Below are 144179 nucleotides of genomic sequence, written 5' to 3'. Positions count from 1 at the left end.
CCCACTGTCAAACTCCGCCTTATCTCTTCGACCTATTTCTACAGTGGTGCTTTCAGCTACATTCTCCCCCCCCTCCCCAACCACAGATACACCTACCTTTCTCCTCAGCTCCCCCCAGCCCCAGCTAGGCTCCGCAGTCAGTTGCATTCCAATCATTTTGACCATGCCCAGAGTCACCTCCCCTTTCTCGCTAACTCAGCATCAAATTGCATTATTTTTCAGCCCTCCAAAACGTGTGAAGGTCTCTGCATAAATGCAAGTTGTTGTTGAGAGGCATTGATTGAATGCTGTCACCTCTGCCATCTCCACAGTTCATCTTATAAATTATAAACAAACCTACCAACAGGCCAATGCTCCATGGACAGGAAGGAAGATTTCCCTAAGCGTTATAATAAAGGATATAACATCCCATTTATACAATGCATGGATCAAATGGATGCATGGATCAATGCATGGTACTATTTATTACCAATGTGTTAGAAACTTAACTAAGCAGTAAACAGAAGAGCAGTGAAAGGCTTCCTGAAACATAATCAAAATGTTCCCATCAACAATGCTATTTAGATGGTACTGCCATGCACAAGTGACCACTGTTGGTCCCTCAAGGTGAACTGGTAATCCAATATTTGAAAAAACAAGGTAAAACTTAAGCATATCCATCTACACCCTCCCCACCACCCCACCATCTATCTCCTCCCTCCCCACAAATGACGTTGTCAGAGGTTGTCTAACGTCTTTGACAAAGCAACAGGAAAGCAAAACATGTAAAAATTATATTTCATTAAATCTTACCAGAAAATCTCAACCGTTTGGATGAAGAAAATCCTTCATCAATCCAGAATACTTACCCTACTGACCTCCTATCACAGCATACAGCTGTTTCTTAAATGAGTCCATGGTCCTGTCCTCTATGTACCACCCTTCCTGATAACACGTTTCAATTATTTATTAGCCTCTGTGTGTCCTGATGTCTGTCTTGCAGTTTTTCTTCACAACCTTCCCTGAACTTGTGGCCACTTGTCCAACTTCTTTGGTGTTCCTCAAATTAAACTGTTTGCATTTAGATTACTTTTCTGAAACATAAAGATGCAATGTAAATATCAGCTGTGCCTCACACTACTTAGCAGAGCATTCCTTAAATAGAAACCTACTTATCATGCTCAACAATAAAGCTGTCTGCAGTTTTTTAAATCTAATGCGTAGCAATAATGGATTCTGAGAGTAGAGGACGATGTAACTCAGGAGAAGCAGTTTGATTCAAAGATGTGACCTAGTTGTCTTTCTCTTCAGTCAACCTGCCTATGCTCAGCTCCACAATAGTACTCCTGCATGTCTGTTAGCACTTAAATAAACGACGTAGTCAGACCATCCATTAGGAAGATAGTCATGAGCACTCTGACTAGATGTTGCATTATGAACAAAGTCATCATCAGTCACCTTTGAGGGGATGAAAAAAGTCTGTTTTCAGACAAAGTAAAACGACAAGTGAGAGTCTGTGATGAATAACTAAACAAATAAATCTGTGGTGCTAAAATGATATGAATAATACTATTCATTAAAAATTTGGAAAATAAACAAATAAACTAATAATAATCCTTCACTTCAGGAGGATGTCTCAAAGTGCTTCATAGAATATGCTATAGAGTGCAGTGACGTCTATTTCATTGGCAAACTTGGCAAACAATTTTCACACAGCAATTTCCCATAGAACCATATAAATTTATGGCACAGAAGAAGGCCATTTGGCCCATCATATCTTTGGATGCCTCTTTTAAGAGCAATCTTCTCATTTCCATGTTCCTTTTAAAGTATTTATCTTGTTTCCTTTTGAAAGTCAGTATAGATTCTGAATCAACCACCATTCCTGGCAGAGAATTCCATATTGTTACTACAATCAGCGTGTGAAAAAATTCTCTTAAGCATCTTAAATTGATGCACTCTAGTCACTGACTTACTGACATAATAATATAATAATAACCCTTGCATTTGATATAGTGACTATTTGTGTCTTCTAGATGTCAAAAAGTGCTTCAAACTAACCACACAAACAGACATGAAGAAAATAACCATTTTTTTTATTTGGGGGGAATAAATTGGAAATCATTCGACCAGAGTCAATGCGAAATCATGATTCATCTTTCATGTTTAAAGAAATTTTCATAAACGGTTCATTAATCATTAATGACTATTTCACCAATTGGTACTTAAAGAAACATCATATACAGGGGAATCCACTTTGGGCAGATCCGGTCAAAATGGCAAGTTGATCGCTGCTGAATGTACTCACAAAGGCTTCTGTGTGTCAAGTGGCTCCATTCAGCCATGAGCAGCTCCAGGATGAAGATAGGTGGCGTCTAAGATTGATTGATTGATTGCAGCCATTCACAAGCAACGGGAGTTGGGCTATCAATGAGTGAGGGGTTGGAGGAATAGGCAAGAAGAAGGGAGGGAGGGAATAGGAGGAGTGAAATCACAATTGATTGACAGCTGGAGTCGCTGGTGGATGGGAGGAGTGGGTAAGGGGCTGCAGGCTGTCAACCACTAAGCCACCACTAATAGGTCCCGTTCCCATCCAACGGGAAGGACAATGGGAGGGAGGCAGTACCACCTCTACTTCTCTGCTGGGCGGGAAGAGGGAAGAGAACTTTGTAACTTCGGTTAAGCAGCAGCAGGAGGAGGTTTGGCAATGGAATATCTGAATCGAGCCCACCCACTTTGGCAATCGTGGTAGTCCAGTTCTTCAGCCAGGGGGGTATGGAATACTCCAGGGCACTGCTGATGACCTCACAGGCAATCTGGCTCATCGATAGGACTTGGAAGGGCCAAGTTCTATCAATATTAACCTTGCAAGCCAAAGCCCTGATGGGTAGGGTGTCTTCCTAGCTAGACCATGAGTGTAATAGTTTGCCAGATAGTGCTCTCAATGGCAGGGTGTGCTCTTAATAACACCCTCTTAATAGCAACATCTTTTCTAAAGATTGAAGAGCCCTAACTTGTCTAGTCATTGCTCATAGTTCATTCCTCTAACACAACAACAACAATTTGCATTTATAAAGCACCCATCACGCAGGGTAGTATCCTAGAGTGCTTGCCAGTGGCGGAGCACAACGGCAAACTGGGGGGAGGGGAGAGGACCATCGGCACGGTTAAAGAGGAAGGTTTTCAGGCATGACCTGAAAATAAGGAAGGAAGGGGCAAGACGGAGGGACAGAGGAAGAGTGCTCCAGCATTTTGGAGCGTAGTGGCTGAAAGTGCGGCCACTGATGGTGCAACACAGGCTATGAGGGGTATGTAGAAGGCTGGAGCCAGTCGAACGGAGGCAGCAGTAGTGGTTGGAGGGTAAGCAGGTCGGAGAACTAGGGAGGTGCCAGGGCTTAAAGGGATTTAAAAATGAGTGTGAGGATTTTGTAATCAATCTGTTTGGCGATAGAGAGCCTGGAGCTTGGCAAGAACTGGTATGATAGGGATCACTGGGGATCAACTTTGTTGTTCCCCTCTGCACCACTTTTAGGGGTTGGACAGCCTCCTACGGTGACCAGAACTGTTTGCAGGATTCAATATGCGGTCTGACCAGAGCACTCTACAGCCTGAGACTGATGTCTGGGGATCTAAACTTAACTGATTTAGCAAGATAGTCTAGCATTGTACTTGTCTTATCTATAGCTGCCTTCCACTGTTTTGACATAGTGTGGAATGAGTCAACAATCTCTTTCAACTTATCCCTTGGCAAGTTGAATCCATCTATGGAGTACTTGTATTTTCTATCTTGGATCATGCATGAAGTACCATGCCTTTATCAGTATTAAACTTAATTTACCAGTAATCAGTCCATGCGCATTCCCTCTCTTTGTCGGGCCATTGCTGCCTCCTCTGATTCCACAGTCCCTTCTCTCCAACTTGATGTGATCTGCAAATGGAACTATGTTACACTGGGTCTGCATTATCCAGGTCATCACTATATATGAGGAACAAGAGTTCCATTTTGATCAGCTTCCCTGATAAAGACCATTTGCTTCCTTCCCTTCTCTCAATTCTGAATCCCGTTTTGCTCTTGATACCCAGTGACCACCGTTTGTGGAGGAATTTTTCACAATTTGGCTTCCTGCGGGCAATTTGGGATCTCTGAGATTTTATGTGCAGGTGGGATGCATGGACATCTCATCTTGGTTTGGATACTCTTAAGCATGGTTCTCTTGTTAAACATTTAGGTGGGGATATGCCTATGTCCAGAGCTCAGTAAGCCCTTACTCTCCCCTCATCACTGCATTAAACTTCTTTTTAAATGAGTCCAATGTCCTGGCCTTTAGCAGATCCAAGCAATTACTTCCAATATATAAACAGCACTGCATATATAACATCCATCCATTGCTGATGAGAAGCTGATATGTAATGTGTTCCAAGGGTTCAGCTGGGCTCTGAAAGTAAAGGAACTGAGTTACGTGTGGTAATCCAATTTGATGTGCCACATCAGTTAAAGGTCATTTGAAGATAGTAGCAATTCTTCATGTGTGCCAGCAAGGGAGAGAGATGGTACAAATATTTTGACAAATACCTTCAGCTATATCAAAGCTGCATTACTAGTATATTGAGGCAGAATTTATTCTGCAGTCTGTCATTAGAAATGTATTTTACTTGTTGAATTACAGGTTTCAAGTGATATATAAACATCACCTGAGCAGAGAGATCTAACAGTACAAGTACAGTCCAGCACTTTTAGTGCACCTTGTATTTTTTATTTTGTTACATAATAATAGTAATAATAATACATGTAGTGAATGTGTTATTCATTTACTCAAGTTAACAGTCAGTGAGAATGGTGCTGCTGTTTGTTACTGTAAGCGAAGGAAATCATTAGATCAGTGCAGAAGCCAAGAAATTGCCCATGCGGAAATTTGGACTTTAGAAGTGGAGGTTTAAAAGGGTTATACTGCATATTATTTGAATAAAACATTTCAATAAAGCTGGGCTTCTAATAGTGTTTCACATTTTTAGTGCTTCTACTTTATTAATTAAGAAAATCACAAGATTAGTTCAGATGAAAAATACTCTTTGGCCTATTTGATCTCATCCTTCAAGAATACCCACTATACCATCTACCAGATGCCTGTCACATATGGCAACCACTCATCATATTTATGTCACCTATACATGAAAGTTTCCCTGTGTTTGAAGTCTCTCCCTGGAGGGATATACCCTGCTTTCCTAAATCTGGAAAGTATTAGGTTCAGTTAGGCTTGAGCCTACGTTTAAGGACCCAAGAGTATAGGTTGGAGTCCTGCTGGAGTTTAACCAGCAACCTTATCATATCACAAGCTACCCTCTTCCATCACAATATCAATAAGGTGACAAGGTTGGTTTGGATGAAGAAAGTCAAATTGGATATAATTGTTTTTTTCTGATGTCATTAGCAAGGCATAACAGCAAAATAGGAATTAAAATATTTGACCTAAATAATAGCAACGAAACACAAAAGTACAAAAAATCATGAGAGAAACATATCACTCTGAACTGTAGAGGATCCTGCAGAAAATTATTTTTTTCGTTATAAATTGGAAAACTCACTTAGAGAGGCCTGGAGCATGTCTCGTGTGGGAAAAGATATGTGGTAACCACTTTCGTGCGAGTTCTGGTTAAGAATCATATGCTGTTGAAGTAAAGAGATGGAATTTGTATTCTGCATTTAGGCTGTGATATATCTGGTCTGGCAATGCCTGACACAGATATTATATTAGACATATAAATTAGATAAATGGTCCTCTCCTAATCTTTACAATCAGATAAAAAAATGGACCAAAGGGGCAAAATATAGAAAATCAGTGCTCCTTCCAGATTTTTTAAAAATTCTAGCTTCTGTTTTGTCTTATTTTGTGTTATTAATCACAACAAGTTCAGGACAGTATTCACCTGAAGAACATATTTTGCACACAAGCCTCAAGGAAGGATTGCATTATGGAGATTTTTCCTGTGGAGTGCCAAGGGATTACATTACAATTTAGTCGATTGATGAACTGTTAAACCAGACAGTAAAGCAATATCCTACTTCCTTTGATTTAGGAAAAAGGATTTGAATCTTTAACATATTTGACACTTTGTTGATTTGATATAAACTGTAAAAAAGAATGTTTTGGGCATTAATTTGCTCATCATTTCTAACAAAACTAATGAGCATCCATTAAGTTTTGTATATTAACAATATGTTAATAAGGACATGGAGAACCCAGAATTCTGATCTTTCAAAGAACCATTTATGATTATGATAATGTACAGTAATAATCCTATGAAGAATTACATCCTGACATAATTATTTTGCTTGTTGGCTCATAGATTGTCATAACTGATTGACATGTCCAAACATAAAGGCGAGCTGAGAGAAACATAAGAAGTGATTGTATTACAATTTCAAATAGTCAATCTTACCATAGTTGCTGCAGATGCTTTTCTTTCTCATTTGTCAGTTTTGATAAACTGATGCCGTATTGAACCATATTCATAGCCTTATGATGTTTTGCATTACACTCTGCTGTCACTATAATAAGCCTGATACAGTCTCTTTAATTCACTGCTTTCTCTTTTTCTTCCTAACCTGTAAATCACACTGGGTCAATGCAATCTGTATCAAAACCCCATTGCTAAATCTTTTGTTATGCATGTCATACTGCTAATCATTGTAATCTGGTTATTAAACATCAAAATGCTTGGATCTCTAAAATACTATAACAAGGACCTGGTTAAAGAAATAATTTCTGGAGATAGGTCTTCAAAGGCTTCTCTAGGAAGTAAAAGCTAGGTCGCAGTATATGTGCTTTGAAATTCTCGTCAGGTTTTAACACCAGCTGTGCATTCAACTAAGAGACGCCTGCAGCTAATAGTGTAAAAAAATACATTAAAGCTTCTATGATAATCTCTTTTCCAGTCATATGTCTATTAAAGTTTGATTTCTTAATTTACAGATCATTTGACAACCAGATTGAAAGAGTATTGCTGCATTGCATTGTTTATATACAAGGCTAGTGAAGCATTCATCATTTGGTTAGTTTCCTTTGCAGAGCTGTCGTAACAGTGTCCTTTCAGACATTCAAAGCAGCTCTCAGGTTCAGTATATGCATGTGACTTTAACTGTATTGATTCACAACTAAAATAATAATCAGTTATCTTGGGAACTCTTGGTTTCCAAAACGCATATGGTATGATTTGTATAATAAAATATCCTGAGTCTGATTTTATTGCGTACATATTATTAATTGTGATAATAATTATGATAGCACTTGCATTTGAATTTAATACATTTGCAGTTTTAACCTTAGAAATGTGCTTAATGTTGATTGGAGGCATCCCTGAGGTGAGTGACATTTATTAAATACTGCATTACAGTAATGGGAGCAAACTATTCTCTACCTCTTTGTGACTCATATAAATAAATTTACATGTATTGGAAAAGATCATTGTGTCCATTCAATGCAACAAAAAACTGTCAAAAATAAATAAATAACTCCTCTCACGAAGCTGTTAAATTATCCCATTAAATCTTTTATGATAATTTCACTTCACTTTGCACATGAAAGGATTTGCAAAAATAATTAAATTTTCTTCAAAGTTCCAAAAGCATATATCTACACATGTGTAAAGTCTTTTTTGCGCAGAATCCGAAAATAACCAAATTGTCTTGAGTTATGTATATTTAGGGCAGTTGAACCAAGATAAACATGCAAACCAAGATTGATCCCATCAATACAGGAAGGATATTTGAGGCAGGAATACTGGACTCATTTAAAGAGCAGTCATCCACCTCAGTGGGACCGCACTCGCTTGGTTCGAGTCCTACCTTACAAACCGCCAGCGCTACATTTCTGCAAAAGGCTTTTCTTTGCGCTTCCATACGGTCACTTGTGGGGTACCTCAAGGATCCATCCTTGGCCCCCTTCTCTTCCTCATCTATACGCTTCCTCTCGGTGATGTCATCCATGGGGTTAACTTCCACATGTAATAATAATAATAATAACATGTATGCGGATGACACCCAACTCTGCTTTTCCACCTCCAGCTGCAACACCTAGTTCCCTGATGTTCTGTCAGCTTGTCTGTCAGATATCAGGAGCTGGACGAGTGCAAATTTCTTGCAGCTAAACGTCAACAAGATGGAAACCATACTCTTTGGCTCCTGCCAACGTCTTCTGTCCCACGGTTCTGACTTCCTCAACCTACCTGACTTGTCCTTAAAACTCTCCAAACCAACGCGCAACTTAGGCATCAGGTTCGATCCCCAGTTATCCTTCCTCCCCCACATCGTGGAGTCCTGTAGCTCAGTGGTTAGAGCACTCGCTTTGCAAGTGAGAAACCTGAGTTCAATTCCAGGCAGAGGGCGAAACCTTGGGCAAGTTTCCTTACTCCACACAGAGCCTAATAATAAGACCTCCAAAAACAAAACAATAATTAAATTGGTCATTTTCAATCTACGACTGTTTGTGGACATTGCTGTGCGCAATTGGCTGCCGCGTTCGCCCACAAATATACAGTCAATTCACTTTACAGTGTGTTGTGAAGCGCTTTGGGACGTCCTCCTGACGTGAAAAGCGCTATATCAAATGCAAGGATTATTATTATTATTATCTGGTCCCTGACCAGCACCGCTTTCTTCCACTTCTGCCACAACTCCGCCTGTCTCCGACAATACCTCATCCCAAAAGCTGCTGAAACCCTTGTCCATGCCTTTATCACCTCTCGACTGGACTACTTTAACACCCTCCTCGCCGGTCTTCCCTCCTCGCCGGTCTCCTCCTCCCCCCCCCCCCCATTCACAAAATTCAGCTCAATCAAAACTCCACCGTCCGCATTCTCACCCATACTAAACTCCCCACCTTGATTACTCCAGTTCTTGCCAAACTCCACTCGCTCCATATCACAAAGCAGATCAACTTCAAGATCCTCACTCTAGTGTTTAAATCCCTCCGTTCCTTGGCACCCCCCTATCTCTCTAACTTCTCTCCCCACAGCAGTATCTGCTGCTTCCACTCTACTGGGTCTAGCCTCCTCTGCTGTTAAGCTCCCTGAGACACCGCCTGGCTTGGCGGGCGCTATATAAGTGCAAGTTGTTGTTGTTGTTGATGATGCTCTAATGGGAGGATGGATGTTATGGAAGGATAAGGTCAGATGGGCGAAAGGGCCTTCTTCATTCATATGAAATCTTAATGACCATTTTTCTCTGTTTTATGTCATTTAGGATCATATGTTGCTCAAGGTTGTTCAAAAATAATCTGAAAAGCTACAAACATCCAATTTGATAGCATTCACCTTTAACTTTGACCTTAACTTCTCTTTGACCGTGCCTTCAGCTCCCCTCTCGACTCTCTTCCCCCTCCTCGCTCCCTCCCTTCCCTCCCCTCACCCTGACCATTCCCCCCTGCTCGGGTCATGACCCAACTGTGCAGCGCCTTGGGACGTCCTCCTGACGTGAAAGGCGCTTTATAAATGGAATCTTGTTGTTGTTGTTGTTAACATCTGAACAAAGGTAAGCACAGATTTATACTCAAAAAGCAATCAGTTCAGACTTAGCCCTGTTATTTTGAGGGGAACAAGTTCTCATTCTGGTATCTTCCTAAAAGAATATGAAATCTCAGATCTGCTTTTGTTTATTCTAAAACTTCTGATGTCAATATACTGTTGCCAATAATCCTACCAGAACAATAGAGTGGCTGGTATTTGTCATTGAATCACTGAACATCTATTTAGCGTTCCAGGAGGAAGTGTCAACACAGAGGATGACATTAAAAAAATGCAGCAATAAATAGGTTAGGTGATTGGGCAGGTAGGTGGCAGATGAAGTATAATGTAGAGAAGTGCGAAGTCATCCACCTAGGTAGCAAAAACAGTAGAGCGGGTTATTTTTTAGAAGGGGAGAGACTGGAATGTGTTAGCGTCCAGAGGGACTTGGGTGTCCTCGTACACCAATCACTATTAGTCTGCAGGTGCAGCAGCAATTAGGAAGGCGAACGGTATGTTAGCATTCATTATGAAAGGATTAGAATATAAGAGTAGGGAAGTCTTGCTGCAACTGTATAGGGCCCTGGTGAGACCACACCTGGAATACTGTGTCCAGTTTTGGTCTCCTCATTTAAGGAAGGATGTACTTGCCTTGGAGGGGATGCAGCGTAGATTTACTAGGTTAGTACCAGGGATGAAGGGGATGAGTTACGAGGATAGACTGACCAATTTGAGCCTATATTCTCTAGAATATAGAAGAATTAGAGGAGATCTTATAGAAACCTATAAGATCATCAAAGGGCATGATGGAGTAGATAGTGGGAGATTGTTTCCCCTGGTTGGAGAAACTAAAACCAGGGGTCACAATCTTAAAATCAGAGGCAGCCCTTTTGCACTGAGTTGAGGAAGAACTTCTTCACTCAAAGGGTGGTGAATGTATGGAATTCGCTACCCCAAAGGGCTGTTGACGCTCAGTCCTTGAACATGTTCAAGACTGAGATAGATATATTTCTTATTGCAAAAGGCATTAAGGGATATGGGGATAAGGCAGGGTTATGGTATTAGCTGGAGTTAGATTAGGAGATCAGCCATGATTGAATGGGGGCAGGCTCGAAGCGCTGAATGGCCTACTCTTGCTCCTACATGTTTTGTTGTGTTCTGATAGGTATTATTATAACGGAATACATCATCTGTGTCATAAGCCTAGAATCTTAATAAACAATGCTGAATTTTCAACTGCACAGGAAGAGCAGTCTATATGGGAAAAATAGAGGTGAAAGATAACCCAAAATGTTCAGCTTTATGTTGGCAGAAGACGAGATAGTGTTAGAAGCTTATAGTGTGGGTGGGATGCCTACACTGTTAGTTTTGGAATGGCTTAGATGAATTAGTTGTGGGGGCAATAGGAGTGTAGAAACTACAAAAAGAGCTTTACGCTAACTATGCACTGCATAAAAAGAACGACATGGGTACATCAATGCTTTTAAAAGGGAATCTCATTCATTCAAGGAGAAGCAAATAATTATTCCTTAGCATTAAATTAATATAATTAAAATAATCTCTCGTCTCGCAAGTGAGAGACCTGGGTTTGATTCCCGGCAGAGTGAAATGTTGGGCAAGTTTCCTTATTCCACATGTCTCTGTTTACCTAACAGTAAGTAGGAACACGGTTGTTAGTCGATTGGCAGATCACATTTCCAGGATAATAATCCCTCCCAAAAAATAATAATAATAGTGATTTAGTCACTCAATGCACTACTCTGTGGTACACTGCTGTGCGCAATTCGCTGCCACATTTTGCCCACAAAATATATTGTCAATTCATTTTACAGTGTTTTCTGTGAAATGCTTTGAGATGTCTCGAAGATGTGATAAGGCGCTATATAAAAATTCAAGGATTATCATTATTAGTAGTAGTAGTACAATAATTATTTGATATACGCCTTTCAAATTGGGAGGATGTCTCAAAGCATTTCACAGGATTTACTGTGAAATTTAGTGACTGTATTTTTGGTGAACCCGACAGTCAATTTACATACATTAGTGCTCCACAATCAGCCATGAAGTCAGTGACCAATTTTGTTTTGGGGGATTCTCAGCCAGGACACCTGGAGAAACTCTCTTCTCTTTTTGAACAGTGCCAGATGGAACCTTAGTTTAATGTTCCATTATGCGATTAGGATGGGTCGAGGCTGATGTGGAGCCTAAACACAACAACAACTTGCATTTAACAGTGCACTTCATGTCAGAGCGCTTAAGTAAGCATAAGGGACCAGTTGAACCTAATGGCCTATTTCAGTGCTGTACAGTCTCTGTATTTATGTGATATATAACTAAAGAAAATCTAGCTAGAGAGTACAAAATCCTGAAAAGTTTGCCTTCATTTAGAACAGCAAATGGTTTAAATTCTTACATGATATACCATGGTAAGTATTGAGTTTGTTATATTAATGTAGTACAAAGAAAATATTCCTCTTTGTGCTTGCTAATTTCTTGAAAATATTCAATATCAATTTTAGCCACAGCAGTGCATTAAGAAAGTGAATCATGAAATTGATAATATAGCTAAGGCTATGATCAAGTCCCTCGTAGCCATTTATTAACTTAACACTTTTGTTCTGTCTGAGTACTGGTATTAAATCTCAACTTCAATTCTCTCAATACTCATGTTCAGTTATAATGACATCAATCCTGGATTTGAGCTCCATTTACTTCTGTAATTAAGTTCCAAGTTGACCTACAACATGGTTTACGTAGCGTGCTCTGGAAGGACAATCGAACATTTATGTTCTTCATAGAAATGTTTCCTGTGAGAAAATAGGTTTGCATATTAATGTGTCCTTTATGGCTAACCAAAGTATTCTTTGGAGGTTTCATATGTGCACAGCAGCTAACAACAAAGAATTATACACTGCAACTCGCAGCACAAAGCACACATCAGTTCACGACAACGCACGCACACTTCAGCTTACAGCACACGTGTACACACCAGTTCACAGCACATGTGCACACGCTAGCACATGAACACATACACAGGAAGCAAAAGCTTGTTAAAAATGTGAAAACTGACCTGGCGACAAGAGGCAGTTGAGGCAATTTACTGTTATATATTATACGACTGGAACTCACGAGAAATATGTCAATGTAATGTTCTCGATAAGCTTCAGTGACTCCCTGTCTCCCAACGGATTGACTTTGAGGTACTTACCTTCACCTATAATCCTTATTCGTTCTAGCAACTCCTTATCTCTGTGATCTTTTCCTACCCCACTTTCTTGTCACCATCGCTGTTTGGCTAATTCAGCCTGGCTACTTCCGTCTCACCATTAGTGTTCAAGCTTCCAGCTAAGATGCCCCTATCCTCTTGACATCCCTCTACTCTTCTATCTCATCCCCTCTCTATCTATTTTTATATCTGACAAAAATAAACCAGTTGTGAAGTGCTTTTGAAACATCTCAATAATGTGATGAGGTGTGATATCAAAGCCAAGAATTACGATTAATATTAAGTTGGGAAATATATTCTTTTAAATGCAAATCACATGTGTATTTTATCCCCCAAATAGAAAAAAATAAAATGACACCACTTGATTGTCAAGAAACATAAGCTCCACATTACAATATTATGTACAAACTGATCTAAATTAAACCGAAACAGCTACATTTCTGAATTTCTCTGATTCCTATCCTATTTAAGGTTTAGTTTAACTTCCTCAATGTGACAACAGGGATTTGATGTAGTTCTGATTAAGACTTTGTGCAGCATAAATAAAGCTTTCAATGAAAGATATTCACATACAATTTGGATTCTTTATATTTCAGCTTCTGAGTCTCTGAAAATGCTCATCCCAAAGGGTTAGCCACATGTAATTTGTAGTCAGTATTCACTTACTTAAATTAGCAACTCTGCTTTGCAAAGCCTTGCGTTACTGGAGCAGAAAGGTAAAATGTTTGCTAGATTGTTGTTAACCTAATTTGCAGTAATGGGACAATTTACTGATGAAAATAATAGTGACTTAGAAATAAATTAAATTCACACGCTGAGTGAAGCTGTGGTTTAGGAATGACAGGTCCATTACATCCTGTTGGTTTTATCTATTGAAATTTTAATACACTGTATGCTGCTGCTTTGGCTAATAGCTTCACTGTTATTGTTCTGTTTAGAAGTTAGGTTCTGCTGTCCCATATCAGTGTAGTTTTAAAATTCAGTGTGACATGCATAATTGTTGTTAGCTGTGCCTTTAAAAGCAATTATAGCAGCACATATAATTACAAAGAAATATTGTACTTTACAGAGAATGTTCAGCACGGAAACAGGTCACTTGGTCCACCCAGTCCTTTACTGGTATTTATACTCCACACAAGTCTCCACACATTCCTTTACTCCCTCCCATACCATTCTATTCCCTTCTTCCTCACATGGAGGTCAAGCTTCCTCTTGAATACACCTATTGTATACTAATCGATTCAACCACCACTTCAGGCTGGGGGTTCCACAATCTCATTCCCCTCTGCATGAAATAGTTCCTCCTAAATTATTTTATTTTGGTTCCCTGGTCACTCACTTTTATTTGTGCCCTCTGGTTATGGGCTCCCTCCAAAAAGCCTGCCCACCAATGATAGGGCAGATAGAGAAGAGGACGTGGAACAGGCCTGTATGGGTCGAGATAAGGGACTGGCCAGGTAGATATGGGTGAAGGAGGTCACAGAGGTAGGGTGGGGAGAGACCAAGGAGGGATTTAAATGAGAGAATGAGGATAATGTACTTGATTTACTAGGGGATGTAGAGGCAGATCACAAATCATACCTTATAGGGTGGGAAAATGAACAACATAGTGAATTAGAGTGAAGAGAGAGAGTGCATAGAGAAAAACATGACCCACGGAGGGAGAGAGAGAGAAGGGTTCATTGGAGGTTGATGCTCTTTCCTGTACTATTCTCAAGCAAAATTTAACATTGTGTCATTAATTACATGCTACAAGTTTATAACTGCTGAAATAGTAATTAGTGAAATATAAGTTGATGAAGTTTTAAGAATACTCCATAATTAATAGTTGTATTAAATGTTATTCTGTCTTCACTTCTCACAGAGGTTATTAAACATTAAATAATTAGGATGAAAATAATCTTAGCTATCCATATGGGCATACGATTTCCATACAAATTTCAGCAGCACTTAATTTACAGGAGACTAAAGCTTCATCATTATATGAGGCCAAAACTCCAGCATCACTATTCATTTATACCTTTTATCAGATGTGATTGAAATAACAACTCAATAATACATGGATTTTATAGTTTTGAAACAAAAGTCTGTATTCATGATTCTCCAAAACACCATTTAACTCTTTAAAGACAATTTACTATTAATAAATATTATTGACCACAATGCTCTTTGTATTTGATATGGGCACATCAAAGCGCTTTGATTGTAAAGTGTAGTGACTGTGTATTTGTAGACAATTTTAGACCTTCTACACTAAAACAAAACTAACAAAATTGTATTTGAAAAATAGTTTTATAATAATAATAATCCTTGCATTTGATATAGCTCTTTTCACGTCTTCTCGATGTCGCAAAGCGCTTCACAGAATAGACTGTAAAGTGAATTGACCGTATATTTGTGAGCGAAATATGATTGATTCCATTCAATATCATTCAAGATATACAGAAACCCAATGTTATATAGCATCTGAGAACATATGTATGTGTTGAGAGGTGGGCATAAGGTGGGCCCTTGCAAGCAAAACACCTGGGTTCAATTCCCGGCAGGTCGAAACATTGGGCAAGTTTCCTTACTTCACACACCTGATAATAATCCCTCAAAAAACAAAACAATAATAAATTAGTCATTTTCAATCCACGACTGTGGGACACTGCTGTGCGCAATTGGCTGCTGCATTTCGCCCACAAATATACAGTCAATTCACCTTGCAGCATATTCTGTGAAGCTCTTTCAGATGTCTAGAAGATGTGAAAAGCGCCATATCAAATGCAAGAATTATTATTATTATTATAATGTTTATAATTTAAAAGGTTGTATTTTGACAAGACAACTAAATTAAGGCAAGAGGATATGCAAAGCACCCTTGTATTTTTTTTACAGGGCAGCATAAGTCACTCTCCAAATACATTACATTGAAGTTTTGAAATAATGAGACAAATGGATGAAAGTAATAAAATGGGAAAATTAGCAACATTTCATAACAAATATGATGCAAAGTGTCACAAAGTGTCCAGAATTGTTACTGTATCCACTGCTTCTGTTTGCTGTTCTAATCTAACTCCTTGTCCCAAGGAAGCATTGGTTACAATTTTCATTGTACTAAGTACATGTAGGCCTTTCTTTGATCAGCAATGCTAATATAAGGGTAATTGATTGAATTTCAATTCAATGTTTTATTATGAAATCTGTAGTCACTTGCTTTCGCTTACACTGCCCAAATTGTAGTATTTGTTTAAGTCTCTCTCCTTTCCTCACATCATTCCAGAGATGTTGATAACCTAATACCTTGTTGTATTCTTGTTGGTATTCCATTTAATTTAATATTTACACACCTTGATTAAACAAGCTTGTGAATGCCTGCCATCTCTCATTCAGCTATCTGTTTTGGGAGTTCAATCACTTAGTACCAAGGAGATGTACTTATACCAAGGCTCCCTTTTATTCACAGCTAACCATTGATGTTCCTTCTTGAGGCCTTAGCTTCCTGCCTTCTGTTTGTCTGGGTTCCTCATGGATGATTCTCACAATTTTCAGGCCCCTTGTGGAGTTGAAGATTCAACACTTCAATTCCTATTTTATTTATTTTAAATTAAATTTACAATTAGACGAGGATAAAAAATGTATGAGTAATCCTCTGTTGTTTGTATTCTATTCCCTTAATAATATTGTCTGCCCATCTCTTTCACTTAATTAAGCTATGGTGGCAGAGAGGATTGATTTCTGAATCTGATATGATGCATTTCATTCCAGGAGGACACCTCAAAGTGCTTCACAGGATTTACAATAAAGCGTGACTGTATTTTGCAGGCAGTCAATGCAGCTAATTTTTGCAGTGACAATATCTGGTAAATAGCCATGAAGTCAATGGTAAATTTTATCTACGGGATTGTTGGCCAAGACACTGGGAAAACTCCCTTTTTTTAAATTAGTGCCATGAGATCTTTAAAGTTGTCCTGAACAGTCAGGCGGCACCTTGGCTCAATGTTTCATCTGAAGAATGACAACTCCAACAATGCTGTGCTCCCCAAGCACTGTATTAGAGTGTCAGCCCAAAGTGTGGGTTCAAAGTCTTGGTGTGAGACTCAAATCTTCAACCTTCAGACTCAGAAGTGAGAATGCTACCAACTGAGCCAGGCTGATACCTAAATTTGATTGTAAATTAATACATATTGAAACATTTTTGATTCATTCAAACTGTTTGAATCTTGGCAATACAAACCTGTCTCTTTTTTTAAAAAAATTCCAGCTGTGTGGAAGGCAGGATGTTTTTCTGATTTTAATTTGTGTTATGTTAGACGCTACATTCCAAGTATTTGTCCACATTTGTACTTCATGGACATCAAAGGTTCACACATGATCATGGTCTTATTCTTAAGACCATTGTCTTCAAATTTGGATGCAATCTTAAATTCATTCTTACTTTGGAAGTTGGAATTCTGTAGTTCTTATCAATAGCTGGGAGAAAGTGAATTTTTTTATTACGCAATTGTTTTCTTCCATGCATCAGATCAGCCACTATGCCCTGAAACTCTAGAGCTCTCTCCATCAATCGCTACGCCTTGCCCCCCGCTCTCCCCACTTTCAAATCCCACCCAAAGATCTTCCTTTTTGATTGTGCGTATAGTCACCTTCTCCCCTGGCTCGTTGTCAGAATCCGCCACTGTCAAGCGCTCAGGGATTCCACCTAGCGTGAATATTAATAATAATAATCCTTGCATTTGATATAGCGCTTTTCACGTCTTCTAGACGTGTCAAAGTGCTTCACAGAATACACTGTAATATGAATTGACTGCATTTTGTGGGCGAAACGCAACGGCCAATTGTGCACAGCAATGTCCCACAAACAATCGTGGATTGAAGTGACCAATTTATTATTGTTTTTTTTCTTGAGGGATTATTATCAGGCGTGTGGAGTAAGGAAACTTGCCCAAGGTTTCACCCTGCCGGGAATCGAACCCAGGCCTCTCACTTGTAAAGCGATTGCTTTAATCACCGAGCTACAGGACTCCAAGGGCGCTATATAAATGAAAGTGTTGTTGTTGTCTGGAGCCAATTGTAGCACCCCAAATATGATCAGTTAGGTTAACACATTGCTGTGGCCTTGTGATCTGTATGGCATAATGATCATCAAGGAAGGAACTCTTTTTTACTCATCAAAGGAACAATACATCATTGGAAATGCAGAAGAGAAAAGGTACTCATCTTGGAAACAAGGGCACAAGTGTGGGGGATAAAAGAAAATAACAATAATATTGTTTGCATTTTGACATAGCACCTTATCACGTCTTTGAGATATCTCCAAGCGCTTTACAGAATATACTGTAAAGTGAATTGACTGTATTCATGAATAATAAATAATATTGTTTTGAAGAAAAATGTGCAGGTAGAATAGACAAATAAAGTTAAGGACATTAAGAAACTTGCCAGGGGAAATTGAAGCAGAAAATAAGATTAAGTAATTCAAAACATTATGAAAGGCTTCTATTATATATAATCATAGTATACAGGCAATCGGAGAAAGTTTAAGACCAGTAAAGGATTCAAAAGTGACAAGATATTGGTGGGCCAAGGGTTGGTTGAAATCCTAAATGACTTATTTGTGTTTGATTTCTAAAGAAAACCATAGATGAGTTTCTCAATACAATCTTGGCGTTGAAGTACTAGTTTTAATATAAAACTTTACAATTACCACCGTGTTTGCCTTGGAAACCACTCATGTTTCAATGATTTTCAAAAGATATCTGATAGCCTCTTCCTAAAGTACCACAATGCACAGTCTTTTTGAGCTGAGTATCTCATCTTCTTGTGGTGTTTTTCACTTGGCAGACACCTCTGTGCTTGTGGTTTATTCTTAACACTACTCTGTTATGCCCCAGAAATTCAACCTGTTTTCCACAAGTCTCTGAAAATTGGTAAAAGTGTGTCTGGATGTATTGCATAGAAGTAAGGCACTGCATTACAAGCTGCAGCTGAGGTACTGTTCCTTATCTCTACCCTTTAAGATGTAATACATCATCAGTAATTGAAAGTCAAATTCCATATTAAAATTATAGGCTCTTAATCCCAGAATATACAGTCATGTGTGATCAGCAGTCAATGTTGTTTGAGCTCAGCTAGTGCTTCAAATAACAGCCCAAGCTTTGAAAGGTGCTATAAAAATGTAATTTTGTTGTTGTTGTTTGTTTTCAATACAGTATCACCTCTTCATTTTCACTGGCACATCATCCTGTCAAAGGAAAAGAATGAATTCAGTGCAATACTTTGGATTGGAATAACATTATGTCGTATTTGCCTCCCTAAAACTTTCAGAGACAACTATTGGTTTACGAATGGATGAATGTTTATTCGTTCTCAGAAATACAATTGCGTGTTTCACCCAAAAATATACAATCAATTCACTTTGCAGTATATTCTGTGAAGCGCTTTGAAATGTCTCAACAATGTTAGAAGACACTATATAAAATGCAATTATTATTATTCCTGAATTTATTATTATTAATGTTAAAAATAACCCATACTTTTGCTATAGGGCCTTTCAGGTTGCGAGGATGTCTCAAATCGCTACATATACTGCAAAGTGTAGTAACTGTGTGTTTTGAGAGATTTTAGTAGCAGTTATAAAGCAAGCTGTGCTATAGAGGATTTCAGTAATTTGATGGTATCTACGTAGTGTTGATTAATCCATATGATAATGTGAAACTTTTAAGGTCCATAAAATCTGAACCAGTATTTTAATGGGGCACAGTCGCCAGTCAGCCCGTCTGCGTACTGTATGTATAAGTAACTTCCCACATGCTGGCCGGCATCCCCCCCAAAAAGGTAGACTTCTGGGCCACAGGAAGTGACCCTTACCCCTTTGATCTGATGACCTGAAAAAAGGATTCTTTTAGTGTGTTGGAAGCTGACGAGCCTTTTGAAGCCAGTCTTCTTGCCTTCACTTTGGATGTATTTGCAAGCAAATGTTGGGGTCCACATCCCTACTGAGCTATAAGTGAACCCATGTTATAACATCACAACGAGGTGTGACTGCATTACATTGGAGGAAGTGAAAGTCATAAGTGGGAGTTGGACTTCCAACATTGGTTTAGTATAGAGGAAGAGAAGTACCCTCAGAACATCACAAATTTGTACTTTTAGTTCCCTGCTTACCTTTAACACGACTAAACCTTGAGTGGTAATTCATCATTCTGTTCTGACAGGAATATCCAGGGACCTTGAAAGCAAAGCTGGGAAAAATCAGGGCAATGTTCTAAACCAATCAAGCAATTTCCATTTTGTTAGTGTTGCCCAAATATTTTATTAAGTATTCACTGGTGTAAACCTTATTCAGAGAATGTAGCATCAAACAATGGGGTCAATTTGGTGGTAATTCAGAACAGGATTTCTCTGAACACAAACCCCTTCCAATGTCTAGGAGTGAGTCACAAAAGTCACATTGGCTCAGAGGAACCTTACTCCAAATTTAAACCAGGTTAGAGCAACGTTCCTATGAGTTGGACTAATTTCGCAAATAGGAAATCCCATTAAGAAATATCACTTCATTGATCTTTGTGTTACAAAACTAAACAATAGTGGCATGTTTAGATTCTCCATACAATGCAGTAATTGTTCTGCATTCCATGAGGTGCCTGATTTCTTAATCACTACTGTATTACTAACCTAGCGATGTGTCAACAAGTCTACTCTAACTTGTGGATTGTTGCAGACATTAATAATTAAGCACTTTAACTGACTGAAAAGGTACATGAATGGTTTGTTGGACAAAAACACATTTTGCCATATAGAAGTCAGCTGTAGAAATCAGTTGTGTTTGGGACTATCTTATTAATTTGTTTCCCGTTGTATAGCGATGATGCTATAAGGTATCCATTGGAGATCATAAAACTCAAACCCTAGCTTTCTGCAGACGTTCACCATTGTTGAATATGTCACCTTAATAGTTCTATTGCAGTAAAGAACACATATTATTCGTCCTGATAAAGAATGAAGAAGTATTCAGATTCTTCTGAAAAGCAGTATCCATTTTTCTCCATCAGAGCACATTACTTTTTGTGTGGCAATTGAAGTAGATGAAGCATCTATTATCTAATTTATCAAAAATGTAATTGGCAAATAGGTGGAGAATAATACATTTTTATGATAGCGCTGAATATAAATGATGGACATTTACTGCTTATAAATTCAAGGTAGTACATCAATTATGCATAAAATGTAGAGTAAAAATGTAGCAAACTTTTTTTTATTAAGTTGCTTTTAACAGTGTTTCTATAGGAAATTGAATTTATGTGATCTTCTTAATGGGTAGAGTTCTTGTTCCCGAAAACTATTCTGTGACTCAATTAATTTATCTGAGTAAATGGATAGATTGTGCAAAAATGATTCATAAAACATGTGACAAAGTTTTGACTACCTCGCATATTTGAACTCTGAAGGCCAAAGCAAAAGAGAATAATGTGTACTGTATTATAATAAATTGTTAGAGTCAAGAGGCCAGGAGCTATTAATTGTTACCTTCATTTGAATCAGGAATGTTGACAAGGAGAACAGGGATAAATTAATTGTTTGTATCACTAGTCAAGGTCATTACAAGATGAAATTCGTTCTCTGGGCTGAGTTTTACCAGCAGTCTGATGTATAACTAAGTCTCATGCCACAAAGGGTGCATTAATCTTTCCTTGTTTCAAATTGATGAAGCCAACTGTAGTTAGTACTGAACAGAGCAAGAGGCTGCCTGCCTCATGGAGCAATGCCTGTGGTATCATTTAGGGAATTGTGTTAGATATTAAGTTATGTTACCTATTGATTGTACTGTATGTGACCCATCCTAGTTTCTAAGTGAAACATTAATCATTGAGCTCCTGTTGAGAACATGCTTCAGTAGTTTTCAACATAGTTGAAATTTTTTTTAAAGATGGATCACCATCCTCCACTGCATTATTTTAGCAAGTGCCATAGAGCACCCATAATTTCTGTTCTGAATTAATAGTCAAATAAAAAAAACTTGGGGTATTACCTTGTTAAAAATAATTGCTGCAATGAGATTCACCAGTATTTGTGATGGCAGACTAGTGTCAACCTGGCTCAGTCAGTAGCACTCTCACTCAGAATGTTATGAGTTCAAGCCCCATGTTGGGACTTTGAACTCACAGTCCAGCCTGACATTTCAATGCAATGCTTGGAGAGCGCTGTATTGTTGGAGATGAGATGTTAAACCGAGGTCCCATCTGTCTGTTCAGATAGACTATAAAAGATCCCATGGGATTATTCGAAACAGAACAAAGTTTCTCCTGGTGTCTGAGAAAACAGAAGTTGGCTGCAGAATGAAAGCCTTTGTGACTGAGGATTTTCCAAAATGAATCTGTTGAGTAAACCGCCATAGGAAGTTTATAGAAGATGTACAGGTGTATATGTAGTCACTACTAATCAGTCTTGTTCTGGATTGGAATATACTAGTCTATACTTTCTAATAACAAATTCCACTGAAATTACCTTTTGACCTGTGGGAACTTTGTTCCAGAAGTGGTCACTTCCACAACAACTTTCATTCTGCTGTCTCCTGTTATCTCAGACAAAGCTGGTTTTGTAAACAAAAAGTTGTGTTGGATTCCGTCGCCTCTTCGTTACAAAGAAATTGATGCTTTTGGTCATTGCATCATAATGTACCAGCAACATTCATCTTTTTTAGTTGCTAAACTTGTTGAGTGGAAAATGTATGGTTTATATTGTGAATTTGTTCTGCTCATATGAATTCTTTTGAGGGCTTGTTCTTGTCCAGGACCATTTATCTGGTTCTGAATGGATTAATGTTGTAAAGTTTAGAGTCTGACAACTGGAAGCCCAGGAATGTTGCCACCCAATTACCATGAGGAGAAATATCATACCAAAAGCAGCAAGGGACCGTTTAGTGTTAATACCAGTTTCCAGATTTCCGGCAAGTGTCAAACACAGCAGTAAATGTTTTCAAATGGTGAACTATAACGGCTTTTCTTTTTGGGGGTCAGCTGGATGTCTAACACATTGAGAAACCCATCAACATGCTCTAAGAGTACCCAAACCAGACTAAGAGTTCCATATATGTAAACCACCTACACACTGAAATTTCCCTGGAAGGGGATGTGCATCTCTCCGTACAGGGACACATTCTGCTTACCTATGCTTGTCTGCAGACAATCTTGTAGGGGTGGCAGAATCACTTTGTGGATCTTGTACTCTGCATTCACCATCTTGAACCTGGGCTATTCAGTGGGACATGAGTGCAATATTATGGCTCTGCACTACTCTACAAATATCGTTGGAATACATAGGAGCATCAGTCCAAATTTGCTTTGGTATCTGGGAGATGTGGTGAACACGTGGTGAAGCCTTACTAACTCAAAAAAACTGCAGAGTTTATCAACGAAAACAGTACTTTGTAAATTTCAATGTGTAACAATACAAGTTCTTTCTAAAGGGAAAACAGACGCCACTCGAAAAATAAGTAAACTGAACTGCTAGGAACTAACATCAACCGGCAGTTACTTTGTGCTGCTTTGCTCTATTATGGTTATGGTGCCTACATCTGTTATTTGCCCCCAGGCTGCTCCAGAGTTATACCTCAAGAGGATACAACTAATTATACCTACCTTTGTCTTCAAGAACAGTGCTGGTCCAGTCACTTCAGTGCTCCAATGTGCCTCTATGCTTGGTTGCACATTACTTCTGGACTTACAAACATTGGCGTTTTACTCGCAGTTGGGCAAAGGTTCCATCTTAACATCCAGTTCATAATGGAGGGATTTATCAATTTAAACCAGGTAGCCAAACAAAAACATTTGTTCCAGCTTGTTGGCCACGTGACTGCATTCAGACATATTCACAACTTTGAGACATAATGCTTTTGTGTTAAATATTCTTACTAAGTCTAAAAAAGAGCTTTCGTCAAGGCCAGTGAGACAATCATTCTAAAGGTTTTAGCTTTGTGACTGACTATTTGTAATCAGAGTTCAGCTTTGCTAATATTGAAAAAGTACTGAACACAATTCACCACCACAAATCTGAATGACAGTATTCAAACTGACAAATAATCTGAATGCTTCTCTTTGCAGTAATCTATACACAACGCAAAGTGTGCAAAGTCGCCCATCAGCAGATATATATGTTTAAAATTTATCCTATTTTGAGGATTTGTTTAGTTGTGAAAGTTTAACACACTAAATAAAAATCATTGATCAGTGCAATCTCAAATATGTTGCAGCAATGAGTTCGTTTAAGAACTGCAGAAAACTGGATTCAAAGCTAAGGCTGTGTTAAAAAAATTGCTAAATTCTGGACGCTCTGAAATGTTACGTTAACAAAGTCAATCTAGAGCCAGGTGAAAGTCAATCTTCCTGTCAGTGAAAAAATATCCGTAAAAAAGTGTATGGATTGGGACTGCCCTGATGCCTCAGTGAATCGATACTGTTTGATAATGAGTCGTACATATCTGGAAGGTGACACATTTTAGCCAATCTGGGCTGATTTAACTGATTTCAGTGGCGGAAACAGTAGAGCACTACAATTGGCCTCAGTATCCCTGAATTAGAAAGATGAAAAAAAATCAGGATTCTTGCTGCTTGTTATTGTCAATGCTCAAAATGGTGCATGTTTTGACATTTGGTGAGTACAACTGCATTTACGTAATGCCTTTCATGTATGATGAGAGTCTCAAAGAAAAGGATCAGGATTAACTGTGATGCCACCCTTCCTCCCCCATGGTTTAATAGCCTCAACTCACATATTAAGAACTACTTGGGAGGGCTGTGGGCAGCTGGAATTGTATTCCAGTATGACTCATTGCCTTAACAAGAGAATGGGGGACTACTTAAATTCAGTGTTGTTATAATTAAACTCCACATATTATTTTACTGCCAGTGAAATGTCTTGTCTGAAGGTTAAAACAACATCTAGCTTCCATGGTGTCATTATGGAATTATCTTACTGCCAACTGCAAAGGAAAGAAAGAAATCAATTAACATTTCGTCAAATTTCCTGGCAGGGCTTAGGTTCTTTATTTAGATATGTGCAAAGGCTTAATTCTCAATATCTCTTTAAGCTTCTCTTATTTTGCAATGGCTTCATATGTGTGAAACTCACAGGTTTCTCATTGAGTGTAATTCAAGCTTGGCAGGATATAATAGGCCTGATTGAATATCTGTTTCTCTAAATTGGTCTATTAACTCTGGAAGTTCTTCTTTGTTTTTGTACCTCTGCTGAAGGCTGAGGAATGAGGGAGATTGTACGGTAGATTTAATATTATTAGACCTGCAGACTCTCAACTACCTCCTTACCCCAGAAAACACACATTTCTAGCAAACTTTAGGGCAAGAAAATACTTCTCGACAATCTCCTTAACAGTGTATAGTAAACTTTACCTCAAAAATCCACTTTGCCAGATCAGCTCAAGCAATCTCTAAACATGTTAGAAAACAAAAAAAAACAGCTAAATCTTGCCTGTTCATGCAGTTGCTCCTGCTAAGCTATAGAAGCAGTATTTGCCTCTCCTTCTTCAGTGCTCTGAGACAATACCCCACATTAGGATACTATGCAAATGAAAATTATTGGTGCCTCTACCACCACAGCCTCATGTTATAGATAGAAAAACAATGGACACTTTTCCCACAAGAAACGCTGGGTGTATCTTTTGCAAGTACAATAACATTGTTACCCTCGCCACTGTTGTTGGTGTAGAGTTGACATATTCAAATACTAGTATATATATATATTATAGATATATATATATATGATATGAAACGAGTATGTCTGCAAAAAGTCATGCAAGGGGGGAACAATTATAAAGGCAGCATAAATTGAGCGGATGATGATCTTAGCTATAATGCTTCATAATCGACCAACAAAAGATGGATGTAGGTCAGGGAAAGTCTACAGAGTGGATCTTGTTTCACACTGAATTAAGTCATTGTAGCTTGGTGATGACAAATGCGTGCAATACATGGAACACTTCTTCATAACTGCAATTGTTCTGCTCTGGCTAAATTTCCACGGTGATCGATCTTCGTTGAATTTGGTTGCCCAATCACTGCACTTGCCAGCAATTACCTTTAAAGTAGTAAGAAACATTTTTACATTATAGGCATAGTATTAAAATTTAATGATTACTATTGTTAACATAGATTCACACATGATATAAATAATTAATAACAGCAACTGTTGTCCTGTAGCTCAGTGGTTAGAGCACTCACTTTGCAAGCGAGAGACCTGAGTTCAATTCCAGGCAGGGCGAAACCTTGGGCAAATTTTCTTATTCCACACGCCTGATAATAATCCCTCCAAAAAAACAAAACAGTAATAAATTGGTCATTTTCAATCCATGACTGTTTGTGGGACATTTCTGCGTGCAATTGGCTGCCGCGTTCGCCCACAAATATACAGTCAATTCACTTTACAGTATGTTCTGTGAAGCGCTTTGGGACATCCTCCCGATGTGAAAAGCGCTATATCAAATGCAAGGATTATTATTATTATTATTTATATAGCGCCCTCCACGCCGGACGGCGTCTCAGAGCGCTTTACAGTAACGGATCCCTGGACCGATTCAGAGGGAGGGGGAGGAAGGTGACCAAAGGCGTGGTTGAAAAGAAAGGTCTTATACAAACCTGTAGTTAATTAATTTTCAAATTATTATTAACTAATCAAATTTCAAGTAGCCACAGTTTTGCAAAACACCTGGAAGATTTATAAACAGATGTAGGATGAACATCAAAAAGTGCTGAACATATATAATAACAATAATAATCCTTGCATTTGATATAGAGCTTTTCACATCTTCTAGATGTCTCAAAGCGCTTCACAGAATAGACTGTAAAGTGAATTGACTGTATATTTGTGGGCGAACGCGGCAGCCAATTGTGCACAGCAATGTCCCACAAACAGTCGTAGATTGAAAATGACCAAATTATTATTATTCATTTTTTTGAAGGGATTATTACCCCGGAAAAGCAATCCGTCAATCGACTAACAACCAGGTTCCCACTTACTGCTAGGTAAATAGAAGCATGTGGAGTAAGGAAACTTGCCTAACATTTCGCCATGCCTTGTAATTAAATCCACTTCCTCTCGCTTGCGAGGCGAAAGCTCTAACCACTAAACTACAGGACTCCATAAGGGTTAAAACCATGAAGGGAATTAAAAGTAGGCAATTTTCAAGTCCATCTGCTGTCTATTAGCTAGTGAAGCTTGGTGAAGATTAGAATAATAGGTGTGCTCACCTGGTGTGGGAGAGAACACTCACGTATAACATGAAAAAAAGTCCTTCAGAAAGCTTATTAGTTTATTTTAATAGATATATGGAAAAAATAATTTGCATTAAACACACAGTCACTATAACACTCAAAAGCCACAGTGTATAGAGTTTTAATACATTTAATAATAGAACATCATAAGGTAAACTGCAGCAATACTATTCTGATTCTACTTTATACATTTACATGCAATTCCATATAATAATTCTAGTGTTGACAGTCCTGATATTACCAGTGGTACCAGTGCATGGCAAGTGACAATTAGATTTCATCAGGCAAGGAAATAGCAAGAGTTATCCTCAAGAAATGGCACAGAGAGTAAGCTTCTATTTGGATTTTTCCTCCCAAGACTGATTTACCCACCAGGAACATTTGTCAGGTGATTTATTGTGTAAGTAAATCTGACATTATTTAATTAAAGTTTGCTGAAGAGACATAAAACAAATGACAAATATTGAGATTGGCAAAGGTATGGCAAAGAAGAACTGATGCTGAGATGTTTTGAAAAGAGCAAGAGAAGGGTGAAAGATTTAGATTTTTATTACTTGATTTGTTTTGGAACATTTAACTGTCAGGCAAAGTAGAGTGAAGCTTCAATTACTTCTCCTATTATTGCTTTTAGAATTAATCTTGTCTCTTGTCTCGTGATTATTTGTATTCAGCACAAGGTAGTAAATAACGCACACTTTACTGCTCTTCAACAAGTAATAATTTAGCGCAACACGTTCACACAGAATAAACAATCAACAACAGTGTCTGCTGAAAAATACAGTGCACAGAGCTTACAAAGGTCAGGCAGACACTTAGTTCAATATGAAAATTAATCAGGGTAAAGCAATATTTGTAATAAGGGCACCTGTAATACCCTCTGTACACATAGCACATCAAAAATAGATATGTTTACATGTGTACAAAGAGTGCATGGTAGATTCCAATGTTCTAGTATTTAGGCATTAATCTTGGTAAGTATGCAAAACTCTTAAGACTGATAATAACAACAATAATTTGTATTTATATAGTACTCCTCACGCAGGGGAGCATCGCAGAGCAATTGTGAAGGTTTGATAATTGTTTTCCCTGTATCAGACACTTAGTTGACCAAAAATATAATAATAATAACCGTTGCATTTGATATAACGCCTTATCACATCTTCGAGAAGTCTCAAAGCGCTTCACAGAATATACTGTAAAGTGAATTGGCTGTATACTTTTGTGGGTGAAACGCAGCAGTCAATTACACACAGCAGTGTCCCACAAACAGTCTTAGATTAAGTGACCAAATTATTATTATTTTTATTTATTTATGTCAATTTTCTCACTTCTAATTTTGGAGGAAGGGGAAAAGGTTCTTTGGGGTCATGTTAATATGTGGCAGGATACAATATATATTCACAACCAGCTCTTGAGGTATTCCATTTAATTTTCCATTAACCTACCAATTCCCGCAGCGTAGGTTGATAAGCATATGTTGATAAACACATTTTTCATTCCACTGAAAAATATTTGATTTTGAAAAACAGATTTGTACACACCCCAACCATGTTTTCCTAAAATTTTCCTCTCCCCACCACCATTGACTAATCAAAACATCTCACCAGGACACCCTTGTCCGTATTCCAAATGTAAACAAGTCAGGATATGTCATGACTGTCACATTTTGTGAAAAACAAGAATTAAAAGCATTCAGCCAACTCGGTGAGGCATTTTATTTGACAAAAATGATTTCTCTCACTACCTCTTGGAAATGCACTACATGATGCAAAATCCAACAGGCATCAGCTTGCCTCATGACCTCCGCCTCCCAACCCCACCATTGGTGGAGAGGCTTTCGGGCTATCTAGCCCCATGGTGTGTCAGCCTGGCTCAGTGGCAGCACGCATACCCTCTGAGTCAAACGCTGTGGGTTCAAGCCCCACGTCGGAACTTGGAATCACACAATCTAAGTCAGTGGAGGGTAACCTTTTGCTAAGGTGTGCCACAGAGTCAGCTCAAGACATATCGCTGTGCAACTAAAAAAAAACAATATAATTAAAAAGAAAAGAAGAATATTACTGGGAAAGAAAGATGCATTTATTAAGAAATTCACAATAAAATATCAAACAAGTTACTTTATGAGGCTTCTGAATTTGTTTCTTGTCCATAATATCTTCAATATTTGGATTCGGTTTTGAGCACACGAGTAGAAGATGATTACAACAACAACAACAAAATTACATTTGTATAGCACCTTTCACGTCAGGAGGACGTCCCAAGGCGTTGGACAGACAGAGTTTTGGACCCGAGCTGGGGGTCGGAATCGGGGAGGGTAGAAGGCAGGGTGATTGAAAGCATGGTTGAAGAGGAGGATCTTGAGATGGGTCTTGAAGGAGGCAAAGGAGGTGGCGAGGTGGCGGGACTGCGGGATGGAGTTCCAGAAGGTGGGTGCAAATTGGCAGAATGCCCACCCGCCAATAGTGGGGTGAGCGCAGCTGGGGACGTAAAGCAGGCTGGAGCCTGCTGAGTGGAGGCAGCGAGCAGGATGGTAGGGGCTGAGGAAGTTGCAGAGGTAGGAGGGAACAAGACCATGAAGGGCTTTGAAGGTGAGGACCAGGATCTTGAATTGTACGCTCTGTGTGATGGGAAGCCAGTGGAGTCAGGTGAGGATGGGGGTAATAGGGTCACGCCTGGTGCGGGAGAGGACACGGGCTGCAGCGTTCTGAATGATCTGCAGCCTATGGAGGGAGGAGTTGGGGAGGCTGACAAGCAATGAGTTTGCACAGTCAAGCCTCGATGTAATGAAAGCGTGTATGGTTTTGGTGGCCTGTGGCGTAAGACAGTGGCGGAGCCGGGCGATGTTGCAGAGGTGGGGGGAAGGCAGAGTGGGTCATGGCGCAGATGTGGAGTAGAAAGGATAGTTGAGGGTCAAACAAGACCCCAAGGTTCCGGACTGGCTTAGTAAGGTGTAGTGTGTAACCATGGACGGTGATGCTGTCAGCGCCTGAGGTGTGGAGGTGCTGACGGGAGCCAATCAGGAGAGCCTCGGTCTTGTTGACATTCAACTGAAGAAAGTTAGGTCTCATCCAGAACTTGATGTCCGACAGACATTCTGTCAGCACAGCAGTGGTCCTGGAGGCAAGGGTGGAGGCAGAGGGGTATAGTTGGGTATCATCTGCATACATGTGGAAGTTGACCTCATGTTTGCGGATATGTTACCAAAATTATTAAGGTGATCATCTGTTAGTTTGAAACAGTATTTATTTTTTATGAAGTTCATGGCAGAAAAGGACTGATCACAGGTATAGGTTGATTTGAATCTGCATACATATTGAAGAGCATGGTAATGCAATTTAGGAAAATCACTCTTAGGAACTAATTTCCAAAACGACTTCAAGTCCTGGCTTACTGGAGAAGCACACAGTACTTTGAATTTGCTATGTAGGCCTGAATGATTTTTAAGTTCCAAAATTTCCAACTGCATTTCTGGTGGATAATATTCAACCTCAGTGTCTGAAAAAGAGAAAAGGTTGGTGAAAAGTGCAATATGTCTTTGTCTTCTTTAAAATTTTGAAAACAGGCATCCCAGGAATTAATTAGTGAAGAAATCACGTTCTGATATTTTTCAAAATTAATGATGATGTTACTGTCACTTTTTAACTGTTGCAAGTGAACAAAGCCATCCAAGATTTTTCGAGACAAAAAACATTCAAACAAAGGTTAAGCTTGGCCTTGGAAGCTGAAATTTAATTAAATAGAGTTGGAAAAAGGCAATCCTCTCCTTGCAAGCGTGAATTGAGGTTGTTAAGATGACCGTTAATGTCCGTAAGGAAAGCAATGCTTGACCCTAAAATAACTTCATCACACCCACTTAGACAGCCCAGCACTCTCCTTCGCTGTCCTCCCCACCTCGCTGTCCTCCCCACCTCACTGTTCTCCCCACCTCACTGTTCTCCCCGCATCGCTGTTCTCCCTCCCTTGCTGGTCTCCATTTCTGCACTCCCCCCTCGCTGTTCTCCCTCCTTCGCTGCTCTCCCCCCTCGCTGATCTTCTTCACTGCTCTCCCCCCACTTACTGCTCTCCCACCCTCATTGCTCTCCCTCCCTCTCTGCTTTCAAACCCTCCCTGCTCTCCCTCGCTGCTCTCTCCCCTCCCTGCTCTCCTGCTCTCCCTCTCTGCTCCCTCCCCACTGATACTCCAATACAGTGCTAAATGCTGTCCTTCAGGCGACACATTAAACCAAGATCCCGTCTGCCTGTTCGAGTGGAAGTGAAAGATCCAATGGCATTAATCCAATGGCATTATTTGAAAAGAGAACAGAGTTCTCCCAACAAATCACTCAAATAAAATTGGACACTCAATCCCTGGCTGTTTGTGGGACATTGCTGCATGCAAACTGTCTGCCGTGTTTCTCCCACAAAATGCACAGTTTATCCTGTGAAACCCTTCAAGCGGCTCAATGTCGTAATAAGGCAGTATATCAAATGCAAAAATTATTTTTATTATTCTCTGGAATTCCATCCTGGGGTCTTTCCAACTCGGTCCCTTCCTTGCCTAGTTCTCGCTCTCAAGACCTACCTCTTTCGGCCATCTTTCCCCTTCCCATTCCCTCTTAGCTCCCACCCCCAGCTCACGTACCCTACCAGTACTGGTAAGCACTTTGGGACATCCACCTGCCATGAAATGTAATGCTATAAAGCTGTAAAATTGTATTGTATATTGTAATAGCTTGGACCTAAATTAAGCCCACAGAGATAAATAACCAAGATGCATTGAAATAATTACTAAGACAAAATTCAAGCAATTATTTGAGTCTGTGGAAATATTACCCACGAAACCTCAGCTGGAAGAGGCAAAGGATCCTGCCTCAGATTTAAACAAATAGAAATAGTCATTGTCCTCTTCAGCTGCAACAAATAACCACATACTGTTTAACGTTCTGCCCAGATTTGGGTAAAGCACATTGCAAAGAAAATAAAAAGAATTCTTCTTGATCTGCAGCCTACTCTTGGGAAAACAGTAAGCCTGAGACATATGTCTCTGTCTTCTAAGATTGCAAAAGGAATACTTATTTATGTCTGTGAGTTCTGGATTCAGCAGTAAGGTTGTTCGGATCAACACACTGGCTGAGCTAGTCTGTAACCTCTTGGGAGACCAATGTTGAAGTATCTTAACACCTCACACAGAAAGCATGTCAACACCATGCTATTCGCAGTACAAAATGTCATCACTTGGCTATGGGTTCAGACAAAATCACCTGTGGTGATTTTTTTAACTCACCTTAATCTTAACTCATCTTAAGGGAATAGTTGCTGCTGAAAACATTATGTAAGTTCTCTTATTGGACCTTGATGAAGACTTTGACTGTATGGAAGTTTTCACAGACGGCTGGACAACAACCAACAACAACAACAACAACAACAAGATTCCATTTATAAAGCGCCTTTCACGTCAGGAGGACGTCCCAAGGCGCTGCACAGTTGGGTCATGACCCGAGCAGGGGGGAAATGGTCAGGGTGAGGGGAGGGAAGGGAGGGAGCGAGGAGGGGGGAAATGGTCAGGGTGAGGGGAGGGAAGGGAGGGAGCGAGGAGGGGGAAGAGAGTCGAGAGGGGAGCTGAAGGCTCGGTCAAAGAGAAAACCAATGGGAAGAGGAATAAAAAGGATGGTAATATTGGCGACTCAGGGATCTGGGAAGGATCAGGGAAATCAAAGCATCTGATTCCCTCAAAAAACACAAATCCTGAAATGGAAAGTGACATATCACACTTATTTGATGACCTGTACCAATTGTGCAGGCTGAATAGATCACATCACTTAATAACTTAAAGTTCTTAATTTAAATCAACCACTTAAAATTATGCTGTGTATGTTTACTGTAGGGGTGTGTGACACTGCCTGTCACCACTCTTATCTCACACCAAATGTTGCTGAAATCCTCATTCATGCCTTTTATTCCTCCAGACTAGACTATTCAAATGCAATCCTCAGCAGTCTTCTTAATTCTTCCATCCATAATAATACTATTCCTTGTATTTGATATAGCGCCTTATCAGGTCTTGAAGCCATCTCAAAGTGCTTCACAGAATATACTGTAAACTGAATTAACTGTATATTTTGTGGGCGAAACTGTATTAGCTCCAGCTGATACAAAACTCCATTGCCTGCATCCTTACCTGCACCAATAATTCCCTTCATACTCTTTTGTTTCCCCATCTCTGCTCGCCTAACTCAGGCCTCCTGTCTTTCTGCACTTCGGCTGTTATGCCTCTAACCTCTAGAGCCTCCCTACTCTTCCTCAACCCCTGCAACTTACCTCATTTTTGTGAAAAAAGCTAATTTGTAAATATTTTGTAATTCGCAAGAATACATCCATAATAGTTTGAGATTGTTGCTTCTCAATTCTTTGACACGCAGGACATGACTCAGCTTACAATTCTATAGCATCTGATGAAATGTTGAGGTTGCACTAAAATAGAAGGTGTCACAAAAAATTATGCTCTGTTCTCAAAGCTGTGTGGGAGACGTGCTCCAACCGCACAAGTTGATGTCAATGGTAAGAGTATTATCATAGAGATTACTTGCAAATATAACAAACATGTAACGCAGCAAATTCTTTCCATGTTAGCTGTGAGATTATAATCAGTTTGCTTTTAAACAAAAATCCTGAAGAAAACTGTAAAAGAAAATATTAGAATCTTAGTGTTGAATTTGGGGCATGATTGTGAACTACCGACAGTGTGGGATAAGCATAATGAAAGGATTAATATCTTCATATTCAGAACTGTAAATCCGTGGAACGGGTTAGCATGAAAGAACGCTAATTTGGCTGGAGCATTCCAAAAACAATCACATAGATTTATTTTTCAAAGGGGTCGGGGCAGAGGGAATAATATCATAGTATATATATTTTTGGTACAGATAAGAGACAAAACAGAATGTTTTTTATTGCACCCTGAAAGGAGAAGAAAATCGGATATATTTTCTTATTCCTATCATCTTATCTACTTTGTGCAGAATTAAGGAAGAGGTACTTTGAGACTCTGAAATCTCCTTTCATTAACACCATTATAACCATCAGAAACATGGATTCATACATTCTGGGGTTGTTTCAGACTCTCGAATAGGTGAGCAGGGTGCCTCCCTCATTGGAGTGAATGTGCTCCCAATTCCAGACAAACAGAAATTTACCTGAATGTGTCAGTCTCTCAGTAGTTTGGATACTTTTAAGTTTAGTGATTGATTTCCACATATGTCAGGCACACCCCACAAAATAATTGTTTTTCATACTTTTCTTTGCCAGCTGTATAGACATTTCTCGTCACTGCAGCTTTCTGTCACAGTACGCTCCTACACCACTTAATTTCACATTTTGGTATTGTCACCTTTAGGCATCAAACACGTGCTTAAACTGTAGAATGTGGTTCTGAAGCATTTGTGTGTGAACATCAAAAGTGTTCAATCAGCACAGAGAGAAATACAACGAGAGGAATATGTCAGCGGCTCATGTCAATGGACAAGAAAAATATCCTATTGTAATAGAAAAGCCTATTACATTTCATTGTAGGCCTGGAGGGGAAATGGTGACTAATAGTTTATAAAGAAAGGGTATGCTGGGAAATAGATATATGTTGTTTGTGACAATAGGAAAGAGATGACGAGAAGGAAGTGAAGCATCATTTCCTTTTGTACTTAGTTATGGAAGAAACATCTGCAAATAAATAGAACCAGAAATAATCTAGTAAGTAATTTTTGCATTTGATAAAGCATCGGGAAGATAACTCAAAGTGCTTCACAGGATTTATCATAAAGTGAATAAAGTGTCACTTATAAATTGACTGTGCGTTTTGAGGGGCAAACATGGAGCAAATTTGCGCAGAACAACAACAACAACAAATTGCACTTATATCGGCCTTTCACATCGGGAGGATATCCCAAGAAGCTGGACACTGAAAGGTTTGCACTCCAGCTGGAAACATTTTAGAGGGAATAATGAAGTCCCTAATAAGATACAGGAGGATAAGAGGGAGTAAGCATTGATTTATGAAGGGATACTGTCTATTTGGTTTACTTATGAGGAAATCAAAGGGATGGTAAGCACGGAGAACCCAATAGATATTCTGGGGTGAAAACATGATCTTAACAGATTTGTGGCTAGTAATTCCATGCACGTTTCTATAAACAAAATAATTCAAAATTCAAATGAAGTTTTTGTGAAAATTCATGATGAGATATTGGACCCTTTGTGTTTGCTTCCTTACATCCTCCCTCAATTCCACTATGATGTGCATCAATCATCTATCAAATGCTTCTAATTCCTCAGCAGGTCTTGACTCCTGACCTATTGCAACTCTTTCATGTGCCCGGGCACCACCAGACGTAGCCTGTGTAAATGAAATGGTTTAATGCTGTGATGACACCAGATTGATGCTGTGATAGGAAGATGACAGGGTGGGTGTGCTGAAAGGATGGTATCAGAAGGGCTGAAGGATCTTCTTCATCCAAACAACAACAACAACTTGGATTTATACAGCGCCCTCCACGCCGGACGGGGTCTCAGAGCGCTTTACAGAGACAGGGGGAGGGGGAGGAAGGCGACCAAAGGCGCGGTCGAAAAGAAAGGTCTTCAGCAGAGACCTGAAAATAGGAAGGGAGGGAGCAAGGCAAAGGGAGTGAGGAAGGGAGTTCCAGAGCCTCGGGGCATAGTGGCTGAAGGCACCGCCGCTGAGGGTGGAGTGGAGGACTCGGGGGACCTGGAGGAGGCCAGACCCGGAGGAACAAAAGCAATGGGTACTGTTTTCTTTGACCGTGCCTTCAGCTCCCCTCTCGACTCTCTTCCTCCTCCTCGCTCCCTCCCTTCCCTCCCCTCACCCTGACCATTTCCCCCTCCTCTCTCCCTCCCTTCCCTCCCCTCACCCTGACCATTTCCCCCCTCCTCGCTCCCTCCCTTCCCTCCCCTCACCCTGACCATTTCCCCCCAATGCTCGGGTCATGACCCAACTGTGCAGCGCCTTGGGACGTCCTCCTGACGTGAAAGGCGCTCTATAAATGGAATCTTGTTGTTGTTGTTGTTGTTTTGAGGAGAGAGGAGGTCAGAGAGGTCGGGGGGTGCAGAGGAGTGCAGGGACTTGAATACAAGGGTGAGGATCTTGAAGTCGATCCTCTCTGGGATAGGCAACCAGTGCAGTCTGGCAAGGACTGGGGTAATCGGGGAGCGGAGTTTTGTGCGGGTGAGAATGCGGGCTGCAGAGTTTTGGATAATTTGGATTTTATGGATGGTAGTGGATGGTAGACCGGCGAGGAGGGCAATAGAATAGTCCAGCCGAGAGGTGACAAAGTCATGGACCAGGGTTTCAACCGCTTTTGGGGAGTGGTATTAGCGGAGATGGGCGATGCGTCGGAGGTGGAAGAAAGCGGTGCTGGTGAGGGACTGGATGTGGGGGAGGAAGGATAATTGGGGATCGAACCTGATATCTAGGTTGCATACGGGTTCGGAGTTTTATGGGGAGGTCGGGTAGGTGGAGGAGGTGAGAGCCGTGAGATTTTAGATGTTGACAAGAGCCAAAGAATATGGCTTCCGTCTTGTCAACGTTCAGATGAAGGAAGTTTGCGCTCATCCAGCCCCTGAGATCTGACAGGCAGGCTGACAGAACATCAGTGGACTGGGGGTCGCAAAGAGACATGGAAAATTAGAATTGGGTGTCATCGGCATACATGTGGAAATGTACCCCATGTCTACAGATGACATCCCCAAAGAGGGAACTTGTAGATCAGAAAGGGGAGGGGGCCAAGAAAAATAGATCCTTGGGGTACCCCGCAGGTAATCGGGTGAGAGCGGAAGGAGAAGCCGTTTGTACAGATGTACTGCTGGCGGTTTGTGAGGTAGGACTCGAACCAGGCGAGTGCAGTCCCACTGAGGTGGATGACGGAGGAAAGGCGGTGGAGGAGGATGGCGTGATCAACTGTGTTGAACGTGGCAGAGAGGTCCAGGAAGAAAAGGAGGCAGAGGGGGCCCTGGTCACAGATAGAGAGGATGTCATTTATGACTTTCACAAGCGCAGTCTCTGTAATGTGGGCAGGGCGGAAACCGGACTGGAGGGGTTCGAAGAGGGAATGGGAGGAGAGGTGTGCGCAAAGTTGGTTGGCAACGACTCGGTCTAGAATTTTTGAGAGGAAGGGCAGGTTAGAAATAGGGCGGTAATGGCTGGGGTTTGAGGGATCTAGGGAGGGTTTTTTCAGGAAGGGGGTGATGACAGCAGTTTTGAGGGAGGCCCGGACTGATCCGGAGGAGAGGGATTAGTTGATGATGTCAGCCAGTAGTGGGCAGAGGAGGGAGAGCTGGGTGACCAGTAAGTTGGTGGGGAGAGGATCGAGGCAGCAGGTGGTGGGTTTCATGGAGGTGAAGGTCGGTGAGAGGGAGGAGGGAGATAGAGAGAGCAAACCAATATTATGCTCATTATTTCATACTAGGAGAGACATGCAGAAATGACTCAACACAGAATTGACCTTCCAACACAAAAATTGCCCAAAGGATCACAAATCTCTCAATCTTGTGGAAAGCAGGAGACTGCCTCAGAGAACAGCACAAAAAAAGACAACACTGGAAATGAAACGACTGATAATAGTAAGAAGGAGAAAGCTGAAATACTTGACAATGTAATTTTCTTTGACCTATACTTCCTATCAACTGCATTCCTCACCTCTGCAATGTTCTGTGTACCACCAGTTGCTGTCTCCATGACTACTTTGCTCGTCCTTTATACCTTGCTTATCCGAGTACTTAGCTTTGTGTCCTACAATATTTCTCTTTGTGTTTTTTACTTGTTTAAATTAACTGTATATTTCCTTCTGTTTATCCCATATTATATGTTTTACGTTTTACCTGAATCACTTGTTAGCATTCTTACACCTGAGTCAAAAGGTTGCTGGTCTAAGCGCCACTTTGGATCTTTGAATTTGTATAGTTAACACTCCAATGCAGTGCTGCATGTGTTGCATTGTCAGTAGTGCTGATCCTCACTTGAGATGTTTAAAGATCCCATGGCAGTATTCGAAAATTAAAATCCTGGTCAAAATCCCCCAAGTTAAATTTGTCATTCTTTTCATGGCTGTTTTTGGAACATTGCTGTGTACAAATTAGTTGCCATGTTCACTTGCAAAAACACAAATTAGTGCTAGTGGTAGTGTTTAGATACAAAACACAGAGTAACTCTACAGTAAACTACAGTGAAGAGTTCTGAGACATCCCCCCGACGTGAAAGTTGCTATATATGTTCAATTTGTTATTGTTGTGTCCTCACCAAGCTCCATAGCAAATTTGTTTTTATAACATAAAATGTTCATTACTGCAGTGTCACACCAAGTGTAAGATGGCACATCTTAATTGCTTTAAATCAGACAATCTTGGAGGCCAAGGACAACCCCAGGCTCTTCTTCTCCATCACCAACTGTCTTCTCCGCCCACACGCTCATGCCTTGCCCATCCTCACCTCCAATGCCAACTGAGAAATGATGCTGGACTTTCTCTAATCCAAAGTTGAGGGGATCCACTCAGCTGCCTCTGCCCTTCCATCTATCACACCCTGACCATCTTCCCCTCCCACCCCGGCCCCTACACATCCCTCCCTCCATATCTTCGAACCTGTCTCCCACTCCTCTCTCACCAACACTATAACCCACATGAAACCGACCACCTGCTCCATTGACCCCATCTCTACCGCTTTCCTTACCTTCTAGTTCCACCTCCTTGCCCCTCTGCTCACAGACATTATAAACCTCTCCCTGTCCCTGGTACTGTTCCCACCTCATTAAAAATGGCTGTCATCACATCTAGCCTTAAAAAACCCTCCCGGGACCCAACTCTACTCTCAAACTACTGCCCCATCTCCAACCTCCCTTTCCTCTCCAAGTTCCTGGAATGAGTTGTTGCTTCCCAGTTCTGCTCCTTCCTCTCCTGCCACTCCCTTCACGAACCCCTCCAATCAGGTTTCTGTGCCACCCACAGCACAGTAACATCCTGGGTCAAAGTGCCAAATGACATATCCATCTGCGACCAGGGGTCCCTCTGCCTTCTCGTCCTCCTTGACCTCTCTGCTGCCTCCAATACCGTCGACCACTTTATCCTCATCCACCGCCTCTCCTCTCACCTCAACTTTCGCAGCTCTGTCCTTGACTGGTTCAGATTGTACCTCTCACACCGCCTCCACTTCATCTCCACAAACGGTTTCTCCTCTAGACCCCGCATCATTTCGTGCGATGTTCCTCAGGACTCTGTCCTTGCTCCCCTCCTTTTCAATATCTATATGCTCCCTCTTGGTGACATCATCCAGACATGGGATCAACTTCCACATGTCTGCGGATGACACCCAACTGTACCTCTCTGCCTCCATCCTTAACTCCAGGACCGCTGCTGTGCTGACAGAATGTCTGTCAGATATCATGTCCTGGATGAGAGCTAACTTTCTTCAGTTGAACATCAACAAGACCGCGGCTCTCCTGATTGGCTCCCGTCAGCGCCTCCACACCTCAGGCACTAACAGCATCACCATCCATGGCTGCACTCTCCACCTTGCTAAGCCAGTCCGGACCCTTGGGGTCTTGTTTGATCCTCAACTATCCTTTCTACCCCACATCTGTGCAATGACCCACTCTGCCAGCCCCCACCTCCACAACATCACCCTTCTTCACCACTGTCTCACTCCGCAAGCCGCCGAAACCCTCATACACACTTTCATTACAACGAGGCTTGACTATTCAAACTCCTTACTTGTCGGCCTCCCCAACTCCTCCCTCCATAGGCTGCAGATTATTCAGAATTCTGCAGTCTGTGTCCTCTCCCGCACCAGGCTCCATGATCCTATCACTCCCATCCTCGCCCGAATCCACTGGCTTCCCATCATACAGAGGATACAGTTCAAGATCCTTCAAAGCCCTCCATGGTCTTGCTCCCTCCTATCTCTGTGACCTCCTAACCCCCTAGCATCCTGCTCGCTCCCTCCGCTCAGCGGGCTCTGGCCTGCTTCACGTGCCCCGCCTCGCTCGCCCCACTATTGGCGGGCTTGTCTTCTGCCACTCTGCCCCAAACTTCTGGAATTCCATCCCGCAGTCCCTCCGCCTCCCCAATCCCAACCCCTGCTGGGTCCAAAACTCTCACTGTCCAGTGCCTTGAGACATCCTCCCGACGTAAAATGTGCTATACAAATGTAATTTTGTTGCTGTTGTTGTTTAAATTTTCATCGTAAAATGATGATGATGCCAATATCACAGAAAGATCGGGTCAATAAGTTGCTTTTTTTGGCCATCAATAACAAACATTTTAGCACTACCTCAAAGTAATTATCCATGTAACTTTTTAAGATTCTTTCTCACTCTCATTCGGTCAGTGGCTAGAGGGCATCAATTTAAGATAGTTAGCAAACAAGCAAAGGGTATTGTGACGGTTCCCACCCTTAATCCATACCCCTGTTATGTAAAGCGCACGGTGTACGAGGTGGCCTCTGTCTCGATCCTTCATGGCAATAATACAACTTTGAAGCAGGGCAGTGATGGTACACATTTTTATTCTTGTGGCAAAGCGTTTAAGAAAATAACATTTAAGGAAGAAAAGACAAGATTTCCAAATGATTTCTGTGTGTTTATATTGTGCTTGCTTAGAACTGCAGCCTGTTTAACATCAGCAACATGTGCAGGTATTTATACCTAGGTCCTCTGTATGACAATCGTATTACTATGCAAGTACATTAGAATATTTAGATATTTAATATTACAATGTATTACAGCAGTGAAAACCTTGTTATTGCTAAATAATGTAGATTCTGTGCTTGTGCTGTTGAAGTCAGCAATATAACACAGAGACAAACTCTGAGCATCCTTCTCGTATTGCTGATTTGCACCGAACAAGCAAAACATAGCTCCGGGTTTGCAATGTCATCTTCTTGCAAAAATACTTCTAATGTAAGGAGTGCTTTAGAATTGTGCTGATATAGATTTAGTGATGCTCACAGTTCTGAAGTAAAGATCTAAGTCAATTAATTAAGCTCAATTTCAGAACATTCCATACGTTCATGATCTCTACACAAAAAAAAGATTTTGGTAACAGCTTTTCGGCAAATCGTTTTTGTTCATAGACATTCAGCAACGGATAGACCAGAAGGAAACTGTGTATGCCAGTAGCATAACTCAGTACACACTACATATTAATAGGAACAAACATGTTCAGAAATGCCAGTAAATGTATACTTAATTGGCATATATAATACATCAGACAGAGAGCAACCTATGTTTTGTTTTGCAGACTTTTTTCAGCTGCATTATGTTTTTTTTACATTTCCACAACTTCACGCAATGCTGTCTTTCTCACCCTCAACAATCTCTCTTTCTCTCCCCTAATTACATACACAGTGTGGTTCTATACTATTCGGAGAGACTGAATGTTTAGTAGTCAAATCTTTTTAATATATTTCCTTTTCTGGCACTAACTCAACATGTTCCTTGCTAAAAGACAATGTCCTGAGGGGAAAGTTTTTAAAATGTAAAGTACTTTCCCTCACGTGAACTTCACAGTGGTGGGTTGGAATTGGAATTGCCTTGGAGAAATAAACAGTTGAATTGTTCCTCCGTGAGTCTGTGACAACCATTTTAGTGGGTGGCATCAGCCAAGCAAATTATCCATCAGCCAGCATTCAGTTCTGTATATTTACATGATGTATAGGCCAAGAAAGGTCTATCATTTTATTTCAATCTGCTCTTGTTGGCTGTGTTCTCGCCTGAATTCATGGGCTCATCACCAACATGAAAGATTAGAAATACAAACCGTTTGCTCTTTTTTTAAAGATTTCATCTTCCAAATGTCTCCCCTCCTTGCTTGAATGTATTGTGCAATCCAGTGGTCTCGTTCACTGAAGTGGACACTTTACTTATCTAAGCCTGACAGTGAGTGTCAGGAGACTCTTGTCTGGATAAGGCGGAGGGGGAAGGAGGCATCACAACTGAGTTTCATTTTGTTTTTGACGCTTGTCCACATATGGATGTTTGACAACAGGGTATCTCACAGCTACATGGCTAAGGTACTCTCCAAAATGGATTTCAGGGAGGGAATACGCAAGCAGATCTGACTACTCTACACAGACATCTGCAGCACAGTCACAGTCAACCGGTGCAAGACTGAGCTGTTCTCCGTCAGGTTGGGATTAAGGTAGGGCTGTCCCCTATCCCCCATCGAACCCTTTGCACAGGCCATCAGGAGGGACGAGAGCATCAGAGGTGTCACCATCCCAGGCAGCCACAGCACACAAGCCATGGCTTCCCTGTATATGGATGATGTCACTGTCTTTTGCACAGATCAAAAATTGGACTCGAGCCTCCTAGGCATTTGGGATCGGTTTGAAGAAGCCTCAAGAACCAAGATCAACCACCAGAAAAGTGAGGAGATGTATTTTGGAGACTGGAACGAACACAATGACATACCTTTGCAGTGAAGTCCTTGGCATCTGGTTCGGGGCTGCCGGGGTGTGCCAAAAAAGCTGGGAGGAGTGTCTAGGCATAGGAGGAAGAAACTGGTGATGTGGCACCAGTACTCGCTGTCCATCACCAGGAGAAATCTGGTGATAACGTGTGAGGCCCTCTCGGTGTTACTGTACGTGGCCCAGGTCTGGCCTTTGACCAGGAACAATGCCACTACAGTCACCAGAGAGGACTTCCAACTGATCTGGGGGTCCAAGTAGGTGGGGTCTGCAGAAACACGATGCACAAAACATCAGCAAAAGAGGGGGAAAGGGTTTCCTAACATTGCCCTGATCCTCATGGCCACCTTTGTGTGTAGCTGCCTGAGGCTGTAGCTGGAGCCCAGCTACGCCAGCAGCGAATGCCGTTACGTACTGGGTTTCTACCTTTACCTGGTGCTAAGAAGGTGGGTCTGGCAGAACTGCCTCTAAATGTTCCACGCAGTTGGAGTATGCCGAACCACCTATCCTATGTTGACAACTTCCTGATGAACACCATCCCAGACTCCCGCGCAATCACAAAGTGCGCGGCAGGTAGTCGAAACAGTTCGAAAGGGGGAGAGGGCAGACCCGATGAGGAGGTACCCTGTGGCAACAGCCAGCTACGTCTGGCAAAATGCCTTGTCACTGGCCCTGACCAACAACCATCAGGACATGGCCTGGCTGGCGATAAATGGGGCCTCCCCCTCAAGGCTTTCATGCACGGTCAAGGTCTGGGCCAGTCAGCACGTTGCCCTCGGGCCGGCTGCAGAGGCCAGGAGACCGTGGACCACTTCTCCCTGGAGTGCTGTTTCGCAAAGTCAGTTTGGAAAAAGATGGAATGGATTCTCTCGCGGTTCATCCCTGGGGACCCGCTGTCACGGCACTCGGTGCTGTACGGCCTCTTCCCGGGCACTCACAGTGAAACCCACAACCAATGTGCCTGGAGATTCATAAACTCAGTAAAGGAGGCCCTTTGGCACTCCCAAAACCATGTGTTCTTCTGGCAGAACGAGGGGACAGTGAGGGCCTGCCTCAGGCTCACGCACGCTAGGACCAGGGATTATATACTGAGGGACAAGCTGAAGTTCAGCTCAACCATGCCAAATGTCGGATGAGGCCTGACCCTGTCAGGAGCTGCTCCGGCAACACCCGCTCAGGGTGCAGCCATTGGGTAGCCCACGAGCGCACCCAAAACTGACTGAAGTAAGAGTACAGAGGACGATCGAGATGTAGCCAAAGAGCGTTCCGAAAATGTATGTACGGTAAATATGTGCGTGTACGGTGCACATCAGGGCGCCTTCCGAAAGCAGCAAGTGCGCCTTATCAGGGTATGTGCGGGTGGGCACATGGATGTGGTGTACACAGGGACAACTCTCGACTGTGTTAAAGGGAGCGTGCCAAAAAAACGTGCGCACAGCCTATATGTGGTGAAGGAATGCGGTGTAAACAATGGAATGTTTTTTGTATCGGGAAAAAAGGAAAAAAATGGTAACAGAAGATGTTGTGTTTGTTTTGGATTTCTGTTGTACTAAATATTATATTTATAAATAAATTTATATTTTCAACAAAAAACAACATATGGATATTTTACAACAGGGATTCTGGATAGCAATAGGGAATGGGACCCCCTTGGCTGATATTTTCTTCTAAGCCCAGGGGAGCTAAGGTCAACTGCTGTATTCCATCTTTACCACATGTGGCCAATTCAATTCAGTTAATTATGACCTTTAAAGGAATTAAATAAACATGTGAAGATTAAAGACATAATAGTGTATAAGGAAAGAGCAGGGAAATGGAATCAGGGTAGATAATTCTACTGTGGAGTAAGCAAAGTTATGATGGGCAGAATGTCCTCCTTCTGTTCTGCATAAAACTTGTTACCTTGAATGTTGGGGAGATCACTGACATCAACTTTCACCCAAAACTCCTACATAGACTCAGCTTCCCACTGGATTGCAATTATAGCTCTCCTAGCTCCTCTCCTAGACCATCACAAATGGTTTCCCAGTGAGTCCACACCATGTTCCTATGGCACAATCATGTCACAATATGTTGATACTTGATTGCTTTCGTATCTTACTTCCACAGCTCTCTTTGCAGCCTTTCTGATATATATATATATATCCACCATCCTTTCCTTGTGGGTGTTAATTGTTTCAAGGAGTCTCATCTGTCTTATGGGGCAAGGTGATGAAGGGATTCTAAAGTTAGGTTAAGGATCATATAATAAATTCACTTTGGTATTCGTAGTTATTAGAGACAATTCAGACTAGAGTTACAATAATAATAATCCTTGCATTATAGAACATTATCACATCATCAAGACATAAATGGTGTGATTGTGTGTATTCTGCCAAAAAAAAGCAGGAAATCTTCACACAACCATACCAGAAAGAGAGCCATGAAGTGAGTGATCAGTTTTATTTTGGGCAAGGCACTAGGAAAGAGAAACCCCTTTCTCTTTTTGAATAGTGCCATGGGATCTTTAATGTCCACCTAGACTGGCAGACAGAACCTTGGTTTAACATTTCATCGGAAGGATGGCAGCTCTCACAATGCATTGCATTGGAGTGTCACCAGAAACTGGTTGCAAGTCCCAGTGTATGGGCTGGGCCAATAGAAAATTGCAGCCACACTTTTTCCGCAGAATCCGCTATTAACATTTTTAGTATTTTAAACATAACTACATGTTCAGGAAATATATGCCTATAGTTTTAATCCTGGTTGTTTCACAAAATGTGTCACTCAAAAGCACCAATTTCCTTTGCAATTTCCCGCAAAATCTACGAATGTTTTCCACAATTACCCGCACCATTTGCAAAATGCACTGCAATTTTTGGCAAATATTTCCACATTTGTCTTTTGGCCCGAGTCTTTCTGACTCAGAGGCAAGAATTCTGTCAACTGAACCCAGCTGACACACCTAATGGCTAATAGGTCTGCAGAGCCTAGTGCTGGAGAAAATATGACCTGTGGAGTTTTTTTTGAGTTGAAGCTTGTGAAGGATAGAACTGGGAGACTGGTATGGAAAGCATTTGAGGTGTCTGTCCTCTATATGATGAATTTATGAAGGAAGGTTTCTCAAAGAGAGAAAGTAAGTGTAAATGGCCAGAGATCTAGAGATGGGAAAAAAAAACTTCTGAGCAATAGGGAGTTAAAGGACAGTGTGCACCATTTATGACTATGCAATTGCAACTCAGCAGTAGATCCTTTCTGACTACACTGTTTGGCACAAGACACAAATGCTGCAATTAAAATTCATACTCATTGAATTTGGAAGGGGAGGGAATACTTTGTCATATGGGAATGAACTCAAGTCTGTAAATGATCATGAGGAGATGGGAAAGGTTCAGGGAGAAGCGGAAAAACAGAACAGAACAAAATATGAAGCACATGAATTCAATCAATAGGAAAAATGATCAAATGAAAGATATATATAATCAGACAACTAAATACATCAAGGTACGGTACAGACTGTATCAGATTATATAAATGCTAGAAGCATTTAGAATACAAAATTGGAACTGAAAACAATTGTGGCAATTGGTAACTACATGAGTCACATTTTGAAAGCAAGATATTATAAGTGACCATAAATGAAAACAGGTATAGAGGAAAGATAATAGGATTAGGAAAATAATGAGGTTGTCTTATATGTAGGGTTAACTGGGATGAAAAGGAATTAAATCAACAGTGCAGGAAAAGTCATGATACAAAATTATTTGGTTAAATGTGTTTAATCAGAAATGTCCAAGGCTAGATTAGGGATTTGATGAAAAACACCAGGCTAAAGAAGGGAGAGCACATTTTGCTTTGTGATAATATTAGGAACATTAGCGAGAAAAGGCAAGTCGAAACAGCCCAACATAAACTGGGAATGACTAAACAAGAATGACCCAGAACCTGTCTGTGTTTTGTATAGATTCCTGACCCCAGCAGGAGCCACTCCGTAGGTCGTTCTCCCTTCTTTGGCCTGGTGTTTTCATCATATTTCTGATTTTGCCTTGTTCATTTCTGATTAAACACATCTAACCCATGAGTGGAACAGAAATGTCGGACAAGTATGCAGTAGCTAATATGCAGCAAAGACAAATTAAAGAATGCTCTGAAAAAAATCATCTAAATGGAAGATGCAGCAAAATGGAAGATAAACAAAGTTTGCAAGGAAAGGGTGTAAATGTAAAATATTATACTCTCCACATTACATGGTCATTGACTACAGATGATAATAATAATAATAATGATAATAATAATAATAATCCTTGCAGTTGATATAGCACTTTTCACGTCTTCTAGACGTCTCAAAGCGTTTCACAGAATATACTGTAAAATGAATTGACTGCATATTTATGGGTGAAATGCGGCAGAAATGCGGCAGCCAATTGTGCACAGCAATGTCTCACAAACAGTCGTGGATTGAAATTACCAATTTATTATTGTTTTTTTTTGAGGGATTATCATCAGGCGTGTGGAGTAAGGAAACTTGCCCAAGGTTTCACCCTACCGGTGAACCCAAGTCTCTCACTTGCAAAGGACTACTGTAGATGGGCTTCAAAGCATGATGTTATGCAGACAATAGTTCGTTATCCAGAGAATGAGGGTTCGTTACCTCGACAATAAGGAAGACGAAGGGTGATATAATCAGCAAGAAAATGCTAACGGTTGCTGCTACAGTTGAAAGCAACCCTTTATGACTCGAAGTGCAGTTGAAAATAACTCCTTATATGGAAAAACTCAAGACTCACAAGATGAACTGAAGATATCGAAAGGTTGGAAAAATACATTGTCTATTGCGAAGGGGAGGAAAGCTAAGGAATAAAATGGATTAGCTGACCACATGGTCAAGAACTGATGAACATCAAGAAGACAGTGAGTTGATTTAGGGTGCAGTTTTGTTCACTGCAAGCCCTAAGTCATCCTTCGCAAATGTAAGTGTTAAAACTTTGATTGTTGTAACTATTGCTGGATTTTTAATAAGCTAACCTTTGGTTTTCCAATTTAAAATGTTTGTCTAATTCTTTACCTCGAGGTCCATCAACTTTGGATTCGAGATTTAAACCACCTCTGATGAGGATAAGGAAGTAAATCCAGCAAGGGAGGGAGAGACTATTGAGCCAAGTACAAGACTATGTGAATGCAGATTTAAAAATATGTTTGGGGAGCCAACAGAAAACTGGAAAACAAGTAAAATTGTAACTCAAAAATCTTCCAATATTATAACAATAAATGGATATTTGGGAATTATGTTACATCTTTGAGAGATGCAAATTAAGTTGAAAAAGAGGGCAGCAGACAGTAAGTATATCAAATGGCTATTTCATTCAGATTATTTTTGTTTCAGGGACAATACTAACAACATGCCATCTATTAGCATAGTAGCTCCACAATTTTGACATTAGCAAGTTCTGGATAGACTCAAGGGGCTGAAAACCAATAAATCTCCCAGGATGATGAACTATATTGCAGGATACTTACAGAGACAAAATAGAGATTTGCCAAGCTTTGACAGGTGTTTTGAGAGCATCGATCAGAACTGGGGAGGATATCGCAGACAAGAAACAAGAAAATGCGATTCCAAAATTCAAGAAAGTTGACAAAGCCATATTGATAATTAAAGAAACAAGTAGTCAACCTCAATAATTGGGAAACTGGTGGAAACAATCATAGAAAATTATGTTATGAAACTAATGTAGGATATCACATGATATACAGTATGACTTCAGAAACGATAATTCTTACTTGACTCATGTCATTCACATTTTCTAAGGAGATCACATCTCAAATTGCTAAGTTAGAAGCCATGTAATGTAATGAACCTAAGCTTCTAAAAGCTAGTTGGAAGCCACGTAATGTAATAATGTACCATATGAGAGACCCCTAGAGGACAGTTATAAGAGAAAGTAGATGAAAATGTGACGGGGAGGGATAGTGTTTTAGAGGTGTTTTGGCATCCATGCTGGAATTTCTCCTGTAATATACAAATGAAAGAGATATTCACAACTCAGTGCAAAGCAGGAGCACCATTAGGAGAGAGCACAGAATATGAGGAGGCAGAAAACTCTTACAAAGATTCCAAAAATGTGCCATTCCAAACTTTTAATAATAATAATATTAATAATAATCTTTGCATTTCATATAGCAGCTCATCATGTCATTGAGACGTCTCAAAGTGCTTCACAGAATATACTATAAAGTGAATTAACTGTATATTTTGTGGGCAAAACGTGGCAGCCAATTGCATACAGAAGTGTCCCACAAACAGTTGTGGATTGAGTGACTAAATTATTATTATTAATGCCGGGGATGGGGTGGTGGTGGGGAAATGCCTGATGCACCCAATGCCCTTGCTAATTGTTGGAGATCTTAATCTTTGTTTCCCTTTTAACACTTATGATGTACATTCATGAAGTTATTAGTATTTACTTAATGGTGGAGGTAGTATTAATTTTAGAGGCAATCTTCGTCAAAGCAATATTGTCTCCAAAATTAATGCTACCTCAACAGGGTACCCTGCTGCTAGCTCCTGTTAACCCTGCAAACCAAAGCTCTAATGGGTAGGATGGTCCCAGCTGGATAAGCAGTGGGATAGTCTGCCAAACAAGTGCATTCAATGGAAAGTTGTGTGGTTTTAGCTGGTTAAACTCCATCAGTACCCAACGCACAGTTTCAGGTCGTCGAGTCTTGGTTCTTGACAACTTGCATCTAATATTGCTGGACTTTGGTAATGCATCCCTTCAATAAATATCTTGGGAATTTCTAACTCTCAGTTTGTATGGGATGCTCTTACGCATGGTGATGGGTTTCTGCTTGTGTCAGACACCCATCTCACCAAAAAAAATTCCAATTGTTAATTTGGCTGAGTTCAGCTTCTATTCAATTATATTGCAAAACGTATTGCAGGCTGGTATTACCACATTACTGAAAGCCAATATTTTGTGTTCGTGTTTGGGTTTTAAATGAGATTTACCATCAGCAAATCAGGGCTGGGGAATAAAATCCAGATGATGGGATTAAGAGCCTTAAACATTGATAAATATTGCATCAACTAGGCACCTGGAGTCTTTCTGGATAGAATGATAGGATATCACTGGAGGGTCACTTGTTTGCATCAATTTCTTTTTACATTAGGAACTCTTGTGCCATCAATTTTTAGAACATTTTGGCTTTAAGGGGATTGTACTTTGCAAGACAATAATTAATATTAGAAAGAAAAGAATACTAGATGTTAGACCTTCAGACAGAATGATCACTGGACTAATACATCTCTTTAAATATTTATAGTTAATTTTTCATTATAAAAATATGTAATGGCTTTTTGTTTTCTTCTGTTTTTTTTCTTCCCAGAACCTAGTATAATTTGATGCAGGCAAATTTTGATATACACTGGCAGCAGAAGAAGACCTTGAGGAAACAATTGTGCATGTCACTTTCAATAAATGTCATAGCCAGCTTGATTTTTCCATTACACTCCTAGTAACTCGGCTGTGTGCAAATCCAATGACCTTACAATGACAACTGAAGGAGTTATCAGGATTTGCACAGTTATTAACTGGTCTTATCACCTAATCTAACACATCCCTAAGTGAAAGAGGTAAGCTTTTCTGCCTGTATCAGATATTGTTTTAAATGAACTTCTATCAGATAGGAAATTTTTACTAAGCCATGTTGACCAGGAAATCTCAAATTTATGCTTGGTCGATAACGTTTCATTTTGATGAGCTGAATAATCTTTTGTAGATCTGCTGCAAGAACTTTCAAGCAATGCAGCATTAACTTTATAATGGGTATTATATTGTTGGTACTACAGAGGAGAGTTATCAGTTGATAGATTTACATCAAAGATTAAACTATATTTACCATTAGCAGATATCAAAAGAGTGGAAAGGTTCTACTGAGGGTAATTCAGATTAATCCCCCTTCAAATGATAACGACTATATTTTAAGTGTTTTGATTTTGTTAATTGAAGGGTCAATTGCTTTTTCACAGATTCTGACATGCAAAAAAGAACCAAAACAGACTTAAAGCAAAGAACCCAATGTACTGAAATAAAGTTCATCACATAGGTACCGTGTGTGTAAACTCACAACGATCATAACAGTTTTACACAATGAATTGATTTTATTGTTTTTCAGGTGAAATCATTTCAGATTCACTTGAGAAGAAATGGTAAAAAAGCATCTCTGAATCTCTGAATAAAATCTGGATGCCATTTGACCTACGTAGAGAATATCTTGTTTAGAAATACAAATTGCTCAAGATATTCCAAACAAAAAGCAGCTTTTTAGCAAATTTAACATTAACAGCAGCTTTCTCATTAGAGGTATACTTGACGCAGGGTTTTTCAAATCACACTAACACTGAACTGGGTCGTATTCAAGTTTAGGATTCTGTAGCACTGTTGAAATTATTAACATTGCTCAATTGAGTAAGAGAGTTAATTCTGAGGCTTTAGCTTTCTCCATGCATTCCCTCAAAGTGGTTTAGGTTAGCATGCCCTCGGTACAAGTGTCACAGTTAATTTTAGACATCAGAGGCTCAAAATTCCACCTAGTTTTAGCATAGTAAGCTAATTTTGTTTTAAAATTTAAAATCACTAAAAATTGATAAAAATCAGAGGAATGTTGGAGCTTAGCGACATATTATAATAATAATAACAATAATACTAATCCTTGCATTTGATATAGCACCTTATATCTTTGAGACATCTCAAAGCGCTCTACAGAATATACTGTAAAGTGAATTGACTGTATATTTTGTGGGCGTAACGTGGCAGCCAATTGCGCACAGCAGTGTCCCACAAACAGTCGTGGATTGAGTGACCAAATTATTATTTATTTATTAATTAACTAATTTATTTATTTAAAGCATCTGCCAATCGACTAACAACCAAGTTCCTACTTACTGCTAGGTAAACAGGGGTGGATGGAGTAAGGAAATTTGCCCAATGTTTTGCTCTGCCCAAGAATCAAACCAGTGGCCTCTCGCTTGGAGACATAACGGAAAGGACATTGTTCCTTCACTGATAGACCAAAACACTGCAGGTTGGAAATAAAAATTGGCCATTTTTGTCTTCGTTGAACGCATTGTTTTAACACTTTTCAAAGCATAGCGTGGGTTCAGAACATCTTGGCTTTACCTTTATCGACGTTTATTTTATGTTTTCTTTATTACATGCCTGGTTTCTTCAGCTCTTGGTTCTTAATTTTAAATAATGTTACAGAAAATGAAAGAGAGATCAAATGGTCAGATTAATTCTTGTCCAGTACAGGACCTATAATTGCTGAATGGATATTCCAAAAGAGGTGAAAAGAATATCAAGAATATAGTCAGAGACTATATGACCTTAATCAATTGTCCCTGACCGTATGCTGAATAACTGTTTAATTTACTCTGTCCCAGAATAGTACCCAGTACAGTCAATACTTTCACCAATCTTGTATTCATAATGTAATGGATATGCTTATAGTTACTTTATACAATGTATTTTTATTGCTAAGCAAATCTTAATTCCTCAAGGGCAGTAACAAAATTCAACAAAATTGCTAAACACAAGACAGATGAGCATGGCTCTGTCAATGGTTTAGGGACTGTCTAATTGTACTCCACTGCTTTGCAATGTGGCATTTGTTTTTTTTGCTATACCTTTGAAAACTATATTAAAAAAATCAATTGCAGTTGGCAAAACATTATCTCATCATTGACTGTGTATCCATCTGTTACTGTCGATTATGTGAATTTTTAATTTCAGTTTCCCAGTTTATAATGCTGCTTTAATTTGATGTATGTTTCCAAGAGCGTATTTTAATTTACTCCATTGAAAGTGTGTTCTGCTTGCTGTGTACTGTAACCTTCTATTTGAGGAAAAAATAACTGTAAACACCTTCAGATGATGAAGGTATTTTTCATCGAAGCAGCAACATTAAAATTACATTGTTGCAACAGTTCTCTAAAATGTCCTGAAATGTTGTGTTTTCCCTAGACTTCAACTTCAACCCCGTACGCAGTTCGCTGGCATGGTGTGATGTGTAATCAGGCTTGCTGGAGCTAAGGCCAATGTCAAACCTTATAACATTCAGATCCTTTAATCTTTAACAGAAAACAGTCAGAGTTCCCCTTTCATAACCTGAGTGGTGTGCAATCAAAATAATCCTTGGGAGATGGAGCAAAGATGTCCCATCACATGTTTCAGTTATTCTGGAGTTAATTCAATAAGAACTTGAATTTACTGACTCTGTATTACATAAATTATGATCTTATGAACCCATGCATGTTTAATAACTTTAATCTTAATCCAAATTGAAACAGACAGTGGATGTTTACTGGCTTTCTAATCTTCTGTATCTATTAAATGTGCTACATATGTTTCGTGAACATACTTGGAGCCCATTTACAAAGGTTCCTGCATTTTTTATTGTAACAAAGGAATCTGAAAATGTTTATCACTAATTGTCTTCATCCAGAATATAAATCATGTACAAGAAATTGAATAGCTGGAGAATGTGTTGTAGTAGTTTGTACCCCCCACCATCACCCTTCTGGTACTCCTGCTAATGCTTCTAGTAGAATAATGTCTCTCAAAGCTTAACAAAGATGGGCTTGGACCCCGAGCAAAGAAGGAGGGGGAGGGGGATAGATAACCATGGACCAGAAGCTTGGTTGAAGAGGTAGTTTTTTTAGGTGGGATTTAAAGACAGAGCAAGAATGGGTGAGATGGCGGCATAGATAGGGACAGTTCTATAATAATAATCCTTGCATTTGATATAGCGCCATATCATGTCTTTGAGATGTCTCAAAGTGCTTCACAGAATATACTGGAATGTTAATTGACTGTATATTTTGTAGGCGAAAAGCAGCAGCCAATTGCGCAGAGGCTGGTGAGGATTGGGGTAATGGGCATGCCAAGTTTAGTGCAGTGAGGATGGTGGCAGCAGAATCAATATTCAGTTATGTATTTTACTCGCATTTTTACAAAATCTATACTCAGCTTAATCCAAATTTTTATGACAAATCAGTTTGATTAAAGCAAATCTTCAGGTTGTTGGTTTAGCCGATTAAATTTTACATTGAAATCCATCCAGAAACTTTTTCATTAAACTCTGAGTATTTTAAATGTAGATCATTATTGTCTTAGTTAGTCTTATAGATAACAAAAACAATTAAATTCAAACATAATCCAGCACTCTTGCATCAGGCTTTGGTTCCTGCTGACAATAAGTGTTGCGGTGACTGATGATTTTAATGAAACACTTTTATACAGAGTGCAATCTCTCAATAATTGCTCGAAAGGTATGTGGTTTGAATAGATTGCCCTGTTATTGATTTTGCATCATAAGCAGCACAACCAGATAATGTGAACCATGGGAGTCTACATTAATGTTGTAATACACCCTAATGGGAAGTCTACAGCAGTAAAACGTAAAGATGAACTTACTAAACTGGCTCCATCGGAAAACAGCTTGTGACGATTTTATTTTAATTGTTACCAATCTCTTGATTTACCTGCTACTTGATTCATCAGTAAAATCCACCACACTGTAGATTCTGAAACACATGCAGATGGTCAAGCAATATTATGAAGGATCAGCCTGAACAAATGGTGCCCAAGTGTACCAATATCATTCTGGCAATTAGATTCATATGGCAAACGAGCATTATGGTGCATTTTGGGGGGTCTCCAACGTTAGCCTCCATGATTGTCACAGGTGCTGAGAGATAAAGTGATATGTAACCTTAGATTTTAAGGATTCCATTGCACTATTCAAAAAGTGAAGGGAATTTCTCCTGATGACTGGGCAAACAATCCTCCAGATAAAGTTGGTTATTCACTGCTGTGTACAAATTTGCCACTGTGGTTGTTTACTGCACTTTACAGTAAATCTCGCGAAGTGCTTTGAGATGTTTTGATGACTTGCTAAGATGCTATATCAATGCAACATTTATTAATATATAAACCCTTGCATGGTCCATTTGACATCCCTGAAGAGGTTCAATAATGTGCTTTCCACACTTCAGGACTGATACACACTCAAAGTAGTTGCTGGGTGAGCTGCTAGTCAGCTGCCAGGCCTCAAGAATGTCACAGAGAAGACAGAAGAGATTAATGAATATAATATAACCAGAGAAATTTCCTATCAACGCTATTCCACATGTTTTTGTCCGACCGGCTGTTCAAGAAATTGCCAATAGTTTAGAGACAGAAGCATCCAATTATCCGCAAACCTGGAGGCAAAACTTGCATAAACACGATAAGAAAATTCAAGTGCTGTTTGGCAGGAAATAGTTTTCATGTTGAAGATACAAAGTATTGCCCTTTCCAATGTCTTTCAAAATCTCATCTAGCGTATAACCTTTTCCAAACATTTTTGTATGTGTCCAGATAATAATGTTTGAACAGATTAATTGCCTGCTGGAATTTTCTTGAAGCAAGACAGCTTACAAGTAATCCAGCTCAAAATAAAATTGTGTTTTCGCCATCTCAATCTATTATGTTTATTTGTATCTTTAAGAGGGAATTCCTCTTTCTGCCATTTTATGATTTTTTAAACTCTAATTTGGCCTTTTGTAGTATATTAGTAACAATGTGAGTATTTTTTAGGGACAGAAATGGATTGTGTTAGGTTCTATCTTGAGTTGAAGGGTTTAATTTGTGTGTTGGGCTAACAGCCCATGTGCAAAATTTGCAGGATGTTAACCAAGTGTACCGAGGGAATTATAGATGTCCTTGATTATCTAACAAGCAGTGAATGAAATGGGTTCCAGGCAATTCAATGGTTTACAAACAGTTAATTGTAAAATGAAGATTAGCTGAACACACGTATATTTTTATCACGGTTGTTTGTGGGACAGTGCATGTACACCAATTGGCTGCCACAAAGCCACTACACTTCAAAGTAAAATCCTGTGAAGCATTTGAGAAGTCTTGATGATTTGATAAGGTGCTACATCAAATATAAGGATGATTATTATTTGAAAGGGGTGGAGTGTTATTGAGTACTTTGACTCAGACCAAAACTGTGGTTGAAATTTAAGACGAGCAGATAAAATCTTGACAACTGGCATCATCTCATTAAATATACTGCAATGTAAATGTTTTAAAGGTACCATAGGTACAATGAAAACCCTGTTTCATAACAAAGCAGAATTAATCAATTTTAAATCAGTATTATTGCTAATGGGTCCAATATATATTTTTTAGACAAACCATGTAGTAAGCATATTAACCTTGTCTTAGATTACAAGAAAAAATGCTAATGTGCAATAATAATTAAAGGTAATAGTCCTTTATTCAGTCATCTGACCAAAGGGCAGTATTTAAGTTATATTGCTTGAAAGATGTCATGCTTAAATTGAGTAATCTGCTTCCAATGTAGTGCTAAAACTACTTTGCTCACAATTACAAAGGAACAAAACCAATTAACTCTGTATGTTCCCTTTCGAACCAGGGACCTATGCCAAACTTATACTTTGGTTAGGTAATGGATTTCCATAACAGATATCTTAGCTGGAAAGTTTCCAAACAATTTTGTAAATTGTGCACAGATGTGCTACGGGATTAATTGCAATGGAGTTTCATTGAATTAATGCCATCTACTTACAATCAATTGGAGGCATTATCCAACTACTCCCATTGATGGATTGAGGGCTATTCTAATTCCATAAACTAATAATAATAATCTTTGCCTTTTCATGTCTTCAAAATATCTCAAAGTGCTTCAAAGGATTTAATAATAATAATAATAATAATCCTTGCATTTGATATAGTGCCTCATAGCATCTTCTAGACTCTTAAAGTGCTTCACAAAAGTGAATTAACTGTATATGTTGCAGGTAATATGGATTGACTGTGTATTTTGTGGCAAAACACAGCAGTCAGTTCTGCATGCAGAAATGGTGCGTGACCAGGACACCAGGAGAAACTTGAATAGTGCAATGGGATCTTTAACATCCACCTAAACAGGCAGATGGGACCTCAGTTTAACGACTCTCTTCCCCCTCCTCGCTCTCTCCCTTCCCTCCCCTAACCCTGACCATTTCCCCCCTGCTCCGGTCATGACCCAACTGTGCAGCGCCTTGGGACGTCCTCCTGACGTGAAAGGCGCTTTATAAATGGAATCTTGCTGTTGCTGCTGCTGCTCATCTGAAAGACAGCACCTCCAATAATGCAACACTCCACCAGCATTGCACTGGAGCATTATCTTAGACTATGTGATTCCAAGTCCTGACGTGGGGCTTGAACCCACAACCTTCTGAGTCAAAGGCAAGAATGTTACTACTGAACCAGGCTTCAAATAGCATTTGAATCTGATATTTACCAGTATTCTGGAGGGTCCTCTTCTTATGCTTGGGCTGGTTTGCAATACAGATGTTATATTGTCAGTATTGTAATGTCCTTGATTCTGTGAGTACTAATCCAGTTGCTCCATTTTATAAACTACAGAGATTCTAAACTGCTTAAGGGATGTATTACAACTCATTGATATAATATGATTCTGTAAGAGAGAGCGCGATGTTAAGTCGAGGCAGGTTCTTCCCTTGGGTGGGAAAAGAGGAGAAAGGAAAGAAAAAGTCGAACTGTGCAGATCGCAAGCATCTTCTAGCATGTAAGTTGATAAGCAGACATTGATAGATTATGCTGTGAGCAGGCAGAAGAAGGCAAATATAGCTTATTGTAGAAAAATGGGAGCTAATGCATTTCGGCCAAAAAAAAATGAAGTGGAGATGTTATGCTTCTAAATTTCTGAATATTTTAATGTACCTTTGCCTGCAAATATTACACAGTCACTACACTTTACAGTAGATCTTTTGAAGCACATTGAGATATTCTCCCGAAGTAAAAGGTACTATGTCAAATACAAGGATTCTTCATTATTTATCTGTTGAAAGAGCAGCAAAAAGAGAGGCTTTATTGAGGGACAAGAAGAAAGGCTATTTCCCATAATGTACCAAAATAGAAGAAAAATGAGATAGGTGAAACAAAGTCGTTAGAATCATAGAATCTTAGAATCCTACAGCACAGAAGGAGGCATTTGGCCCATCGTGTCTGTGCCTTAGCCTTCTCCATGGCCTTGCAAGTTATTTTCTTTTCAGGTTAGGTAGTGTTAGATAATGCTTAGCTTGGATTTTAGAATAATATAGGTAACATGAGGGAGAGAAGACTGAGGGAGGTAAGAAATTCCATAATTTTGTGATCCTGGAGAAAAAATGAATTGTAATAGGAGAAACTAAGAGGTTTGACGAAACCTAGTAAAGATGTAATATTGGAAGAAAGGGAAAGGGCTTAGGTCACAATATCTGAAACTTGGGAAGACAAAGAAAAATGAATGCAGTGAAGTAACAGTCATAGTATTATCAATAAAATTAAGATGAGGTCTAAGATGTGCTCATCAATTCATGGTTTGGTTTGTTTTCACATGAGTATTTCTCAGGAAAGACTATGAGAGCAAGAGAGAGAAAAAGGTGAATCAGAAAGCTCAGAGTATGTCCACATATTAGCCTCCAAGCCTTTTCTTGGGTTTGTCCAAGGATAATAGAGAAGTGCTCAAATAACCACCATGTGTATTGAAGTGGTATTCAGGCTTGGACAAAATTAGGATTTATAAAGAGCTAAGTGGGAAACAAAATATTGAGCACATGGAAAAAATCAAGCTTCTGTGAGACTACTCTAGAAAAGAGAAGATTCCATTTTAGGTCGGAGGATTTAATGAGTCCAAGAGCATCATTATTAATAATAATAATCCTTGCATTTTGTATAACACTTTTCACATCAGGACGACATTTCAAAGCTCTTTACAGGATCCACTGTAAAATATCATGATTGTGTCTTTTGCAGACAAATAGATGAAGAAGGATTAAAAGTGGAACCATCAAAGGTGAGAAATAATAGTAGCAGCCATGACAGCAATGTATCAGAATCTTTCATGTGAGTGTCTAGCTAACACAGTCCCGCCCTTTGGGACTTCCACTTGCAGGTCTGCAAATAGATCGACACCTCTGCAGATGATTGACAATTCAGTCACCAATAATGTGTTGATTTGCTGTGGTTTGCCTAACTGTGCCAAGTGTGCTTATAAAGTCGGTTGACTCCTGAGGCGGTGCTCACAGCCTTACACCCCCACCCCCCCAACCCTCATAAAATATTCTCAAACGTAGTATAAAAATTCTTAATCTGAAAGGATGAATGGCTGATGAACCCTTTAAAATAAGTAGCAACTAGGATGAAGAAGAGTTTCAAAGGAAAAAGCTGCTTTATAAGACAACATTTGTTTTTGTAAGGAACCAGAAAGAAATACTGCTGGAAGTAAGAAAGACAAAATAATTATTCTTTCCAACAAGAACTTGCCATTATTTGAAAAGAGAAGGGAGTTTCTCCCAGTGTCCTGATCAACAATCCCTCAAAATATCATTGGTCACTTACTCCATGGCTGTTTGTGGAACATTGTTCTGCTCAACTGGCTGCCACGTTTCGCGCACAATGCACAGTCAATCCACTTTACCACAAACAACATCAACAAAATTACATTTGTATAGTGCTTTTCACTTCGGGAGGACTTCAGAGTATATCCTGTGAAGCACTTTGAGACATTCCAATGATGTAATGAGGCTCTATATCAAATGCAAGAATTATTTAACAAAATTATTTAATCGTGGACTTACAAAGATGATTATGATCAGAGATTAAGTTGGTTTGGCTCAGTATAGTTGATTTGCCAGATACAATAGGCAGCATTTTTATGAAGATACAGAATGGCAGGTGGGATTGAACTAAAATGTAATGCCCAGACTGCTGGGCAAGGTAGAGTTCAGTGTGAAACGTTTCTTGTCACTTAGAATAGCATCAGTCAATTTAATAGTATTGACAAGGAGGATCAAAGGATAAGTAGCAGCATTTGGAGCAGAGAAGAGAAGTCTCTTAAAACTATCTCCACTAAGTTGATTTGAAGTGTCTGACACATTGACTGGATATGATTTGTTGCAAGTTACTCTGCAAGGTGCAGATCTAAAACAGTGGAAACAAGAATTCAATGATAAGGAAACTGATATAATTTATTAGTTTGAATAGACGTGAGGAAAAGGTCCAGGAGGTTTGCTAAATTACTGTCTGATTTTGGTACACTGAACGACAGGTTGCTCAACATCCTTTAGAATTATAAACATCTATGTGAAGAAGCAAACAGTTGTCTGTAAGTAGGAATTACATTTTCAGTGTTGATATATGCAATGCAAAAAACACCCTCGTATTGCATGGTGCTGCATTAGGCCTTGTAATGATGGATTGAATACCTTCAAGTATTGTGTTGTGGGTAGCGTCAGAGTTTCAATTCGTCCCAAAATCATTCAATTAGGGATGGAGAAAACTTCCTGGACAGCTTTATCCTGGAGCCGGACACTCCCCTGAGTCCCAAGGAAGAAGAATGTAGCAGTGACGGACATGACTGGGTGACAGTCAGGCGGGCAGGCAAGCGTTCCCGAAAGAGAGGGGCTGAAGAATCCCAGACTTTAGCCTTATCTGACAGGTATGAAATATTGGCAACCTGTGTGGACAAGGAAATCTGCGAGGAATACGGGCAAACTGACCCCAACACCCCTGTGCAGGAGGTTAAAAATTTAATTCTTATTGGGGATGAGACAGTCGGGAGGACTGATACAGTTTTCTGTAGCCGTAGCAGGGAGACAAGAAGACTCTGTTGCCTTCCTGGGGCCAGGGTGAAGGATGTCACCGCCGGGCTGGAGATAAATTTGAGGCATGAGGGAGAGGATCCAATCGTAATGGTACATATAGGGACCAATGACATTGGTAGGACCAGTAGGGACGAGTTAAGGAGCGAGTTCCGGGAATTGGGAATTAAACTAAGGAATAGAACTTCCAAAGTGATGATATCGGGACTGTTACCTGAGCCAGAAGCTAATTGGTACAGGCAAAAGAAGATCATAGATCTGAATGCCTGGCTAAAAGAGTGGTGCGGAGAGCAGGAATTCCAATTCATGGGCCACTGGCACGAGTATTGGGGAAGATGGGAGCTTTTCCAAAGGAATGGGCTCCACCTAAATAGGGCTGGGACAAATGTCCTGGCTACGCGAATAAATAGGGAGGTAGAAAGGGCTTTAAACTACTAAGGGGGGGGGAGGTAAAAACATAGTAAAGTATAGTCCACCACAGTTAAACTTGAGATCAACAAAAGCAAGAGAGCAGATTAACAAGGGAGAAGAGCAAAGTGTGTCAAGCAGGGAAAGGAAGTACAGTGATAGAGTGCTGGTGAATAGGGTTAATAGCCGGAAGTCAGAATTAAGGGCGCTATATCTGAATGCACGAAGCATTCGTAACAAGATAGATGAATTAGTTGCACAAATAGAGACAAACCGGTATGATCTAGTAGCCATCACCGAGACATGGTTACAGGGTGATCAGGGATGGGAACTGAATATTCCCGGCTACGTGGTATATAGGAAAGATAGGCGATGTGGTAAACGAGGAGGGGGAGTGGCCCTGCTAATAAAGGATGGGATAAAAACAGTAGAGAGGAAAGATTTTAAATCTGAAAAGCAAGATGTAGAGTCAGTATGGGTAGAGATACGTAACTTCAAGGGGCAGAAAACTATAGTGGGAGTAGTTTATAGACCCCCAAACAGTGGTCAAAGTATCGCTCAAGGTATAAATCAAGAGATTAGTGGAGCATGTAGCAAAGGAAAGACACTAATTGTGGGTGATTTTAACCTGCACATAGACTGGGACAACCAAATTGGGAAAGGTAACATAGAAGAGGAGTTTATAGAATGTATTAGAGATAATTTTCTAGATCAATATGCTGAGGAGCCGACCAGGGAACAAGCCATATTAGACCTTGTTTTGTGTAATGAAACAGGGCTGATCAGCAAACTGGAACTTAAGGCTCCTCTAGGGCAAAGCGATCATAATATGATGGAATTTAGCGTTAAGTTAGAGAGGGAAGTAGTTAAGTCTGAAGCAAAAGTCTTCAATTTAAATCGAGCCAACTTTGCTGGTATGAGAGAGGATTTAGCCAGAATAAACTGGGAGACTAAACTTAAAGATTTGACGGTAGACCAGCAATGGCAGACATTCAAGGAGATAGTGCAAAATTCCCAACGAGCACATATTCCTTTGAGGAATAAGAATGCCATGGGAAAGGTGGTGCAGCCATGGCTAACTAGAGCAGTTAGGGAAAGTATCAAATCAAAAGAAAAAGCCTATAAAACAGCGAAGATGAGTAGTAAACCCGAGGATTGGGAGAACTTTAGGGAACAACAGAGGAGGACCAAAAAATTGATCAAGAGGGAGAAAATAGATTACGAGGGCAAACTAGCAAAGAACATAAAAACAGACTCCAAGAGTTTTTACAAATATATAAAGAGGAAAAGGCTAGCGAGGGTGAATGTGGGTCCATTACAGGCAGAGACCGGAGGAATTATAATAGGGGACAAAGACATGGCAGAGTCATTAAACAAGTATTTTTCTACAGTCTTCACCGTAGAAGACACTGGAAACATACCAAAAATAGAGGACCAAGAAGACAATGTTAGCGAGCAACTTAGGGAGATTAACATTAGTAAAGAGATGGTTCTAGGTAAATTGTCGGGTCTTAAAACCGATAAATCCCCTGGACCGGATGGCCTGCATCCGAGAGTTTTAAAGGAGGTGGCTACTGAGATAGTGGATGGCATGTCTATAATCTTCCAAAAGTCTGTGGATACTGGAAAAGTTCCCATTGATTGGAAGATTGCAAACGTAACTCCACTATTTAAGAAGGGTGGGAGAGAAAATAGGGAAAACTATAGACCAGTTAGTTTGACGTCAGTTGTAGGGAAAATTCTTGAGTCCTTAATAAAAGACGTAGTTATGGGATACCTGGAAGACCATAAAAAGATTAGGCAGAGTCAACATGGCTTTACAAAAGGGAAGTCATGCTTGACTAACCTTTTAGAATTTTTTGAGGATGTATCCAGCAGGTTGGATAAGGGGGAACCAGTAGATGTGGTATATTTGGATTTTAGGAAGGCATTTGACAAGGTGCCACACAAAAGGCTGTTACTCAAGATCAAGGCCCACGGGATTAATGGGAAAATATTAACATGGATAGAAGAGTGGCTATCGGGTAGAAAGCAGAGAGTAGTGATAAACGGATCATTCTCGAATTGGCAGGATGTAACTAGTGGAGTGCCACAAGGATCAGTGCTTGGGCCTCAGCTATTTACCATTTACATCAATGATCTGGACGAGGACATTGAATGTAATGTGTCTAAATTCGCGGATGATACTAAACTAGGTAGCAGAGTGAGCTCTCAGGATGATGCAAAAAGATTGCAACAAGATATAGATAGGCTCGGGGAGTGGGCGAGTAGGTGGCAGATGGAATTCAATGTTAGCAAGTGTGAAATTATTCACCTAGGTAGCAAGAATAAAAGAACAGATTATTTTCTGGAAGGGGAAAAGTTAGATAGTGTTAGTATTCAAAGGGATTTGGGTGTCCTTGTACACCAGTCCCAAAAAGTTAGTTTGCAGGTGCAGCAAGCAACTAAGAAGGCGAACGGCATGTTAGCGTTCATTTCGAAAGGTTTAGAATATAAGAGTAGGGAAGTCTTGCTGCAACTGTATAGGGCTTTGGTGAGACCGCACCTAGAGTATTGTGTGCAGTTTTGGTCTCCTTATTTAAAAAAGGACATACTTGCCCTGGAGGGGGTGCAGCGTAGATTCACTCGGTTAGTTCCTGGGATGAGGGGACTGACCTATGAGGATAGGCTGAATAAACTAGGGCTGTATTCTCTAGAGTACAGAAGAATTAGGGGGATCTTATTGAAACTTATAAGATTCTTAAAGGGCTGATAAAGTAGACACTGAGGGTCTGTTTCCCCTGGTAGGAGAATCTATAACCAGGGGTCACAGTCTTAAAATTAAGGGTCAGCCTCTTAGAACAGAGTTGAGGAAACATTTCTTCACTCAGAGGGTAGTGAACTTATGGAATTCACTACCCCAGAAGGCTGTAGATGCTCAGTCCTTGAACATTGTCAAGGCTGAGACTGATAGATTCTTGAAAAATAGAGGGATTAGGGGATATGGGGATAGGGCAGGTAATCAGAGATAGGTGAGAAGATCAGCCATGATCTTATTGAATGGCAGAGCAGGCACGAAGGGCCGAATGGCCTACTCCTGCTCCTAATTCTTATGTTCTTATGGTCTTGTGATAAAGTGACATCATAGATGTATTTAAACAAGCACATAATATTGAGAGAACGTAAACCACTGCTAAGCCCTATTCCGGTAATTCCTGTCACTCATTCTTAGAGTGAAAAATAATCACTGAGAATAAAAGCTAACTGACCTTGTTAAAGACCTTGCAAATTTCTGCAGCTGAGAAATCTCCTGAAAAGTGCAGATTTAACCTATATCAGACTCGCCGAGAGTGAAGAAAATGATGGGAGAAAGTTGTCAGTAGTATGTAAGAAGTTGATGGTAAATGTTGCTTCTCAAAGTCACTAAAGCGTTCGACACCTCCGGAATGCAGAACCATTGCAGTGAGTGAAGGTATATCTATCTTCCACCTTGTCTCTCTGTTAACAAATTAAATTAAATTAAATTAAATTAAATCTGCATACTTTGGAGCAGAAATTCTCAAGCATTTAGTTGTATAGTCTGTATAAGTGGAAGAAATTTGCAATATGTAATTATCACAGCACATGCATTTCTCTCCATTACCTTTATAAATCAGTGGTCATAAAATTATCCCATCAGTTTATTTTATTTGTGTATGGACCAATTATGTAATTAACTGAAACGATAATTACATTTACTGCATGCCTTAATGGGTCAGGTGGAATGATGATTGTCAGGTGGAATATGATTATATTTTTAGAGACCAACTTTAACACTTGAACCACTGTATTCTGTACATAAATAAAATTATAATACTATCTATTCATGTCATCTGTGTTAGCCTTAGCAGAGGAGCTGAAACATTTCTTGTAGCTCTTTCTAGGCATGTTTGTATGTATAAGCCACTGGAAGGAACATGCATTGAATAGTGAGTTTTTTCTTGGATACAAGCCTTTTGCCTCCTTATCCTTCTTGATCTCTCTGCCACTTTTGACACTGTTAACCACGCTATTCTTCTCCACCGGCTTTCCTCTTAGCTCCACTTTTACTGATCTGACGTTGCCTGGTTTCACTCTTAGTCTCTTCCCTCTTGAATCCAACCCCCAGGTCAGGTGTCCAGTGCTTTGGGATATCCTCCCAACATGAAAGGCAATTAAAAAAATGCAATTTGTTGTTGTTGTTCTATTACCTATCCGTGTATTGCCTGCATCCATTCCAGTAATAGAATTTGTGCACTTTCTAAGATCCTTTAACTGACAACTATGGTCGCTTTTCAAGCACGTCCCTCATGTTATGGGCAGCACAAGCTGATAAGCTATTTGTTTGGCAGCAGATTCCAACAACCTGTAATGAAGAGCAATCCATTGTGGTGTGTACAGCATTGTATCACATGTATTGATTGTAGTTACATTTGGGAGGGTAAAACTTTAACTTGATCTGGACAGCCTTCATTAGGATCTTGCCACTCATGGATATCTTGAATGTTTCTGTTAGCCGATTGAACTTTACCGAGGTTGAAATTGATTAATTCATCAACCATTGACTACAGCCTCTAAATTGTTGCTGTTTGTGTAGGACTTTCAATTCAAACTGTAGCAATCAGTGATATGGATCTGATCCCATCAGAATTTGAGGAAAATCATTAGCCTTCACTTTGGGCTTTTGGAACTAGTTTGTGTATGCCCTCTGTGACCTGTGGTCACCACTTCTATGCTGATTTTGTTCGACAATTGTTGGGCTGTATTATATAACGATTAACTATGGTCATTTTTTGGGAATGAGTTTCATCCAATGAACTTTACAACATTTTAAAAAAATGTGGTTGTTTTGCCTACAAAATATATAGTCAATTCACTTTACAGTAATATTCTGTGATTATTCTCTTTTACATTCCCAGCCATTCCCATGAACCAATGGATTGAATTCAACACCTTGTCCTGTGTTCAAATCCCTCAATGGCTTCACCCCATTATATTTGTGAGAATTCCATCTCACCCCTCCTTCCCCACCTTTAAAATACACCCTAAGAATTTTCAACTACACTTTTGGTCATCTTTCCTCCTGTGCTCCTACCTTCCTCAGCTCCACCAACCCTAGCTCAGGCTCTCAGTCAGTTCTGCTCAGAGCTTTGAGACATCCTCCTGGTGTGTACAAATGTAAAATTGTTGTTGTTCTTGTTGATCCATCAGGATTAAGTTGTTCCTGAGAAATGCCTGGTTTGAAGCAACTGAAGGAAGTCTAGACAAAGCTTAAGGTTCTTACTGTTCCACCTCCACTCATTTAATCTGGCATAAAATAACAGAGCATGTTCCACATCGGTGATAAACATGTATTTGTCAGTATAAGATAAATCCATCCTTTTTCATCCCCTTGACGACCTTTTGGGAGAAGGTTAGTTTCAAATGCTTAATATCCTGTACTAGTTAGTCAGAAAAAGTACTTGTTTATTTTGGGGTGACTTCCACTTTCTGATGTGTTTGTAAAACTTCCACTATCCTTAGGTAATATTTCGGTAATAATCCTTAGGTAACAGATAATATTTGCCAGATTACATCTTTAAGTTGACTGGTGCATTTTGTGCTTTAACTCTTCTAGTTTATGTATTTTCATGCATATCAATTTTCATCTACAACTCAGGATGTAACTCATTTACTCTGCAATTTATTTGATGGTATGATGCAGACGTCTTCAATATATAAAAATAATAATATTAATGATGGAATTTGCGCTTTGAGACGCCTCGAAGACGTGAAAAGTGATATATCAAAAGCAAGGATTTTTATTATTTATTATCATATCGTTGAGACATCCCAACGTATTTCACAGAATATTACTGTAAAGTGAATTGACTATATATTTTGTAGGCAAAACAACCACATTTTTTTAAGGGATTATTACCCCCAGTAAAAGTAATCCACCAATCAGTTTCTATCTACTGCTTGGTAAACTGAGGTATGTGGAATAAGAAAACTTACCTAAGGTTTTGCCCTGCCCAGGAATTGAACCCGGGTCCTCTCGCTTGCAAGATGAATATGCTTTGACATTAATTTAGTTTTTACATGTTTTATTTACTATATTAGTTCCCCAGCTCAGGTGGCCAAGGCCAAAAAGTATGCAAATAGAGCCCTTGACTTTACGTCCAGAGCAACAGTGTACAAAAGTAGGGAAGTAATGTTAAATTCATATAAACTTTGGATGGAGCACATTTGAAGTACCTTCTGCAATTCCACTTGTCTTACAACTGACAGCATATTGTAGCATTCATCGGTTTAGAGCTTGTCTCTCTGGAGATGAGACATTTGAGTGGGGTCCTGATTAGGTGTTTAAGATAATGAAAATATTTGATAAGGTGGATGTTACTAGGTTGTTTCCATCTGTTAATGAATTCAAAACAAGGAGAGATAAATATAAGATAGCCAGCAGCAAATCTAAAAGAGGGAGAACCCTGTTTTACACAGAGGGTAGTAGGAATGTGAAATCCATTGCTGGAAGCTAGGTTGAAACAAAAAGTATCAATGTATTTAAGAACAAACTTAATGCAACATGAAGAAGAAAGAGGGGATTGGGAGGCGGAGACTCGTATGGAGTATAAACATTGGCACATACCAGGTGGATGAAATGGCCTGTTTCTGTGTTGTAACTTTGTATGTCATTTTTATTTGGGCTTTCTGTATTATTTGCTTTTTTGAGTTTCAGCATAGTTGTCAGGTTTGGTGCCTAATCTCAGATGTAATATTGTTGGTAATTTGAAATCGCCAGCTGTGCTTGTATATCGGTCTGCTGAGCTGGAATGGCCTTCTTATATTTGTTGATGTACCCATTCTAGCAATAAATCCCTTTAATAGGAGTTTAAAGTGGGAGCCGTGTGTAAATTTGAATGAATATATTTGGATTTGGTCTGTCTATCAGGAGATAGAGAACCATAAAATTTCTATAAAAGCTTTACATCTGCCGCTGTCACTCACTTTGTTGTTGTTGGGGTTATGAATAGCTATTGACTATCAACTTCCTTGTAGCCAGATGTAAAGGATAATTGTAGGTATCCTAGTTTTTCATTATTATAGAAACATATTTTCATTTTTGTTGGGCTAGCAGAGAAAGGGCAATGCATTCAACCCTGGTAATTTAGTAAAACAATGGTATACCCCCAATGGCTTTATTGCAGGTATTCAACCTTGTTGCATGAGATCGATGGGTTAATATGTCTGCAGTCCCTGGTGTTTTGGGGGGTGATCTAATTCTCTAGTTGCACATTAGTGAATACACACTGATTATTAGACATTGGAATTTTGATGGATTGGGGGGATGCAGGGAACTCTCAGTTTGGTTTGGATTTTCTTAAGCATGACAATGGGTTTCTTCATGTGTCAGACACACAGCTGACAAACAAAAACACGTCAAGGAGTCTCCATTTCTTTGACCATTGTCATTGGAATATACAGGACTAGAAAAATCCATTGTCTAAACCAAAGGAAAAAATAAATAAATAATCTAATACCTGTCAATTGATTTCTTCACCAAATAGCTATCTAATTCCTTCTTAACCTTGCTGACACATTCAGCTTTCATCATCTGCATGGATCAGCATTCAACATAATCACTTGTCTTTTTGAGTCTGTGTCCTCTTGGTTAAGACTTGTTGATCTTGTTGAATACATTACTTCAACTCTTCTATTTTCTATATTTTCATCTATATCAATTTTCATCTACAACTTAGGACATAACATTTTAGGCAGTATTGCATGGGTCCTTTTGTTTCCTGGGAATATAATGGTCAGTATGTTTTTATCTATTTTGTATATGGGGAAAATGTACCTGATTTCTGCTGATCAGACATTTATGTAGAAGGGAGATGAATCAATGCTATCTGGCAATCTAGACTTTCGGTTAGATGAGTATGATTTTTGAGCAGCTTATTCTAATGAATACCATTACCAAACATAGATGACTTTGGCTGGAATTTTAGCTCCTTCATATTCAGTGAAATGTGGTGAAAGTCTGCCCCTATCTAATAGCAGGTCAACAGAAATTACAGATAAAAGGCAGAGTGTAGTGATTATTATTCGAATACCAAGATGACTTCTGTGAAGGAATCCCATATGCTCTTCATTACGTATATTTGCATTTTGTTACCTGGTAACAACAGCTTAATAACTTCAGGCATGTCTTCCAACTGGCCTAACCCTGGAGATATGCAGGCATGAAACTCACAGCTGGAGAAGCGAGTTATATAGTGCTGCAACAATGAAGTAGAATATGGGTGGCAGAGTTAATACTATAAATAAAGGTGATGATGTAAATGGAATATAACCAAGTCTTATGCGTTTAGATGAGGACTTAAAATATATGGATTCAATGAGGGGTGTAATAAAATCCAGAGAGCAATGGTTCAAATTGAAATCTAGCTGAATTCATTAAAAACATTTATTAGTGTAATGGTTAACATAGAATAATAATAAGATTAAATGTATAATCTATTGTTTTATATAAAAAAAACTAGTTTCTATTGAGAATATTTTACAGGTAAAGGTTCCTACTCAGACAGCCTTTGTTTTCTGCTAAAATGTGGTTTGTACAATTTTTCCATAAATCAGAACCTGATTTTTAAAATGATCATATGAACAATGGTATAAATTAACTTCCGCCAGATCAGCAAAAGCTTTCTGAGCAGGAACACAATTAATAGTGTAGTCATTGTAAGTACTTAACTGTACGAATTTGGAAATGTTGCTGTCTGCATTATACTGCCACCATTTGGATACGAAACACAACATCCATTTGAGTCAAAATGGATCAAACACTGTACGTGAAATAATCATAAAATTAAATTATGCTTACCTGCACATCAAATAGAAACAAAACAGTGAAAATTGCTAAAGTTAATCATTTGTCTTAAATGAAAAATGGCCACATTTCTATTTTGTAATTGGTTGTTCTTATCTTGTTTTACAGAGAGCAAAGACACAATATGGATTAACACTCTGGTGTATAATACTTATGTCTGAAGAGTTCAATTTTTGGGGGGTCAGCCAAGTGTCTGACACATGCAGAAACCCGTCACTGTATTTAAGAGTATCCAAACCAAACTGATAATTCCATGCATCCCACCTACACATGGAAATCCCAGAGATAGATTGTTGGAATAGAATGCGCATGCTTTTCCTGGAGAAATGCATACTGCTTACCCAATTCTGGAAAGTATTAGCCGCATGTTGGCAAGAGCCAAGGCTTGGGGACCCCAGAGTGTACATTGGGGTACAGCTGAAATTTAACCAGCTATTTCTCCTTCAAGGTTCTGCAGAAGCACAATTATGTAGTCGAAGAGCAAGCAGTGAGGTGGATTTATGGTAAACAGGGGAAGCAGGTGCAGAGAGGGAGGTTCTGCACTGCCTTCACTTGTTGCTGAACACCTTGGAAGCTATTTGCCAAAGTCCCCATGTGAGGACTTGGATTAAGCTTGTTACGCAAACTTGGAGTTGGAGGTCCAGAACATCGAGGTGGCTGGCACGTCACAAGCTGTTCTGTAAAGGATCTTCCACTACACTGAAGGTAAATGTCCATCAAACAGCTGACAAGGAAATCTTGAGGCTTCTTGATGACTTTGTAAGATGTTACCTGTAGTCTAGGTACTTGACACAGGTTCATATACCTAGGGCTTGTTTTCCACCTTGATGGGTATGCAGAAAGTTAGGCAGCTGCTGCTGAAGTTCTACACCTCCAACTGGTGGAAACATTGATCATGCTCAGCTGTGCTATTCACCAGGAAGCTGTCAGGGAATTCCTGATATCCGACCAAGTAGCAAACTACGCTCCAGGTGGGGGAGGGAAAAGTAACCCCAAAGAGATAGATGTTATTAGATGGGCAAGCTAGGGGAGGCTTGCCAGAGAGTGCTTTCAATATATGTTATGCTGTTTTAGCTGGTTATTCCCTAAGAGTACATCGTTGCACGCTTTGGAGTAACCAAGACTTATCTTCTTGCCAACTTGCACCTAATACACTCCAAAATAGCACTCTGGTAAGCAGGTTGCATCCCTCCATGGAGAGAGTGCACATTCCATTTCCAGAAACAGAGAAATTTCCAAGTGTGGGTGACATATATATGTGCAACTCTTAATGTGGTTTCGATACACTTAAGCAAGGTCGTGGATTTCCACATATACCAGACTTATAATTGCAGATACTGTATATATTATAACTTTTGTATGTTTATCTGCTTCTTTGCTTATTAACTACCTTGTATGTTATGCAATGCATCAGTCACATGGTTTTGAATTATGTAGGGAGCTGAAAAAAATATTTTTTTTAAAGGGATAAGAATTCCCCTAATAAATTTTTTATAAATCACTAACTAGATTTTTAAAAAAAGTTCTTTCCCAGTCATTCAAAAACTGCCACTGATAGATGACATACACTCTAAATCAAACAAAATGGTAACCATCTTTAACCCAGACATCTTGAGACAGAATCTATGGGTTGCTCATGAATACCTGTTGTCGATTGTAGTAAATAATAATAATCCTTGCATTTTATATAGCACGTTATCACGTCATCGAAACATCTCGAAGCACTTCACAGGACTGGGCTGTATATTTTGTGGGTGAAATGGGGCAGCCAGTTTGCGCATTGCAATGTCCCATTCACAGCCATGGAGTGAGTGACCAATATTATTTGGAGGATTTGTTGGCCACGACACTGGGAGAAACTTCCTTCTCTTTTCAAATAGTGGCAAGTTCTTCCCTTGTTGGAAAGAACAATTATTTTGTCTTTCTTACTTCCAGCAGTATTTCTTTCTGGTCCCTTAAAACAAATGTTATCTCATATAGCATCTTTTTCCTTTGAACCTCTTTTCTTCATCCTAATTGTTACCTATTATAAAGGGTTCATCAGCCATTTATCCTTTCAGATTAAGAATTTTAAGAATCTGAATTTGGGATCTTTCATGTCCACCTGAGCAGGCAGACGGGACCTTAATTTAACGTCTCATCCAAAGGATGGAACCTCCGACAATGCAACACACCCAAAGATTGTATTTGAGTGTCAATTTGACATTCACTCCATATCAGCATTCAAATGCCAAAAAATGATTTGAATTGCAGTGTTCATGTTACACTGTTTTCTTTCATTTTCTAAGCAAGCAGAACTGCCAATATTTTATAAAGTTGTTTTTGTCTTCACTCTAGGATGACACCAGGTATAATTTCATTCAACCCTGAAGTTAAGTAACTCAAACCTGATAGAACCAAGGTTTGTATCCAGAACAGTTGCCTCACGTGTGGTGTTTTCAATATGATGCAAAGACATCATATATGGAATAAATAGTATTCAGATCACAATACCTGAATAGATTGTAANTTTTTTTGCCACCAGTATTAGGAATTCAATATCAACTCCTGACCTTGCCACACAAGGACAAGATAGGAAATTGTTTTATTTGCCATCTTTATAAATCTGCAGCCAAAAATTCATATTTTCTAAACCTCAAAATCAGTATGAATTCTTAAAACCTTTTTTTTCTACTTCTTCATATACTGGTGATTAACATTTCATTAAAACAAGAGAATAAAACTGGATCTTTCTTTCCATCAGTACCAGATGTGAAAATAGTATCACGTACCATCCACATGCACATGATCTGCTTTGAAAGATAAATGGGCTGCTCAAACCTTCCACTGGGATGCATTTCATATTATTTTCACAGGCTCCATTATAGACTTCAGTTTGCTGCTGCAGTGTTATTAGCTTGACTGCATGTCAAGCAAACTAATCTATTTGTTATCATTTTGATTTCTAGCTTCTCAAGTGAACTGGAATGAAATAAAATAGGCCACTATATACAGAGAGAACTGAGTCAGGTGCAAAGCTCATGAAAAAACAAAATATCTCCATCCAATGTTACTGCTATCAATGGATATTAAAGATCCCATGGCACTATCCAAAAAGAGAAGAGAATTTCTTCTGGTGTCCTGACCAACAATCCTCCAAGTAAAATTGATCATTCATTTCATGCTGTTTGCAGGACATTGCTGAATGCAAATTGCCTGCTCTGTTCACCAATCAAATATGCAGTCACTACACTTTACAGTGCTATATCAAATGCAATGATTATAGTTATTAATAATATTTTTTCCTCTTAGGAAAGGCTGCCCACCCTCCTGCTATCCTCTGATCCTAAGCTTGCCTTGTTTTCTCTAGTCTTTTTTAACTACATCATTACTCCATTCTGAGTTATTAATAAATACTGACTATGCTGAAAATTCTGCCTTAATAAACGTGCAGTAATTATGTCAAAATAGTAATCCTTTAATATGAATGTCATTTTGCATTAGTTACAGGGAGTGCCCAATTATCCTTATGGAGCACACAGCACATACTATATTATTACATATCACCAGTTGTCTGGAGAAATTACAAGGCATTGATTTTATCTCAGGGCTTAGACAGACTCCCGATGAGATTGCCGCATTGTAGTAACTCAAGAGTATCTGTTATTCTACATGGCTACATTTATGAAGGGATCAAATACTGAACATTGTCTACATTCCTAAATTACATTTGACTGCACCAAGTGCAGTTCTACCTCCGTCAAAAACAAAGGACAACACAAAATGTTCCAGATGAAATGCTAGCCACAAAATTATTTTGCAATTATGTTTACTGTGCCAGACTTATTTTTACTGAGGCTTGAAACAAATGACTACTGAGGCAGTGTATACTGTCTCCAATAATGACAGATACAGACCATAACATCTTGTCTGTGTCAATGAAATGCAGTCAAGGGTAAGATTAATAGAATCAAAGAATGAGTTTGAACTACAGATTATTCTGATTTCACAGACTGACTGAACTAAAAGTTTAACTTGGACCAAGTTTACATTCATTCTTATTTCAGAACAATGCCAAAAGCTAAAACAGTTTCAAGGATGCACCTTTGAAAGCAGAAATGCGGATTGGGAAACACAGCTGCCAAATCATCCTGACAGGAGGAGAACAGCTTGTTCAGAGTTTTCTGTAGAGACCTATTAAATATTACATTTCTGAGAATCTCCTGCAAAATACCAAGTCTTCATAAAAAAAATTGATGGATATGGCTAAAAATAATGCAGGTTTCAATTTTCTTTATAGATCTATAGGGTTAGTCAGAAATATCAGCTGGTGGAAAAGATTGAAATGTACCCATGAGTGTAATGCACCATTGATATGCTTCAGTAAACCTTCCTGCTTTGATGGAAAGTTTAACTATTATACCACTAGCAATATTGCCACTGGTTGTATTTAGTATCAATATTCTATATGAAAAATCATCTAAGCAAAGATTGCTTAATACTGTTCCAATATGTTTCTTATATGATAATAATAATCCTTGCATTTGACATAGTGCCTTATCACGTCTTCGAGATGCCTCAAAGTGCTTCACGGAAAATATTGTAAAGTGAATTGACTCTGTTGTGGGTGAAACGTGGCAACCAATTGTGTACAGCAGTATCCCACAAACAGTCATGGATTGAATGACCAATTTATTATTTTTTTTGAAGGATTATTACCCTGGAAAAGCGATCCACCAATCGACTAACAACCAGGTTCCTACTTCCTGCTAGGTAAACAGAGGCGTGTGGAGTAAGGAAACTTGCCCTACATTTTGTCCTACTCGGGAATCAAACCCTGGTCCTCTTCCTTGCGTGGTGAGTACTTTAACCACTAAGCCACAGGGCTGCAGCCATAGAGGTCTTTATTGCTTCATATTAGTCCCACTTCAGGCCTGCAAGCAATGCTTTACTCCAGTTTTGCATACTCTAAAATTTAACAATAATGATCCTTGCATGTAATATAGCATCTTATCACATTGTTGAGGCATCTCAAAGCACTTCACAGCATATACTGTAAAGTGAATCGACTGTATATTTTGTGGCGCAAAATACGGTAGCCAATTGCACCCAGCAGTGTCCCAAAAGTTGTGGATTGAGTGACCAAATTTTTATTATTTATTATGTTTTGAAGGGATTATTACCCCCAGATAGTGATCCGCCAATCGACTAACAACCGGGTTCCTGCTTACTGCTAGGTAAGCAGAAGCATGTGGAGTAAGGAGACTTGCCTAAGGTTTCGCCCTGCCGAGAATCAAATCCGTGTCCTCTCGCTTGCAAGGCAAGGGCTTTAACCACTATGCTACAGGACTCCATCTATCTAAATCTTGTTTAAATTTGGGAAATAAAACTCTCTCGTCCTTGTGGGTGTTATTTACAATTCAAATGGATATAGGTTGAAATTTTCACACAGGCATATAATTTACTGAAATCCTATTGTCCTCACTGAAAACAGCAAAACGTATAAAACATTGAGGTCTATTATGCAAGTTATGGAAATCATGTGCAAATGCATGAGGACAAGGGAATTACAAGTGTCATAAATTATGTAATAATTAGTCAATGTTAAGGATTTATTAATCATGGAATTAGTAACCAATCGTTTTCATTGGATATTAATTCCATAATTCAGGGCACCTTGCAGTTCACTTTTTGGAGTCAGCTGGGTATCTGACATGCATAAACACATTGGTTTGCTTATAAGTATAGACCATAAGACCAAAAGACGTAAGAGCAGGAGTAGGCCATTCGGCCCCTCGAGCCTGCCCCGCCATGTAATAAGATCATGGCTGATCTTCTATCTAATTCCATTTACCCGCCCTATCCCCATATCCTTTAATCCCTCTATCCTTTAGAAATCTATCAACCTCGGTCTTGAATATGTTCAAGGACTGAGCATCCACAGCATTCTGGGGTAGAGAATTCCACAAATTCACTATCCTCTGAGTAAAGAAATGTTTCCTCAACTCAGTTTAAAAAGGCTGACCCTTAGTTTTGAGACTATGACCCCTAGTTATAGATTCTGCAACCAGGGGAAACAGTCTCACGGTATCTACCCTGTCAAGACCCTTAAGAATCTTATAGGTTTCTGCAAGATCACCTCTAATTCTTCTATATTCTAGAAAATATAGGCCTAGTTTCAGCACCTTGGGATGTCCTCCCGATGTGAAAGGCGCTATACAAATGTAATCTTGTTGTTGTCGTTGTAGTTTACTCAACGTATCCTCATAGGTCAACACCCTCATCCCAGGAACCAACCTATTGAATCTACGCTGCACCCCCTCTAAGGCGTGTATATCCTTTCTTAAATAAGGAGACCAAAACTGCACACAATCTAGGTGCGGTCTCACCAAGGCCTTATACAACTGCAGCAAGACTTCCCTACTCTTGTACTCTAACCCTTTTGCAATGAATGCCAACATGGCACTAGACTTCCTAGTTGCTTGCTGTACCTCCATGCTAATTCTTTATGACTAGTGTACAAGGTCACCAAATCCCTCTGAACACTAACACTATCTAGTCTCTCCCCCTCTAGAAAACAATCCGCTTTTCTATTTTTACTTCCTAGGTGAATAACTTCACACTTCCCCACATTATACTCCATCAGCCACCTTCTTGCCCACTCACCTAGCCTGTCCATTTCCCTTTGCATTCTTCTTGTGTCATCCTCACAGCTTACACTCCCACCTAGCTTCATATCGTCCGCGAATTTAGATATGTTAAGTTCTATTTCTTCATCTAAATCATTGATATAGTCTGTAAATAATTGAGGCCCAAACACTGATCCTTGTAGCACTCCACTAGTCACATCCTGCCAATCTGAGAAGGACCCGATTATCCCTGCTCTCGGTTTTGTTCCTGTTAACCACTCTCCAATCCATGCTAATATATTACCTTTAATTCCATGGGCTCTAATCTTATGCAACATCCTTTTATGTGGAACCTTGTCGAATGCCTCTTGGAAATCCAAATACACCACATCTACTTTGTCCCCCCTATCTAACCTGCTAGTTACATCCTCAAAAAACTCTAAAAGCCTTTCGTAAAGCCATGTTGACTCTGTCTAATCATGTTATGATTTTCTAAGTACCCCACAAAGACATCCCTAATTAAGGACTCTAGAATTTTCCCTACCAACAATGTCAGACCCCATTTTTTGTCTCCCATCCTTCATAAATAGCAATGAGAACAGAAGGTATCTAAACCAGACTGAGTTCCACTTATGTATGCTACCTAAATACAGAAATTTCCCATGTCTCTGGAGCATGGGTATTCTCTTCCTAGAGGGAAGTACCAGCTCACATCATTCCAGAAAACATTCAGAAGATCACAAAATTGGTAGACGAAAGCAATCAAGGCACTTAGAACATAAGAATTAGGAGCAGGAGTAGGCCATTCGGCCCCTCTAGCCTGCCCCGCCATTCAATAAGATCATGGCTGATCTAGTCTAATTCCACCTACCCGCCTTATCCTCATATCCCTTAATCCCTTTATCTACAAGAATATGTTCAAGGACTGAGCATCTACAGCCCTTTGGGGTAGAGAATTCCATAAACTTACTACCCTTTGAGTGAAGACGTTTTTCCTCAACTCAGTGCGAAAGGGCTTACCCCTAATTTTAAGACTGTGACCCTTGGTTATAGCTTCTCCAACCAGGGGAAAAAGTCTCCCACTATCTATTCTGTCGTGCCCCTTAATAATCTTATAGGTTTCTATAAGATCACCTCTCATTCTTCTATATTCTAGGGAATATAGGCCTAAATTGCTCAACCTATCCTCATAACTCAACCCCCTCAACCCTGGTACAAACCTAGTGAATCTACGTTGTACCCCCTCCAAGGTGAGTACATCCTTTCTCAAATAAGGAGACCGAAACTGCACACAATACTCTAGGTGCAGTCTCACCAGGGCCCTATACACTTGCAGCAAGACTTCCCTACTCTTATATTCTAAACCTTTTGTAACAAATGCCAAGATACCGTTAGCCTTCCTAACTGCTTGCTGTACCTGCAAACTAACTTTTTGTGACTGGTGTACAAGGACACCCAAGTCCCTCTGAACGCTAACACTATCTAGTCTCTCCCCTTCTAAAAAATAATCTGCTCTACTGTTTTTGCCACCTAGGTGGATGACCTCACACTTCCTGACATTATATTTCATCTGCCACCTATTTGCCCACTCCCCTAGCCTATCTATATCTCATTGCATTTTTTTAATGTCATCCTCGGTGTTTACTCTCCCTCCTAGTTTAGCGTCATCCGCAAATTTCGATATTAAGTTTGATGTCCTCATCTAGATCGTTGATGTAGATAGTAAATAGTTGAGGCACAAGCACTGATCCTTGTGGGGCTCCACTAGTCACATCCCGCCAATCTGAGAAGGACCGTTTATCCCTATTCTTTGTTTTCTTGCCATTAGCCATTCTTCAATCCATGCTAATATATTCCCCTTAATTCCATGGGCCCTAATCTTGTGAATCAACCTTTTATGCGGCACCTTATCGAATGCCTTTTGGAAATCTAAATACACTACATCCACTAATTCCCCCCATCTAATCTACTTGATATGTCCTCAAAAAAATCTAAAAGATTTGTTAAGCATGTTAATTCCTCATAATGTATTTATAAAAACTTGCAATCTGTCTTAATGTTCCCTCATCCCCCTTTTTGTAAAGCCATGTTGACTCTGTCTAATCCAATCCTCTAAATATCCCACTACGACATCCTTAATTAAGACTTCTAGAATTTTCCCTACTACTGATGTCAGACTAACTGGTCTATAGTTCCCCAGCTTTTCTTAATTAGTGGTGTGACGTTTGCAATCTTCCAATCAATGGGAACCATTCCAGAATCCAAAAATTTTTGGAAGATCAGACACAAGGCCTCCACTATCTCATGAGCTACCTCTTTTAAAATCCTAGGATGTAAACCATCAGGTCCAGGGGACTTGTCACTTTTTAATGCCAACAATTTCCCTAGCACCAATTCTTTGCTAATGTAAATTTCCCTAAGTTGCTCCCTATCATTAGTCCCTTGGCTCATTCTCTATTTCTTGTAAACTTCTTGTGTCTTCTAATGTGAAGACAGAAGCAAAGTATTTATTTAGGGACTCTGTCATATCCTTATCCCCCATTATAATTCCTTCTGTCTCTGCTTGTAATGGACCCACATTTACTTTTGTTAGCCTATTCCTCGTAATGTATTTATAAAAAACTTGCAATCTGTCTTAATGTTCCCTCATAATCCATTTTCTCACTCTTAATGAGCTTTTGGTTTTCCGTTGTTGGTTGCAAAAACACTTCTAGTCCTCAGGTTTGCTACTCTTTTTGGCAGTTTTATAGACCTTTTCGTTTAGTTTTATACTTTCTCTAACTGGTCTAGTTAGCCACGGATGAACTGCTTTCCCTGTGGTACTCTTATTCCTCAAGGGAATATGTGAACGCTGAGAATTTTGCACTACATCTTTTAAAGTTTACCACTGTTGGTCTATTGTCATATCCATTAATCTAATTCCACAGTCTATTTTAGCTAATTCTTCCCTCATACCTGCAAAGTTAGCTTTATTTAAATTTAAGACCCTTGCTTCGGATTTGACTACATCACTCTCTAACTTAATGCTAAATTCTACCATGTTATGATCACTCTGCCCTAGAGGAGCCTTAATATCTATATTACCGACTAGCCCTGTTTCGTTACACGAAACAAGGTCGAGGACGGCCTGTCCCCTAGTTGGTTCCTCAGCATACACAGGATTTTAACGAAAAGTGTAGTGACTGTGTATTTTTTTGGCAACCTGGAGCACATCATTACTGTGAAGATTTGGTGCTGTACTTACTTAATAAATATGTTTAAATTTCTGAAAATTTCTATTTAAACCACCATTTTTTGTTTTGCCTATGAGCGCTCTAATGTCTCACTCTACAAATTGTAGGTAGAAACAATTGTTCTGGCAGAACCAGTAAAATAATCAAACATCCCAGTGTTGTTTGTTCCAGAAATTATAGTTCTATTTTCTAAGTGAGTGTAATGTTAAGTGGTGAAATTCAGATGCTTGTTGTGTACTGTTATCAACAATGGAGCTTGTCCTTCAGTGCCACTCCAGATGGTTGGACAAATTACCATTAGCAGAACAGTTCATAGCGAAACTTTTAACAAATATGTTACATTATTAATCATTACTATAAAACAGAGTGCCTAAAGCTAGCTGGTCTTGTATCTGTAACTGTGAGCAGCACTGATTGTATATTCTCTGGTACTGACCCATATTTTATCATCTCTGGGTATCAGCAGCCTATACACAATCCCCCAACCTCCAGAACTGCTTCAAATACAGCTGGAGACCTGGAGTGAAATCTAGTCAGTGTCGCAGATCTGGTGAAATTGACAGTAGAAATATTAAATATTAAATAAGTCAATTCTATCTTGGATATAGCAAAAAAAAGTTAAATCGGTCTTTCAAAAAATCTAACTGGGTGAATGGGGATTGTTTAAACTAACTATCTTTCTGAAGGAGCTATCCAGGTAGTAGTAACTTATTGAGCAACAAAATTAAGTTTGTCTAGGCTTCAAAGCTGGTTAAACTTTGCTTTAACTTTGTATTTTCCTCCAAACTGATCTGCTACAACCTCCTCTTTTTGCTTGAGGGTCTAGCATAAATCTAAAAATGAATTGCTAGATTTATGCTAATTATGGGTGGAACAATTTTGGATTATTTTCCTAGACACAATTGATTTTTTTAATAAACCTTTGTTTTAAGTAACTATAGTTCAAAGCCTCCCTGGAAAATGTGTAAAATTGTAAACCAATTACACCTTTAAAGAGATTCATTGTTTGTATTGTACTCCAATAATTCACCATGCTTTATAATTTGCTTATCATCATCAACCTCTCCAAAGAGGAGCTTCAATAACTATCTGATCAGGTAATAATAATAATAATAATAATAATCCTTGCACTTGACATAGCGACTTATCACATCTTAGAGACATTTCAAAGCACTTCCTAAAATATACTGTAAAGTAAATTGACTGTATATGTGGGGGGGGGAAACACGGCAGCCAATTGCACACAGCAGTATCACACAAACAGTCATACATTTAGTGACCAAATTATTATTAGTAGTTGTTTTTTAAGGGATTATTAACCCCGGAAAAGCGATCAGCCAATCATCTAACAACCAGATTCCTACTTACTGATGGGTAAACAGAGATATGTGGAATAAGGAAATTTGCGCTGCTTAGGAACTGAACTCCATTCTCCTTGATTGCGAGACGAGTAATCTGATGAAAAAGTGACTTTTATTATGAAAAAAAACACAAATCAAATTTCCAGATGAGGTTGTGACTGAGATACTCGAGTGTGTTTTACCCGTGTTAAACATCTTAGTACGTGAATTAAACAGGTCCCTGGTTGATGAAAACCTGGGGATGAAATTGTCACTTTAATTCAACTATCTGCCGTTGTCATTGTATCAAGTGACACTTTGAAGTGAGGAGTTTATCTTCATTAAACAAAAAACTTTGGAAACCTGATTATTTCCCTGCTCTCAGTGTCTTTCAACATTCACTCTGATTAAAAGATCAAAGCAGAAAGATAATTATTCTTGCCCCTCTCTATCCATGGTCTCTTCTTGTTAACAAAACAATAATAAATTGGTCATTTTCAATCCACGACTGTTTGTGGGACATTGCTGTGCGCAATTGGCTGCCGCGTTTCGCCCACAAATATACGGTCAATTCACTTTACAGCATATTCTGTGAAGTGCTTTGAGACGTCTAGAAGACGTGAAAAGCGATATATAAAATGCAAGGATTATTATTATTATTAATAATTGTTATATGGGGGGAGAGCTCTCTGCTCTGTTCTCTTAACCCAGTAAGCTGGTTGCTATGGTTAGGCACTTTTTAAAAAACATTAAATTTCACCAATTTGACTCCATGAGTTTATAAATATAACATAATAAATGCAGTAACATGATTGCTTCTTTTCAATTTGACTTTTCTTTGTAAATAATTGTATCGTGGAGTCCTGTAGCTCAGTGGTTAGAGCACTTGCTTTCCAGGCGCAGACCTGAGTTCAATTCCAGGCAGGGCGAAACCTTGGGCAAGTTTCCTTACTCCACACGCCTAATAATGATCCCTCCAAAACCAAAAACAATAATAAATTGGTCATTTTCAATCTACGACTGTTTGTGGGACATTGCTGTGCGCAATTGGCTGCCGTGTTCGCCCACAAATATACAGTCAATTCACTTTACAATGTGTTCTGTGAAGCGCTTTGGGACGTCCTCCCAACATGAAAAGCGCTATATCAAATGCAAGGATTATTATTATTATTATTATCTGGCATGTCACAATTGAATGTTGTATCTCTCTGACTACATTATACAACTTTTTGAAACTTTAGTTGCTGATTCATTGTTGAAGGTTGACTATATGCAGTGATTAGATTCTTCTTACAAAGACTTTTTAAAAGGAATTTTGTGCATCATTGATCCATAAAATATTTGTTGATTAGTCTTCAGGGAATGGGTTAGTAAAAATGTTCTCAATGACCAATCCCAAGTCTGACACTGAGCAGTGATAATCTTATGACTGGACCAACAATAACAACACATAATTCTTATATAACACTAGGAAAGACCTCTTTAGATTCAATGATCTGACAACCTATTTGGTCTACTACATTTTAAGAACAAACTGAGTATCAAAAAGAGAAGTGGTGTTTTAAATGTGAAGTCGAGCAACTCCAACAAAGGAGTCTTGTGTAAATATTACAATGGAACATATCAATAAAATGGAATACTGATAAAATAACACATTTCATGTAAATCCAATCAAGAGCCAAACTTCCAAGTCACTGTGTCCCTACTTTGTATAACTCCCTTTGTCATGCGCTCTCTCTATTTTCCTTCAAAACTCTCCTAATGAACATTTCAATTCTTATCTCTTCAACTAAGTTATCTGTCAACATGTTTATACCCCTCTTTACCATTTGCTTGGTAATCCACACTGTCTGTAAAGTGCTTTGAGATGTTATTCTTCGTGACAGAAGCTATATAAAATGCAAGTTGTTTTTGATTATTTCTGGTTTATAACACTGAGTATAGATTACTTCATCTTGAGAACGTTTGAAATGTTTTTTATTTTCCCTGTTTCTCCAGTCCTACCTTCAGTCCTTGAACATTCCAGACACTTGCTGCTCTGTTGTGCCTTATAAAAGTAACTGTTATACATGTATGAGTCTGGATATAGAGGGTCAACAAATTATATTCCTGTAGAACGTGACGCAACTCAGACAATCCCGTCCTTCAATATCTGCACATTCTCACCAACATCCACACATTCTCATACATTCAGTGGATAGCCATCCAAACTGATTTCTCTTTAGCCCAGATGTGGATGCCAATTATACACGTGCATAAGTGCTGTAGCTGAGATCATCTAAATCAGCACAAATAGGGATGTGATCTTTGTGTGGCTCAGTTCCACACCAGGTAATAACTTTACAAAATGATACAGCTGGAGAGTCTTGGAAGGGTTACTGAGAGTGCCAGTGTGAAGGATTTGAATTAACACACACAGCTAAAGATGGAGGAAGCACTCTGAGTTAATGATGATCCTATCGATGTGAATTCAGGTCTCTCACAACAGTTAATTTTTTCCAAGCCAGTTCGAAAAAGATGTCATCACATTTACCATCAAAAGAAAAATATTTTAAAATTATTTTTATCTGTTTGATTGTTAAATGAGGAATGCATGGTAGCATTTCGTCTTTAAACTGGTCAGGGGTCGGTGGGGGCCGGAACTGATGTGGCTCAATAGTTCTTTAGAAATAAACATACATAGGATTTCATTCTGAACTTAAAAACAAGAAGTCAGAGCTCAGAGAGGTTTCCAATCAAAGTCTTCATTTAGAATTGAATCCAGTAATTCTAAAGCAATTCATATCTTTCCAGTATATTCATTTGTGGAGTCCTGTAGCTCAGTGGTTAGAGCACTCACTTTGCAAGTGAGAGACCTGAGTTCAATTCCAGGCAGAGGACGAAACCTTGAGCAAGTTTCCTTACTCCACACGCCTAATGATAATCCCTCCAAAAACCAAAAACAATAATAAAATTGGTCATTTCCAATCTACAATTGTTTGTGGGACATTGCTGTGCGCAATTGGCTGCCGCGTTGCGCCCACAAATATAAAGTCAATTCACTTTACAGTGTGTTCTGTGAAGCGCTTTGGGATGTCCTCCTGACATGAAAAGCGCTATATCAAATACAAGGATTATTATTATTATTATTATATCTGAATCGGAATTTTCTTCTGCATGATTTTGCCAGATTTGGTGGATAAGTTTCACAGGCTGAAGTCAAGTAGATTAAAAGATTGGGTGACAAATAAGGAAGGGGCTAAAAACATTCAAACTACCAGGAAATAAAATGAGTTTCCAGAAAGTGAAATAAATTATAATGTAAAATTCTTCCTCAACAATGTTTACATCAATTCTCTCGATTGGCTGCTTTTTCAATAAGGCCTGCATTTCCTTACTTAGATGGCCTGATGGCAGCTCCTTCATGTGGTTAGACATTCAAACAGTATTGCAGCAAGTGCTGCCAGTTACCTGTCTTGTTTGATAGTGAATACGGATGTCATCAGACTGCTTAGCTAGCTCGTAGTGAACAGTTTGCATTGATCGATCTTGGGCTCAGGAGAATCAGACAGTCTACCACCTTGCCATCTTCACACCGTGATGGATTTGAAGACCAAATCAATATTGACAGCTGCAGTATAGCATGAAATTTATCTGGGACAAGACCTTCAGTGGAAATTAGCGAAAGAATACCACCTAATACTGACTGTGGTAAACTGAGCAATTAAAATGACTGATGAACTCAGCTCCCAGTTATACTGTAAAACTGCATGTTATTTACTCAGCCATCTTCAACTGATTTGTGTTTTTAGAAATAAACATTGAACAACCGTTCAATGGTGCATGTCCAGATTATGAGTAAGAGGTAGCAATGCTCTTATGCCTTTCTTACTGAGTTGTGTTGCTCAACAAGAAATTCACAAGGAGTTTCTTGTGCCTGCCATCCACCTGGTGAGAGCTGAACCAGAGCTTGTCAGATACCTTATGACCAACTGATGTCTATCCCCATGGGAGTCGGGAGTGATAAAATCTTTGCTACTTGGGTCCAAAGTAACATGCTTGTAATGGAATATCGGAGTGGTCGTCTTGAGAAAGGCAGGTCCACAGTACTAGGCACTGTTGATGACAGAACAGTGAACAGGACTTGGAGGGGCAGATGAGTTCCTGCACTCCTGTTAACTTTGCAAGTCAAAGTCAAGTGGAAGGGTGATCAACCTGCAGCAAACTTGTGAGTGATCGCAAAGGCAAGCTGATTTTAGCTGCTTAAACTCTAGCATTACTTCAATGTACACTTGGGGTCCTCAAGTCTTGGCTCTTGTCAACTAATGTCTACACTGCCCAGAATTGGGTAAACAGGGTGTATCCACCTGGAGAGAAGCGTCCAAACACCATTCCAATCAAACAGAAAATAATCATACATATGTGGAACTCTCTGTAGTTTGGTTTGGAGAGCACGTTTCTACATGTATTGGACATCCAGCTTAATTTATCAATTTCATTTTTCAATAATATGTTCATCGTAGGTCACAGTTTTCACTTCATTGCTCTTATATATCTGTTATCCTGTGAGAACAGAGGAAAGAAACCATGTGACACTGGGTTTCTATAACTGTGTGAGGAAATGCGTGGGGTGGCAGGGTAACTTAGTCTTGGAGGGTGATAAAAGTTCTAAATTTGATTCCATAATCTGTCCTGAGTTAACTGATCTCTGTTGGGATAACAGCGGAGGCAATACAATTGACAGTTTTAAGTGCTGCCCTGTGTGAAGGATGTTATATAAATTAAAATTGTTGCTGGCAGTGCATTAGAATAAATCAAGGTTCTCATTCACATTTGCTAGCCAATGATCCCTCCTAGAAAATACAAATATAAGTGTGGGAGGTGAAGACATTATTGAGCATGCTTTGTAATGCCCCCTCTCCGCTGATACTCACTATCCAGACCCATTCAGAAAGAAAGGGTGGAGCGATCCTAACACATGTGGAGCAGTGTCCCAGGAGGAGCCACCATTGTCATGAGACAAGAATATTTAACAAAATGAAGAATGAAATTGAAGGTTGTAATGACAAGGGCAAGCATACATGATTAATTTCTCTGTAAAAAACTAGTTGAAATACAGCGTCCTCTGTAAATAGCGTGGGCTGTAGGTTTGGATCTGGATCCAAAAATTTCACCTAATTGCTTTTAGTTGTCAGGAAGAAGATTTGAAGTGGTTATTTTCATGTAGGTTTTGTCTGCAGTTCATTCTCTCTCTCAGGAGATAAGGTCAAGCTGGAAAGAGAGCAGAGTACAAATTATACATGATCTGCTGAGGGAATGAGCTTGATGAAAATTCTTTTCTGATTCCACATTTTCTGTCCTTATTTGCACAGCATATTGTGTTTCAATTGCATTGGATTTCAACACTGCTGGAACATATCAGAGCAGTATTAAAGGTTGCTACATATTATTTCTTTCTGTTAGTTTGTCATACAAATTGGGTGTGGGTCAAAGGTTTGTTTAAATAGCAGTAACACGTTAAGTTGTTATTCAGACAGGCTGGTCAGACAGATAATTGGCCGCAATATTTGAAAGATGGTGATTAGTAGTAGTGTTTAGTTGTTATGCAGAACAGTTGGCCTAGCGGCCAGACAGAGAATAAACCGCAAGGTCTCGGGCAGGAGGCCAAGGACGAATATGACAATAATAAGACCATATAAAGAACTGATGGTCGCAAGAGGATGGGGACGTTATCAGGCCTTGCGACCCTGAGAGAAGTCAGGTGGTTTTTATCCTATTATAGCAGCTGTGCAGTAACGCTCAAAACAAGATAAGGAATGAACACGTGAAGGACATCTAATTTGGGTGGGGGGAAATACACATGATAAAAGGGTAATGCTTAGGCAAAGCAAAGCATGGTTGAAGACTATAAAGGGTGAACCAAAAATCACAGTAACTCAAGAAGGGACCACGTATAAGGAGAAGTAGTTCAGGCGCTGTGTCAACTACTGTACAGAATCCAAGAACCGAGTAATATGGTCTTGATTCTGTAATTATTGCTTCTGTAACATGTTGTATTGATGATTCCGCTTATGTTATAATAAACTTTGATTACACCCATCTTGAGATTGTTAGGTCGTTCATTAATCGTTTTTTATGAGGGGAAGCCTTTCCTATATACCAACAACACGATTTAGGGCTACAGTCTTTTGTTGCAGGGTTGAATGTCGATGAAATCTGCTAGAATTAACTATTGTAATTATGACGTTCCAGTGAACAAAATATTGATAGATTGATCTGATCCATATGTTTATAATCCATCAGACAAGGAATCATATTGCAATATTTTTAATTACATTAGGATACATAAGAATATACAGCACAGAAACAGGCTATCCGGCCCAACTGGTCTATGCTGGTGTTTATGCTCCACATGAACCTTCTCATTTCTTTTCATTTCTATCCCTCTAGAAATGAACCCCAATGCTTGGTTTGCCTTTTTTATGGCCTTATTAACTGCGTTGCTACTTTTAGTGAATTGTATATGTATACCCCTAGATCCTTTTGCTCCTCTATCCCATTTAGGTTTTTAACAACCAAGAGGTCTGAAAAGTTCCTTTGTACCTAATGAAGGATGTAATTAGATGAGACTTCACAAATCAAATCATGTGAAGCACTTTTAGACATCTCAACAACATCATACAACAACAACAACAACAAGATTCCATTTATAAAGCGCCTTTCACGTCAGGAGGACGTCCCAAGGCGCTGCACAGTTGGGTCATGACCCGAGCAGGGGGGAAATGGTCAGGGTGAGGGGAGGGAAGGGAGGGAGGGAGGAGGGGGGAAATGGTCAGGGTGAGGGGAGGGAAGGGAGGGAGCGAGGAGGGGAAGAGAGTCGAGAGGGGAGCTGAAGGCTCGGTCAAAGAGAAAGGTTTTGAGACCGGCCTTGAAGGAGGAAAGGGAGGAAGCAAGGCGAAGGCACTGGGGGATGGAGTTCCAGAGCCTGGGGCTGAGAGGCTGAAGGCCCGACCACCGATGGTAGGGCGGTTGGGGCGGGGGACGTGGAGCAGACCGGAGCCAGAGGAACGGAGGGTACGGGCAGGTAGGTAGGGGGATAGTAGGTTGGAGAGGTAGGAGGGAGCAAGGCCGTGAATGGCCTTGTAGGTGAGGATGAGGATCTTGAAATCAATCCTCTGGGGGATGGGGAGCCAGTGGAGGCGAGCGAGGGTGGGAGTGATGTGGTCCCGAAGCCTGGTGCGGGACAGTACACGAGCTGCAGAGTTCTGAATGACCTGCAGCTTGTGGAGGGAGGTGGCGGGAAGGCCGGCGAGGAGAGAGTTCCCATAGTCCAGCCTTGAGGTGACAAAGGCGTGAACCAGGGTTTCAGCAGCGTGAGGGGTGAGGTAATGCCGTAGTCTGGCGATGTTCCGGAGGTGATGGAAGGCGGTGCCAGTTGTGGTGCGGATGTGAGGGAGAAAGGACAGCTCAGGGTCGAACAAAACGCCGAGGTTCCTGACTGGCTTTGAGAGGTGGAGAGTGCAGCCTTGGATGCTGATGGTGTCAGCGCCTGAGGTGCGGAGGCGCTGACGTGAGCCAATCAGGAGGGCCTCGGTTTTTCGCACGTTGAGCTGAAGAAAGTTGTCTCTCGTCCAGGACTCGATGTCGGACAGGCAGGCTGTCAGGACATCGGTGGTCGTGGAGTTGAGAGTAGAGGAGGAAAGGTAGAGTTGGGTGTCATCCGCATACATGTGGAAGTTAACCCATGTCTGCGGATGATGTCACCGAGGGGGAGCATATAGAGGGTGAAGAGGAGGGGACCGAGGACAGAGCCCTGAGGGACACCACATGAGACAGTGCGGGGGGTGGAGGAGAAGCCATTCGTCGAGACGAAATGAAGACGGTGAGAAAGGTACGACCTAAACCATTCAAGGACAGTGCCTTGAAGGTTGAGGTGGGAGGACAAGCGGTGGAGTAGGATAGCGTGGTCGACCGTATCGAATGCTGCCGATAGGTCGAGGAGGACGAGGAGACAGAGGGAGCCCTGGTCACAGATGGTCAGGATATCATTGGTGACCTTGACCAGGGCAGTTTCTGTGCTATGGGCAGCACGGAAACCTGACTGAAGGGGTTCAAAAAGAGAATGGGTGGAAAGGAAAGAGCGCAGTTGGGAGGCGACAACTCTTTCCAAGACCTTGGAGAGAAAGGGGAGGTTGGAGATGGGCCGGTAGCTTGATAGCTGCGACGCATCAAGGGAGGGTTTTTTCAGGGTGGGCGTGATGATGGCAGTTTTTAATGGAATGGGGACAGAGCCAGAGGAGAGGGACAGGTTGATGATGTCAGTGATATGTGGGGCAAGAAAGTGGAGCTGGGAGATAAGGAGTGGAGTGGGGATGGGGTCAAGGGAGCAGGTGGTTGGTTTTAGGGATAGGATGAGTTCAGTGACAGAGGGTGGGGAAACGGGTACGAAGGTGTGTAGGGGAGGATGGGTAGGAGTCGGAGTGTGGGAGGGAAGGGGTGGGTGGTGGGTGGAAGTTGGAGGGGAAGTGACCGCGGAGCGGATTCCCTTGATCTTGGATTCAAGGAAATCCAGCATCTCCTCGCAGTGAAGGTTGGAGGAGATGACCTGCGCGGGGTGGCGGGGGGGACGGAGGAGTCGGGTTGTGGTGGAAAACAGTAGCCTGGGGTTGTTCTTCGCCTCCAGGATTATCCTGGAGTAGAAGGACGACTTGGCCGAGGCTAGAGTGGAGCGGTAAATTTTGAGGAGGTCCAGCCAGATTTGTCGGTGGACCGTTAGGCCAGATTTGACACAGGTGCGTTCAGCAGCCCGCACCTGGCTTTTCAGTGAGCGGAGGTGGGTGGTGTACCAGGGGGAGGAGCGGGAGTAGGAGACAGTGCGGGAAGTGATGGGGGCAAGAGTATCGAGTGTGGAGGAGAGGGTATTGTGGAGGAGGGAGAGAGGAGAAGAGGGGTCGGTGAGGGTTGAAGGCCAGAGGGAGAGGAGTTCAGAGGACTCCAAGGCATCGGTTAGGGATTGTGGGGGTAACTTCTTCCAAGGGCGGTAGAAGATGGTGGTGGGTCTGGTGGAGGTGGGGAGGGGGGTGGAGGTGGTGAAGGAGATGAAGTGGTGGTCAGAGATGGCCTTGTCGGTAATAGTGACATCCGAGACACTGAGGCCCCGGGTGATCACCAAATCGAGTGGGTGGCCGTGACTGTGAGTGGGGGAGTTTATGTGTAAGGAGAGGTTGAGTGAGGAGAGCAGGGAAGAGAAGTCTGTGGAGATGGAGCAGGAGGGGGTGAAGTGTAGGTTAAAGTCGCCCAGGATGATGAGGCGATCGGAGCAGAGGCAAAGAGATGTGAGGAGTGTTGAAATGTCAGAGATGAAGGTGGGAGAGGTTTTAGGGGGCCGGTAGAGGAGGAGGATTTTAAGGGAGAGGAATGAGGGGTGGGAGAGGGTGAGGTGCTCAAAGGAGGGGAAAGAGCCAGTGGAGTAGGGGGATAGGGCAAGTGGTGTCCTTGAGATAAGGGCAACACCACCGCCACGGCGGTTGGGGCGGGGGATGTGGTGGGAGGTGTAGCCGGGTGGCGTGGCCTCCGTGAGGGGGAAGGTGTCGCCTGGGGTGAGCCAGGTTTCTGTTAAGGCCATGATATCAACGTTCTCATCAAGGATGAGATCGTTGATGACCAGGGCCTTGTTGCAGAGGGAGCGGACATTTTGCAGTCCGATGTGGAGGGAGCGGTTGACAGAAGGGTGTGTGGGAGGGGAGGGGGGTCCAGGTTGTGAGGCAGGGGTGGGGGGAATGGGGATGAGGGAGGAGAGGTTGACTCCCCGGGTCTGTGTCCGGGGTGGGTGGCGAGTGTGGTGGGGAATGGGGCAGTCGGTGTGGCTGCTGCTGGACAGCCAACGCCGAGTGCCGCGGTGAGCCCGGCGGAGGATTCCCAGGCTGGAGCAGAGGGAGGTTGTGGGAGGGTCAAGTGGGGATAGAAGACGAGAGGGACGGAGAGAGAGGAGGAGAGAGCGGGAGAGATGCAGAGGGGGGAGGGTTTGGGGGGAGAGAGGAGGGGGGCGGGAGGGAGGGGGTGAGGGGGCTCGGGTCAAAGCGGCAGCCATAGTGCGCACGCGGGGACCGGGAGCGAGCGGTCAGGTGGATGGCATTATCCCGTAGATTGGGGCAGCGAACCCAACAGGACCATAGTGGGCTCTGATATGAGCCCTGGTGGGGGGGGGGGCGCAGAGGGTTTTTTTTTTTTTTTTTTTTTTGTGCGCGCGCACGTACCTGAAAACTAATCTATGACGTCGCAGTTCCCCGCTCCGTCCCCTCCCCTGGCTAGCTGCACTCGCTCCGGCGTCGAGTTTAAGTACCTGGGTCAGTAGGCCCAGGCTCCTCCCCGCGCTCTCCTGCCGCCGCTCCCCGACTGCCCGACATAAGGCACTATACCAAGTCTAAGGATTATTATTATTGATATTTAGAGGAGAATGTAGCAGCCAATTTGCACACAGCAATGTCCCACAAGCAGACATAAAGTGACTGATCAATTTTACGTGAGGGATTGTGGCCAGGCCAGTGGGAGAAACTCTCTTCTCTTTTGGAATAGTGCCATGGGGTCTTTAACAGCCACTTGAACAGGCAGACGTATTGCATTCATTAATCTTAATCATAAAAATTCTGAAATAATTTAGAACTGACCTACAGTTCTTCACAACATTGTTTCAGGTAATCTGTTGGAATGGATTGCACATTCTTCTTACCTAATTCCAAAGAGTATTAAGCACAGATTAATGAGCATCAAGGCTTGGGCTTCCCAGAGTTTGTGTTGGGTACTGCTGAAGTTCAACCAGCTAAACCGTTACAGCTTGGCATTGAGAGCACTGTCTGGCAAGCTTCATGTTGTTTGTCCAATCTGATTAGGGATTGCAATCCTAGTGCTTTTTCTGAATGCCGGGATTTGAAGATTTTGGTGGCCCAAATTCTGGGATCCCGAGATGTTTAATCTTGCCTTGGAAAAATGCCAGGGAACTCAGCAAACTCTCGTGAACCAGTTGCTGACTCACCTCCCTCCCTGCCTACCTCAGCAACACATCAGCCTGACCACAAGGGATTGACCAAGGCAGGGAGGGCAGGGTTCAGTGATGGGCAGATTTATTGACAAGAAGAGCAAGAAAGTAGCATATACAGATACCAAGAGAGAGAGACACAAAGTATATAATATATAAATATATATATAGAGAGAGAGAGATAGATAGAGAGAGAGAGAGAGAGAAAGGGGTGGACTAACACGGAAGGACTAAAAGTGAGCTAATGGCACAAACAGAGGGAGAGAGATGTACATACAGAGACAGATAGTACATTCACAGACAAACTGAATGAATATCATAAGCACATATAGGGGGGGAGATAGAAAGAATATCAAATACAGAGAGTGAGAGAAAGAGAGACAGTGACATAAAGGAGAGAGACTGACAGAAAGAGAGAAATTAAACACCAACAGGAATACAGGTGAGGACAATGAGATGTTAAACTGAGGTCCCATGATACCATTCAAAAAGAGATGGGGGTTTCTCCCAATGTTCTGGGACAACAATCCTCCAGAAAAATTGGTCTTTCATTTCACGGCTGTTTGTGGGACATTACTGTATGCAAATGAACGGTCACATTTACCTATAAAATGCACAATCACTACACTCTACAGTAGTCTGTGAAACGCCTTGTGATGTCCTCTTGACCTGAAAGGCACTGTACCAAATGTAAGGATTATTATTATTATGATTATAATCTGGGGTCGGAGAGAAGCAACAGTTTGAGGTTGGAGTCTGCAATATGGAAAGGATTTGGTCAATCAGACCTCCAGCACAATGCCCTCTGATGCACAATTGTACACTGGAGTAGCACTCTCCCAGTGAGATACTCCAAGCTGAAGGACAGGCAGATTGTTAGATTTGCTATGGTATTGCCAGCATTTTTGTTTGTATCTCAGCTTCCGAACATTTGCTGTCTTGATTTTTATCTGTATAATTTAGAGCACGCATATTTAAAAAGACCAAATGGTTAAATCATTAACTGCCTAATGACATTTTATGAGCACATAATTTTGATGTATAATTAAAAGAGGCAAAGATAGCAACTCTGCACGTGTAAACTGGCAGTCAACTGCTGAATATTATTGCTATATTTATTTTCAAAAAGTATTGGCTTGCAAAATGATCTAAGAGCTTTTAACCTTATTATGGAATGATCTAAAACCTTTTAACACAAATACTGTAGTGAACTGTGCAATCATAAGGATGCTTTCAACTCTTCCAAGAGCGTATCTAGTTTGCCCAAGGTAAACTGAATTATATCCCATCCTCCAGGGTTTCAAGCCAGGCTTTTCCAAATCTGTCCATGTTCTAAGAGTGAATAAATTACTTGGTAGACAGGAAAGTTTTGGATTAAATCTGCAAGTGATTCACATTGGCCATTCACAATGTACAACAAATCTCACACTTAACAACTCCAGTCTGAAATCAAGCAGAAGCAAATCCTTCCCCACTATTCATTTGTGCTACAACAACAATAACTTGCATTTATAGAGCACCCCTAATGTAGGGTAGCGTCCCAGAGCACCTGACAGCAGTGGAGCACAATGCCAAGTCGGGGAGATCTGAAGATGGGGAAGGAAGGGGCAAGGCGGAGGGACAGAGGAAGATTGATCCAGAGTTTCAGACGGTAGTGGCTGAAAGCACAGTCACTGATGATGAAACGGAGGGCACGAAGGACATGCTGGAGGCTGGAGCCAGTCGAGTGGAGGCAGTGGGTAATGGGTTGGGGAGTAAGCAGGTTGGAGAGGTAGGGAGGTGCCAAGGCATGATGGGATTTGAAAACGAGTGTGAGGATCTTGAAATCAATCAGTTTGATGGTTGGGATCCTGGCTGGGACTGGTCTGATGGGGGTACGGAGTTTAGTGTGGTTGAGTTTGCTAGCAGCAGAGTTTTCAATCAGCTGGATCTTGTGCACGGTGGAGCTGGGGAGACCAGTAGGAAGGCATTTGAATAATTGAGGCGGGAGGTTACAAATGCTGCGTCTGGGGTAAGGTACGGTCGGAGGCGGGCAATGTGGTGCCAATGTGCATGATTTAACCTTTAGTCTGGCCACTTTCGTTTCTTTTTAATCACAAAGTCACTCCACACGTGGAGGCACTTTCACAATATATTGCATCATTCAGTCACCAAATTCTCTGGGCTGCCTTTGCATAGGCAGTGACACTCCAAGCTGTGATAGCGGAGGATTTCTCCAGAATCTCGCCACTTTCTTCAGTGGGACTGGAGCCCAGTCAAAGTCAGATTCAACTGGTGTTTCCCCATTGATGTCATACTTCAATGAGCAAACCGATTCATAAAATGTCAAAGTTGAACAAGGAAGTATGACCTTCTGTTTCAAAATGACAGGATATATGCAATTTGCAATATTTATGTTAATAGTGTGTCAGTTTTACTCAATTGTGCATTCAAACCTGCATCACAATGTGAGGTCTGTGTGCAGGCTGACACTCCTGCGCAGTAGGAAAGCAACGCTGCATTGTTGGAGGTGACATGTTAAACTAAGGTTCTGCTTGCCTTTTCAGGAGAACATCAAAGATCCCATCACACAGCTAGAACAGTGAAAGGTGTTTCTCCTGGTATCCTGACCAACTGTCTGCCAGATTAATTAGTCATTCACCTCGTGACTGTTTGTGGGACATTGCTGGTGTAAACAGCTGCCACTTTTGCCTGCAACAAAATAGCAGTCTGGTCAGTAATCACCTCTGAAGCGTTTTGAAGTGAGGAAGTTCTTTTAATTATCATGCCCAAACTCACCGAAAGGATGTTATCTCATTAGTCCTGGAGCACAGATGTCAACATATCAATTGTACAGACTGCACCAGCCATTGGGCTCGGCAGGACACCTACAGAGAGCAAAAGTAAGCCAAAAAATATTATGAAACCACCCTCAATGAGCTTCGGAGTGAATATTATTAAAAAATAATGCATTCTTGGGTGTGATTTCAAAGCTGTAATCTATCCCAGAGTTCAAACAACAATAACAACAACAAAATTACATTTGTAGAGCACCTTTTATGTCAGGAGGATGTCCCAAGGCACCGGACAATCAGTGTTTCGGACCCAAGCTGGGGGTCGTGATCGGAGAGGAAGATAGTTGAGGGTCAAATGACAGTTATGTACCACTTTTGCTGTGCTCGTGTGGTCTGTAATGTATTCTGTATCCTCCTGATGAGATTACCAGCTCTCAGTAATCATGGCAGGGTGTTCATTGTTCCAGCAACCAGATTCAGAATGAAGAAGATACAATTTTCAGGAGGCACACAACAGGAATGCCAAGTCTCTAGTGCTTTAGTGACTGTATTTGGTAAGAAACGCCAAACCTGAGAAATGTTAGATTAATTATTTGACGATATATGCTGTGGGAAATGCTGAATTTTAGACACCCTTAAAAACGCAGCAGCAAAAATATACTATAGAGGAAAGGTTTACGTGAGATAGAACACTCCTGAATTAAGTTTACTCAAGTAAACTTTTATTTACTCAACTGGCTTCAAGGTGATTTGCTTGGCCACGGAATGTTAGAATTGAGCCAACCTCTCTGACGGTGCCAGTAGTCTGGTTCCTGAGCCAGGCAGGTCCGCAGTACTCCAGGACACTGCTGATAACATCATAGCTGTCCTCGCTTGTCAGTCACTGGGCGAGGCAGTCAAGTCACTGGGAGCAGGGAATCCTCACACTCATCTCCTGTTAACCATGCAAGCCAAACAGGTAGAGGAGTCCAAGCTGAACAAACATTAGGGAAAGCAGGAGGCATCCCTCCAGTGAGACAATGCACATTCCATTCCAATATGCATGAATTTCCATGTGTCGGAGGGATGTATGGAACTCTTGTGGTGATGGGTTTCTGCATGTGTCAGGCACCCAGCTAACCAGAAACATTACAGGTGGATGGTTTGTTCTCTCAAGGCTATTTGGTATGACCTTGAGGTGAGCACTTTTGTTAATTTTAGGTACTGCAATTGGGATCTAGGTTATTTTTTGTGTTAATGTTATATTTCTTGCAAAGAATCATGAAATTTGTGATCTGTACAGTACCAATTAAAGACTTATCGATCACACACTATGATAAATCCCATCATAACCCAAAAAGTTGGAAAAGATCAACAATTTAAGGATTGGTGCATGGTAGATTCCAGTATTGAATCAGCAGTTGATAATCACTGATTTATACATGGTTGTGTGTAATGTATTATCATGTGTGTATTTATGTTATAGCAGTAATTTTTAGTGCTTACAAGAGTTTCTTTCTGATTGTTTCAATTTCAGTTCCTCTCCTTCCTCATGTCTTCAAATAGAACAGCTTACAAATTTTACTCAAACTTTAGTTTTTGATTGTGCAAGTTTTGTGGTCCTTTGGTATTAAGGAATTTATTTCTTAATGAAAACAAGTCACCTTTCACTCTCCTCAGTTTTTACTACATGCCTAGAAAGTACCAATTTAGATACGAGAGGAGCTCTTATGCGGCTGAGTGACAGGACTAAAAAGAAGGTAGGATCAAAGAAATAGTATATCCCAGGGTTATCTCTAATAAATGAAAAAGAGCTTTAATTACATTTTTTAAAAAACTAATTTCAGCAACTCTGGATGTCTTTAGAAACCAGTCAGATATAATTACGATTTCAGAGGATGTCCAGAAGCACTTTAATACTTTAATTATGAACTATAACTGCTGGATTTTTTCATTAGATGTAAAGTAATTAACTCAAATACTGCATACAAGTACAGGCACTGTCATTGCTCAAATAAACTAAAAACGATTGATAGGTTATTTATAGGCAGACATAAGTTACTGAATCCCATGTCTGAAGAAGACAGCTTGCGCTTAAGCAAAGCCGAATACAGTGCACTCCTTTGTTGCATGTAAGTAATTTCCTGCTATCTTTTTAATAAGAGAAAACACATTTACTTCTATTGAGTTTTATATTGGAGTTCATAAGCAAGAATCGAAAACCATCTGGAACATTTCACAAATGTGCATGCCATCCTTAATAATTAATACATGCTAATATTCTCTGTATGTGAAATGTAACTGATTTACCTCACTGTACTTTATTTAAAAGCAGCCAAAACCCTCATCCATAATAATAATAATAATAATAATAATCCTTGCATTTGATATAGCGCTTTTCACGTCGGGAGGACGTCCCAAAGCGCTTCACAGAATATACTGTAAAGTGAATTGACTGTATATTTGTGGGCGAACGCGGCAGCCAATTGCGCACAGCAATGTCCCACAAACAGTCGTAGATTGAAAATGACCAATTTATTATTGTTTTGGGTTTTGGAGGGATTATTATTAGGCGTGTGGAGTAAGGAAACTTGCCCAAGGTTTCGCCCTGCCTGGAATTGAACCCAGGTGTCTTGCTTGCAAAGCAAGTGCTTTAACCACTGAGCTACAGGACTCCAATCCATGCCTTTGTCACTTCTCAGCTGGACTATTCCAACTACTGCTTGCTGGTCTCCCCAGCTCCACCATAGACAAAATACAACTAATTCAAATCTCCACTGCCCAGATTCTCACCCCGCACAAAATTCCGTACCCCCATCACACCAGTCCTTGCCAGGCTCCACTGGCTCCCAATTACTGAACGGATCGATTTCAAGATCCTTTCACTTGTTTTCAAATCACTTGATGCCCTCCACCTCCCTACCTATCCAATTTGCTTATGCCCCACTTCCCCACCCGTTGTATCCACTCGGCTGGCTCCAGCCTCCTGTTTGTCCCTCGTTCCCTCTGCTCCACCATCAGTAGCTGTGCCTTCAGCAATTACGCCCCAAAACTCTGGAACTCTCTGCCTCATTCCCTTTTCCTTGTCCCCTCCCTCCCCACTTTCAAGTCCTGCCTAAAGACCTTCCTTTTTGATCGTGCTTACGGTCACCTCCCCCCTGCCTCTCTCCCTGGCTCGGGGTTAGACTCCACCACCGTCAAGTGCTCTAGGATATTACCCTGGGTGAAGGGTGCTATATAAATGCAAGCTGTTATTATTGTTACTTTTTCTTAACAACTGTTTCATAGCTCTACTAAATGGTGCTCTACTAAGATGTACCATTAAGTATATGCACAATGTACCACATGATATTACTCCAAAATAAATTCCCAATGCCCTAGCCAACTTTATCTTTCAGATAAATGTATCACTTACTTCATGATAGTTAATAGTATATTGCCATATGCAAAATTTCTACCATGTTTATCCACAAACCCACAAGCCTTCCTTTTAGGCCAATTGAAACTTTAGATATTATAGGTGCTGTTACAAATACAAGGATTATTTAATAATAATCACATGTTTTGCATTTGATCCTTGGCCATCTAGTATTTATATAAGAGTGCTTTTTGTTCCTTAAAATTAAAATTGGTCACTCACGCGTAGCTCTTTGCAAGACTTTGCTGGTACAACTGGCTATCGTGTTTTGCCCACAAATTATACAGTCGATACACTTTATACTCTGTGAAGCACTTAAAAACATCTTGACAATGTGATAAGGGGTTGTGTCAAAAACAAGGATTATTATTAGCAGTATTAAAATTAATGTTTTATTCAACCAAGATCATCATTTATGAAAACTATTGTCCTAATTGAACATCTTCTGTGCTACATATTTCACTCAACCGCTCCCCAGAATTGCATTTTATTTGTTCTCTCCTCCTTTCCTGAAGGTGCCAGCCCTTGCTGGGATGCAGCTCATTGGAACTTCTTGCTGTTTTCAGGCCTCAGACTGTATATCTAGCCAGTTGGAGATGCATAACTTTGGTTCTTGGGTAACTCACTTCCACAAAGATTCTGGATTTAATTTTACTGAAAAAGTTTGTTTGGTTTCTGGATCCGTATCTTGCCATAGATACAAGTCTATTTTAATATTTTTTTAAAACCAACTAATTATTAGTTCCACTCTCTAGCAGATACTGCTGGGAACAAAAAGAGATTCAGCCCAAACATTCTGCAAAAAAACGGAGGTGGAGGGGTACACCCACAGCCTGTCAAATCCATTTATTTGCCTGCAACTTTCAATGATTTGACCATTATAATGTAACTTTTAGATTAAATATAGCAAAAGTAAGCTTTGACACAAACTGTATTTTTTTCCAAACTCTGCATACTAATGCATTAAATAAATAATTCATTATTTATTAGTGTTAGTGAGCAGCACATTGCTGACCTTCACTTCCTTTATAACATTGAAAGTTGGGAACTAGAAATGTGAACATAATAACATTTGATATAGCACCTTTTCACATCATGGAGACGTCTCAAAATGCTTAACAGGATTTTACTGTAAAGTGCTTTGTGATGGTGTATTTGCAGAAAGGAGCTAATTTTGTGCACAGAAATGATCCACAAACAGCCATGAAGAGAAAGATCAATTTTATCTGGAGGATTGTTGACCTGGATACCGGGAGAAACATACGTTGCAGAGTCAATGTGAAAAAAAAAGGCCGTGGAACTACTGGAGGCCTGTACTTTAAACATTTTTTCTTAATTCTGAATCCTTGAGAAAAATTAACTGAGTCACATCATTAAGTTGTTTCATGACCTCCAGACATTTGAATTTGGAGAAAGTCTCTTAGAAGATGACTATTAGTGGACGTAGTCTGGCATCACATATCAAGCTAGTCTTGAAGGAATGAGTGTGGGTTGATGTGAATGTGAACTTTGTCACAGTTATTAATAAATCATTCCTCTTAGTGCCTCAAGTAAAACTAAATGTGCATCACTGTTCACTGTAGATATAAGCTTCAGTAAAGTTTCATTAATACATGGATAATTTGAGTTAATTTTAACTAACTAATTTAAAGGTCCATATCAATTTTAGTAATACACAACAAAGTTCAAATAGTTGTCAACGACGGAATCAAATAGTCATTTTAATCGTTCATACATGATGATAAGCTTTGCTTTCACTGCTTTCCTCTTAACTTGCTAATATAGTAACAATTATGGTAATTACATGGTGGAGCTACTTATAGACTCATTCACAACAGTCAAGACTATTTAATCTTGTGCATACTCATTTGAAATTTTCAACTTGTACATTTTAATGGACTATATTTACTTGAGTTCATTTTCATTGCTTTTAATTATATATCATGTTCAGATTTGATACCAGTTATTTTAATCCAAACATTCAGCTCCAGTTTTCCTTTTAATTTTCCTTTTCAAAATGGTTGAGATCCTTCAGGGAGAATATCAGAAGCTAGGGAAAATGCTAAAGAGTGGGACCTCAAAGGTAATGATCTCTGGATTACTCCCAGTGCCTCGGGCAAGTGAATATCAAAACAGCAGGATCAAACAGATGAATGCATGGCTGGAGAAATGGTGCAGAAATGAAGGCTTCAGGTTCCTGGATCATTGGGACCAGTTCTGGGGCAGGTCGCACCTGTACAAGGTAGATGAGTTACACCTGAACAGGGCTGGGACCAATGTCCTTGCAGGGAGGTTAACTAGTGCTGTGGGGAAGGGTTTAAACTAATTTTGAGGGGGGAAGGGAATCAGGATGTAGCATTAGAGAAGACAAACAAGTTACAGAGAGGGCTGGTAAAGACGAATAGCAAAGTAATCAGAAATAATCCAGAAAAAGGAGGCATTAGATGGGGGAGAAATGCAGAGTCGGTCTTGCAGTGCATGGGAGTAAATGACAGTGTGACAAATAAGATTAGTGAGCTGCAGGCTCAAGTTGCCACATGGGGTTATGACATAGTGTCAATAACGGAGACCTGGATCAAAAAAGGGCAGGATTGGGAGCTGACTATTCCTGGATACAATGTATTGAGGAGGGATAGCGAAGGAAAAAAGGAGGGAGGATGGCAATATTGATTAAAGACACAGTTACAGCCCTGGAAAGAGACAATGTGCTGGAGGGTCCAAAACAGAATCTATTTGGTTAGAATTAAGGAGTACAAAAGGAGCTGTTACTCTGTTAGGTGTATACTATAAACCACCAAATAGTGAGAAGGAGATAAACAAGCAAATCTGCAAGCAGATTTCAGAAAGATGCAAAACCTTTAGAGTAGTGATAATAGGGGACTTCAATTATCCTAACATAGACTGGCAAAATAACAGTTGTAAAGGGTAAGGAGGAGAAAGGATTTCTGAATTGTGTGCAGAATAACTTTGTGGATCAGTATGTTTCCAGCCCAACGAGGAAGGAAGCAGTACTGGATCTAGTTCTGGGGAATGAAGTGGGGTAAGTGGAGCAGGTTTCAGTAGGAGAGCATCTGGACAACAGTGATCACAACATCATTAGGATTAGAGTACTTATGGAAATAGACAAGGAGCAATCAAAGGTGAAGGTACTCAACTGGAAGAGGGCTAATTTCAGTGAGTTAAAAAGGGGTCTAGCCGAGGTAGACTGGAAAGAAAAATTGGCGGGTAAAACAGCCAACGAGAAATGGGAAGCCTTCAAGGAGGAGATAGTTCAGGGACAGAACAAATATATTCCCACAAAGGGGGAAGGTAGGGCATCCACACCTCCCTGGATGAATAAGGAAATGGGGATTAAAATAAAACAGAAAAAGGAAACTTATGATAAATGTTAAGTCCAAAATACAGTAGGTAATCAAATAGAATATTAGAAAGTACAGAGGAGAACTGAAAAGGAAGTAAGAGGGGCAATGAGATTGTATGAGAAAAGATTAGCGGGTAATATAAAAGGGAACCTAAGCTATTTTATAAGCATATAAAGAATAAACAACAACAAGATTACATTAGTACAGTGCCTTCCACATTGGGAGGACGTCCCAAGGCGCTGGACAGTGTGCAACATTTCAGACTGGGATCAGGGAGGGAGAAGGGAGGGGATGGGAAGACGGGTGACCGATGGCATGGTCAAAGAGGAAGGTCTTGAGGTGGGACTTGAAGGAGGCTAAGGAGGGGCAGAGGCAGAGTGATTGAGGGAGGGATGGAATTCCAGAGGTTGAAGGTAGAGTGGCTGAGGGCTCTCCTGCCAGAGTGGCTGAAGGTTCTCCTGGGTGGGTCGGGGGACGTGGAGCAGGCCGGAGCCGGCTGAGCGGAGGGAGTGGACAGGTTGGTAGGGGTTTAGGAAGTCACAGAGGTAGGGTGGGGTGAGGCCATGGAGGGCTTTGTATGTGAGGTGCTGAAGCGCTGGCGTGAGCCAATCAGGAGGGCCTCAGTCTTGTTCACATTCAACTTTAGGAAATTTGCCCTCATCCAGGACTTGATGTCCGACAGGCAGTCTGTCAGGACAGCAGTGGTCCTGGAGTTGAGGGTGGAGGCAGAAAGATAGAGTTGGGTGTCATCCGCATATATGTGGAAGTTGACCCCATGTCTGCAGATGATGTCACCAAGGGGAAACGTGTAGATATTAAAGAGGAGAGGGCCAAGGACAGAGCCCTGGGCCAGACGTGACAGAGCCAGACGTGACAGTGTGGGGGCTGGAGGAGAAACCGTTAGAGGCAACAAAGTGGAGAAGGTGAGAGAGATAGGATTCGATCCAGGAAAGGGTAGATCTGTGAAGGTTAAGTAAAGAGGAGAGGCGGTGTATAAGAATGGATTGGTCGACAGTATCAAAGGCGGCAGAGAGGTCGAGGAGGACAAGGAGGCAGAGGGAGTCCTGATCGCAGATGTTCAGAATGTAATTAAAAGGTTAGTCGAAAGTAGGTTGGGTTCAATTAGGGACCAAAGAGGAAATCTTGTGGAGGCAGAGGGCATGGCTGACGTACTGAATGTGTACTTTGCATCTGTCTTCATAAAAGAAGAGGATGCAGCCAATGCCACAGTATCGAAGGAGAGAGTAGAGAAATTGGATAGAATAAGAATAAACAGAGAGGAGGTACTAAAAAGGTTGTCTGTGCTCAAAGTAGATTATAATAATAATAATCCTTGCATTTGATATAGCGCTTTTCTCGTCTTCTAGATGTCTCAAAGCGCTTCACAGAATATGCTGTAAAGTGAATTGATTGTATTTTTTGTGGGCGAAATGCGGCAGCTAATTGCACACAGCAGTGTCCCACAAACAGTCGTGGTTTTGAAGTGACCAATTTATTATTGTGTATTTTTCTTGAGGGATTATTATTAGGCATGTGGAGTAAGGAAACTTGCCCAAGGTTTCACCCTGCTGGGAATCGAACCTAGTCTCTCGCATGCAAAGCTGAGCTACAGATGAGTCATCCGGTCCGGACAGAATGCATCCTAAGTTACTGAGGGAAGTAAGGGTGGAAATAACGGAGGCTCTGGCCACAATCATTCAATCCTTCTTGGACACCGGGGTGGTACCAGAGGACTGGAGGGTTGCAAATATTACTCGCCTGTACAAAAAGGGGCAGAAGGACAAACCTGGGAACTACAGGCCAGTCAGCCTGATGTCAGTAGTGGGGAAACTTCTACAGATTAGAATCCGGGATAAAATAAATTTTCACTTAGAAAAATATGGGTTAATAAAGGACAACCAACATGGATTTGTTAAAGGCAATCATGCCTAACAAACCTGATAGTTTTTTGATGAAATAACTGAAAGGGTGGATGAAAATAGTGCAGTTGATGTAGTTTATATGGATTTTCAAAAGGCGCTTGATAAAGTGACACATAAGAAACGTAAGCAAAATAGAAGGTATTAAAGTAGTGGCAGCATGGATACAGAACTGGCTGGCAGACAGTAGTAGGTACTCGTTGTTTTTCTGACTGGAGGGAAGTGTGCAGTGGTATGCCCCAGGGATCAGTATTGGGACCACTGCTGTTTTTGATCTATATAGATGACCTGGTATAGGGAGTACAATTTCCAAGTTTGCAGATGATGCTAAGATAGGAAAAGTAGTAAATTGTGAGGAGGATAGTAGCAGTCTGCAAATGGACAGACTGGTAAAATGGGCAGACATGTGGCAGATTAAGTTTGATGTGGAGAAATGCGAAGTGACGCATTTTGGGAGGAAGGATGAGGAGAGGCAATATAAGCTGATAGTACAATCTTAAAGGGGGTGAAGGAAGAGAGAGACCTGGGGGTTCATATAAATAAATCTTCGAAGGTGGCAGGACAGGTGGATAAAGCTGTTTTAAAAAAACATATGGCATACTGGGCTTTATAAATAGGGGCATAGAATACAAAAATCAGGAAGTTATGATGAACCTTTATAAAACACTGGTTAGGCCACAGCTAGAGTACTGTGTTCAGTTCTGGGCACCACACTTTAGGAAGGATGTCAAGGCATGGGAGAGGGTGTAAAGGAGATTTACCAGGATGGTACCAGGAATGAGGGACTTCAGTTATCAGGTGAGGCTAGAGAAGCTAGGATTATTCTCCTTGGGGCAGAGTAGGTTAAATGTAGACTTAATAGAAGTTTTCAAAATTATGAGGGCATTCGATAGGGTGAACTTGGCAACTGTAGTTGTGGGTCTTTCTTTCAATGTCATTGAAGGACACCTAATCCACATGTGGTTTCACGATCCTTGATGTAAACCATAGATAGCCTTTAGATATTGGAACTGATGGAGGATGTGTTGCTGGTGCAAATCACAAGGGTAAAACTGCCTTTTTCTGTCCAGTGCAAATGCTTTAAGTAAGACAAAAGCAAGCAGCTGCATAGATCACTTCTCATGTTCATATTAGTGTCAAAATGCATTAGAGGGAATATGTCATCCAGAATCAAGGTCATGCCTTCTTTTGGCTTTGAAAATAATTTTACTGTTGTATAATTCTGGATGAGTATAAGACCACATAGGAAATGAACCCTTTACCACAATAAAAAGTGAAAATTGAATGGTCTTCTAAACAGATTTGATATAATAACAGAATACTGCAAATTTCAGCCAATATCTAACGACTGTGTGCTCTATATAATAACAATAATCCTTGCATTTGCCATAGCGCCTTATCATGTCGTTGAGACATCTCAAAGCTCTTCACAGGATATACTGTAAAGTGTATTGACTGGATGAAACATTTTCATTATTCTCACACGGTGGCCGATAGGCTCCCAGAAAGGGTCAGTATTTTCACGTAAAATGAGGGCACCAAGTCGTGGGGGACATTGTCTCATGGGGGTGTTTATTTGGCATAAAACCTCTGGTGGTTTCAAAACTTTGTTCGTCTTAACACTCAATCTCTGCCCCCACCTAAGCAAAATGTTTGGACTCAATGGAAGGATAGATGCAAGTCTGAACATTTCAGTTGCATCATTGTTATGACTAACAACTGAAGGGGTGAGATAGTGTTGCCAGCTAAACAAGACAGAAGCCATACTCTTTGGCTCTCGTCAACATCTAAAATCTCACAGCTCTCACCTCCTCCACCTACTCAACCTCCCCCTAAAACTCTCTGAACCCATACGCAACCTAGGTGTCAGGTTCGACCCCCAATTATCCTTCCTCCCCCACATCCAGTCCCTCACCAGCACCACCTTCTTCCACCTTCGACGCATCGCCTGCCTCTGCCAATACCTCTCCCCAAAAGACACTGAAACCCTAATCCATGCCTTTGTCACCTCTCAGCTGGACTATTCTAACGCCCTCCTCGCCGATTTCCCATCCACTACCATCCATAAAATCCAGATCATTCAAAACTTTGCCGCCCGCATTCTCACCCACACCAAACTCTGCGCCCCGATCACACCATTCCTTGCCAGACTGCACTGACTCCCTGTCCCAGAGAGGATCGACTTCAAGATCCTCACTCTTGTATTCAAATCCCTCCACTCCTCTGCACACCCCTACCTCTCTGACCTCTCCCCTCAAAACAGTACCCTTTGCCTTCGTTCCTCCGGGTCTGGCCTCCTCCTCGTCCCCCCAAGTCCTCCGCTCCACCTTTGGCAGCTGTGCCTTCAGCCACTATGCCCCGAGGCTCTGGAATTCCCTTCCTCACTCCCTTTGCCTCACTCCCTCTCTTTCTATTTTCTGCTGAAGACCTTTCTCTTCGACCGTGCCTTTGGTCACCTTCCTCCCCATTCCCCTGGCTCGGCGCCGGGATCCATTACTGTAAAGCTCTCTGAGAAGCCATCCAGCGTGGAGGGTCCTATGTAAATCCAAGTTGATGTTGAAATGTTGCATAGATATGCTACAGAGTTAAACAATCCGCATTTGTATTTGATTTCTATGTCGAACAAATCCAGCTCTAAGCCGAACTAACACATTGTCTAAAATATCTTAATAATCCTTGCATTTGATAGAACACTTTTTCACTTCGGGAGGACGTTCCAAAGCGCTTCACAGAACATACTGCAAAGTTAATTAACTGTATATTTGTTGGCGAACGCGGCAGCCAATTGCGCACAGCAATGTCCCACAAACAGTCATGGATTGAAAATGACCAATGTATTATTGTTTTTGTTTTTTGGAGGGATTATTATTATTAGGCGTGTGGAGTAAGGAAACTTGCCCAAGGTTTTGCCCTGTCTGGAATTGAACTCAGGTCTTTCGCTTGCAAAGCGAGTGCTCTAACCACTGAGCTACAGGACTCCTATGTATGCAAATGAACTATTCGCATTTATCCCAATTGCTGGTCAGAAAAATCCTCATTAATCTTGTAATTTGAAAAAGTAATTTACAATGATAGGTATTTATTAATCGAAAGGTTGTTCTTAAATTTAATTTGTTCCATGTGAAAGTTTTATTGATTCATGCCCGTTGGTTTCTTGAGAATATTTTACTGACAAGAATTCCTTGCGGATCAAACCACAGTAATTTTTCTTTGTAGAATTTCATGTTCATCATTAAAGAATCAATTTGTTACATGTAAACAAAATTGTAAATTGATTACTTGCTCAATTCAGGAAGAACATTAAGAATTGAGCCAGAGGGCTGGTTCGATTCTGAAATTCCATTCAACTCCAACTAGACCCTGTTTACCTCCTCCCAAGGAGCAAAGTCACTAATTGGTCATTTGACATTCGACGCAAGCATGGGTTTGAGCCTTCACTAAGGGGATGGTAACTGCCAGAAACTTCCTGCAAACTTCCTGGAGGGCAACACAGCTCACTATGAAATACGTGAGAGCTTGGCCACCACATTCCACTGAGTGATGGTTCAACCAGTTGGAGGTGTGGTGTTAGAGCAGCTAACTAGTCTCTGCAAACCAATCAAGCTGGATTCTGAGCAGTGGATGTATGGATGCACGTTCACAAATTTGGACTACAGGTAACGCCTTCAAGCAGCTTTGACCCCACACCTCAGTTTTGGAGACAGTTCCCAATGTGATATTGAACTATATAGAGCTAGAAGGTCCCAGGTTTGATTGTTTTCCGGTGTTTACTCAAATATAGTGTGAGGAAACTAACAAAAGGGGAATTGGGAGAATACAATAAACACCCTAACAAAATAATCATGAAATAAATTATTTCCATTTGCATAAGGCTTTGGCTTGCCTGCATAACTGCAATAAATATATTCTTGCATATGGGCGTGAATTAACTTACTTGATGCTACCGTGCGTGAAGGGCACATTATAATTGCAAGTTGTTGTTGTTGATGAACCCACTTCCTTGTCAATTTCAGCCCATATCTGTGATAGAATTCAGCGGCTAACTGATTGGAGTTGAGGTGTCTTTCTGTTGTTGCAAAAATAGAGCTAAAAATAACCTTTTTAAAAGTAATGTAATATACCTTAATCAGCTGTGCTTGACACCATTCAACAGTTTTGAACAGTTTGCATTGTGTCCAAGCACAAGCTGATATAAATCTATGATCTGGTGTATGTTTGTAGATCTTCTTGTAATAGTTTTACACCATGTTTGTTTCATCATGTGATGAAAATGGTCTGTAGTCTTTACAAGTGTCTGTGGTCTTTACAAGTGTCAGTGTCTTTTGGGGCAGATTCCAAGAAATCTCTTATTGCCTCATGACAGATTTTGCTCATTTCATAAAGTCACATTGGACATGCATTCAGTCAGCTATTGTGAAATGGTTTATGTGCCACAATTAAGCTTTTGCAGTAGGTTTAATCTCTCAATGATTATTTTGACTGCTTAATTTACATCTAAATATAAAGCTGAGCCACAGAACAACCATTGCACAAAAGCTTATTTTCTTTAAGGTTATATAGAATAGTTTAGTTTTTGCATTCACACACTCTAGTCACAATAGAATGTTTCATGAAACAATATACAGCTGAATACAGTATCAAAATAATACAATAGAGTATGTCAATTCTAGAATGTTTTTAATATCATCTAAAACAAATATTATTTCAGCTGAAATAGCTCTCATCCTAACAGTTTTAGTTATTCTGCTCACCTGCGATCCTTCAGAATTACATTGTTGTATCAAGGAAACTAGTTTCAGCCCAACCTGTCTGTTCTGGTGTTTATACTCCCTATAAGCCTCTATACCTTGGAAATGGCGGATTAATACAGTATATTCAGCCACAATCTATTACATGCAACATTCCAATCAACTCTGCTCAGATCCATGGCCTGCAAATTCTCATGGTTTTAACCCTAGATTCATTGTCTTAAAATTTAAGATTATGTAGAGCTATAGAAAAATCTTAAATTCATTCTTAATTTGGAAAGCAGTTTCCTGGAGGATCAATCTCACATTAGGTCACCGTGCCATTATAAGGAGGTGTTCAGTAGAGAACATTCTCTCTGTGAAGCAGATGGAAATACCTTTCCATACTAACACAGTAAGAATTAATGCTGATGCTTGCATTAATTCTGCAGTGGCAAGGAGGCAAGTGGTCTTGTTATGGAAATTCTAGCTAAGATCAGGTTCCTACAGTGTCCCTCAAATCGATGCTCCCGTATGTTAACGTTCTGTGACACATTGCAATGTGGGTGAAACACATTCGACTGCCGTTTGGAGTACAGTATTTTTGTGGTAATGTGGAGAACATGAACTTACCAGGAGTGATTCAGTAACTCACTACAATGTACAATAGGTAATATAATTGGAATAAGGAGTGTCAAATTGCATCAGAATATGCTCTAGCCAAGCCGGGAAGCCTTAGAGTGAAGACACGGTCAATTTAAAATCCATTCCAACAAAGGTTACTCATTTTAGAATAAAGTTAATTGTAGTAAGTTAAGGAACAATTTTGAGAAGCATGAAGGAGCAATTCCAGTACCAATCCTGTCTTGGAATATCTACTTTTATCTTGACTAACATTAATTAAACATATTAATTCAATTCTACTTCATTTAATACTGCTTTGAAGATCTCATACTTATTTAATGCTAAAACAACATAATACATATAACCAGAAATAACTTTCCAATAAATATTAGACAATTATAATGTTGTATATTATCAAACTATTATACCAATTGAAGTTAAAGATACTTTTGTATTCAAATTACCATATCAGGAATTTAATCACCTATATCACAATCATACTACAACAAAACACTCAAGGCAAATGTACAATGTTAAAGTACAGGTTCCATTTTAATATCAATTCCTCAATTTCGTCTTAAATTGGAGGACTATTAAATTATTTTGCCTGTTATTTCTCTTTTTGCCTTGATTGGCTTGCTTTCTTTCTGTTACATCCCTCCTGGTATCATTATCTTAAAATCAGCTTAGTCCTCTGTCTATTCACCCACGTAATAAAAACTTGATGGCTGCAAATTGCACTGAGCTTATTCCCCCAAAGATGCATTTAAAGTTCCTGGGGCCAAGAACTTTGAACAGAGCCTCCGAGTATTTTGAGCAGAGCATTGCTCATGTTATTAAAAGTGTGACTGACTCTTTGATGATAATGAGAAACAAGTACCTGAATCAAGTACCCAATTTTAATCTAATTGAATGCAATGTAGATCTAATGGTATAATGGTGACTTCTATTTCCTCTTTGCTATACTGCTGCAATCAAAGTGGATTGACTTCCAGCATTCTACACACACTTTAGTCTTATTACGTTTTCCTAACAAAAGTGAAATGCGAGGACTGTGACATGTGGGAGTTAATGGAGGGTGCCCTGAGCCCGGGCGACTTCATCTGCAGCAAGTGTCTGCCACTCAGAAAGCTCCAGCTGAGAGTAGCTGAGCTGGAAGTCGAGGTGCAGACACTGCGCTCCATCAGGGACAGTGAGACGTTCTTGGACAGTATGTTGGAGGAAACCATCACTCCCCTGAGGCTCGGGAGATGCTTGCATCGGTTAATGCTCAGGGACAGGATGTTTTCATCAGTCCTGCAGATAATGGGACCCCTGAAAGAGGGGTGATGGAGCCTTGGTCTTCAAACTTGATCAATGGATGTGAGTATCTGATGGACCAGACACCTCAAGAGGTGGTCACCCCACCCCACATACCGAGGGTTCAGACGGAAAATGACTGGGTGACTGTCCGGCATGGTAGGAAGAGGGGACGGGCTAGACAGAATGCCCCCAATAGCGTAGCACTCTCAAACCAGTACTCTGTACTGAACATTGAGAGTGAGGATATCTCCAGGGGGGAACAGTATAAAACAGTTGGTGGAACAGGGGGACATAGGTAACATGAGTAATGCTGTTGTTACAGGGGATACAACAGTGAGAGGTATAGACAAATGTTTCTGTAACAGAAGACAGGAGTCAAGGATGGTTTGTTGCCTCCCTGGTGCCACAGTCTTAGACATCGCAGAAAGGGTGGATAAAATTCTTCAGGGGGAAGGAGAACATCCAGAAGTGGTGGTCCAGGTGGGGATCCATGATATTGGTAAACAAAAGGGCTGAGACTCTACAGGGTCAATATCAAAAGCTGGGGAAGATACTAAGGAATCGAACATCCAAGGTGGCAATCTCTGGCTTGCTCCCTGTGCCTCGGGCAAATAAGTACCAGAATGGCAGGATCAAGCATATGAATGCTTGGCTGGACAAATGGTCCAGAAAAGAGGGCTTCAAGTTTCTGGATCATTGGGACTAGTTTTGGGGCAGGTGGGACCTGTACTATATGGATGGGGTGAATGTCCTTGCAGAGTTTAAATCCTCCCCAATGCTGTTGGGGAGGATTTAAACTAGTTTTGAGGGGGAAAGGGAATGCAAAAAATGAAGAGCTAGAAAATGGAGAAATAAAACAGGGGGGAAGCGCAGAACAGGTCAAGTCAGTCTTGGAGTCCATGTGCCTAAATGCACGGAGTTTAGCAAACAAGATTGGTGAGCTGCAGGCTCAAGTGGTCATAGGGGGATACGATGTAGTAGCGGTAACAGAGATTTGGCTCAAGCAAGGACAAGAATGGGAGCTGAATATTCCTGGTTACAATGTATTCAGGAGAGATAGGAAAGGAAAAACAGGAGGGGGTGTGGCAATGTTAGTCAAAGATATGGTTATAGCCGTGGAAAGGGTCGAGGTGCTGGAGGGCCCCAAAACGGAATCTATCTGGTTAGAGTTACGGAACAAAAAAGGAGCTGTTACGCTGGTAGGGGTATACTATAGACCACCAAATAGTGGGAAGGAAATAGATGAGCAGATCTGCAAGCAGATCTTAATCAGATGCAAGGCCAATTGAGTCGTGATAATGGGGGACTTTAATTATCCCAACATAGACTGGCAAAACAACAGCGCAAAGGGCAAGGAGGGGGAAATATTCCTAAAATGCATACAGGACAACTTTCTTGATCAGTACATTTCCAGCCCAACAAGGAAGGAAGCAGTGCTAGATCTAGTTCTGGGGAATGAAGTAGGACAAGTGGAGCAGGTTTCAGTGGGAGAGCATCTGGGTAATAGTGATCATAACATCATTAGATTCAAAGTGCATATGGAAAAAGACAAGGAACCATCTAAGGTAAAGATATTCAACTGGAAGAGGGCAAATTTCAGTGAGTTAAAAAGGGACCTAGCCAAGGTGGACTGGAAAGAAAGATTGGCAGGTAAAACAACTAAAGAGCAGTGGGAAGTCTTCAAGGATGAGATAGCTCGGGGACAAAATAAATACATTCCCACAAAAGGGAAAAGTAGGGCTTCCAAACCTCCATGGATGACGAAGGTAATTGTATCTAAAATGAAGCAGAAAAAGGAGGCGTATGACAAATGTCAAACCCAAGATACAGAAGACAACCAAATCGAATATAGGAAGTGCAGAAGAGGTTTGAAAAAGGAAATAAGAGGGGCAAAAAGATTATACGAAAAAAGGTTAGCGGGTAACATTAAAGGGAATTCTAAAATATTTTACAAACATATCAAGGAAAAAAGGCTAGTCAAAGGTAGGGTGGGGCCAATTAAGGACCAAGGGGGAAATCTTATTGTGGAGGGAGAGGGCATGGCTGATGTGCTGAATGAGTACTTTGTATCTGGTTTCACAAAATAAGTGGATGCACCAAATGCCGCAGTATTGGAGGAGAGGGTAGAGGAAATGGATAGGATAAGTATAAACAAAGAGGAAGTACTGAAAAGGTTGTCTGCGCTGAAGGTAGATAAGTCACCCGGTCCGGACGAGATGCAACCAAGGTTACTATGGGAGGCACGGGTACAAATAGCGGAGGGTTTGGCTACAATTTTTCAATCTTCGTTGGACACAGGAGTGGTGCCAGAGGACTGGAGAGTGGCCAATGTGACTCCTCTGTACAAAAAGGGTCAGAAGGACAAACCTGGGAACTATAGGCCAGTCAGTCTAACATCAGTAGTGGGAAAACTCCTGGAGACTATAATCCGGGACAGAATAAATCTTCACTTACAAGAATATGGGTTAATTAGGGACAGCCAACATGGATTTGTTAAAGACAAATCTTGTCTAACAAATCTAATAGAATTTTTCGATGAGGTAACGGAGAGGGTGGATAAAGGTAGTGCAGTTGATGTAGTTTATATGGACTTTCAAAAGGCATTTGACAAAGTGCCACATGAAAGACTTGTAAGAAAGATAGAAGCCCATGGTATAAAAGGGACAGTGGCAGCATGGATCCAGAACTGGCTGGAAGACAGAAAGCAGAGAGTTGTGGTGAACGGCTGCTTTTCTGACTGGAGGGAAGTGTACAGTGGCCTTCCCCAGGGATCGGTATTAGGACCACTGCTCTTCTTAATATATATAAATGATCTGGACTTGGGTATAGCAAGTACCATTTCCAAGTTTGCGGACGACACAAAGTTAGGTAGGGTGGAAAACAGTGAGAAGGATAGTTGCCAACTGCAGGAAGACATAGACAGAATGGTAAAATGGGCAGACACATGGCAGATGAGTTTCAATGTGGAGAAATGCGAAGTAATGCATTTTGGTAGAAAGAATGAGGGGAGGTAATATAGGCTGGTAATACAATCTTAAGGGGGGTAAAAGAACGGCAGGATAGGTAGATAAGGCTGTAAAAAGGGCAAAGGGATTCTAGGCTTTATAAATAGGGGCATAGAATACAAGAGTCAGGAGGTTGTGAGTAATCTATATAAAACACTGGTTAGGCCTCAGTTAGAATACTGCGCCCAGTTCTGGGCACCACACTATAGGAAGAATGTTAAGGCATTGGAAAGGGTGCAGAGGAGATTTACAAGGATGGTACCAGGAATGAGGGACCTTGATTATGAGGAAAGGCTAGTGAGGCTTGGATTATTTTCATTGGAGCAGAGAAGGTTACGAGGAGACCTAATAGAGGTCTTCAAAATTATGAGGGGATTTGTTAGGTTAGAAAGGGAAAAACTGTTTCCACTGGTGGGTATGTCGGTGACTCGAGATCACAGATTCAAAATGGTATCTAAAAGAAGCAGAGGGGAGGTGAGAAGATATTTTTTCACGCAGCGAGTTCAAATCTGGAACGCATTGCCTGAAAGTGTGGTCGAGGCCGATTCGATAACTACTTTTAAAAACGCGGTGGATGGGTGTTTGAGGAGCATGGGTTTGCAGGGTTATGGGGAAAGGACTGGAGAGTGGGATTGACATTAATTGCTCTATTCAAAGTGCCGGCACAAACTCGATGTGCCGAATGGTCTCTTTTTGTTCTGTACAATTCTATGATTCTATGAAAAGAAAACATAGAAAACACATCCAAAGTTGTCCAAAGTTATTGTAGAGGTAACATTCTGTCAACAAAATAGAAGCATAATAAAGCATCCTTGTTGGCTCTTGCCACCACTTCCTTACCACTAAGTCCTATCGTCTCAACTTTCCTGGATGCCCCTCCACTTCACAGAGCCTATCCACAATATTTGAATTGTATTTAACCCTCAGTTCTATTTCCTTGCTTACATCAGATCTCTGACCATGACCACATTTCTTCATCTTCGCCACATCATCCACCTGTCTCACAATCTCATGTCCAGGATTACTGAAATCTTCGTCAGCTCCAAATTGGATTTCTCCAATGTCCTTCTTGTAGGTCTTCCTAGCTGTACGGTTCACAAACTCCAATTCATCCAAAATTTGGTTGCTCACATTCTACTCAGACTAACCTTTGCTTATCCATTATCACCATCCTTTTCAGGTACCACTGGGTTCCTGTCTCCCAATGGATTGATTTAATGACTCTTACTCTCACCCTCAAATTCTTATAGGATTCACCCCTCTCTACATCTGTGAGCTTCTTGAGGCTCTCTCTAATGCCCGACCCCCTCCGCTCAGCTAATGTATGCCTCTGTATACTATACATCCTCTCCATTCACTATGCCCCTAACCTCTGGAGTTTTCAGATACCATGCCCCCTACCCTCTAGAGTTCCCTCCCACACCCCATACTTTTTTTCTATTCTTACTTTGAAAGCATCCTGAAAACCTAATTTCTTGACTGTTTAACTCTCTCCCTCCTTCCAGCAAGCTCAATGTCCAAAACCATCTCTGTAAAGTGCTTCCACATTTCCCTATGTGCAAGGTGTTCCATAAAAACAAATTATAATTGCAAACATAACAAATTTTACAAAAAAGATAATATTGCCGTCTAATCTGTACTAATAAGATTCACATGTACAGAAAAATATAATGCCACATCATAAAATGTACTTCCTTTATATAAATAAATGAACCATATTTTATTAAGTGATGAAGGGAAACAAACTGAACAAACACAATCACAGTCTGGCTAAAGATGAATTGGAGTTTGAGAATGATTGCTGTTGTTGCCTGAATGTCAGTTGATAATTCTAGAGATCAATATCCCCCAAGGATCTGCCTCCTCTTGTGTACACTATTTATTGATGATATTTTCATTTTATTATTCCTTTTATTTCTATTTCAACATTTTTTTTCTGACTCATAATTGACACATCATCAAATGAAATGTTGCATTTGTCCAGCTCTTACCCTGGGCTATTCATTCAAAAATCAAAACCTTAGTTCTCCATCACCATTCCCTTCATACGAGCGAGTGGGCTGATTGATTCCCACTGGGTGAAATCATGGAAAGGCAAACTCTGGTCTTTTCTCAGTTATGTCAGACATGCTGACAGGCTGTCAGCATTCTTTCCACCCCCAAACTTCTGCAAGCTGTCGGTTTAAGTGCTGTGTACTAAGATCTCAAATGTTAACCAACCTCCAGGTAGCTGGCATATACATATATATATATATCTTCTAATTAATATCACTCTACATTAATAAATGAACCTATTTAGGAAGACCTAATTTTCATTTATTTTCATGTTTCATGATATCTCCATTATAATAAAGAAACGTTTCTGATGTTTCAAATCAGATTTGGATCTACATTTATTCTCCTTATGTAGCATTTTAGAGTCTTCTGAATTTGGCAAGTTGCTGAATTCAGTCTTAACATTGAACCTGGTGTCCTTGAAACAAAGTAAAGAAATCTGGCTTCAAAATTAAGGCTGTTTTAAGAATTTGCCAAATTCTAGACTCTCATAAAATTCTATGCAAATCACGCCAATCTGGGCCCAGGTGGAATTTCTCACCATACAATGTGTTCTGGGAGCAGAAGCAGTATCAGTGCAGAGAAAACCCTCATGCACAATTATTGTCCCAAGATATTGGGTATGACCGGGAGGTATATGATTCTTGGCATTGTAGGAAGTACAGCAAATTAAAGACATCTTAGCATCAGAGAGCCTACAGCAGAGATTAACTAGAATCTAGAAGAAGACTCAACTAAGCTGGAATAATAGAGGTCTGTGAGTTAGAGGCATCTGCGTTAAGAGAATAGATTAAATTAGCTAGGTAAATTCACACTAAAATCCGGAGTTCCAAAATCTGGTAAACCGGGGTTTACTGTAAAAGGAGGTGTCCCAATATAGATCTCTAAGGCCTGTCAAATAACTTCTCCCAATTAGTTTCCTAACAATCAATCTCTGCTTCTTTCCTTTCAGCTAATTTTGAATTCATTTCCAAGTTTTGCCTTTGATAATCAGTGACATCAGTTTGTAAAGTCGCATCTTTTGGAAGTCAAGGTGCATTATAATAATAATAATAATAATAATCCTTGCATTTGATATAGCGCTTTTCACGTCGAGAGGACGTCCCAAAGCGCATAACAGAACACACTGTAAAGTGAATTGACTGTATATTTGTGGGCGAACGCGGCAGCCAATTGCGCACAGCAATGTCCCACAAACAGTCATAGATTGAAAATGACCAATTTATTATTGTTTTGTTTTTGGAGGGATTATTATTAGGCTCTGTGTGGAGTAAGGAAACTTGCCCAAGGTTTTGCCCTCTGCCTGGAATTGAACTCAGGTCTCCCGCTTGCAAAGCGAGTGCTCTAACCACTGAGCTACAGGACTCCAGCATTGTGTCCTATACCTTCTCATAATCATATTGGATTATCATTTCCTCAAAAAAGCTCTATGAGGTTAATCAGACAAGATCTATTCCTTCTGATCCATTGCTGGCTGACATTTATTAGATAATTTTTGTACAGGTAATGTCCCTTTTTGATTCTGATAATTGATTCTATCAGTTTCCTAATTATTGAGGTCAAGCAAATGGGTCTGTAGTTGTCAGGAATGGTTGTGTCACTTTTCATGAATACGGGAACCACATTTGCTTCTTCCAGTGTGTTGCAACCTCACCAGTGGTGATTGACTCCCTCATAATGTCTGTCAGTGCTACACAAATCTCCTGCCTTGTATATTGATGTACCTGAGAGTACAGCTCATCCATCCCACGGAATTTGAATGTCAGGATTTTCAGCCCCTCAAGCCTATCTACTCAGAAACTCAGCCTCATTTATGCCAAAGTGCTGGAGTTCAAACAATGTTTTCTGGATATTGGAGAGGAGGGGGTTCAGTGTCCTCCCTGGGGGAAAAAAACTTATTAGAAAGTAGTAATTTAACATGTCCACTATCTCCTGTTCATTCTCCTTTTCAACCCTTTTGCATCTGTTAGGGTTGTACTGTTTTCCTCAATTGCCCTCTTATTTAATTAAAAAATATTTAGGCAATATGTTTTTGCATTTACTGCTATGTCCCTTTCCTGTTCTCTCTTTGTTCTCCTAATCTCTTTTTTAACTCATTCTGCATAGACCATATTCAGTCCAATGGTAACCCTCTCCTTTCTCCCTACAAGCACTGTAAGCATTCCCTTTATTCTTAATCTCCCTTTTTATTTTCCTGTTGTTTAATTTTGAAGTGTTTTTGTTGATGCTTAGCAGGGAATTGCTGTCAAATGTAGTGTGTTTTGTCGGCAAACACACCTTCGAATCTGCACACAGCAATCCCTAGCAAACAGCCATGAAGTGAATAGTCAATTTATCTAGAGGATTGTTGGTCAAAATGCAGGAAGATTACCTTTTTGGAACTTGATCCCACAACCATTTGACTTGGAGGTGACAGTACTTCCAACTGAGCCAAGCTGTCACTTTTTTGTGGCATAACTCTACGCATAAGAGAAGAATAGTGTAATGATTATTTTGGGCAATTATGCAAGATTGTAACTCCAAGTTATTGCAGCACAGCAAAGGTGTAACACTGAATACCCAAATGTACATGAGCATTGTGCTGCATTGTGATACACTATTAAAAAATGGGACTAATATTTTGCATTCACTGACCCTCATTTACTAGAAATGCAAATTCTGTTTAAAAGCTGATCTGTTTTCTATTCAAGGAAGCATTTTCTTAACTAGATTAAATATGTAAAAATTCTTTGAAATGTATAATTTTATGATTTTTTATGAGAGAAGCATTTTCATGAAATGGTATTTCTGTCAGAAAATCAACTCATGAAATTTTCATTTTGTTTTACCAACAATATTTTTGTGTGTACCAACAATTTCATAAAGTATGCCGATTTGATCACATGCTGAATTTTAAATTGAGCATTATGAAAACCACTGTGACCCATGTGAAACCGAGCACCTGCTCCCTCGACCCCATCCCTACCCCTCTCCTTACATCCCAGCTCCACCTCCTTGCCCCTCTACTCACAGACATCATAAACCTCTCTCTGTCCACTGGTACTGTTCCCACCCCATTAAAAATGACCGTCATCACTCCTATCCTTAAAAACTCCTCCCTGGACCCATCTCTGCTCTCAAACTACCGCCCCATCTCCAACCTCCATTTCCTCTTCAACGTCCTGGAAAGAGTTGTTGCTTCCCACTTCGCTGCTTCCTCTTCCGCCATTCCCTTCTCAAACCGCTCCAATCAGGTTTCCATGCCCCCCCAGCACAGAAACAGCCCTGGTCAAAGTGACAAATGACATTCTGTCAATCTGCGACCAGGACTCCTTCTGCCTCCTCGTTCTCCTTCACCTCTCTGCCGCCTTCGACACCGTCGACGACTCTATCCTCATCCACCACCTCTCCTCTCACCTCAACCTTCATGGCTCTGTCCTTAACTGGTTCAGATCGTACCTTTCACATTGCCTTCACTTCATCTCCACAAACGGTTTCTTCTCTAGCCCCGGGATCGTCTCGTGCGGCGTTCCTCAAGGCTCTGTCCTTGGTCCCCTCCTCTTCAATATCTATATACTCCGTTTCGGTGACATCGTCCACAGACATGGGGTCAACATCCACATGTATGTGGATGTCACCAAACTGTACCTCTCTGCCTCCACCCTTGACTCTAGAGCCACTGCTGTGCTGACAGAATGTTTGTCAGACATCAAGTCCTGTATGAGAGCTAACTTCCTTCAATTGAATGTCAACAAGATCGAGGCTCTCGTGATTAGCTCCCGTCAGCGCCTCCGCACCTCAGGCACTGACAGTACCACCATCCATGGTTACACATTGCACCTTGCTAAGCCAGTCCGGAACCTTGGGGTCTTGTTTGACCCTCAACTATCCTTTCTGCCCCACATCCATGCCACGACCCGTTATGTCTTCCCCCACCTCCGCAAACATTGCGCGACTCTGCTACTGTCTCACACCACAGGCCACCGAATCCCCAGCTTATCAGCTTCCCCATCTCCTGCCTCCATAGGCTGCGGAACATCCAGAACTCTGCAGCCTGTGTCCTCTCCTGCACCAGGCTCCATGATCCTATCAACCCCATCCTTTCCCACTCCACTGGCTTCCCAACACACAGAGGATAAAGTTAAAAATCCTGATCCTGGTCCGCAGCTTCAAAGCCCTCCATGGTCTTGCTCCCCGCTACAACAACAAGATTCCATTTATAGAACGCCTTTTAAGTCGGGAGGAAGTCCCAAAGCGCTGGACAGTTGGGTCAGGACCCGAGCACGGGGGAAATGGTCAGGGTGAGGGGAGGGAAGGGAGGGGGCGAGGAGGGGGTAGAGAGTCGAGAGGGGAGCTGAAGGTACGGTCAAAGAGAAAGGTCTTGAGACTGGCCTTGAAGGAGGAAAGGGAGGAAGCAAGGCGAAGGCACTGGGGAATAGAGTTCCAGAGCCTAGGGGCTGAGAGGCTTGAAGGCACAGCCACCGATGGTAGGGTGGTTGGGGTGGGGGATGTGGAGCAGACCGGAGCCAGAGGAACGGAGGGTACGGGCAGGTAGATAGGCGGATAGTAGGTCGGAGAGGTAGGAGGGAGCAAGGCCGTGAATGGCCTTGTAGGCGAGGTTGAGGATCTTGAATTCGATCCTCTGGGGGATGGGGAGCCAGTGGAGGCGAGCGAGGGTGGGAGTGATGTGGTCCTGAAGCCTGGTGCGGGACAGTACATGAGCTGCAGAGTTCTGAATGACCTGCAGCTTGTGGAGGGAGGTGCCGTGAAGGCCGGCGAGGAAAGAGTTCCTATAGTCCAGCCTTGAGGTGAGAAGGCGAGAGGGACGGAGAGAGAGGACAGAATGGGAGAGATGCAGAGGGAGGAGGGTTTGGGGGGAGAGTGGAAAGGGGAGGGAGGGAGGAGGTGAGGGGGTGAGGGTCAGAGCGGCAGCCATATTGCGCACGCGGTGACCGGGAGCGAGCGGTCAGGTGGATGGCATTAGCCCATAGGCTGGGGCTGGGGCAGCCAACCCAACAGGACCTCTGCGACCTCCTAATCCCCGAACATCATGCCCACTCCCTTTGCTTGGCGGGCTCCGGCCTGCTTCACATTCCCCGCCTCACCCGCCCTACCCTCTGCCACTCTGCCCCCATCCTCTGGAACTCCATCCTGCAGTCCCTCCGCCTCACTCCTTCCATTGCCTCCTTCAAATCCCGTCTCAAGACACTCCTCTTCGACCATGCTTTCGATCACCCTGTCCTCCACCCTCCCCAATCCCAAACCTCAGTTTGAATTCAAAACTGTGGCTGTCCAGCGCTTGGGACATCCGTCCAACGTGAAAGACGCTATACAACAACAACAACAAGATTCCATTTATAGAGCGTCTTTCACGTCGGGAGGACATCCCAAATGTAATTGTCTTGTATTATTGCACCTGCTTACTCTGATGAGAATTTCTTTCCATTAAACGTTTTATTTTATAATTTTTTTCTACTATTGGTGCGACTGGGGAAGTTTATATTTGTAATGTTGTTTGTTATTAAACATTATTTACATTATTTGGTGAATAATTGTGAATTATGATATAAATGTGCAAATAAGAACAATTTTAAAATGTAAATGAACAATTTTTGCATTTTTTCATATAAATATGTATAATTTAGTAGAATGATATGTTGACAAGAAATTGCACAGTGTCTGATGTGGTAATTATCACCAGTGATAATTAGCACATCTCATACTGCAAATTACACACACACGTTGATTTTATTTATGGACAGTACACATTGTGAATCACTTTCAGTAAGAGAGGGAATTTATAATTGTTGCTGAATGCCTGCAATCTTGCTGGTAGAGTTATCCAGGAAGCTGTAACTTCCAATTGTCCTTAACGTTGTTTCATTTTATTAAGGTTATACAAAATTGTCAAAAATGATAGATAACAACAAGTCAGTGTAAGGGATTTGTTTATTCTGGCGGTTCAGATGACTGTCACAAACCACTCAAGACTTATTCTTGTGGTTCATGACATTCACTGAAGACCTCAGTTAAATTATTGCCTACCTCACTGTCCATATTTTATACATGAGTTTCTGTGAGCTATAGTCCAATCCTCTTTGAACCTGATATAAGCAAAATATTCACCGCATAAAAATTGGTAGAAAGCCACATGATCGTGTCATGAAGGTCCTTTAATGAGCAAATATTTTATTAATTCCACCATGTTTTACACAAACAGGGTATCTGATAATGCTTTATTTTTGATGGATTAATGTGTGCATTGGGCGAATATATGCCAAGGCTAGAAAATGCAACCGGTTTCACTTTTGTTCCATTGTATCAGACTCAAGCTTATTCAAGCTTTGGGAGACCAGGTAAAGCTGCAGTCATAATAAAGCTTCCTCCCACTCTACCCCAACTATCACAGATATTTGGGGAATATTTTAGACCTTTTTTTTGCAATGCTATCTCTATGCAGTTACTGCTGAGTTGACCATAGCCCATTTTCATTTCATTTAAACAAAATGATTAGATGCATTTTGCCCACAACATATACCATCAATTCACTTTACCATATATTCTGTGAAGTGCTTTGAAAAGATGGAATAATGTGCTATATCCAAGGCAAGGATTATTATTATTATTAATTGTATTTATTATTTTTCCCCATTGAATTTGAAATTATCCGTGACATAAATGTACGACACTGACTCCATACAATGAAACACATTAACCGATGCAAGTCATGTTACTTGATAACATTGAATAATGCTAGCATCTGAGGATTTCTATGCTCTGATGTGCTCCCAATCATGGAGATGGATGTTTGGGTGCAGCAAAAAGCAGAATCAATCACTTAAACACTGCCTCCAGAATCTACAAGCAAACTAGTTCCTGTGTTTCTGAGCTCCAAATTCAACTCTATTAGAACAGTTAAACACAGAAGAACAAAGATATAAGATTCATCTCACAAACTAGGGTGGATTTAAACACAAACCTTAGAAATGAAAGGACAGAGTACAAGTATTCAAATATGCCACTCAGTCTGAAATTTAGTTTAAGTAGACAGTGGAATTTTAAGAGGAAGCATACATATTATGTCCTAAATTGGTATTTTTGCAATTCAGTAAAAGGCAGTGCGTGAGTCCCAACCCCATTTTTCAAATCTAAAGACCTGGTTAAAAGAACAAGCTGCTCTCTTGATTTTGCATTAAGTCAAACAGCAAGCTGAACTTCTCCAAAGCACTATATAGTAGTGTATAACCTTTTGTACCTTGAGTGCATAATAGCAAATGGAGGTTTATAGACATCATTCAAAATTCTATAATTTTCCAAAATGTGAATAATTTATCACTTTGTGAAACCTAGGAAATAATATCAATTATTAAATTGTATTTTTCTTTTTGATAATATAATTCAATGCAAACGCAAGCTGAGGAAAATGTAGCGTTCAGGGGAAAAAATAGTATCATCCTTGCACAGATCAGAAATGTCACAAGGCATTGATGTTAAAAATCAATGCTATCCGATTCACTTTTCTTAAAAGGCCACTGTCTTTGTAAAAAAAAATGGGAGCTGTTTTTTGTTCCAAGAGAGAGAGAGAGAACAGTAACATGGGCTGTGATCATAAGGAATACAGGGTTACTCCTCTCTTTTAGCAAGTTTTGATATTCTTTTAACTGCACTCATTAATTTAGTGCTCCATTCTCTTCTAATTTAGCAACTTTTCCCTTGTGTGCTTATTAATAAGCTGTCAGCCTGGTTCCATTGGTAGCACTCCCTCCTCTGAGAGAGATGTGGGTTCAAACCTGACATAAGGACTTTGAACTCAGAATCTTAACTGATACTTCAATACAGTGTGGGGGTTGCTCTGCATTGTTGGAGGTGCAAATCTTCAGATGAGATGTTAAACCAAGGTTTCTCTGCCTGTTTAGGTGGACATTAAAGACTCCATGGCACAATTTGAATAGAGAAGGTAGATATATCTATCACTGGCTACATTCTCCAAAATAAAATTTGTTATTCACTTCATTGTTGCTTAAGTTATGGGAAGTTGATGTGCACAAAATTCGCTGTCACATTTCACATAGAAACATAGACAGTCACTATAATTTACAATGTGAAATGCTTTGTGACGTTCTCACAATGTAAAAGGTGCTATATCAAATGCAAGGATTATTTATTTTATTATTAATAACGAATAACATTTAAAATCTCTGACAAAATTCAATTATAGATATAAAATGTCATTCCAGTTATTTATAAACACACAGGAATAAATTTGTCAAATTTAGTAAACAGAGATTAGCTTAGCACATCTTTCATCTTTAAATAAAGGGAGCAGAATAATAAGTGGTTAGAGCATTTGCCTCGCAAGCGAGAGGACCTGGGTTCGAATCCCAGGAGGACAAAATGCAACCTATTGTAAAATGCCCAAGTTCATAAAAACAACATGTCATATCAACAATAATAATAATCTCCTGCTCGCATGTTGGATTTAAATTAGGTCTTGATTTTACCTCATTGCAATTCTGTTAGTTGTTAACACCCCCATCCTCACCCAGCTCTATTGGTCTCCCATTCTCCAGCTGACCGAGTACAAGATTCTCATTCTCACCATTAAATCCATCTGCTACCTCCTCAAACCCTATCAACCTGGCTGCTCCCCTCTTTCGGCGGGCACTGAGTGCTTCACATCTCCGGCCTAAATCCCCACCATCCATCCTCAGGCTTTCAGGCTCTCTGCCCCCACTTTCTGAAACTCCATCCTGGAGGCCGTCCAACTTCCTCCCTCTCTCAAAGTCCATCTCAAGATCCAGCTCTTTGACTGTGCTTTCGGTTATATTTCCCCACCCCACCCCTCTTGGTTCCCTCCCCCATCTTGGGTGCCAAGCCAGGATTGTTTAGTGCCAACATTAAAGGTGTTGTATAAATGTAAATCTGTATTGTATTTACTAAATTAATTTATATTAGAATTAATATTCTCAGGGTTCTCCTCAAACCCCAAATCGATACCTCTTTTTGGTTCATTAGTCATAACTGAATCAAGGATTTCTTGCTCTCTTGTTGTATTTAAGTTAGGCCTTAGGATCACCTTATTGCAAGTCTGTTAGTTGTTGCTAACTTTTGGCTTCTGGCTGTATGAACTTCCACTTACGACTTTATGGACTATAAAGTGACTGAAAATGGAGCTCTTTGTCATCTCCTCACCAGAAACTTTGTTTTTTCATTTCTAAATTGGCCCTTATTCTTGCCAGAAGGCTTACGTGCACTGCCGGTGAAGTTGCTATTTTAATCATCAGTATTGAGTCATTTGATATTCTGCAGATTGTAGCACTGAACGTTACAGCAACATATGGTTAAATGTAATACTTTAAAATCAAATTTTCACCTTTGCCTGAATTGTTGAATACAGATATGTCCCAACTAGTTGTAAAGTGCACAAGTTCATAAATGCAGCATGTCATATCAACAATAAAAATAATCCTTGCCTTTAGTATAGCACCTTATCACATCTTCAAGATGTCTCAAAGCACTTCACAGAATATATTGTAAACTGAATTCACTGTATATTTTGTAGGCGAGATATGGCAGTCAATTGCGCACAGCAGTGTCCCACAAACAGTCATGGATTAAATGACCAAGTTATTATTATATTATTTTGGAGGAATTATTACCCCGGGAAAAGCGATCTGCCAATCGACTCACAACCGGGTTCCTACTTCCTGCTAGGTGAACAGAGGCATGTGAAGTAAGGAAACTTCTCCAACGGTTTGCCCTGCCGGGATTCAAACCCAGGTCCTCTCATATGCGAGGCAAGTGCTCTAACCATTAATCTATAGGACTCCATGAGATCAGATAGGTTGAAGGGATTTCTTTATTCAAACCAGTCTTGTGATCTTGTGACACTCCAGTGCAGTGCTAGGGATACGCTGCACTGTCGAAGGTGCCATCCTTCAGATGAGATGTTATACTAAGGTGCTGTCTGTCTGCTAATGTGGCCATTAAAGTGTCTTAGAGCACATAACAATGGTGTGATTGAGATGGATGGATAGAAAACAATCAATGTTTTAAATGGTTTTATTTCCGATGACATTATTCAAAAAGAGAAGTGTTTCTCCTGGTGTCCTGGCTAACAATACCCCAGATAAAAAATGTCATGGCTGTTTGTGGGACATTGCTATGAACAAATGGGCTGTCCTGTTTGCATATCAATGCACATTCACTGAACTCGACTATAAATCCTGTGAAGTGCTTTAAGATATTTAAATGACATGATAAGGGTTATTAAAATAACAATAATCCTTACATTTGGTATAGTGCCTTTCAGAGAGAAAATGACCCAAAGAACTTCACAGGATATACTGTAAAGTGTTTTGTGAACAAACATATTAAATGCAAGGATTAATATTACTTGTCAATAATAAATAATAATCATTCCATTTGATATAGTGCCTTATCACATTGTTAAGACGCTCAAAGTGCTTCACAGAATATATTGTAAAATTAATTGACTGTATTTTGTGGGAGAAACACAGCAAGGAATTGTGTACAAACAGTCATGGATTGAGTGACCACATCTTTTTTTTGGAGGGATTATTATGCCCGGAAAGCGATCTGCCAATTGGCTAACAACCGGGTTCCTATTTACCACTAAGCAAGTAGAGACATGTGAGTAAGGAAACCCACCTAAGATTTCGCCCCGACTAGGAATCGAACCAAGGTCCTCTTGCTTGTGAGGCGAGTGCTCCAACCAATATGCTACAGCACTCCTGGATGTTAGTTCATTTTGTTAGCTAATTTCCAGCACACAAATGAATACGGTGAGCTGCAGTACAATGTTAAACTGTTGTACTGAGCCATAAAGCAGCAGAACATAGCTTTGCACTTAACATGGTGAGTTTTCAAGCTGAGTTAAACCACTTTTGGAGAAGCATTGAGGCCAGGCTGTTCCCCACAAGAAGCTAGGGAAAAGTACATTGAACTGCTCACCCTCTTAGTGCCAAATTATGCCCATTATTCAGGACACCTCAAAGACACATAAATCTACAGAACAAGCATTTTTAAAACATAAAATAAGCAAAATTCTAACTACCTCCAAATTCTGCATTGCAATTAGTGTCCCCTAGAAGGAATCACTTGTGCTGTAACCTTATTTTGAGGACAACTCTTAGACACTGAGTTACTGGTACAACAGTCCCCAGCTTGTGGCACTGTCAGACAGAAACATTGTTTAATCACAACAGGGATGATTCTTTAAAGACTACTAAATTTACAGAGCTTGGCAGTGTCAGTTTCCTCATGAGCAAAATGTATATGCCAATGGAGAATAAGATGTTCTTGCCCATCAAGGTTTGCAAATGTACCATTCATCAGAGAATCACCCTGTTTAGCCTCTCAAAAATACAGCTGTGTTTTTAAGGAATAAATTGGGGAGAAATTGCTGGGGTCTATTCAGACAGCAAAGCCTATAGTGATTCATTTTTACTGTAGAGAACATTTAGCCTATATTTTAGGCTCTTTAATTTACTCCATGAAATACTTTCTTAAGCTCAAATAAATAATTGAAAGACTTTGCAAGGTTACAGCTATACAGTAGTTAGTTCAATGGTGTGACAGACCCATAACAATGAATCAATGGATTTGAAGAAGGTGTTGTGGCCATAAGGTAAGTTTCCTGCTTAAGAATATTTTTCATGAAAGTGTTGGATTATTGCTAGGATTATTCTCCTTGGAGTAGAGAAGGTAATGAGGAGACATATAGAAGTTTTCAAAATTATGAGGGGATTCGATAGGGTGAACAAGGAGAAATTATTTCCACTGACAGGTGGGTCGGTAACCCGAAGGCATCAATTTAAAATAGTCGCTAAAAGAAACAGAGGGGAGGTGAGGAGAACGTTTGCACACAGCGAATTGTTTGGATCTGGAATGCATTGCCTGAAAGGGTGGTGGAAGCTGATTCGATAACAATTTTTAAAAGAGATGTAGATAATTATTTGGGGAGGACAAGTTTGCAGGACTATGGGGAGAGGGCAGGGGAGTAGGATTGAATTGGATAGCTCTTTTCAAAGAACCAGCACAGACACGATGGGCCAAATGATTTCCTTCTGTGCTGTATAATTCTATGATTCTATGAAAGTCACAAGGGAATTTTGAGGTGGATATATAGAGGTATTTAGCAATGGCAGTATATGGTGACTGTCTTATATTGGCAGTAAAAAGAACCTGTTGAAATATTTACACTTGGCACCAGCACATTTCTATTGCTTTAAATTTGAATATGTTACACCAAGAGGAAAGAATGGATGCACTAAAGTAACTAAATTGATTATCTCCCCCCTCCCTTTTTGGTTTTAAAATACAATGTGGGATTACCTCATTGTAACAGTGTCAGTTGCTGCTCATTTTTGGCTTCTGGCTATTTGAAGGCTGAGATGCAATTTTAAACAAAAATAGAAATCACATTTGTTTTCCTCAAATTCATGCAGTGTATTTTGTGTACCAAAATAGACTAAAAAAGAGATGAAATATCTAACACAAAAGCAATAAGATATTAGGCCCCAGGTAGCAAGACCAGGCAACCAGATAATAAAGGTAAGGGACAAAGAGTAAAATTAGAGACATGAATATTGATGCTAGAGGCAACTGAAATTAAATGGTGACATTAGAGACACTGGTGGTAACCGATAGTTACAATTTGGTAGGAATCACATAGACTAAATCCGGATGATGATACCGTTCTGGTTGCCATGATATGAAGGGTCCGCTCAGGCCCTAGAGACCACATAGAAAAGCAACAAGGATGACCTCTTGTGTTAGAGGAATGAGCTATTAGCAATGATTAAACAAGCAAAGGCCTTTTAGTCTTGAAAATCTTTAGTCTTGAAAGGAGATATCTCAGAAGGTTCTGATAGAGGTATATAAGATTTTAAATGGGATTGAGAATGAAAACTCAAAAGATACCTTCAGCCAAAACAGTAGATTTTGACTAATAAATATAACACGGTTACCCATGTGACAAACTATTTTCACCTATGTGGCACCCAGCGAATCAAACAACAAAACCACAAAATTACATTTATATAGCGCTTTTCATATCGGGAGGACATCCCAAGGCCCTAGACAATCAGTGTTTTGGACCCCACTGAAAAATTTGGCACACTGGTTGCTTCCCAAAAGACAATTTTCCCCACAAACATCCACAAAAATAAAGTATATTAACAGTTGTCATAAGTTATAATTATCACATCACATCTCACAACTCTCAGCCTATTAAAGGGTATGTGGAAAGTCCCTGGCTATGGGTTTGGAATAGAGAGCTGCAGCTGGGTTCTAGCACAGCACAGCCACGATGGGGCCAATGGCCGCCTCCTGTGCTGAAATTTCTATGTTTCTAGACAACTGATTGAAATTGAACGTAAGTGACCAAACATTGATCAGAGTGAAATGCCAATGTTTTGTTTCTGTCTATTGAAGAATAACTGGAACCATAAGTGACAGATGGTTAGGGCTAGAGAGAGGGGGCTAGAGGAGGCTCAGTCCCACAAATTTACCTTCCGCTCATCTCTTTATGGGGAATTGGGAGGGGAAAGCCTTGAGGAGGACCGGAGCCTGTAGTCGAGCAGCCCCAACATGTGGAACCTGCAGGCCCCCTCTTACCCCTCTCCTATCTCCCTAGCAGTGCCCATTTCTGATCCATTGGGCTACTTGGTGAAGCGTGCCTACCTTGGATTGGCCGTATTATGAAACCCAATGGCTCACCTGTCTTAAAGGGGACCAATTTTTTATCTGAGCTGTACTCAGCGATGCCCCCCCACCCTTTCACACACAAACATCCCCCACCTATGACTGGAGCACAAATTCAGCGCTGACTGTTGAAGTTTTATCCGATCACAGAACATCAACCTCATCAATGTGGTTGCCTAAAACAACATTGTTAACTCGCGTGTGAAATTGCTTTAGAACAGTTTTTTTTAATCTCGTCAGCAGTCCTCCATTTTGCTGATCACTCCAGTTTTAATTTATGTGAACATTAATGTATTTAGTTATTTGTGCAAGTTACTTCAATAAAACCTAAGACCGCATGAAGTGAGGAATATGAAAGGGGAGTAGTAGGGGTGGAAGCTTGTACGAAGCATAAACACCAGCAATGTTGGGTTAAATGGCTTGTTTCCATACCATATCATTCAATGGAATTAAATGTAAGTAGTTAACTGTTTTGTGTATCGTGCGGTTAGCTATATTTATTGCCTCATGTCAAAAGCATAGTTTTTGACCCTACCCAATAGTTACAATAACATTGCTGTTGTCGTTACACCCCTTCACATTTATAATTATGATTTTCCTTCACTAAATGTATTATTTAAATCTTAAATATTTACATTTGCAGTCTTCGGGCACTGCATAGGCTTTAAGCAGGAGCATTGTTCTCGTCTGTGTCATGACGAAGGAATGAAAACTGCAACATTGCAAATTATTAATTAGCACTGAAGGGAGTGGAATTCATAATGGTGCATAATGTGTTCAATGTCAAACGTATTATGAAAAGACATAAATTTAGACCATCGCTTCATTATTGCCAGTTACTGATTACCTCCCAGCATCTCTCCTCCCCCCATATACATTGTCGACATATTGAAAAAGTATTGAAGAACACTTTTTTAAAAATCTGCACCACCTTTGCTATTCTGATATCTGTGTTATTTCAGGTCCTGGAGGCTGTGTATGAGTGCTCTTTCGCAAGATACCGACTGAATTAATTTTTAGCTGTCATCAAGTGCATGGAATTTTCAAGCAAGTGTTCCCTTCAGTCAAATGCCAATTTCCATCATCAACATAGCAGCTTTGGCCATTGTGAAAGCCTTGGGCACAAACACTGTGCCCTATGAACAAAAGAGCACTCTCTACTCTGCCATGGTGTTTCATTTGCCAAAACAGTCATTCTCGTGATATTTTTAAGTGACAGTGCCATTATGTTACAGTGACAGTGAATTATGTTAATTCATTCCAAATACTGAATGATCTCTATTGTAGAGTGGTGAACATCAGAATATAGTTTGAGAGCATCCAAATTAATTTCTGTTAGGATGGATAACTGTAGGAGACCTTCGTCCTATCAATCTAAACTGGGTTCAAGATCCAGGTCCCAGAGGAGAAAGGTTATGTACCTGTTAAACTTAATTGTATTTGTGTTTTGGCACCATTCAGCACATTTAGGGTTTTGATTGATTGATTTTGATTTTGGGCAAACAGTTTCAATGTACTTTCAACCATAACTCCATCCTAGGTTCCTAACTGCTAAACACATTTAAAAAAAGGATAAGAATATGTGGAGGATTTTGTTCAGAGACTTATAGGTTAGGCTCTTAAAGGCAGAAAGTACTTGGATTTAAACTGTGGAATCAATAGCTTATATTTAACACAGGAATCTCATGCAGTTTAAAAATAGAAACATTAAAATGATTGAATATGAATGCAAAGCAAAATAAAATCAGAAATTTTGAAAATGCACTGTCGGTCCATTTGAAACAAATCAAAAAGTATATTAACGTGTCAGTCTTAAGTACTTATTTTTGGAAAGTTTAAGAAAAACAAAAGTGGATGAGATAATCATAAAAAGGTATGAAATTCCAGTGCCAGTTCAACCTGTGGATTGAAGGTCCAATCACTACAATAAGAACAAGAACAACAACAGCAGCAAAATTACAGTTATGTAGTGCCTTTCACGTCAGGAGGATATCTCAAAACAGTCAGTGTTTTGGACCCAAGCTGGGGGGTGGGATTGGGGAGGGTGACGGGCAGAGGGGGAAGGAGGGTGATCGAAAGCAAGGTCAAAGAGGAGGGTCTTGAGATGGGTTTTGAAGGAGGCAAGGGAGGGGGCGAGGTGGAGGGACTGTAGGATGGAGTTGCAGAGGGTGGGGGCAGAGTGGCAGAAGATCCGCCAGCCAATGGGGCGGGCGAGGCAGGGGACGTGAAGCAGGCCAGAGCCCACTGAGAGGACGGAGCAGGAGGGTTGTATGGGGTCAGGAGGTCGCAAAGTTAGGGAGGGGGGAGTGAGGCCATGAAAGGCTTTAAAGGAGAGGACCAGTATCTGAACTGTATCCTCTGTGTGACCAATGCTAGAAAATACACATGTATATCAGAAGCCCAGTAATGTCATATTCCAGAAGAAGAAAAAAGGGGAGAGAGAATACTCACTTGAGCATTCCCTGCACTTGATGACAGGATTACTGTTTTGTTTAATCCAACAGTATGCCATACAATATTTTCCAATAAAATCCACTCACAAATTTAATCCACAGAGAGCATTTAACCTTTGTTACTTTATTTCTGATTATAAAGTGCATTTTGCAAATGCAAACTGGTCCATTTTGCTGGGGAAATATTATTTTATTTATCTAATCGTTTCTGAAATGTCAAACTTTAATTAGGCTTCAAAATAATCCATGGATTTCAAATTAATATTGGCTAGCTTCATGAATATTCAATAGTCTGCCTGTATTAGGCTGTTGAAATATTATTCAATAATAATACATTTCTATGATATTTTCTTTTCCAAAGATTGATTTGAGTCCTTATGTGAGCAATTCATATCTTGTTATATTGAGAATTTTCATCTCCCAAAGATACTATCTTTGCATATGAATCCCATTTAAAAAAACAGTCTTAGCAGTACCTTTACTATTATAGCATAATCAGGCTCATTCTCACAAGGCTGCTTTATGTCCTCTCAAATCATCAGCAATATCTTTTAGTTGAAACAGCTCAATTAGATCTATGTGTTGTGTTGCCAAAGGGGCAAAATTCCTTGTTCAATTCAATGTGTATCAATTAAATAATCAATTGTAATTCATATTTATTTCAATACCAGTTTGAATGACAGCCACATCCCTGGATAACACATTTAGTAACATGTCAAAATACACTATTATGCAATTTATGTAAAAAATTCCATCTGGATCTAGATTTACTATTTACCATTGCTAATTATATAAGTGCTATAGTTATAAGTGCTATTTATAGTGCATTTTAACGTCTCCAGAATTTGGAAAATTGTTCAATACAGCCTTCATTTTGAAGTCTGTTTTCAGTAAGTTCTTTTAGAACTGCAAGTAGTAAACAGGCTTCAAAGTTAAGACTGTGAGTTAAGATTGGAGTGGGAACTTTAGCCATTATTTTCCATCCTAGACATGTGACCCTGTGGCAATTTGAGGCACTGCCCACTGATGCTTTGGTTCAGATCATCCAACTTGGCACAAATCAGGGTTTAAACCTTAGACCTTCTGATCCAATACCACACAGTACATTTAACCACTAAGGTATCTGCAGCTTTCTAACAAAATTAGGAGTGTTTAGTGCTAGTTAGCAGAGCTCTGCAAATGTGCTTAGTTGCTGGATTGTCTTTCAGTATATCTCAGTGTTTCAGAGCACATATAAATCCTCTGAATCAACAACATTAATTTACATTTATACGTAACCTTTCATGTCTCAAAGTGCTTCACACAGCTAAGAGAGGGGGAGAGGGGTAGCTGAGAAGGTTGTGTGTGTGGCGGGGGGAGGGGACCAAAAGCACAAGTGAAAAAATAGATTTAAAGGTGGAAAGGGAGCTTTGAGACGGAGGAAGTTCCAGCGAGAGGAGATAACATGACTGGAAGCTTGCCCACCGATGGAGAGGTGGATTCCTCTTCTGCTGAAAGCAATGTTAAACCATAGGGAATATGTGACTTTAAACACGTATGTTAATTAAAAATCCCAGTCGTTGTAAACCTTATTCTGTAATCCTACTTCAGTATGGAGGTGTTAGACACCTCTTTTGCCCAGTAAGAATAACATGGCAAACTTGCAATAGAAATGGAATTATTAACATCTTATTTGAAAGTGTGTTATCACAGGTAACATGGTAAGAGCCCTTTACTTTGAGAAGGCTGAATCAATGAGCTGGATTCTGATTTTAGACCCTTGAAAATGTTACAGTGATTGCATGATGAAGAAAATTGTCTTTAAGTTAGTTTGCATAAGAGTTACATTATCATTACACTGATTGTAAGCTAAGCAGTTATTGTCCCAATTCATTTCAGGTCAGTTCCAGTTTAATATCAATAGGTGCTTAATAATCTCCCTGATTTTACTGTTTCCATAAACTGGCAAGATTCATTACTGAAGGTCCCTTTTGAATAAATTTGCATCAGCATTAAATTAATGCTGGGATAATAGCTTGTAAATGGACAGTTTTGAGCACAAATTCAAATGTGGTCTGTGAAGCATTTGTCTCAATGTGCAGGAATATCTGATAATGATAATCCTTGCATTTGATATGGCACTTGACAGGATTGATGAAGTTTTGATGGTTTGTACAACTGTATAAAAGGCCACCAATAGTGAATCCAGTTTGAATAAGATAAACAAAATATCCCATAGGTTTAGGGTTGATTCTTGCCCTCATTGTGCCTATAACATGAAAACATCTCAAAACGCTTCATAAATAATTACTGTCAGGTGTAGTACTGTAGTACACATCAGCAGTAGGAAAAAAGATAATCATTTTCACCATGGTCATGCTCCCTTACAGTGGGTGAACAATCCAAAGCTTGGTGAATTCTGCTTCACAATGATAGGAAAAGTTGACATTGAAGGATCAAAAAGCGATGTACAGTATTTTGTAGGCAAATGTGGCAATCAATTTATGCACAGCAATGTCCGACACACAGTAATGACCAATTTATCTGGAAGATTGTTGTACAGAATACCAGAAGAGATACTTTTCTTTTTCTGAATAGGCAACAACAACAACAACATTACATTTGTATAGCACCTTTCACGTCGGGAGGACATCCCAAGGCATTTCAGACCCGAGCTGGGGTTAGGGGGGATAGAAAGGATGGGAGGGGAAGGGGGGTGACCGATGGCATGGTCGAAGAGGAGGGTTTTGAGGCGGGACTTGACGGCGGTTAAGGAGGGGGCGAGGCGGAGTGATTGGGGGATGGAATTCCAGAGGTTGGGGTCAGAGTGACTGAAGGCTCTCTCGCCAATGGTGGGGCGGGTGAATCGGGGGACGCGGAGCAGACCAGAGCCGGCTGAGCAGAGGGAACGGGCGAGTTGGTAGGAGGTTAGGAGATCACAGAGGTAGGGTGGGGCAAAGCCACGGAGGGCTTTCTAGGTGAGGACCAGAATCTTGAACTGGATCCTCTGAAGGATAGGGAGCCAATGGAGTCAGGCGAGAGTGGGGGAGATGGGGGGTCACGGAGTTTGGTGCGGGAGAGGACACGAGCTGCATAGTTCTGGATTATCTGCAGCCTGTGGAGGGAGGAGTTGGGAAGGTTGACAAACAGGGCATTTGCATATTCGAGCCTGGAGCTGATGAAGGCATGAACAAGAGTTTCAGTGACATAAGGGGTGAGGTAGTGGCAGAGTCGGGCGATGATATGGAGGTGAGGGAAGGCAGAGCGTGTCATGGCTTGGATGTGGGGAAGAAAGGACAGTTGAGGGTCGAACAAGACATCTAGGTTCCTGACTGGTTTGGTGAGTTGAAGTGTGCAGCCATGGAGGTAGATGCTGCCAGAGCCTGAATAGAGTTATGGATCTTCAATCTTCACCTGAACAGGCAGACAGGACCTCAATTTCGACATCTTGTCCAAAGGATGACACCTCCAACAATGTAGTGCAGCTTGGATATTGAGCTCAAATCATAACCCTCTTTACCCCATTACCAAATTAGCCAATGAATCAACCAAAAGTGTTGGGGAACTGCTTGAAATGAGTTGCTTGAAAATGAGATATTGCAGATCATTCAGAACTCTGCAGCTCGTGTACTGTCCCGCACCAGGCTTCGGGACCACATCACTCCCACCCTCGCTCGCCTCCACTGGCTCCCCATCCCCCAGAGGATTGATTTCAAGATCCTCATCCTCACCTACAAGGCCATTCACGGCCTTGCTCCCTCCTACCTCTCCAACCTACTCCACCTACCTACCTGCCCGTACCCTCCGTTCCTCCGGCTCTGGTCTGCTCCACGTCCCCCGCCCCAATTGCCCTACCATCGGTGGTCGGGCCTTCAGCCTCTCAGCCCCTAGAAACTCTATCCCCCAGTGCCTTCGCCTTGCTTCCTCCCTCTCCTCCTTCAAGGCCGGTCTCAAAACCTTTCTCTTTGACCGAGCCTTCAGCTCCCCTCTCGACTCTCTTCCCCCTCCTCGCTCCCTCCCTTCCCTCCCCTCACCCTGACCATTTCCCCCCTCCTCGCTCCCTCCCTTCCCTCCCCTCACCCTGACCATTCCCCCCCTGCTCGGGTCATGACCCAACTGTGCAGCACCTTGGGACGTCCTCCTGACGTGAAAGGCGCTTTATAAATGGAATCTTGTTGTTGTTGTTGTTGTTGCAGAAAGCAGCAGTTTTCCTTTTTGACTGGGATAATCCCAATGTTCCAATCGAACATCCCAACAAAGATATTTTGAGAATGGACAGTATTGTAGCATAACATTTGTTATACTATGATTTCCTAGCTTTTCATGCCTTGTTTATAGTGTGATTTCCTGCTTGTAAGCAAATCACTATTTCGAATGTACTTGATGCATGATAGACTCAGCAATTGGTAAATTATCTTGTAAAACAGTTTGACCAGATTATTGAAGAGGCAGACCAATAATGACTGTCGGGAAGCATATCATTGCATTTGATGTTAGAGTTTTACTTTTCCATTCTTAGTTAATATTAAAGTGAAGGTAACATGATAGGATATTGAGTGCAATAAATATAGGATGAATTTGTAAAATCAGTCAAAATGGAGGCCAAATAGGAGTTTTCTGAGGAAGATAACTCAAATTTGGATCAGTGGCTTGGTTTTACATGTTGCAAAACTGGATATTTTACCCTTTCGTTTATAGCACAAATGTCATCTTTTCTACTGCACTATTTGAACAATAAAATAAAATACTGAACCTCCCATTGCAATCTTTGATCGATGAATACCACATTGTAAGATTCAATTTCCTACTTGCCTCCTCCAGTTTGGGGCCAAAGGAAAATCTATACACGCGCATTGTGTATGGATTATTTATTTTTTTAACATGCAATGCAAAAGGAACCACACTATCAAGTAAATGAAAGGAATCGTACATCATTATTGGGAGTGCATTTTTAAATTAAGGTTTTTTTTATTAGGTTCTGAATCCTCATAAACACAAAATGCATTGTATCTGGAGTTCAAATCAGTCAACCAAAATTACTGTAACTTTAAATTTCATTACTTGGGTGAAAATAGCAAGGAAATGCAATGAAATCGCATTCTGTTTTTTTTTGGTTTGGTTGGTTTTGCTTCCACTATTATTAATCATTATTTTTCCTGCTCTTGTGAACAGAATCTTACTGTAAGTGAGCTATTCTCAATTCAGTTGTATATTTACAGTAAATAAACTTGTTTCTTTTCTCTTTGAAATGTATTATTGCTGCTCTTTTTCATTTGGTAATGAAACATTAACGATAACTAGTCATGACTTTAACAACCTAAATCTCTCTCGAATGCAATTTGTCTAAAAATGTAACTTGTCTATTTAGATGTCTACAATCTCATGGGTGATTTTATTTCCCATTCAAGGCAAATAATTCTATCTTAAATAGTTTTTGATTTTCTGAAAAAGTTGAAAATTAAATTTAAGGAACAACCTCTGCTGCTAAAATGTGATTTAATGTAGAAAGGTTGAAAGATCAAGTTTCATATAACAGTATCTTTAGATGAAATTCATCTAAACTTCTTGGTAAGTAATGGGGAGGGAATCAAAAGTATAATGTTACTTTCCGCAAAGCCTGATAGCAATTTCTAATGCATAACCGTAAACCCATGACTGCAAATAATGGAGATTCATTGTCTGCTAGAGTTAGTCATTCTCAATTAATTGACTAGTGAAAAAGGATTCAGTGACGTTATTTAAACAATGGCCCTGGGTCATGACACGAACGGCTTACAGACAACATCAAGAAATTGCTTGTCAGAATAATCTTCCACCCGAGACCAAAAGACCTATTAGAAGGTGGTGTTGATATTTCCCTGTTAGTAGTTTTATTAACTCAATCCTTGCCTATAAGGATACCAGATGTAAACTAAGCCTAAGACTGTCCTGCCAAAAAAGCTATGTCGCACTTGAATACAAGTAGCTTTTTTTTAATGGCTCAGTGAATAAATGCATCTTGTGGAGTAGTCATGAATCTTGAAGACCAGGATCCTGAACTGTGCTGAATTAGTTGATCTCATTCAGGGTAGTGATGGAGGATTATCGATTAGCCTCAATGTTCCCTATGTAAAGAGGGGGCAAAATAGCCAGGATACCTACTCCTGATCATTAGCCAGTAGTATCTGATGGAAATTATTGTGCAATACGCAAGGAAAGCCTCCTGCAATTGAAGGACCAGTCATCAGTTCCTGAGCTCAAACATCAAGAATGGTCTTACATCAACAACAACAACAAATTACATTTGTATAGAGCCTTTTAATAATAATAATAATAATCCTTGCATTTGATATAGCGCTTTTCACGTCAGGAGGACGTCCCAAAGCGCTTATATGTCGGGAAGATGTCCCAAGGCACTGGACAATCAGGAATTTAGACCCAATCAGGGGATTGGGATTGGGGGGTGGGTGGAGGACAGGGAGGGTAGGAGAGTGGCCAAAGAAGCCGTCGAGGAGGAGGGTCTTGAGACATGTTTGAAGGAAGCAAGGGAAGGAACAAGGTGAAGGGACTGCAGGATGGAGTTCCAAAGTGTGGGGGCAGAGAAGTTTAAGACATGACACCAATGGTGAGGCAGGCTGGGCATGGGGTTATGGAGCATATGTGGTTAGCAGGTTGGAGAGGTAGAAAGGGCAAGACCCTGGAAGACCTTGAAGGTGAGGCTGAGAACCTTTGAACTCGATCCTCCGAGGGATGGGGAGCCAGTAGAGCTGGTCGAGGGTGGGTGTGATGGGGTCACGGAGAGGACATGAGCTGCAGAGCTCTGGATGACCTGCAGCTTGTGGAGGGAAGAGTTTGGAAGGCCAACAAACAGGGAGTTGGCGTAGTCAAGCCTTGATGTGATGAATGTGTGGATGAAAGTTTCGGCGCCCTGGGGGGTGAGGCAGTGGCAGGGCCGGGCGATGTTGTGGAGGTGGCAGAGCAGGTCACGGTACGGATGTGGGATAGAAAAGCAGTTAAGAGTCAAACATGATGCCAAGGTTCTGGACTGGCTCAGTGAGGTGGAGTGTGCATCCCTGGATGGTGATGCTGTCAATGCCTGACATGTGGATGCGCTGACAGGAGCCAATCAGGATGGCCTTGGCCTTGGTGGCATCAAGAATCTAGATAAGGCGCTGATGGGCGTCCGATATCCGTAGAGCCTTTTCTTTCAGGTAAGGAGACTGTTAGAGAAAAAATAAATCCACATTTAAAACAAAAGGAGGAATCACTTAGCTCATCAGACAGCAATTAATAGCTGTGCTCTACATTCAGTGTGACATTTAATTGAAGTACATTAATTAGCTCATGGGCTAATTAATCATTGTCATAGTTGTAGATCTTTAGATGATCATTTTTGTAAAACAAAGACAGTCCATATGCAGTGCTTTTCTCCTCCCCCAACCTTTTTTCCCTTTGCCGCTTTATCATTTAAGTACAATCACTAGCATTGGTAAATTGTGTCAATAATCCTTGCATTTGATATTGTGCGTTATCATGTCATCAAAACATTTCAAAGCATTTCACAGGATTCATAGTAAAGTTTTATGACTGTGTATTTGTAAGTAAAATGTGGCAGCCAATTTGTGCTCAGCAGTGACCCACAAATATCCATGAAGTGAATGACCAATTTATTTGGGGATTGTTGGTCAGGACAGTGGGTGAAACTCTATTCTCCTTTTGAATAGAGCCATGGGATTTTTTAATTGGATATGAAAAGGCAGGTGGGGCCTTGGCCCAAGTATAACAAAAAAACAATAATAAATTGGTGATTTTCAATCTACGACTGTTTGTGGGACATTGCTGTGCGCAATTGGCTGCCGCGTCCGCCCACAAATATACAGTCAATTCACTTTACAGTATATTCTGTGAAGCGCTTTGAGACATCTAGAAGACATGAAAAGTGCTATATCAAATGCAAGGATTATTATTATTATTATTATATATTTTAGTGCTGGGAGATGTTACCCCGCATGAAGGCACTATATAAATGCAAGGTGTTGTTGTTGGAGTGGCAGCCAAGAATATGAGTTCAAAGATCTGATGTGGTCTTGAATCAACAACCTTCTGATATAAAATCATAACTGAGCCAGGCAGACACCAAAGTACAGCAGTAGCGAACATTTGGCTATTTACCTATGTAGCCAATCTTTATCCGGTATTAAATAGAAATCACTGGGAAAACTCAGCAGGTCAGGCAGTATCTATGGAGAAAGGAAAATGAGTCAACGTTTTGGGTCCATAACCCTTCGTCACAACACGACCCTTCTGACGTATCCTGGTGGCCACAAACTTGTTTGGGCGAGATTTGGATATTAAATGAGTGAACACTGTGTTCAACTACAACATGCCTGAAGATTTTGACACATACTTGCATCGGGTTCCTCGAGCCGGTGGCCATCACTTTTGTCTCGGACGAAATGAATGCCAAGGTGCTGAACGATATGTAGGATCACTTCGAGGTGAACGTGGCTGAGCTGCCTTACGAAATCGACATTTCCACGTACATTGAACAGTGCCAATGAGCTGGGACACCCGGAGAAATTGGTCAGAACACGACCCTTCTGATGAAGGGTCGGATGAAGGATCATGTTCTGATGAAAGGTCGTAGACCCAAAACGTTGACTCACTTTCCTTTCTCCATAGATGCTGCCTGACCTGTTGAGTGTTCCCAGCGACTTCTGTTTTTGTTTCAGATTTTCAGCATTTGCAGTATTTTGTGTTTTCTTCATCTGGTATTGTTGTTAGGCTGTTCAACCAAAGAAGTCAACCATAGAAACCATCAGATGTAAGTCTCATCCTCTCCTCACAAGACATTTACAGCTGCCATCTATAGAGTATAGGTTGTATTTTGAAAATTGTTGTTTTATTCTTTGTTATCTGAATGAATATCACATTCAGCGCCTTAGGTTTTGTTTATAGACTAAGGCATATTTCACTCTGTACAGAGAACAATAGTACAAAATCATTATCGGTACAAATACACATAGGCCCACTTGTTGGATTTTTTTGCGCTGATATCCTGCCCTTATTCATGTGTGAGTTCAAACATTAAGATGCAGTGGGATCTTTGACTATAGAGTACATCGCAACCAAACTCAATTCTGACATCCACACGTGTGCATTTTCTAGGAAAGGTTGATTAGGTTACTTAAAAAGCAGTTTGATGCTGTAATGGGAAAGATGATAAGGTGGGTATTCTGGAAGAATTAAATAAGATGGCCTGAAGGGACTTCTTCATCCGAACTGATCTAGATGCTAAATGTTGGGTCTCTGGAACAGGATCCCTAGTTTTGTTTAATTCCCTTTAGCCTAGGGTTACTGGGCCCAATTACAATATCTCCACTACTCCCTTGGGTGATATTGTCTCACTCAACAGGAATTGTATTATCTATTTCATTTTAAAATGCATGAGAAACAGAAATAATAACCTAAGCCAGCAATAAAATGTGTTCATCATTTGTGTGGGTGGTTACAGTCATTTACCCTGTGTAATTTCAACAAACAATTGATATTAAAATATTTAGCAATGGCACAACACAAGGACATCCTTTCAGCATGATGCAATTAGCATATGCTAAGTAGTGACAAGCTAGATTTTTCTTTTCTTTATTATATACCCTGGATTGCCCTCACTGTGATTGTAGGGGGTAATTTTAATTAGTCCTCATGATTTATACTCCCATAGGCTCACTGTCAGTTTTGAAATGTCTCCATGAATTAATTTTCCTTTAAAGAGTGATTTGCTGATTTTCTGACACCTCTTGAAGTCTACAGAGCACTGAACTGATTATTTTCACCATGGCAAATTCATTTCGAGCCCACTTTGACCTTTTTGTTTCCACAGAACATCACTGACTGCTTTATTAATTATATGCTGATATACTTTGGATGAGTTTAATTGCTCTCCTTCTGCGAGATGATTTGAAATGATGCACTAGTTACTATATTTAGTCTTTCATAGTTCTTACATTTTTCCAAGCCATTAATAAATGTTTAATACAGCATACAGGCAGTGCTCTTGTCCGTCTTGAAGATGTGAATCTGGGCTTCCTTTTTTTATTTCTCATGAGATATTTCTTGGATCTCTAGCTTTAAATCTTCATTCTTCACGTATCAAGATTCCCTTTTAATGTTACTTTATTGGGAGTTTTTCAGATAGTGCATTTTTTGTTGTTGGGCAATCTTACTTGACAACAAACACTTGAAGCTGATTTGGGAGGGAATATAATAATCCTTATTAATAATAATCCTTGCATTTGATAATGGACGATTCATGTTAGGAGGATGTCTCAAAGCAGGTTATAGGGATTCATTGTATTTTCTTGGCAAATGTGGCAGCCAATTTGTGCACACCAATGTCCCACAAACATCCATGAAGTGAATGACTCATTGTATCTGGGGGATTGTTGGCCAGGACCCCTGGAGAAACTCTTTCCTCTTTTTGAGTCATGCCATGGGATCTTTAACATTCACCTGAACAGCTAGACAGGACCTCAATTAAAGCCTCATCTGAAGGATGGCACCCTCATCAATATGGCAATGATTCCCCCAGCACTGCATTGGAGTGTCAGCTTATACTATGGGAAGTCAAAGTCTCAAAGTAGGACTTGAACCTACTGCCTTCTGACTCAGAGGCGAGAGTCAGCTAAAACCTAATCGTTGCATTTGATATTTGCATCTTATCTCATCAAAACTCTGTAAAGTGCAGTGACTATGAGAATTATCAACAACAACGAATTACATTTGTATAGCGCCTTTCACGTCAGGAGAACATCCCAAGTCTCTGAGGATGTCCATTGATTTTAATCACGTTGATTAAAATTGTAGTTAAATCTGTTAGATTGTAGGCGATTGTTAATAGATGAATGCAGCAGGCAATTTACATACAGCAATGTCCCACAAAGAGCCATGAAGTCAATAACCATTTTTTTATCAAAAGATCTGGTGGTTGTGTTTTTTCCTTTTGAGTTGTGCTATGGGATCATGAACATTTACCCGAACAGGCAGGTGGAGCCTCTGTTTAACATCTCATCCGAATGGCATCAATTCAGCACACCCAAAGCTCAAAGTTACAATGTAGGACTTGAATCCACTTCAATTGACTCAGAGTGCTGTCAAATGCGCAAGTCTGAAACATTATGTGCCTAAGTTTCATTATTCCCGAAGGTCTCTATGTCCCTCAGGGTGAAATATACCGATAAGCGAGATAATAAGTCTATTGGATTTGTTAATGTAACAAGTGTTGCCATGGAAACAGAACCTGCAGAGGGGTGAGAAGATGGAGTTACTGAGTCATGGATAGAGATGTTGAGTTGGTGCACTGACAAACTGTGCCATCATGTGGTACAACTCAGGCTCACACCTCAGTCTACCAACTTTGGGAGTACATCATTTCAATTTACAGCACCCTTTACTAGTGGCTGCTTAAAGAATACCATTTTCAGCACTGTCATGACACTTGGAGGCGTGTGCCATAAGGGATCACATGTCAGAGCTAAAAATGACAGAAAGTATGCCTTTTTGAAACATAAAAAGACAAAAATCATCCTTTTCTCGAGTGTAATGTTTCCAGTTTGTAGCACTGATGGTGAGTTTCCAAGTTTTTTTAAAAATAGAATTTGATAAATGTTTGATGAATCAAAATAAAAAAAGATAAAGGGCAAAGAGAGGAAAATAGAAAAAAAAATACATGAGAGAGCTGGTAATGTACAAGTCTGATGATAAATATAATCCTTGCATTTGATACAGCACCTTTCATATAAGGAGGATGTCTCCAAGCACATCATAGGATATACTGTGAAGTGGAGTGACTGTTGTAGGCAAACACTGCGGCTAATTTGCTCACAGGAATTTCCCACAAACAGCCATTCAGTGAATGACTAATTTTATTTGAGGAATTGTTGGCCACAACATCGGGAGAAACTCCTTTCTCTTTTTGAATAGTGCCATGGGATCATTAACATCCACCTGACTCAGAAGACAGAATGCTACCAGGGGATACCCCAATGGATCAGGAGGGAAAAATCCTTTCAGATTATGCTTTTGTTCCATTCCGATCAAAAATAATAATATTTTGAATCAATTATGTTTCAGATTGACTGGCACAATGCTAATAGGCGAGTTACATTAAACAATCTGATAGTTGGAATCTGAACTGAATTTGCCTTCATTCTGAACTCAGCTCGGGTGCTCATTCCAGATCACCAGCAGGTTAAATTGTCCCAAGGCTGTGTGCATGAGACGTTTCCACATATGAATCAAAATTCTAATTTTGGCATCTGTTGTATCTGTCTAGGATGATGCTGTATCAAGTCTAATTGTCAAATTGGGAACATATTATCTGAATTCATTTTTATTCCCAACTCAAATAAGTTTTAAATTTGTTTGTAAAATCCATTAAACATACCAGCAAAGCAGCAGAGGCAGGTGCTAAATAAGAATCTTCTGAAGTGTTCTGCAATGTGCCATCACGAAGCACGTCAGGGGGGAAATGGAGTTGATGGAGTGATTCATTGCTCTGAGGCCACTTGTATAAATGTTTGTACATTGGCAGTCTCTCTAGATAAGGTAGGGGCTGCTGTCTGGTCTCACCAGAGCCAACTCCATTCTTGCACCGGAGAGAGAAAGATAAAAGGAGACTGTATGCAGAAAGTGAAAATCATTATATTATAAAAATGATAACCATTTATGGTACAAAACAGATCCGTATAGCACAACATTCAAAATTAGCTCTGAATCAGATAAATCTTCCTTTGTGCCATTATCTTTGCTTTCTACCAACTGCAGAATACCTGTAGAGTATTGGTTTGAGCACTCACCTTGCAAACGAGAGGACTCGGATACAATTCTTGGGCACGGCGAAATGTTACTTACCCCACACGCCTCTGTTTATCTAGCAGTAAGCAGTAACCTGGTTATTAGTCGATTGGCGGATTGCTTTTCCAGGGATAATAATCTCATATAAAATATAATAATAATAATTTGATCACTCAATTCATGACTGTGTTTGGGACCCTGCTGTCAATTTGCTTTACGGGATATTCTGTGAAGCGCTTTGAAACGTTTTGAAGACGTGATAAGGCGCTATATCAAATGCAAGGATTATTATTATTATTAATATTATTATTATGTGTAAATACATCCCCAGCCAGCTATTACATGGAGCTTCAATTTAGGCAGTAACCCACCATGTGTGTCGGACAGTATCACGTAGAGGAGCTGAATCTAGTAAAGGCTGAAGTCTGCCGTTATTGTGGCTGATCACAGAATTTGATTACCGGAA

The 144179-nt window shown here is 40.5% G+C and overlaps 1 long non-coding RNA gene across 1 annotated transcript in view; it reads right to left on the bottom strand.

Moving 5' to 3' along the window:
• Positions 1-137939: 137939 nt before the first annotated feature.
• LOC103177347 overlaps positions 137940-144179 on the bottom strand; it is a 24489-nt gene continuing 18249 nt past the window's right edge. Inside the window, exons 2-3 of the long non-coding RNA XR_487714.2 lie at positions 143304-143535; positions 137940-138078 (exon numbers count right to left, since the gene is read on the bottom strand). This is a non-coding gene — a long non-coding RNA (uncharacterized LOC103177347). The remainder of the gene's footprint in view (positions 138079-143303; positions 143536-144179) is intronic.

The sequence above is a fragment of the Callorhinchus milii genome, unplaced genomic scaffold (genome assembly GCF_018977255.1).
Source record: "Callorhinchus milii isolate IMCB2004 unplaced genomic scaffold, IMCB_Cmil_1.0 Scaffold1, whole genome shotgun sequence".
NCBI lineage: Eukaryota > Metazoa > Chordata > Chondrichthyes > Chimaeriformes > Callorhinchidae > Callorhinchus > Callorhinchus milii.
This window is presented reverse-complemented; position numbering and strand designations above follow the sequence as displayed.